The sequence below is a fragment of the Alligator mississippiensis genome, chromosome 3, assembly GCF_030867095.1.
Source record: "Alligator mississippiensis isolate rAllMis1 chromosome 3, rAllMis1, whole genome shotgun sequence".
NCBI classification, from domain to species: Eukaryota; Metazoa; Chordata; order Crocodylia; family Alligatoridae; genus Alligator; species Alligator mississippiensis.
Genome location: NC_081826.1, coordinates 140104568 through 140228616, shown reverse-complemented (window position 1 = coordinate 140228616; position 124049 = coordinate 140104568). Strand labels below are relative to the sequence as shown.

Below are 124049 nucleotides of genomic sequence, written 5' to 3'. Positions count from 1 at the left end.
GAATCTAGTTAGTGGAAGGTAGTGTTAAATTTTCTTTTTCCTCCTCTTCCCTCTCCCTCCCACCACCCCACCCTCCTGCTGTGGCAAGGGGTAACATGCCAGATCCCTGCCTGTTTGCCTTCCCCTGACCCCTTGAGCCAGAAGTGAAGCAGAAGGTAAGTGGGGGTGGATCATGCAGTATGGTCTCCCCTGCCTTCCCCCAAGGTGCATGTGCAGGTGTCCCGTGCATTGCTTCTTTCTACACTCCCCCTGCCACGTGCCCATTCCTTGCCACATGGGCCAACTCAGCCCGGGTCAGGCAGTGGCTCAACTTTGACTTTGACTCCAAGTCTTGGGCCAAAGCTGGAGCTGAGCTGCTGCCTGTCCTGGGCTGGTACTGTAATTTAGCATGAGGTTTTTTTCACGCATAACTGGGGGCAGGCAGGGAGCCTTGTCTTGGATTTGAATAAATACAGTATATATGTACTTGCCTAGAATCATTTAAAAAACAAAAAAAACACAACAAAAAAGCAGGGGGTGGTCTGGAAAGGAACTTGGCAGGTTTCTAGTCTACCTTCTTGGTCATAGCAGGGTCATCCCTTTTTAAACCGTTCCAGATAAATGTTTGTCTGACCTGCTCTAAAAAATTCCCAGGAAGGAGTTTCCACCATCTCTCTAGATCAGGGGTAGGCAACGTTTTTTGGCCAAAGTGCCGAAAAACACCACAGTGCCTACTTCAGAAGGTGCCGGAGTGCCAGCATGGCAGAAAAACTAAATAAGGATAAGGGGTACATGGCAGGATGCCCTGTTGGTGTCCGTTGCCCCCACCCAAAGCCCCTGCCCCCCAGCCCAAGCCCCTGCCCCCAGCTCGGGTTTTGTGGTGATAGCTGTTTGCAGCCCCCTGCTTGCTTGCTGCAGCTGCCCAGAGCCTGGGCTTGCTCCAAACAGCTGTGCCAGGCTCCAGAGCCCTGCTATCGCTTCTATGCCGGGAGCAGGGAAGAGACCGGAGCTGCACTGCCTCAGGCCCCTCCCTCACCGCCTGCTCTGATGCGCCAGTGCAGAGCTGATGCCACAGGCTGGAGCCCGGCACAGCTGTTTGGAGGCTCCCGGCTGCAGCCGGCCCCGGCTCTGGGGAGCTACTGCCAGCTGGGAGCTTGGACTGCTCCCAGCAGGCAGCTGGGATGCTGGAAGCCCTGCTGGAAGCAGCCTGGGCTCTGTCACTGGCAGCAGTTACCCAGAGCTGGGGCTGACTGTGGCATGCCAAGCAAAAAGGCCTCGTGTGCCATGCTTGGCATGTGTGCCAGGGGTTGTCAACCCCTGCTCTAGATCATCTCTTCTAATGCTTTACCACCCTGAGTTGCAAACTTCTGTCTGATATCCAACCAAAATTTTCCTTGTTGCAGTTTGAGACCATCACTATTTGAGACAATCCCCTGTGGCCACAGAAAACACTATCACGCTTTTCTGTGTACCCACCTACCCCGTATATGAAGATTGTTATTAAATTCTGCTTTAGTTTTCTAGACTGGACAGAGTTCCCCAGGTGAGGCCACACTAATGCTGAAAAGATCAGAAGAATCACTTCCTTTGACTTGCAAGTGACACTACTGTTAATACAGCTTGGTATGATATTAATTTAAGCACCTTTCCTGGACCCCTTCCCTTCCCCCTTCCTCAGCAAGATAGCAAACTGAATGGGTTTGTTAGTATGCTCCACTAACCCCTAAGTACCTTCCTGCAATAATGCAGCCTAGCCAGTCATTCCCCAGTTTCTATTGTGCACTTAGTTGTTCTACTCTAAGTGAAACTCCTAACTGCACTTGTCCTTACTGAATTTAATTTAATGTTGGATAAATGCTCCAGTTTTATTAAGGTCATTCTGAATCCTAATCTTATCCTTCAAAATGTCTGCAACTTAACCCAGTTTTGTATGATCTTCAGATTTATTAACTGTGCACTTAAGCTGCTTGCAGACGTTTAAAAAATAAAAACAAAAACCCGGCACTTTACTTTAAACTCCACACCGAGCCCAACATATGCTCAGAATAAGCAATGTGTTAGTTGGATCTAGCTCGCCCAAAGTCTGTATAGATTGGGTACTTTAGTGGAGCTTTTTGGTACTTTTATCTAACAGGTGATTGAATCACTCAATCTATACAGACACTGCAGAGCTAAATCAAAGTAACACACTGCTTCTGGTAAAGCACCGTTTTTTGTTTTGTTTTTTTAAACATCTGCAAGCAGCTTTAATTCTATGTTCCACATCATCAATGAAATCTTGAACATTACCAGACCCAGGAGAGACCCCTGGGGATCCCCACTTAATAACTTCTCCCAATTAGACACTGAGAGCATCTACACTTGCTCTGGGGGAGGTGGCAGTAGTTAGGGTGCTTAACCAATTAGAGTGACTTTAGAGTAGTTATAAAGCACCCATTTGGGGTTAGGGGGGAGCACTCTAATTGAAGCATCTGCTGCTTCTTGTGTATTCAGTGTCTTGTGCTTCATCATGGTAGCAGGGGCGCTTTAACTAACGCACCTTTGATGAACTGCCACTTTGAAGTGCAGGGATGCTGAATACATATGATGCAGAGGCTGGTTAAGCATGCTAATTTGCATGCTCCAACAGACTCCATTACTAGAGTCTGCTGTAATACATTCTAAGTAGAACACGTCAGAGCACGTGTCGGGCATGTGTATAGGTGCCCTGAGCCATTGGTGACTACTTTCTGAGCATGACTGCCAAGAGATTTTGAAAGTATAGATAGTAGTAAACTTTGGGAGAAATTGATAGATTATGGGACTGATGCTTCTCTTTTGCATTTGTTGAAATTATAAAGATACATGGGCCCAAGTTAGGTGGGGCTTGAAGGGTGAACTTTGTACAAAAAAATTGCCTACAAAAAGGGGTTAGACAAGGATGTATTTTGGCCCCTTTGTTATTTAATCTTTAAATGAATTACATTATTTGAAATATGCAGGATGCGTGTTTTCATCCCCCCAAAACTATTAGCAACCCTGATCCCTATTTTAATGTATGCAGATGACACTGTCCAGAACTCCTATGGGATTACAGAGAGCAATTACAACTTTTGAGCATCTTTGTGGACAAAATAACTTGGATACATTATTTTGGATTTATCATAATTTATTGGGGAAGTCGTTTGAAATATCCATAGAATATGGGGGGACCCAAACTTGAAATTGTCAAAACCTATAGGTATTTGGGTGTGTTATTCACAGCTTCTCCATCATGGAAACATATTCAGTCAGTTAAAACTAAGGCAGCCCAATCGGCTGTGGCTATAAAGAAATGTTATGAAACCACAGCAGGACAATCAGTCCAAGCTCCTATATCAGCATTCAAGCCACAGTTACCTTTTAGATCTTATGGCACTGAAATATGGGGTTATGCCACTAGTAATGATGTAGACATACCTCAGAACAAGTTTCTTAGGGCTCTTCTTTCTTCAATTCCTGCATCTTTGTTGAGACGAAAGATGGGAATGAATTCTATTTTAACTAATATTATATTAAAATAGCAGGATTTTGGTTTAAAATCCTGCCATTTTTACTGTTTTGTCTGCTTAAATTATGCTATATAGAAGATATTAATAATCCCCCTCCTCTCCAATCACCCTGGTTAGCTTTTCTTTCCTGTACTCTTGCACTTTCTGGGATGGGATACTACCTCAAAGATAATGAAATATTTTTCTCCCTCATAGAAAAAGTTTAGGTTTTCCAGAGGATACGCGATATTGCCAGGCAGAATGTTTTTGCAGTGGCTAGGGCTACTCATATTGCCTCTTTATATACACTTTGGAAATTAGACTGGGGGGAGAAAGGTATTTACAGTTGGATCTCAATAATAAATGTTGATCCTCTTTGACTAGGCTTGGGACCAAACAGATGCCCACAGCTGTTCTGGCTGGATGCAGATTTTCCATTCCAAGGGCTTAAAGATGTTGCCCAGTCTGTCTAGAAGTTTTGGAAGATACTATCCACTATATTTTAGAATGTTCTTTATATAATGACACAAGGAGAAACTATTTATTACTGTTCTTGTGGAAATTGATACAGAGAGAATTATTCTGTGGAAATTTCGAACTGAGAGAAATTAATCTGGCTTTTACAGCATACATCCAAATTTAGTAAACAGTCTTGCAGTTTTTGCTAATTGGCTAAGGTGATTAGAGTTAATTATCCTTTATTACTGATATGAATGATACATTTTAACGTTTGATTTTATTCTCTTAATTGTGGATTTATGTACAACAATATTATAGATTCATGTCTTTGACTTAATACTATATATTAATGTTTTTATGTTGGTGGGCACTATTTTTAGTATTTGAATATTTGTAGTTTGGTTACTTTGTTTGAATTTATTTATATTATGGTCATATGCATGTTATGACATTTTCGGGAGCGTGGCATTTAGCTAGAATCCTTAATGAATTGAAATTGAATTGAACATGACTGCAACCAGTTGTGTCCATCTTTTAGTAGTTTAGTCTGAACTATTAGGTTCCTAACAACAATGTGGGAGAAGCGAAGGGGGGAAGATGGTGTCAGAAGCCTTGCTGAAGAAGAGTCCTGTCCATTTCTCTTCTCCATTTCCTGCTCCAAATACAAAAAAATCTCATCGCCTTGTCATGAAAGGAAACTGGGTTGGCCAGGAGTGGCTTGCTTTTGACAGATCCATGTAGCTGGTTGTTCCCTATCACTTTTGTTTCTCCTCCAGGCATTTAGAAATCATTTATTTGACATGCCTCATTGTCTTTCCAGGTTTCAAGGTCATACAGTCTATCATTTCTTAGATTTCCTTTTTTCCCTTTCTTAAACATGGGCACTATCTTTGCCCTTCTTCTAGATGCCCAAGACCTCACTTAATCTCCATGAGTTCTCAGAATTGCCAGTGGCTCTTCAATAACCTCAGCAAATCCCTTGATTACTCTAGGATGAATCTTGTCTGGTTCTACAGACTTAAAAACATCCAGGTTGTCCAAGTAGTCCATAACCTGTTCTTTCATTACTAAGAGCTGTTTATTTCCTCTTTTCTGGCTGCCAGCTCTGTTCATCATGTAGTAGCTGACCTTATTTGTGCAGCCTGAAGTAATTTTTTTTTAAAAAGGCACTAAATGCTTCAGCCTTCTCTGCAGGACCTTTTATTAGACTGCCCATTGCATTCAGGAAGGAGCCTACACTTTCCTTGGTCATCATCTTCTAACATGAGTAGAGCTCAGAGAGCAGATAAATCTTAGAGCATTAAACAAATATATTCAGAGTGCCTCAAAAGGACAGAAAATGTTGCTTAGAACCACACAGGAGCTGTCATGTTCTAATTACTACATATGTACGAGCTTGTAGAGATTGAGTGAATTAAACTGACCCAACTTTGACCTTGGATGAAGAAGGGTAAAGGTGGACCAGTCTTGCTCTACTGTACTTCTATTGCTAAAAGCTTCTGCGTGATAGTTAGGACTATCCTGGTTTCCACATGATTTGAAATGTTCAGATTTATTGGATGCACTCCTAAAAGTAATGCTCTAGCTTAACTGGAAGGTATAGACGTGACACAACAATTACTGAGCAAGATTTATTTGGCCTTTTGTTATGGCAGAAGTGCAGACTATAAATTGATAGTTCTGAATCTTTCTAGATTTAAGACGTACTTTGAAAATTGCCAGCTCTCAGCTTTTGCTCTGTTTTTGTTTGTTTTTGTTGACTGTGGAAAAATTATAATAGAGTGAATATTAGGTTACAAAGAAATCAGAAACCACACCAGGTCAAAATGTTCTTGATGCTAAGGATTCCTATTTGAACTTTTTGTGTTTATCTTGCGAGTAGTGTGTAGGTGTTTGCACACTTAACAGTGCTAATAATGTGTGGCACCCTTAAAAAGATCCCACAACACCCTACTGACAATCACTGTTCTGGGTGATCTTACTGGTCCATCTGTAAAAGGGAGAACAAAAATACTTTGGTGTGAGTAAACAACTTGTAATCTAATAGCATATTCAATTTTTAAAACAAATTATATTAAAAAGCAGTTAATTGCACTATCCTGAAAAATGATAATAGCACATCTTTACGTTTAAAAAAAGAATGGATATGTTAAGATATATAATTAGATCCTCATTATTATAGAATTACTTGCCCCCAGTGTGTGGATCCAGAAAATAACAAGGGTGTATTGTCTGCTGCAAGTGAGGCTATGTGGCTGAAAAGGAAAGTGAGGGGAGTGAGGAAGAATCCCTTATTGTACTCGACATTGGGATAAATTACACTACAACAGTCCAGACAGAACAGAAAGAGGACAACACCAGGCTTGAGAAGATGAAGTCTCCTGGTAATCTTTGGTGGATATCAGCCCCCCTCCTCCTCTCAGTGGTACCCTCTGCTGTGAGCAGGTAGGTGGATGCACAGAGGAAGCCACATCTCGCAGCCTACCTCATCCCCTCCGCTCCTGGCACAGGCAGAAGGGGTGGTGGGGGTGGTCACTGGCGCGCAAGACCTGGCACAAACAGCCTCAGTGGAGGGAGAGGGCTGCCCTTGCCCCTAGAGGTATAGATTAGAGAGGGGGAAGGTGTAGATGGTGAAAGAGCAGGGCACAGCAGGGTGGGGTCCTGCCCTTGCCACCCTTAAGTGACACCTGCTAGAACAGTGATTCTCACTTTTGTTTTAGCCTTAAGACTCCCTCCATATCTTTTCTGTATTTAGATCTATCTTGGTGATTTTCAGCTGGGGTGTTGTGAAATTCAGACAAGTTATGGAGGGAAACCTTGAGGCAAAAGAGGTTAAGACCCATCAGTACAAAGACAAATTATTTACTTAAAGAAAGGTGTATTTGGTTCTTCTGTGTCTAACATGACTTCTTCAGCACTGGTGTGATTTCTTCTGGCAGGGAAATGGCATGTCATGTTTTGAAATACATGTCTTTTTAGACATAACAACAAAGTGTGCCATCCATTCTAATCCAGAAAAAAGTATCAAGAGTTTAGGAAATATGAGTGTAAGGACTGGTGGTATAAAGAAGACTTTATGATGCTGGACTGTTGGGATGCATTTACTGACAAAAGACTTTACCTGAAGGGTGGACTGCACCTGGATACCTGAAGAAATAACCTTTTGGGATTGAGGTAGGCACAGCTGGCATAAAATCTCTGAATAATGAGGATTGTGTGTCTTCAGTAACTGAAAAGTCTGGCTTCAATGCTCAGAAAACAGAGAAAGAAGGAAAGGCTATGGCAATGAATAAAGAAATACCTGTGGGCAGAGAGCTGGATAGCACAGAGAAAGTATGCAATGCCAGTGATGAGAACAGTAGCAGGGAAGTGACAAAGTGAATGCAAGGACTACACACAAATCTGGTTACAATCAGGCCAAAATGAGTGAAAATCATCTGTGAAAAGGAAAATAAAAGTAAGGGCAAGACAAAGCCATGGAGACAGGTGTGAAGTTTGGGATTCCTTCCCAACTTTGGGGGATGAATAAAGCGTTATTTTAAGATCTCAGCAATGAATTGTGTTTCAGGTGGGGGGCATTATGCTCTGCTTTTAAGTTAGAAAAGTCCAGATAAAAACAGTTTCATCCTAGGTTCACAGGCAAGCAGGGCTGGAAGGGTCCTCACAAGGTCAGTGAGTCGAGCCCTGCCATTCCTGACTAAACCATCCCAGCCAAGTGTCTGTCTAACCTGCTCTTGAACATTTCCAGGGATGGGGATTTTACCATGTGACCTGTTCCAGTTGCTTGGACGCCCACAGCAGCAGCCCTCTTCTAATTATGACACGCCTATGAGCTGGTAGAGGCGGAGAGACTTAAACTGACCCAGCTTGGATCCTGGATGGTGAAGGGTTAAAGCTGGAGCAATCTCGCTATACTTGCATTGCTAAAGTCTCCTGCGCAGCAGCTCGGGCTGTCCTGATTCCCACGTGATGTGAAGCGGGCCGCTTTAGTGGAGGCACTTCTAAGGGCGATGCTCTAGCTTACCTGCAAGGTACAGACAAGATACTTGGCCGGGTTCATAGCCTGGTCCTCCTCACCTGCAACCTAAGTGTTCCCTTCTGCAGCTCTAGGCCACTACTACTACTGCTCCTCTTCCCTGCTCCCCATAGGGTGGGGCGCTGAGCAGCGCTGCAGGGCGAGGAGTGGGACCCGCAGCCCCCGACGCCACCAGCCGACTGGCGGTTCGCGATGACGCGCGGAGCACGTGACCGGCACGCACTGACGCGGCGGCAGCCGACAGGGCCGGGCACGCCGGCTTCCGGCGCCGCTCGGAAGTGAGGCGCGACGGGTGGGGCCGAGGATGCCGGGGTGCGGCGGCGGCCCGGGGCGACCCGGCTGAGCCGGGGGCGGGACGGGGCGCCGGCGGGGCCATGCTGAGCCGGAGCAAGTTCACCAGCCTGGTGGTGGGGGTGTTCGCGGTGTACGTGGCGCACACGTGCTGGGTCATGTATGGCATCGTCTACACCCGGCCCTGCCCCGCCTCCGCCGCTGCCTGCATCTGGCCCTACCTGGCGCGGCGGCCCAAGCTGCAGGTGAGCGCCGGCCCCGTTGCCATAGCGACCGCGGAACGGGGGCCCGGTCCCCATGGAACCCCCGTTGCCATGGCAGCCCCGGAATGGGGCAGGGTAGCGCCTCCAGCGCAGGCCTCCTGACGAGGCCGAGGGCAGGAGCCTCAGTGGCAAGGGTGCCCGGTGCTCTCCGCGCATGGCCTGACTCGAAGAGCCAAAGGGGCCCGAGAAAAGCCCTGCTCTGTTACTGCAGCGCCCGGGCTTATTTCCTGTGTTACTTTGACCCTGAAAAGGCAGGTACGCTCTTCTGCCGTGCTTCTCAGGCTTTTTCGTACCAGGACTCCTAAACATCAATGGCTGGTCCCGACCCAGTGAATAGGTTAAGGAGAAAACAGGCCGTTGGCCCCCTTGCTCCCACCCTGCTGCCCCCAGCCCCCACCAGTGTGTGTGTGGGGCATGGGGGGCTGCAAGGAGCCCCTTTGCAGTCTGTCAGGGAAAAACCCGCCGTTTCCCACATTTTTCTCCTTTAGAGGAGAATCTACTTTTAAAGCTTGTTTGTGACCTTTTCATATATTCACTTTTGGGTCGTGACCGGTAGGTTGAGAAACACTGTTCTAGAGAAAAAACCCCACACTTTGGGATGTGTTCAAGGCCTATTGTAATGCATAGGGTAGGGGCTGAATGTAGGATGCACGGGTTGTGTCAGTTCTGGCATTTCCCAAACTTACTGTGCTTAAAAGTACGTAACGCTGATGCTTAAAAGTTCCTATGGCCGTTGTCATATGTTGCATATATCGTACAATTAACTGGTTAGTCGCACAATAAATTTAGACTGGCCGCATATGCCAAGGAATTATCACATGAGAAAAATGACTATCTAGCTATAAAAAGAGCCAACCAGCTGTAAAGTTAGTGCTTGACAATGTGTGCCAACAATGTAGCTAGTTTCTATCCAGCTGTAATTTGAACATGTAGCAGGGCCCTCAGTTTTAAAAAGGTAGACTGAAGAAACATGTGCTGTTGAGTGGAATATTTGGCACATGACATGGCTCCATTTGAATGTGGGACCTCTTGTATCCACAGAGTAGACTTGTCCTTTTGGACCACTTTCTTTTTTTTTGGTCCTGGGCATGACCGTAAACTGCATCAGACTAGAGGGCCTAGTGGCAATATGATAGGGCTATTGGTGGCAGGGTAGCTCTTATCAAATACTAAAATGCCACAATGTTGCAGCCTCCAGAGTAAGATGAGTACAGGGTGCCTCAAAACCCTAGCTTTCCACTGCCTTGTGGGTACTCCTTGGTTGGAGAAAGACTAAGGGACATCACCCTGACAGAAACGTACCTTGCTGAAGTGTCAGACATTCAGCAGCAGTTTTTATCTGTTGCTCTCTGGCAAAAGCTACAACCACTGAAGCACTGAACATCTGGACTTGGTCTGACCTTTGGATTCTGACTCAATGGTCTAAAGGGCGGATGGTAGATCTTAGGCAGCCTCCACTCTTCCATAGTCTTGCCTAGATTTACATGCTGAAGGTCTTGGTGTAACTGTTGCAGGACTCCATAGAAACGGATTCATCAGGAACCTGACTAGAGCTTTTACATGTACACCATGATCCAGAGGATCAACGATTGCCTGCTCTTACACCTTTTTTAGACTCAAGGCACCCCTCCATAACTCTTCTGAATATGATGACACCAGGGTTGGGAGTCACCATTCTTAAATCTCCATTTACCTACTTTATCTCTAAGCTGCCACCAGGTGAACCTGCCACATGCACCTGTTTTCAGGAGGGGCGTGCAGAGCCAGACTGGGAAGCAGCTGCAGTAGGAACGGACACTCCTTGTACCTTTGGTGCCCAAAAGCTTGTCTAGCATTCCCTTCTTTCATTTTGGGGTAGGCTTCTTTGTTCTCCCAGAGGATTTGGCCTTAGAGTTGGGTCATGGACATTGACTTGTATTGGTAATTTGATACCAGGTTTCCTACTTGGGATTCAACTGGAGGTGTACCGATACCTCGGTCCATATCATATCAGCACCGATAAAAGGAAAATTGACGTTATCAGCAATCAGCTTTTTTTGGCTGATGTGGCTGATAATGTCACCAATAAATACCGCATGCACGAGTGCAGCTGCAGCACGCACACAGCCAGCCTGGCAGCTTAGAGAGCAGCATCTGGCTGCTAAATCTGTTGGGGGTGGGGGGGAGGGGGAAGCGGGGGCAGATTGAGGCCCCCATGGTGAGGGAGGAGGGGGGCTGGAGCTGGGGCAGGCACTACCCAGCTGGGGCAGAGTGGAGCAAGGCAGCGAATGGGATGGAGCCACTCATCTGGGGGGCTGCCCCCTAGTCCCTCCCCTCTCCCAACAAACGTACCAGCTGGACACTGTTCTCCAAGCTGCCGAGCTGCGTATGAGCAATTGAATCAGTATTGGCCAATATGGTTCATTAATAATTGGCCATCGGTATTAACCCAAAAAATCTTTATTGGTGCACCCCTAGATTCAACTGTGTGTGTTTGTAATGTTGCACCCAGCTTTTTGAAAAAAGCCTGTTTATTTCATTGTTAGACCCTTGTATCTGTACATATTGGTATCCTGTGTATAATGATCTGTGGGGGTAGAAAAATAGTATGTTTTGTATTTTCTAATTAATTTTTCTTGGTTGATTGTCTCCTCTGTTCTTTGTCACCTGCTGCCATAGTCTTGCAGCTTGATGAGGGGAAAGTTAGTGAAACTGCTAAAGATGTGCAAAGTGACTTTGAATAACTTTTTCAACATGAAATCACTTTTTTTAATCTATGTGCTGATTTTATCCTTTTTTCAGTTGAGTGTGTATACCACTACACGGTCAAACATTGGTGCTGAGAGTAATATAGATCTTGTTTTGAATGTGGAAGATTTTGATCTTGAATCCAAATTTGAAAGGTAAAATCCAGTGTTATCCTTCTTTATGTAGCTCCTATATAGTTGCAAGTTTTGCAGTGCTGACAGTGATATAATTATTTGTTCCTTAAGTATGTAGTTACTTCTGAATACTAATAAAGGAATATCTACAGAGAAGGTGTGTACATTTTTAGTCCAGTTACAGCGCAGAAGCATACACTGTTGGTTTAACATTTTAGGAATTTTAGATGCATGTGTTTCACAAAACTAAGCAAGCATTCTACTTTAGAGCCTCCGCTGTTTCACTGGGTTTTAGCTGGGAAGAAAACTACCTTTTCCTTTTCAGGCTAGTCTCTCAGGTACTCACTTTCCCCCCTATACCTATACTAACAGAAGGGCCTTTTTTGGTGTTCATGTTAAACTTCATCTCAAGCAAGCATGTATTAGAAGGTAGCATTGCTTTATTGTGATATATCCTTCTCAGGCTAGTTAGTGTTCATTGCTGGACTAGTATTTAGTAAAACTAATATAAAAGAGATGATATTTTTCTTGCCCTTTCTGAATACGCTTTTTAAAGCTCAAATGTATCATTTTAAAAAGTAAATAGTATTCTTTATTTCAGCAGATATTACTATGCTATTTTATTATGTATTTATTATGTGTTTATTTTGTATTTTAGAACAGTCAATGTCTCTGTACCAAAGAAAACTCGAAATAATGGCACATTGTATGCATACATATTTCTTCACCATGCTGGCATTCTGCCTTGGCACGATGGGAAACAAGTGCATATAGTAAGCCCTCTAACCACATATATGGTTCCTAAACCAGAAGAAATTAACCTTCTCACTGGAGAATCTGCAACCCAGGTGGGCTTTTCATGTTATTAAAAATGTAAAAATAACAGAAAGCTTGTGTCTTGAAATAAACACAAAGTAGATTTCTTAAAATGGAAAAAAAAAACAGCAGGTGGCTTTTAATAATTGTAAGTGCCAAAGGGAGACTAATATGTAAAAGAGCAGATGGTTGTTTTGTCAGAGGAGTGGGTAGGAAGAGTGCTGGTCAGAGCACTACAAGCAGATTTCCAGTAGGAAGGAGCTAGATGAGTCTAGTTGATTGCAACCATACAAGTAATGTCTGAGGAGAATGTTTATCAATGGGATTTAACCCTGGTGGGAGAGGTCCTGATAGGTAGTCTGATGTGGTGAATTATGGAAAGCTTTATGAGTAAAGTAAGGAAAACCATCACTCCCTTGCACACGCTTCCTTTCAAGAGTGCGTATTTTCTGTCTTTTTTATTTCCCAAAACATTTATTTAGGCTTGTCTAGTCCATGGTTTTTACTTAGTGAATATGAGTAGTGGATGGTAAAAATCTGGTTTGGAATAAAGATTTGTTGAACAGAAAGGTTTGTGAAATACTACCTTAGGACATGAGTTCTTCATCTGTGGTGCAGACAGATTTTAGGGGCCTTGACCATGTCATGTTCTTTAAAACTAGAAGGGAGATTTGGGTTCTTTAGCTGCTTTACAGTCTGTTACCTACATCTGAAAGGCAAGTCACCTTCATTTTTGAGCCAGACTAAAGCTAGCTTTTAGCATCATCTAATGTATGCATTGCAAGATTAACATTAAGAATTTTAAGAAACGTTCTTGCTGCACATGTGATTTTGAAAACATGTAATCTGTAGGCCATAATCATGTAATTCATTACTAGTTGTTTAGGCTAGAAGGGCAAGTAAATTTAACTTGCTGGCCAATCCAGCAGTATGCCACTTATTTTCGGCCTGATTAAAATTCAGAGTGTTTTTGTTGTATATAAAAGATTTCAGAAGAAATGTTTGCAAGTTGGAAAAAGCCCATCTAACCTCGATCAAATGAACTGAGACACTTCATTGATTATATTTTCAAGGTTTCTTGCCAAAATGTAGCAGAAACCTAGGTTTTACTGTGCAGGTGTTGAACAAGTTGTCTATCAGATTTCTGGTATATTGGAAATAACTACTGTTTATTATAGAGCACTGGTATCACAGAGGGCATATAACTCCATCCGAGGGTGCTGAAGGCACTGGCCGACATCATTGCAGAGCCACTGGCGGGGATATTTGAACGCTCGTGGTGCATGGGCCAGGTCCCGGAGGACTGGAAAAGGGCCAATGTGGTCCCCATTTTCAAGAAGGGGAGGAAGGAGGACCCGGGCAACTATAGGCCAGTCAGTCTCACCTCCATCCTTGGCAAAGTCTTTGAAAAAATTATCAAGGTTCACATTTGCGAGAGCCCAGCAGGACAAATTATGCTGAGGGGAAACCAGCACGGGTTCGTGGCAGGCAGATTGTGCCTGACCAATCTAGTCTCTTTTTATGACCAGGTTACGAAACGCCTGGACACAGGAGGAGGGGTGGATGTCGTATACTTAGACTTCAGGAAGGCCTTCAGTAGGGTATCCCACCCCATACTGGTGAACAACTTAAGAGGCTGTGACTTGGATGACTACACAGTCCAGTGGGTGGCGAATTGACTGGAGGGTCGCACCCAGAGAGTCGTGGTGGATGGGTCGGCTTCGACCTGGAAGGGCGTGGGTAGTGGGGTCCCGCAGGGCTCGGTCCTTGGACCGATACTCTTTAATGTCTTCATCAGCGACTTGGACGAGGGAGTGAAATGTACTCTGTCCAAGTTTGCAGATGACACAAAGCTATGGGGAGAAGTGGACATGCCGGAGGGCAGGGAACAGCTGCAGGCAGACCTGGATAGGTTGGACAAGTGGGCAGAAAACAACAGAATGCAGTTCAACAAGGAGAAATGCAAAGTGCTGCACCTAGGGAGGAAAAATGTCCAGCACACCTACAGCCTAGGGAATGACTTGCTGGGGGGCACGGAAGTAGAAAGGGATCTTGGAGTCCTAGTGGACTCCAAGATGAACATGAGTCAGCAGTGTGACGAAGCCATCAAAAAAGCCAATGGCACTTTATCGTGCATCAGCAGATGCATGACGAATAGGTCCAAGGAGGTGATACTTCCCCTCTATCGGGCGCTGGTCAGACCGCAGTTGGAGTACTGCGTGCAATTCTGGGCGCCGCAGTTCAAGAGGGATGCGGATAACCTGGAGAGGGTCCAGAGAAGGGCCACTCGTATGGTTAAGGGCCTGCAGACCAAGCCCTACGAGGAGAGACTAGAGAAACTGGACCTTTTCAGCCTCCGCAAGAGAAGGTTGAGAGGCGACCTTGTGGCTGCCTATAAGTTCATCACGGGGGCACAGAAGGGAATTGGTGAGTATTTATTCACCAAGGTGCCCCCGGGAGTTACAAGAAATAATGGCCACAAGCTAGCAGAGAGCAGATATAGATTGGACATTAGGAAGAACTTCTTCACAGTTCGAGTGGCCAAGGTCTGGAACGGGCTCCCAAGGGAGGTGGTACTCTCCCCTACCCTGGGGGTCTTCAAGAGGAGGTTAGATAACCATCTAGCTGGGGTCATTTAGACCCAGCACTCTTTCCTGCCTATGCAGGGGGTCGGACTCGATGATCTATTGAGGTCCCTTCCAGCCCTAACATCTATGAATCTATAACAGCTTCCAAAGACAATGGGCAGACCTGAAGCCACATCTAGTTAACTTGAACATAGATGATGCATCAGTGAGCATGGGCTGTTCTGATTGTGTTCAGGCCTAGATTAGGGAAGATGCATCCTTTCATTGTTAGCATAGCCTGCTACAACCTTGACTTTTTTCTGCTACGTCTTAAATGTTACTATAAATCCTGAAATTAGCTGCAACTTCAAGCTCTTACTGATACCTTGAGCAAATGATCTGATGGTATCCAGTTGTTTATAGTACCCTGGTAAAGGCCAGGGTAGCGAGGGCACTATTTCAGAGTGATTATTTGGCTTTATTTGGAACATATAGCAGAACCTGAGTAGGTGATTTCTGCAGCCTGAATTAGAGGTGTTCTTAAGGAGAGAGAGATTTCTAAATGTAATTTGCTTCATGATAGACTTAAAATAAATGCACTCTGGTGACTCAAGTAGTCCTTTTTAGGGAGAGCCTTGCAAAAGCTAAGATGTATGGTGCTGAAACTTACTGAAAGGAGGGTAGATTTGCATTTTATAAACCAGTGGTTTTACACTCAATATTCATCTTGTTGCACAAACGGCTAGTTTCATGCCCCTGGAGGCTTGTCCAATCCACCCCAGGAGAGAGTCACACACAGGCTAGGTCTAATTTCAGATTTATTGTTTGCAAACAGACCGACCCAGGAGTTGAGCCACTCAGATCAGGGTCGACCACAAACTGGGTCTGAAACTTCTTTTTATAGCCAAGGTAAACAATAGATTTCAACGTATCGTGTAATTATTGGCAGACTTAGCATTACGTCTTGCATCGTATGTCTAGCAGTTATATGTTCTATGATGGTTTATATACATGTCTCATTTACATCTTAAATCCCCTCCCAGGGGCAGTTCGTAAGCCCCTCGCGGTCATCCTTCGGTCAGGGTCTGGTCTCTCCACCTCAGCATCTTTCCTGCCTCTCTTCTCTTATCTCTCGTAAGGAGTTATTTATTGCATCTGTTCCTGGCTCTGTCTGCAGAAGTTTTTGTGCTACTCGTAAATCTATCATTAGCATATATGCCTTAGCAAAAGCAATTGTGATAACATGCAGAAGCAATTATAAAAGCAGGAAAATATAGATTATGCTATATTTTTACCACAATCTGACCCATAGGATGAGATGTGTGGTTCAGGATCCATGGTCTGAACCATGGACCTCTTCCCCTTCTGCTCCCCCCATGCCCACATGGCTGATCCAGCACAGGTGGTACCCGGCCAGGCCAGGCCAAGATGCCAGCCCTGGGGCTGGTCTCAGGCTGCCCTGCCTGTACTGCTCACTGGGGCTACTTCCTGTGCTGTGTTGCTTGCTGAAGTATGGGCAATCCCATCTGGGACTGGCCCACTGCGGTGGGCAGTGCAGCCCGGAACCCGGCCCCAGTAGGCTGTCTCGCTGGCTGCCAGTCCTGGGCCGTGCTGCTCACACTGTTCACTGGGGTCACATCCTAGGCTATACCATCCACACCACTCACTGAGATGGAAGTGATGCAGCCCAGGACTGGCATCAAGCAGCTTGGGTGGTACAGCCCAAGCAAGTGCTGTGGGCAGCGTACTTCCTGGGCACTGCACAGGGGAGCTGGTCTGTTGCATCAAAAGGGGCAGTACCCTGGGCTGGATTATAGGGTTTTGTGGGCTGGATCTATCCCACAGGCTGTATGTTTGACACCCTCATTATAGACTAACCAAAGCGGATATATACAGGTACTCCTCACTTAATGTCATCCCGATTAACGTTGTTTCATTATTACGTCACTGATCTATTAAAGAACATTTTCATTTAAAGTTGCACAATATTCCGTTATAACGTTGTTTGGTCGCTGCCTGCTAGTAGGTCACTACTGACATGTAATTGGATTCACTTAACATTGTTTCACTTATTCGCATTTTTCACTAACGTAACGATGACATTAAGCGTGGAGCAGCTGTATATAGCACAAGCTTTTGTGAGCTAATGCTCACTTTATACTCTGCTTTCTGCACATTCTTTCACAGCAGCTGATTAAGAGAGAAATTAGAATACAAAAGATGAGGGAGATGGGGGCAGAGGGGGCAGTACTGGGAGGGACAAGCAAACAAGCAGTAAGCTTATGAGAACACCAAAGCTAACCAGGGTAATGGGATTATAGGTTCATATCCCTATTTAAACCAGGCCTAACGCAATCCAGTCTGTGGATGATTTCTTGTTCTGCAATTTCCTGTTCAAGTCAGGTTTTAAAAAATTTATCTGAGAACAGCCGCCCTCAGGTCAGCAATGAAGTGTCCGCAGAGGTTGAAGTGTTCTGCTACAAGCCTGCATGTCTTTCTTCAGTTGATGTCAGATGTTCATTCATTCATAATGTAAGGATTACCCAGACTGCCAAATGTAGACAGCAGAGGAGAGGTGATGGCATATATGACATTGGTGGAGCAGCAGGAGAAAACCTCAGATGTTTTAAGCCACGTTATTTAGTCCAGTGATGATGTACTCAGTAGGGCTATGCAGAGCTTTGGTACCTGATTCGATTAGGCAGAGATTTGGCCTGATTTGCTGGCCGAATCACCAAATCGAAACAGAGAACCCTTTAATCTCTCTGAATTGAGTCGGAACCTTCCGAATCGATTTGGAGAGATTTGGCGATTCAGACATAGACACAGCTTTAAATGTTTTTTCTACATACCTCTAGGTAGCAGGCGGCTTGTGAGTATTGTGATACTGAGGCACATGGAGTGTCCCACAGAAGCGCAGAGGGCTTGCGCTCAGCAGCAGACCTGGAAGTGGCCCAGAAGCACTTCTGGTCCACTTCCGGGTCCACAGCAGAGCATGCAGGGGCCCTCCCACACTCCCCCGGCTCAGCGACTGGTGCCTCCTGGGTCTGGGGGGGGCACCCAGGATCCCCCTGTGGCCAGTCACTGAGCTGGGGAGGCGCTTCCGGTCCACTTCCAGGTTTACCGCTGAGCACAAGGAGGGACTTCTGCACTCCTGTGGGGCGCTCCATCCACCCCAGCATCGTGGTGTTCACAAGCTGCACTGGTACCTTGAGGTATGTAGAACAAATTTTTAAAGCTGTGTCTATGTCCAAATCACTGATTCTCCAAATCATCATCAAATATTCAGATTTGGACTAATTGAATTGGGGACCATGATCTGAATCAATGAATTGAATCACTGTCCGTGATTTGGCCCGAATCTGAATTGAATAGGGCCTGCTTTGCACACCTCTAGTACTCAGCATTGATGTTAGGGCACAGAAGGCATTTGGGTCCATTGCAAGGCCTAGTGCTTTGGTGAGCCTGGGAGTCAAGTAGCCTGTTGCTTAAGGAATACCATTTGAGCTTGGGGAGCTGTCTGTTAGCTAGAACTGGTTTGTCCCCCATGACTACTTTGGGATGGTCATCCTTTTCCAGGGCGGTTAGAGACCATAAATGATATGGCATAGGTGTTCAAACTGGGGGCTGTAGGTGACAACTAGAGGGACGCTGTTCTCCTTGTCATGGGGTCGGTGTTGGAGAAGGTTATAGCAGGGTCTGTGTCTGGCTTTGCTGATTTGAGTGACTCCAGTTTTGGGGTTGTGTTGTAATTGTTGAAATCTGTGCTCCAGATCCTTAAGGTATGAATCCCATTTGGTAGGATCAGAACAGGTTTGATTGTAATGTAGAGCTTGGCTGTAGACAATGAATTTAGTGATGTGCTTAGGATGAAAGGTAGTGGTATGAAAGTAGTTGTGGCAGTTGGTAAGTTTCTGATACAGTGTGGTGGCAGTGTAGCCATTGCAAACCTTCAATTTAACTCATACCATGTGAAAATAATCCTGGCCCTTGCGCTTATAATCTTATGTCTGGCAGTGGTACATTTGAAGAGAGAAATCTTTTTCAATCTACGCTGCTGTAAAAAGTCAGGTCTGTTACTTGAAGTCCTTGTTAAAAAGCAGACACACAAATGTACAGCAATCAGTATTTATTAGGGTCACAATAACTTAGTGATGACTTAAAAAGTGGAATCTGTTATGGCAATGTACAAACTAGGTCATTTTGCACAGCTATGTGAGGAAGAAAAGGCAAGTTCCGTACATCAGGAGTTGACAACGTATGGCCAGGGGGCCAGATCTGGCCTGTGAAACCACTGGATCTGGTCCACAGAGCTTGAGGGCTATGGCTGGGCTCAAGCTAAGCAGTGAGGAGTTGCACCAGGGCTGGGCAACTTCCAGTTGCACCTTTGCTGCTGCTGCTTCTACTCCCCATCTCCTAGCCCAGGGGTTGTCAACTGGGGATACTTTGAAAGGTCACAGGGGTATGCGGGGACAGAGTGTCGCTATCCCACACTGCTACCTCATAGGAGCCGGGCTGCACAGACGCTGCGCTGCCACCGCTCCGCCACTCCCCCCATGTCCAGCTGCTCACCAGTGTTAAAATGGCTGAAACTTGTTTAAGATAAACTGGTTGAATGTAGTATCAGACTCAACTGATATGGGTCAAACCAGTTTAGAAAATGTCTGCCCCAGACCCCTCTGGTTAAACTAGAGTCCCTCACCATCCCACATGCTTTGCAGTCCTGAGCTGGGCTCTCTGCTCCAGAGAGCAGGGCTGGCCCCACCCCTCTCCTCCCGATCCAGAGCTCCTGGGGCAGACTGCAGGCATAGCAGGGTCTGCCTGGCTTCCCTCACTTCTCAAGCAGGGATTCCCCCCTCCCTCCCTCCCATCTCCCACAGCACGGACCCTAGGTATGTGATATGCTAGCTAATGCTTAGAGGTGTCTGTGTGTCCAATTTCACTGGGACAGGCAGACACAACAGTGTCCGCTTGGGGCTTTTTGGAGCTAATCAACGGGTCAGCTGGTAATGTCCTTCTGTTCCTTCCTTGGAAAAAGCTGTTTAAGAAGAGCTTGAACTAATGAGGGAGGCTTTTGTTTTGTTGATCGGCTGATAAACACTGTGTTATCAGATCCCTGCTGGTTTTATCAGCCCCCTGCTGGTTTGCAGCCCTGTCAGGTTTAGAGACAGAGAGATCAGCAGGTGCATGCACTGCACACACCACCTTTGCCTCAGAGATCTGGCCCTGGGGCTGGCAACAGTCCTGCCCCTTGAGCAGCGAGTGGGAAAAGCCTGGGACAGTGCAGGCCAGGTTAGGGTTTATACCCCTCCCTAGTCAGAGTGTAATGTCGGGGCCTGGCCACCCTCCCACCTCAGCTCAGCATTGTGAAACGGGAGGGAGGGCTACTCTAGCGCCTCCTGGCTTCTAATCTGAGCCACTTCAGGCATGTGCCTGCACTTCCTCAGTCCAGAGGAAATGTCCTGTGTGGTTGCAAACTGATTCAACCTAGGCAGGTTAGACTAATCTGCAAAAATTGAATCAGTTCAGGCTTAGGCTTTTTGAAAGTCTGTCCCTGTTGTTTGAAACAGGATTTGAGAGTAACCAAATGTCACTTTTTCTAAACAGGATTCAAACATATAAACATTTCAAACTTAAATAAACAGTTAAATCTGCCCTTTAGCTCTTTCTGACCATGTATTTGTATTTTTTTTCTAGTTTCAGCTAGCAATCAGCATATATTCAATTCCAGCACAGCTAGAAAAATATTGATGGATTAGTCTAAACTGTAACCATTTTCTGATTTAGCTAATGTCAGTCCAGGAGTTGAATGCTTTTAATTTTGTCTTTCTAAATTAATTTTGTCACACATATATATAGTTATCTACTTTTTTGTCTTATTTAAAAGCAAATTGAAGCAGAAAAACAGACCAATGCCTTAGATGAGCCTGTCTCACACTGGAGATCAAGATTAACATTGAATGTGATGGTTGATGACTTTGTTTTTGATGGAGCCTCTCTTCCAGCTGACGTTCAGCGATATATGAAGATGTAAGTAAATGATGTGTTTGTTTTGATAGATTAAGCCATGTAAACTGAACGGGTCTTGCTCTTTCATAAAAATCAAACAAAAACCCAGAAAACCCCACACGGTGCTAATATAATATTAAAGGTGTACAATTAAAAGTCAGAGCTTGTGAGAGAGGACTGGGTATGTTAACGTTCTACTTACACTTCAGCAGTGATTGTGAACAGCATTTAAGTATTTGAGTCAGTTGGTGTAAACTGCTTTGGCCCTTGTTGGATATATTTTATTTAAATCCCAAAATGAAGACTTTACCAGATTTCACCATGCAGCTCAAAATACCTTAAAACGCTTTTTATGTAGCAGTACAGCTACAAAATACTAAGGAAGTATTGTGCCTGCTGTGCAACAAATATAATTTAATAACACAAGAAGGCAACTGTGAGCCATTGACCTTAAAAATGCCTCCATCTAGATACATTATGTATGCAGGATATGGATGGCTCACATTCCTAGTAGGGGATCAGCAGTGCCAATTCCGTGTTTTATCTCTGGGACGCGTATTCTGCTAGATGTTTGCAAATGTTGTAATATTCTTACTTAGGAATGTTTTTAATTTAAAATAAAGCGTGTAAGATGCTAACAGCAAGGATAGACTTGGGATTTGGTTAGTAGATGAGGACTCTGGAGATGTGGATTCTGCTTCCAGCCCTGTCACTGACTTTCCTATTTGACCTTGGGCAGGTCTCTGATGACCTGGTTCTGACATTCATATTTTAGCCATTCTGAGTATAGAAGAAAGTTCCTATCCTTTAGAGCAGTGAGGTCCTGTACCTGCTTTCTGGTCAGCATATTAAGAGCAATAAAATCAAGCTTTTTGTAAAAGCTTTTAAAATTTTTGTGTAAGCTTTTAAAATCAAGGACCTCAGTAAGTTTTTATGAAGGAGTACTGTATCTGCTTGGCTCTTCCCTGTACCTCTGTTGACTTTGACAGCGCTATATTTATACTGGTGAGATATTTGAGCATAAATCTCTCCACTATTACAAACATATCGCTAGTGGCAATGGTGGCAGCTGTAGTGTGGACAGGGCAAAGTGTTTGTACCACTGTGGCATTTAGACCCCTACTTAGATGACCAGATAGCAAATAAATCTATGCATAGTCTACAATAAAGTGGAGCAGCTCTAGTGGTGATATGTACATGTAATTTTTCCCAACGCTTACAAGACATGGGGACTTCACTGATGTTTGCTCAGTATTCAAATTCTGTGGTAAGACTTGCTGTACAAGAATCTAAGTTAGACTGTAATTTCATAGGTTTAGTTTCACAGTTGCGAGTATTTGCCAGCCTCATTGCTGATCTGGCAGTTTCTTGTTTTTGCCAGCCATTTTTACTTTCATGTTTTAGTTTTAGCAAATACCCCCATGCAGCTAATTTCCTTCATCTTTCCTTTACATTTTATATATACCTGGAACTCTTAACTTATCATGCCTTTCTTTTGCCAGCCTCATAATTACAATAAAAAAAAAAAAGAGAACCCCAAATGTCTAATTTGCATTTACAGCACAGTCCCTTTATTACATGTAGGTAATTAAGAAGGTCTAGGCTGGGATTTCTTTTATGTTGTACATGTCTGAAAACAGATAACACAATGAAAGTATATACATGGGTGAGTCCAGAAATAATATCTTAATACTAACATGACTAGAAAATAGTTTTATTTCTAGAACAATGTAGTCATTAAATCCATGTTTGAATATTCTAGGGTTCAGTTGGGGAAAACCGTGCATTACCTTCCAATATTATTTATTGATCAACTAAGCAACAGAGTGAAAGATTTAATGGTGAGTAGTAGACTGCCTTTTACTTATGTTTTTGAAGTATTGTAATAGGAAGTTAAAGCATTGCTAGTATTAGAAATTTGTCTCAGTTTTCATTGCAGCAACCCACCTCAGAGAAGTTCATAATTAAATAGCAGCAGCTAATAATCACTTATTTAATCTGAAGAATAGATAAACTGTTGGTTACATGTTCATAAAGTTCACTAATGCAGAATTGAGATTTTTCCAGTGATGTTTTGTGCCTGTGCAAAATGTGGAGAGTGGCTAAACATTTGAAAAACAGGAAATACAAAGTAAGGTCCGTGCTTGCAAGTTATGAGCTACTTGCTCCCTTAAAACTGTCAGTGTTGTAGTCGTGATGGTCCACGGAATATGCAAGAAGCAGAATATGTTTTTCTAATATCTTATATTGGACCATCTATATAGTTGGGAGAGATGTTAGACAAGCTTTTGGATGCTAAATGCCCTTCCTCAGGTCTAAGCAGCAGATACAGCCTAAGGTACTAGGTTGAACAGTTATTTTTATTTAACCCTAATATTTAAATAGGAAATCACTTTTTTTTTCACAGAAAATCCACTCCATCTCTGCCCTTGCAGTCCTTATACTTAAAAAAAAAAAAAAAAAAAAAAGTGTACACACTGCCTTCAGGAATTGGGCCTGGGAACAAAAATTCATAAATACTCTAGACATGAAAAACTGTGGGCTTGACAGCCCAACCTTTTTCCCTGGTGGGCTGACAGTGCCTGGTCTGTCCATGGGCTGGATCCAGCTGGTGATCCTGATCCAGTGCCTGCGTAGGTTCATTGGGTACCATCTAGCCGCACAGAGGGTGTCGGGGTGCAGGCCGGTTCCAACACATCTCTGCAGGGAAAGGAGCGTGACCTGTCCTCACAGTGGGGAAGGGAGCATAGCCTGGCTGAACCCTGACCCTAGGAGTGGCAAGGAGATGTGGTCTGACCCTGGGGGTGGGGGGGGGAACCTGACCAGGCCCCAACCCAGCCCTGTGGGGAGGGAAGGAAGTGTGGTCTGGCCTGACCTGGCCCGGTCCAGCTCTACTACATGAACTACATGCAACACTTCCAGAAGGTACTTGGATGCTGCAGAAATGAAGAGGATGTAAAAACCTGATTAGTATAGGTTCTCAACTTATTGCTTTTATTTTTTATTATGGAAATTAAGCGGCCCAATAATGTAAGCAGTATTTATTTCCATTTGCAAAATAAAGTGGCGGTATTAAATATCCTAAAGGTTTAACCAGTAATAAAACCACAATATGATTTATTCCATTTTCATTTATATTTACCGTAGGAAAAGTAAAAAGTGCAACAAAATAACCGTATAATGACTGCTACTTGTGTAGATCATATTTTTATAAAGACTGTTTTCTTTCAAAATGTAGATAATTAACCGGTCGACGACACAGCTACCTCTTACAGTGTCATATGATAAAATATCCCTTGGGAAGCTCCGATTTTGGATCCACATGCAAGATGCTGTGTATTCCCTGCAACAGTTTGGTAAGTGGACTCTTCATTTTTCTAGAGCAGGCAGTTAAGTTACTAAATGTCTAATTCAGCTACATAAATTACATCTTGACAGCATTTGGGGTTCAACTGTATTAAACAATATACTGCATTTACTCAAATCCAGAGTTTTTTCCTCGGTCAACATGGGGGGAGGAGGGAAGAGCCTCAGCTTAGATTCAAATATAGGGCAGGTAGGTGTTTGCTTTGGCCCCAGCTCTGGGCTCAGGGCCAGAATTAGGCTGTCATCTGCAGAGCTGCCCCAGCCTGGGGCAGAAGGGCAGGGAAAGGGAGGATTTCTGTGGTGAGGGAGGCCAGGGGGACGGGGGGAGACCCATTTAGAGGAAGCATAGGAGATGTGGCACAAAAGTTTGTGTCAAAAGTTTGTTTATTTATTTTTCCAAAACAGTGTAAGTTTTTTTTGCAGCTTTACCATATTCCAGTCTGTTTAAATGTGGAGGTTAGAGGGTAAAAATATTCTGCCCTGTCTTTGAAATGCACGAAACTTGCAGCTCTGGGAGAAGGAGAATCGAAGTAGAGTTAAGTCAACTTCAATAGCTTCTGATTCTGGGCTGCTGCTCAGGACCATTATAAAATACCATGTATCTGGCTATGCACAGTCTTCCCACAACATTCTAAGGTTTCTTGTTAAACATTCTGCTTAGTGTAAAAGAGCTCTGTACTACTGCAAAACTCTAACGTCTGTTGATAAGAACTTAAAATAGAGGGGTAAGGAAATGGATTAAGACTAGAAAAACTACTGTGATCTATTTTAACTTGCATAATATCAGTCACACAATTCCACCTAGTAATTCCTGCATCTAGCCAAATAAACTTGTGACTGAGTCTTTTTCAAATCTCATGCACTTCTGTTTTAACAACTAACTTGGTGGAGATGTTAGCGCAGCCTTGGTAATCATCCTTGGGAATTATTTCCTTCACTGTAAAATTGCCTGTCATAACACCAGGTTGAATGTTGCTGATTTAGCTTCTTGCTACTAGATTATATTACACTTTTTCCTGCTAGATTTAAAAAAAGACCTTCTAGGATCAGTATCTGCTGCTTGTTCTGAAATTTAAAGACTATGATTGTCCTCTCTTAAAACTTTTTTAAAAAGCTTAATTTGTTTGTCTTGCTGAATCCTGTGTTGCACACCCTGTTTTTCAGGCTCTGAGGGTAGCTTGTGTACACAACCTCCAAGATGAGCATGGAGAGGTGCTAAGAACCTCTCGCTATGCACTAAATCCTAGAAATGGGGTGATATTGCTGTTTTAGGACCCTGCTACATGTTTAAATTAAAGCTGGATAGAAAGCTCAATATGGGGGAGTATAGGGAATGAGCCCCAGAATGTGCCTGTTGTTCTTCTCTAATTCCCTCCTGTTTTCAGTGTCCTTCTTAAAAAGGAGTATTGCAATAATGTCAGCAAAGCCATATACTGGGGTAATACCTCCCTACTCCTTAAAATTGCCTTTCACGTATCTAGAGATTATTAGCCATTTTATCCAGAGCTTGAAGTCATGTTGGTTAATCTCCATGACCTATAAAGGCAATTAGAGTGCCTAAAAAATGAGTCACTGGCTCTATAGAGATGAGTCCGAGAAATGAGATCAGGTATATAAGCTTCCTGTGTAGTTTTCAAAGGACAATTCAGAAAGCCATGGCACTGAGCAGGAAGTAACCTTGAGCAGGCTGACGGGAGATGCTGAACTCAGGGGTTAGGTCTGAAATCACACAGGTCTCTGGGGCTTAGATGTTTCTGTCCACATGGAATCCAGAGAGCTGGATCTTCTGGAAGATAGGTGTGTAGTAGGGCTGTGCAAAGCTTCGGTCACTGATTTGATTTGGAGGAGATTTGGCCCGATTTGGTGGCCAAATCTCTGAATCCAAATTGAATCAGGAGACCCTTTAATTTCTCCGAATTGAATCAGAAGCCTCCGAATTGATTCGGAGAAATTCAGTGATTACAAGAAGGTTATTTCAGTTGGGTAAAACAAGCAAAAGTTCAGAGTGGATGACTGCTCTCTCTAAATACATCAGGGGTAAATAGCAGGAAGGGAAAAGAACTATGTAAGCTAAATGAGACTATTGGCACAAGAACAAATGAATATAAACTGACCATGAAGAAACTTAAGCTGAAAAGTAAGAGAAGATTCTAAACCATTGGAACAATCGAGCTCTGGAGCAGCCTTCCAGGAGAAGCAAAAAAAATATCACTCTTAAGCCAGACAGTTAAGTTTATAAAAAAAAAAAAAAAAAAAAAAAAAAAAAAAAGGAATGTAATAGCATAATTAGATAGTCCCATTAATTGTGGGGAATTTGACTTAATAACCAAAGTAACTTTCAATCTTATGTTTCTAAATTATTATAGAGCTGATCTTTCCAAACTTAGAGGCAAATCTCTCTTGGCTGGTCAAGATCAATCATAACTTCCAAATTACCAGTCCAAAATTGTAGATAAACTCTTTCCAATTGATTTTTTTGCCAGCAAAGCTGGTGTCTAGTTTCATAGTTTGTAGGATCGGAAGGGACCTTGACAGATGATCAAGTCCGACCCCCTGCCATGGCAAGAAAGAGCACTGGGGTCAAATGACCCCAGCAAGGTGTTCATCTAGCCTCATCTTAAAGACCCCCAGGGTCGGAGCCAGCACCACTTCTCTTGGAAATTGGTTCCAGGTCCTAGCCACTCTGACTGTGAAGTAGTGCCTCCTGATGTCTAGTCTGAATCTACCCTCTGCCAGCTTGTGACTGTTATTTCTAGTCACTCCTGGTAGTGCTCGGGGGAACAGGGACTCCCCCAATACCTGCTGGTCCCCCCTGACTAGTTCGTAACAGGCCACTAGATACCCCCTCGGCCTTCTCTTGTGGAGGCTGAACAGGTTCAGGTCCTGTAGCCTCTCCTCATAGGGCCTGCCCTGCTGTCCCCTGATCATGCGGGTGGCCTTCCTCTGGACCCTCTCAATGTTGTCCACATCCCTCTTGAAGTGCGGCGCCCAGAACTGGACGCAGTACTCCAACTGCAGCCTGACCAGTGTCGCATAGAGGGGGAGGATCACCACCTTGGACCTTCTCAATATGCATCTGTGGGTGCATGACAAGGTACGGTTGGCCTTCCTGACCGTGTCCCTACACTGTTGGCCCATGTTCATTTTGGCATCAATAATGATTCCAAGATCCTTTTCTGCCTCTGCACTGACAAGAAGGAAGTTCCCCAGCCTGTAGGTATGCTGCTGGTTCTTCCTCCCCAGGTGCAACACCTTGCATTTGTCAGTGTTGAAACCCATCCTGTTCTCATCTGCCCTCCCCTGTAACCTGTCTAGGTCCAATTGCAACCTATTCCTCCCTTCTAGCATGCCCACATCCCCCCACATCTTAGTGTCATCGGCAAATTTGAATAGAGTGCTTTTTACCCCCTCATCCAAGTCACTGATGAAGATGTTGAACAGTGCGGGTCCAAGGACCGAGCCCTGGGGGACCCCACTGCCCGCATCCCTCCAGGTCAAAAATGACCCATCCACCACCACTCTCTGGGTGCGGCCCTCCAGCCAGTTAGCGACCCATTTGACTGTGTAGGTGTCAATGCCACAGTCCCCTAGTTTTTTAATGAGCATGGGGTGAGAGATAGTGTCGAAGGCCTTTCTGAAGTCCAGAAAGACTATGTCCACTGCTACCCCTGCGTCTAAGGATTTTGTGACCTGGTCATAGAAGGCCACCAGGTTGGTCTGACAGGACCTGCCTCTAATGAACCCATGTTGATTGCCCCTAAGCATAATCTCCCCTGTTGGCCCCTCACAGACATGTGCCAGGATAATTCTCTCAAAAAGCTTACCCAGGATCAAGGTAAGACTAACTGGCCTATAATTTCCTGGGTCTTTCTTCCTCCCTTTTTTGAAAACAGGAACCACATTGGCCCTTTTCCAGTCCTCTGGCACCACACCAGAGCACCACGAGTCTAGCTTTCAGTTAGTTAGAAAAATGTGCACAGTTAAAGTAGGGTGTTTCTTTTATACTGCAATCTAGTAGAATGGTAGCTGTAGCTTTAATTTCTTGGTACTCCTTGCACATTTGTCTATTCTTTCTTCTAGGCTTTTCAGAAAAGGATGCAGATGAAGTAAAAGGAATTTTTGTGGATACTAACCTGTACTTTCTGGCTCTGACATTTTTTGTAGCAGCATTTCATGTAAGTGACTACGTTTGTTCTTTTTAAGACGACACCTTAGACTTCGGTTTTCTCACATTTCTCTGAATACCAGTAATTGTTTTGGGAAATATTTTAATTTCAAAATATACTGAGATACAAATTACTTTGTTTCATCACAAATAGCAAACTAAGTAGAAAGACTTAGTGCTCTGCAGGTGAACACTTAGGGAATGTTTTTCAATTTAAGCCTGAAAAAACAGATTTCTGTTTCCAAGCCAAACTTTGAAATAATGGTTAAACCCTTCCATCCCTTGCCCCTACTATCCCTTTTCAGAAAGACTGGAAAAGTTTCCTTGGGTGTTTGGCTGTTTTACCCCAATGTTTTGTGGCTTGCACTATACCTGTGGCATAATTAGGTTAGGGGCTTGAATTTTCAGTGCTGTTTGCCAGTTAGCTTGCAAGTAAATTTCATCTGACCCTGAAACACCCATCCTCTTGATTGCTAAAGAACAACTTGACCTGCTGCTACATGTAAGTGTCATTGAAATGAATGTAGACTAAACAAATGGAAAGCTTAGAATTGAAAGGAGATTCGTATCAGATTATAGGAAGAAATAGATAACTTTTAATCTTCTTGGGGAAATGACCATTTTAATCATAATCATATTTATTTAAAAACTAACATTCTTCATTGACAAGTGAAAATATATAACTTAAATTGATACTGCACTATTTTATTGTTTGTCTTCAACCTGAATTAATTCAAGATATTAAAATTAGAATGTTTGTGAATGTTGGCTCTAGTTCTCTGCTCATCTGTGTTTCCACTTGACATAGCAGAGAGGGGAGAGCAGGTAGGATGCAGATTCTTGTTCTTTGATTCTCAGACTCATTGTACATCATCCATAGCCCTGTGAAATATTTAAATTGTCTTCAAGGCCTTTTAGACTTACTAGTTGGTAGGAGGTGTTTAGTGTTGTTACGTAATCTCTTTACAATATGAACATTATTGCTGAGAGCCACCAGGACCTAATCTTACAGATTTCAGAAAACTATCAGGTCTTTAGCAAGCTGCTTTCCCCCTTCAAATACACTTCCAACCTTTGTGTCACTGTCTTAACTCCTCTCCAAACAGTGACATTCATTCTGTTACTAGTGCTTCTGATGGACAGTAACTTAAAGCCATGATGGGATCTGATGTGTGATCCCAAAAACCACGTTTCCTGTCATTCCAAGCATGCATGGCAGGAGGTGCGATTGTGAGATTTGAGCATCAGATCCCATCACACCACATGCTGGTGCAGGGGGAGTCTGGGGTCATGATCCCAAGCTCCCTCTGCACCAACAAGTAGCAGACTTGGCTCTTTGTGCTCCCCTGGCTGGGAACTGAGGAGTAGTCCCAGCCCCTGGGACACTTGGGACCCTTTAAGAGCACTGGCACACTTTGGAGGTTGGGAGTACTGCGCACACGTTTAATTAAAGGTGTGATAGGAACCACTCACAAAGTAATACATATATTGAGTTATAACTTTGTAGCTCAGGGGTAATCAACCCCCGGCATGCATGCCGAGCATGGCACGCAAGGCCATTTTGCTCAGCATACCACTGCCAGCCCAGGCTCTAAGCAGCTGCTGCCAGCCACGGAGCCCAGGCTGTTCCCAGCAGGCGGCTGGGAGGCTGCAAGCCCTGCTGTAAGCAGACTGGGTTTCGTGGGCTGGCTGCAGCCGGGAGGCTGCAAACAGCTGCTCCGGGCTCTGGCATGTCAGCACTCCGGCCCCTTCTGAGGTAGACATTGTGGGTTTTTTGGCCCTCCAGCAAAAAAGTGTTGCCTACCGCTGTTGTAGCTTATTCTTCATTTTATCTTGATTGAATGAGCATGTGGTCAGGTCAGTACTTAAAGACATGATTTACCAACCAGTTCATCGGGTCTTAAGTGTAACATATGTTAGGGGCCTACCATTCAGCAGCCAGGGCTGGGGGACTTCTACTCAGTTTTATCTGAGGTTGTAATAGTTGTTGGTCCCTTTAGCTCCTAATGTGAATTCACAAGGAGCCTGGGAGCCCTGAATCCCTCCATCTTACTACACTTTGGAACTTTTTGGCTCTGGCAGCATTTTGTGTCCCTAGTTGCTCTTGATGCTTTGCAGTGCATTGTGAAGCTTGAGCCTCACTCACAAGCTATATTGTCTTAAGCTTTTTCTTAGGAGAAAGTAGGCCATTTGTGTCTCACTTCTATGTAATGAAACCAACTTGCCTTAATTATAGAATAGTAAATGAATTTTTTAATCAGCTCAGTCGTCAGGCGTGATTTAGCTAAGTTTTCAGGCAAATCAGCAGTATCTATCTTGCCGTTTGCAGCTTCTTTTTGATTTCCTGGCATTCAAGAATGACATCAGCTTCTGGAAGAAAAAGAAGAGCATGATTGGAATGTCAACAAAAGCAGGTATGGCACGTTATACAAGGGGTACAATTCATTAAACTATGGATTTAATCTTTTCTTCATTTTAACATATGCAAATAAGTGAGATTATAAAAAATGAGATTATTTTTGTATGATCATCAAGCAGAGAGTGATGTGCCTTAATTACAATATGTAGTTATTTTAACAAAAAAATTGAAGATGGACAGATTCTTATCTGATACTTAAGATAATACTAGTGTTTGCATTCATTTGGTGATGGATTTTATTCTGGAGAATTTTTCTAAAATATCTTTACAAATGATTGATTATGAGGAATATGATTATTAGGAGAATGGCGTGAAAATTTCCAAACTTAAATATTTGTTGTCTTCCCATCCGTATGTGGAAAAAAAATTCTGCTGCTTACAAAAACTGAAGGCTAGTGGTTGACAGTTGTGCCCTAGAAGCTTGGAAGTATGCCTGTTAAATACCACTTACCCTATTTAATTCTGATTACTTTTAGAATAAATAAGAATCTTTTTCCCAAAAAATTTCCCAGGAGGAAAGAATTTGTATGCTACTTGGAACTCAAATAGAATTATATTACTGCTTAATAACCCGAGCACAAAGAATTCCATAAAATATATTTTACATGTATTAAAGACATTCAAACATATTCTAATATTATAAAAGCCTTAATCTAGCTGTCTGTCTGTCTGTCCATAACGCTTTATTTGCACTCTGATTGGCTGAGTGAAACAACCAATCAGAGTGCAAATACAACTTTGGGACAGGAGGTGGCAGTGCAGGGGAGCACGGCCATGATGGTGGGGACATGGGGGATGGGGGAAGTGGATGTGGGCGAGGTCCCCCTGCCCTGCTCCCTGCAAGCGGCGACAATTGGGGGGGGGGGGGGCGGCGAGGCCACTGGCGCTGACCTCAGCCAGCCTCTCCCCGCTTCTGTCGTCACTGCTTGCAAGGCCAACACAGGCCAATGCAGTGGTGAGGGGATGGGAGCAGTGGGCCTGGGCCTGACTTGGGGAAGGGGGAGAGAACTTGGCCCAAGGGTGGGGTGAAGAAGCTGACCCACCGTGGGAGGTGGGGAGCAGCCGGCCTGGCCTGATGTGGCAGCAGCAGGGGAAGGGGAGGAGCCAGCTTCCTCCCCCATCCCCTCCCCCTGTGTCAGACCAGGCCTGCTGCCACCCCCACCTCCACGGCAGGCTGGCTTCTCCCCACCCTTGGGCTCGGTCATCTCCCATGCCTACTGCATCGGGCCCAGGCCTGTTCCTCCCCTTCCCCCACCGCCATGGAGGGGAAGCGGGGAGCAGGACCAGACCCCAAGCAGCAGGAGGGAAGTGGGGAGTGGGCCCTGATGCAGGGGTGAGACACGGGGTTCTGTTCCTTCCTCCCCTGCCCCACATAGTTCTTGATGGGCAATTGGCTAGTATTTTGTATAAAGGCCTTACAAGAGTTTTAAACACAAATCGATCTATAAGAATGTCAAAGGTTAAAATTGTTTTATTGCCCGTGGATTTCTTCATAACAAATTTCCTCTTAACATGAATAATAAATGTGTCTAATATCTCAAAATGTTCACATACGGTATTGCTACAGCACATTAAACTGTTTTAATGTGCTGTAATTTGTTTACAGCAAGTATTAAATTTTCATACCCCCATCCTTAAATATAAGAGGAAATCAGCAACATTTTGTTCCTCAGTTGTTTACTTTGCTTATTTCCGGTAGCATTGAGCAGAATATTTGTTTTTAGCAACTAAGTACTTGCTGTGTAAAATTGTGATTATGTTGTGATGTAACTTCCTGTAATCATCTATAGTCTCACAAGTAGTTTTACATGAGGAAGCAGCCCAAACAGGTAAACACAAAGACAGTGAGAAGTACAGGAAATGGGCTTATAGTCTGTCTTTTGCAGAGGTGTCAGTTACCGTAATATCTAAATACTATAAAATGTTTGTATATTTTCTTACCAGTGCTTTGGCGATGCTTCAGTACTGTGGTGATATTTCTGTTCCTCTTGGATGAACAAACAAGTTTATTGGTGCTGATTCCAGCAGGTATTGGTGCAGTGATTGAGGTGAGATCATGGAATTCTGAATTGTGCTTATGTCTAAATATGTGTTTTATTGCTAATGCTCTTGCACCTTGTGTCTTTAGGGGGATGATATTTAATTAGTCACTAAAGGCATTGCTCATTTAATATATTTACTTATTAACCATGTTTTTTAAGCAGATTATTTGAAAATATTCTGAATAATTTCTTTTAATTTGTTCTCTTAAGCAGTGGAGGTATTGTTTCCTTTTATGATTAATCATTTAAAGTACATAAACTGTCCCATGTTGTGAAATGCACAGGTGGACTGGGAAAAAAATCTCTTTACCCAACAGAGTTTTAGCTCAAGTTTGTGGAGTAGTAATTTTATCTCTGTGTACAAGGGTTTTAAATGCTATTTCTAAATTAATAATGTCCTTTAAGGTTGTAAATAGTGAGAACAGGAAAGACGTACCTCATAACACATGTTTTCAATTGCTCTTTAAATTGTTAAATTTTAAAATTGTGTTTGTGGTTAAAATTTGAATTTTTCATCAAAAGTGCAGGTTCAGCTTTTATAAAAGTTGCAAGAAACACTCCCCCAAATGACAGCATTTCTCTTTGTATATTCCCAGGTTAATTTCAGTTACTTCAGGAATTAAATTTCTTTATGGACCCATTTCATAACTGATTTTGGACCTTTTTAACATTTTTATGCCTACTCTGCAACAATGCAGGCCTTGAAATTCCCATATAGTTAGCTCACTGAAATTTTGTGCAAAAACAAAACTGAAATTCTTTATGATTTATGGTAATCATTTTCCTGCAACAAAGGATTCCCAAACCAATGTTTAGCTTTAATATCCTGGTATTATACGCTTATTTTTGGGAACAAATACAACATTGCAGTATTGTGTTTTTACGTAACTTACTGGTATGTGTATTCAATTTTAGCATCTTATCAAGTTTGATTTATGGTTATACAGTCCACGAAGTGCTGCTCTTGGAATTTTAATACAATATTTTTTTTAAGGAATAAATTTGAAATGTTGACTTTTGTATATCATTTTATTTTTAAGCCTGGGAAGAGCAATATCTGTTGCTATATGATGTAATTTACCTGCACAAAACATTTTAAATTTTTGCTTCAAACATATTCCATACTGTTTATCATATCATTTTAATAGATTTTTTCCAGCATTTTCAAACAAATCACCATTATATTAGAACTTAAGTATAAAAAATGGTAATTTGAAGGCATCAGCCACGGTTCAAAGTTAAGGTTGAGTTGATTTTTTGCTTTTAAAGCAGGGATTGGACTTAGTATGAAGAAATCAATCATATTCTCTAAAATTTCAATATTTCTTTGGTAAATGCTTGGAAAGTTTCTTCAGAATGGGTTTTCAGATTTAAGACCAGGACTAAATTATTTGATTTGTTCTGACTGAAGCTGGTCAAATATCTGATTAGACGCTTTTCTTTTTTGAATGGGTTGAGTCTGTGAAAAAAATGATGGAAAGCAGTTTGGGTGGCAGGCAAAGAGCATATTTAAGCATTTCAGATTTTATTGTTTGTCATGACTCAGAATGGGGAGAAAAATAAAAATGTAAATTTTTTCCCCAGAAGAAAAATCTGTTTCTTGGCTGACCATAACTCTGAATTTCACATAAGCCATTGTCTAGGTACATTAGGTAGATTGTATAGATAGATAATTTTTTTACTTAATTTTATGCAAGAGGTGGTTTTACAAATTTATAGTCATGTTTTCCATTGTTTGCCATAGATGAAAGGTTGAAGAGGAGCATAAAATAGCCGGAACATTCCAGTAAATTTGGCTTTAAGATAAAAAAAAAGATAATGTAAACAAGTAATTTTTAAAAACTAGGACAATCCTACAAATAGTTTTGGTTGAATCCATATGCCTAATTTAAGGGTAAAATACTTTTCAGGAGTATAAGCTTTTCTTCAAACACATTGAAAAGAATAGTTTAAACTTTTATCTCTCGAGTTTTAAAAGCTTTTATTACTTATGACTATATAATGTATCCAATATAACTCTTTCTTTTATGCTTTCTGAATATTTAACATTAGTTGAAAGTGGTTCTTCCACATACAACATAAATAGATGTCAGAAGGAAACTGCCAAAAAGAACTTAAAAGTTCAGTTACCTACCAGTGCTTTCTACCTGCAGGCATACACTTCAACATTACTACAGATACTGTATACAACAGGTTGTATGTGACAGTCGTAACTCTGCCTCCTTTTAGGTTATCTGTACGCAGATTTTCATTGGAATTTTCATCAGAATGTTAGGGGGCTGGGTGTCTCATGCTGGCAGACTTAAATTTGTGGCTGTAGGATTTCGCATATGCAGTGCTGCTAAGGTGTGCACCTCTAGGTGGAGGCATAAAGTCTGTATAACTGCACATAAACTAGCTTCTTAATTTCCTTGCTTTTGAGGAGTTTTATTGACTGTGGCCCCAGGGAGACATTCAGTTTCTACTGGGAGAATTGTGGCTCTCCCAGGAGAAACCATGAAGTACACATGTTCAGGCTTTCTCAAGGTAAAAATAACTACTTTAGGAGAAAAATAACCTGGGAATGACCAGGGTTAAATAATTCCTGGGACTGTTTCTCCTGGGAGAGTGAATGTTTATATGTGCCGTGACTCACTTGGAAGAGAAAATAGTCTTTCAGCATTCTCCTTCCCCCCTCAACCCAGGGAAATAGTGTGTTACTCACTGGACTCTGCTGCACCAGCATGGAGCAGAACACGCTTTCTTTGCAATCCCTACATTATGATGCACAGAAACACAGGCTGACCATGGGCAGCTTGGGTCAGCCAGTCAGGGCTGCCATATGTGCTGCTGCTATCTGTTGCCAGGCAAACTGTGGGAGCCTGTAGAGCATGCTAAGATGTGTTCATAGGGTTCCCCTGCTCCCTTTCCCTGGCTATACAGTGTCAGCACTGGAAGCTCTCCACTCTTCAGGGCCTCAGCATTCAAATTCCTGTACATGTGAGTTTGGGAAAGTTTCTCTATCAGGAGAACAAACCTGGGAGAATTCTAGATTATTTGTGTGTGTACACAGCCTGTGTTATAAAGCAGCCATAGTAGCTCCAATAGTTTTTTGTTTTTAGGTGTTTAAAAGCTGAAGTGGAATGAGGGTCATGTTGTTGGAGAGTGTAGGAAGTGCAGGTGCTAATAAAAATCTTCACCTTTGCCAACCCGTGCACTAAACTTTGTCATTCTACATGGTAAGATTACATTTGGCAGTGCCAGTTCTAAAACAGCGTGTGCACCTGGCCTTAGTAAACAAGTTTGTCTTACTCAATTTTTATGATAATGAATAATCATTAAAAATGGCCATAAGTCCAATCTGTTTGTTTAAATAATATGTTCCTATGGCACCAAAACTACTCAGGATCCAGTTCTTTAACAATTCTCACATAGTCAGTCTTGTATTTAAAATGTCAGCAATGAGAAGTAGGGCTGCCATGGACAAATTTTAGCCATAGCTTAATTTCACAGATTTCCTATTACAAAGTGTAAAGAGAAACCAAAAAAGTCCTCCATAAATATATATTATTTTACATGATATGCTACCAGTTTACATTCATTATAATTCGTTACTTGTTTTTAATTCTGCTTTTGAATGCAAACTTAAGTTTGAAGTTGTATATAGATGGCTAATATATTCTTGCTTTTGTCATTGACATCTGCAGTAAAATGATGGCAGTTATCTCTGGTCGTTTGTAGTTTCATTTGTACATTACATTTAGAAATTAGAAAAGTGGAATAAAATTGTTGGAAAAACAAACGTGGTATATAGAAAATGTTTTCCCTTGCAGCGTTTCACAGAGTACAGTTCTACTTAACCAATCTTATTTTCTAATTCTGTAGACATTGAAACTAAATAGTAGGGGTATCTGCTTTACTTGAGTTTGTTACTGTTCACTGTGTATCTTAGGGTTAGATTTAGATACTCTTATATCTTGAATAATTTATTGTTCCAAATAATTCAGTTGACTCTTTGACTTCAGTCTGCTACTCCTTCAGGAGTCCAGGTGTTCAGGTCTGACGAATAGAATCAGATAGTCTTAGTCATGTTGGATAAGTTACTCTTTATAACAAAAATGTTTGTATTTTTGTAACTTGCAACACAGCTCTGGAAAGTGAAGAAAGCACTGAAAATGACTGTTAAATGGAGAGGCATAAGACCAACATTTCAGGTACTGTGTCTTTGTTCCTTCGTAATAACTGGATGTGTTAAGCTGTCCGCTCCCATTCACATTACAAAACAGCTTGGCTGGAAATAAATGTCAAATAAACAAAATAAGATATATCACATTATACAAAAGGCCAAAAAATTGTTATAGACCTAGAAGTTGGTTTTTTGCTAGTCAGCTTTTGCATTAGAAAAATTATTTTGTATTGGATCAATAACGTGAAAAGAGTAAGACATTTTCTGCAGAACAATTTGCAATGTTTGCCTTGTGGAAATATGTCTAAGCCTTGTTGTGAAAGAGGCATCTCTGCATGTTAGATTTAAGAAACCATTCAAATACTTTCTTTTTTGAAGCTACCAAAAATGTTACTAATTATGATGGATTTGGTGTGGATACAACACTCACAAGGAATGAGACTATAAATTAGTTGCACTCAAATTTAATTTTAATTGATGAACGTGAGATGAGCCTGCATATTTAGTCGTCAGTCTTCAGAACCAAGTGGTTACGCTTCACGTTCAATACATCCCAGGCTTGCTTTCATTTATTAACATTGAGTCAGGCAGTGCGCTGTAGTGAACTTTTAGTATAGGTGTGATACCTCTACGAGTCACTGTGAATTGTCTTTGAAATGTTCTGCAAATTCTGTGTTGGATTTCTGAAGCATTGAATATATGGTGATTTAGGCCATATGTTTCCATGTTGTGTAGCAATCCTGTGAAAATGAGCTGCTACAACTGCTGAATTCTTTTGGGCAGAAAATCTTTTCCACTTTCAGCATCCCATATCAGGTTATTGGGTATATAATGGCTGCTCTTTTCATGGGGTTATAGATGCTGCTATCTATTTCATGGGGTAGATAGTGAAATTTCCTAGCCCTTTACTGACAGTTGGCTTATGAGGGTAGACTCTTCCCTGGCAAGCTAATGAAATTTGCTTGGGGAGTACTTTCAGCTGTTATACCTTAGCAATATCAGCATCTTCTAAGATGCCTAGCTGCCTGCTTCATTCTGGAGGCTACCTTGAGAAAGGAAGCAAGGAACCATGTGTATGTAGATTACTTCATTCTTCCATCTCTCTAAAAGTTAGCCAGTGAATTAAAAGTGGTATGTTTTTAACCTCACAACACAGTCGGGTGAAGAGTCTGCTCTCCTTTACTTTATTTTGATGTCTCAGGGATGACAGGAAAAAGTTCCACAAGCATTTCTTTTTGAAAAATAAGGTAAAACCAAAAACACCACATGTTGAGTTCAGCTGTTTCATGTTCTTTTGCAGATTAGTAGCCCTTTTGTTCCTACCAGACAAGATGCAGGATTTAGCAGTGGGAGGCAGATTCATAGTTGGTAAAATTGCCAGAGTACTGGTGAAGTCAGTGAAGTTATTGGTTGTACCAGCTGAGGATCTGTTCCCACAGGGAAATATAAGAAAATAATTCTTCCAGTGCAATTCCAGATCAGCCACCTCTCCATAGGAGAGGTTTCTCTCTAACATAACAGGTTGGATATGAACTAAATCGCAATAGTTGATTTCCTTTCAGACCTTTAATAATCCTGTTTAACCTAAATATCCATATTTTGATATCCATTTCTTCTGAATTTTGCCAAACTTGCCTTCTGAAACTGTTCCACAGGCCTTAACTTTTGTCTTGAATGCATTCCTTTTTGTTAACTGTAATTTGTCTTTCAGTTTCATTAAATATCACATAATATTATATTTTCAAGAATTTCAAATATTCCTCCCCCTATTGCTGCAGAGCTTATAGATATTTCATTGACCTGCCTACAATGATATTTGGCATTCTTCCTCAGTTACTTGTTAACTATTTGGCTAAATTAAGTGGGTTAACATCATTCCTTCCAATGCACACTAACTTGCATTTTTCAGCATTGAATTTCATTTGTCTTTGTGTTGCCTATGTAGATTTGGATAAAGTTTCTCTGAAATTCGTTCCTTTTCTCCAATCTTGATACCTAGTCTTGGTTTATCTCTATATTTCACCATGCTGGCACACCACTTGTTAAGTGTTTGCCATGATTAAAATGGATTGTTACTTTCTGTTTCTTGGCTAGTTGCAAGTCTGGCAGAACTTTACCCTTTGCCCCATGACTATTTACTATGCTTGGACTTTCAGAAAGCTTTTATTAATTGCTTCTCTCCAATGAATGTTATAGAGGAAGATAGGTTGTTAGTTCTCTTAGTTCATTCAACAAACCACAAAGCTTAGGGAGGTTGTCAAAGAATTTGAACTTCTGCAGAGTCATTTACGAAAGCTTGATAGGTTTTATTACTTCAAATGCAAACCCACAGACAAGTTACCAGGGGTGTGGGACTTTACTGTTTATTAGCGGCTCCATGATAAGGGCTGTGTGCACTCTTTAACCCTGCCATAAATGGAAGCTAAGTTGTGGTAGTTTAGATCAAAGTGAAACTGGTACCTTTCATTTTACTGTAGGGTAAGTATATACATATGGACAATTACTGTGGAACAGCAGAAAAGTACCACCCACTTTTTCATCCCACAGTAAATTGTTTGTATGTTCATGTCTTTTCTTAGTAGGACTGGAGTGCTGAGGACACACACATCAAAAGTTAAGCATGGTTGCACTTGACATTTTTTCAACTTGTTCATTTTCAATTTTGTTTTTTAAGCAAATGGCAAAGTTCTCCATCTCTGATTTTTCTCTCTCTTCTTGGATGGCATTTTCAGCAAGTTGGACACAACATTTCGTAGTTTTCTTTTCAGTGGAACAATATTGTTAAGCAGTTTCCCCTATCGTGCATGCACATAGGTACAATTTGGTCCTTTCTCACATTTGGCCATCCTTTCATATCAGTGTTGACTCCTTTTATTTCTCTTTTTATGATGTCCTCCATTCCCTTTTTATCCATTAATAAGTTGGCTATTTAGTTTAAATAGATCTGGAAGAATGCGTGTGCGTGCACACACACACACGCGCGTGCGCATATTTATGTATTCTAGCCAAATCTATGTTTACACACACACACACACACACACCCTGTCCGTCCGTACACATTTAGTTTTACATATATGTAATCTCTCTCTCTTTCTAATCAGGCCTCTTCTTTTCAGCATGGTCTCACACAAGCAAGTCACATTCTTTTCTCCAGTCATTCATTTGTCCTCTTGCTAGAACTTTTAGACAGTTTTTTTCATCTTCCTTCTCATTTAGGCAAAACAGAAACCTTGCACTTATTGCTTGTTTTGGGTTTTTTTGAATGTCTGCTTTTATTCATCCTGTGAACGAACAGTACTTCTCATATGCCAAAGTTCTCAAATAAGTTAATCAAAATAGTACAAGTAACTATAACAATAAATGCACTTGGGAAAGGGAAGGAAACTGATAAACCCATTTATATGTTTAAAAACAAAAATAAACTAGAAAACCAATTTTTTTCACAATGCCTTTACTTAACAGAACACTCCAACCCTTGCTGCAGAGCTATCTCTGCTTATATCCTGCTGAATAATGCTAACAGTGCTCGTGAGGGGGAGCAACATAGTGGCTTCACTAACGATGTTGTCTGCTTTGAAGATGATCAGTAAAACTTTTTTTTAAGTGGCACTGAGGTACTCTTTTAATGAGGCATAAAGAAAACCAAAAAGATAGCCCTACCTATCCTACCACCACAAAACCCTTCCTTGCTAATATCCTGTGTTAAAATGACCAGGAATATTAACTTTTTATTTGGACAGGGAGGATGTTATTTCATAGATTTCATAGACATTAGGGCTGGAAGGGACCTTGGAAGATCATCGAGTCCAGCCACCCGCCTGAAGGGCAGGAAGTCAGTTGGGCTCATAGGATCCCAGCAAGATAAGCATCCAGTTTTCTCTTGGAGGTGTTCAATGTAGGTGCTTGAACCACCTCCGATGGCAGTCTGTTCCAGACTTTGGGGGCTTGGGCAGTAAAGAAATTCTTTCTTATGTCCAGCCTGAAATGGTCTTGCAGTAGTTTATAACCGTTCGACCTCCTCATCCCTTGGGGTGCTCTGGTGAACAGATGTTCCCCCAGGTACTGGTGGGCACCCCTGATAAACTTATAGGTGGCCATCGGATCACTCCTGAGCCTGCGCTTTTCCAGGCTAAAGAGCCCCATAGCTGTCAGCCTGTCATCATAAGGTCTGTTTTCCTGACCTCTGATCATGTGCATGGCTCTTCTCTGGACTCTCTCAAGCTTCTCCACATCCTTTTTTGAATTGTGAAGCCCAAAACTGGATGCAGTACTCAAGGGGAGAACGACGTCCCAGGATTTGCTTGAGAAGCATCTTTGGATGCAAGCCAGTGTTTTTGTGGCTTTACTAGCCCCAGCATTGCATTGAAGGCTCATGTTCATTTTGTGGTCAAGATTATAGCAGGGGTCTGTGATATTTGTGGACTTGTACCTTAGCTGAGGTTGGGTGGACTGAAGATATTTATCCAGTAACTGACATCTTCTTGTCCAAAATGGTTATTGGGCATTGGAGGTAAATAGTTCTTAACTGAAAACAAATGTAAAAGGAGAATCCTTCACCATGAAATAGTGCTTTGTATTGCATTTGTTTTGTCCAAATAGGTGTCATTTCCCTTGTTTTAGTGCATAAGTAGACAGGACATTTTTCATTTAACTTTGATATTATTATTTTCTTCTAGTAAGTACAGTTCTGTATTTCTCTCTAGTTTTGTCTTGTATAAACAAATTGCATCTTTTCTTTCTTTCAAAATTATTACAGTTTGGTAAATATAGTGAATCTGAAAAGAAAACAGAAGAATATGATACCCAGGTAAGACAAAGTCCTTCAGTTATGTTGACTCATCATAAAAAATGTGGTTTGTCAGTTATTCTGGGATTTCCTCCCCTTCTCTCCCACCCAGCTGCAGCCATGGCAAAGGCCAGCATCAAGAGCCTCAGGAGGGGTGTGGGGGAAGGCAGCCCCCCACCCTTGCCTCATGGGCCTGGCCCCACTCCCCACGGTACCTCAAGCAGAGTAGATGCCAGCGGGGAGGGTGGCGTGCAAGGCAAGGGGGGCTTCCTGCCCCCAACACTTGCCCGCGCCTTTTGACAGCAGCAGCATGCAGCTGCCAGCTAAGCTTTGCCATGGTTGGAGCTGTGTGGGGGAGGGAGGGAGGAAGGGCCAGCTGGAATGGAGGTCCCTTGCCTTGTGGACCTGGTCTGACTCCCCCCAGTACCCCAGCTGACATAGCGGGGGGGGTCCTGCGAGTGGGCTTCCTCTCCGCTCCCCCTCTGGCTGTGGCAAAGCCCAGCTGACTGCTGTGTGCTTCTGCTGTCAAGAGACTCCTACCATGGGTGGGTGAAGGGAACCCCCCCCCCCCCTCACACCGCCACCTGAGCCTCTTGAAAGGGGCAGTACATAGCTGCTGACTTGGCTGTACCACAGCTGGAGCTGGAGTATGGGGAGAGGGGCATTTTGGCAGCCTTATGGGAGGCTGCTAGAATGCCTCTACCGGGGCCAGTGCAGGCAGGCTCAAGCCAGGTGAACTGTCAGTTGGGTTGGTTCAGGGTGCTGTAATTCATGGTGCCATGAGTAAGAGTGTGACCCCTAAAAGTCTGTAGGCACCTTTTATAAGTAGATTTAGAATTCCTGCCTCTATTACATTGCTAAATGTGTGAATCTAGAGATCTCTGAAAAGCAGGACTACAAATCATTCTTCTTGTATAAAGATGTATATCTTGGGAGCTAAACCCTCTCCCATATTCCTCATAGATTCTGAAGACTCTGAAATTCATACCCTACTTTTCCAAATGTTTTGCCAGTTGCACTGATGAGACTTTTCAGTTCCTACTTCTGAAACAAGCTGACTGTGTGCCTAGCAATCTAAACTTAAACTGTAGCATTCTTGCCCTGTTTTGGACTTGGGGCACAGACTCAAAAGTGTGAATTGACTGAGATGTAGATCTTCGGAATATAAGAAATTCAAATACTTTTGTGCGCAAAAAGAAAGCCTATTACTTAACTCCATGGAAAGTCTGTCTCTAAAATGTGAGCTGATGCACTTGCTGAAAATAACTTTTCTTTTTCCCCTTAGGCTATGAAATACTTGTCCTATTTATTGTATCCACTGTGTATTGGAGGTGCAGTTTATTCACTGATGAATGTCAAATATAAAAGGTAGGGTATTATACATCAACTTCCTAAAAGTATTTTATCTTTTTGTGTGTAAACTGATAAGGGAGAGTGGGATGCAGAATATAATTGCCCAGTTATTTTTGTTCAGTTGTATACGTCCTGATTGGATACTGCTACTTGTTTCCTAGAGTGTAAGACCAGAAAGGACCCCAGTAGAGTATCTAGTCTGATCTCCCATTTGTCACAGGACATTGTTTCCTCAACATAGTACTCTTGTTAATCCTAAAGACTTTATTCCAGTGCAGGCTGAAATGATCTAATCTAGCTGAATGGTGCAAGAGGCAGAATATATCATCAAAGCCTGTGGCACCTGCAACAACAGAAAACTGATAAGGTTGAAATACCCAGGTAACCTGAGCAGGTGAAATATGACCTGCCCTGTAGAGGAAGGTGAACACATAGTATATCTCTCAGAAGCTGGATTAAAGAATAACTCTTAAGATAAAATTAGATATTTTTTTCTAAAGGTTCCAGACAGTGGTGAAACCAAAGCTTTTGCTATATTCCATTATATAATTTCCCTTATAACTAGAAGATTGCATCTTATTTAAACTTCCAGTCGCTTGAGCCTTGGTTACACCTTTCTGAGTAAGGTTGAAAAACCTACTATTCTATCTTTCCCTTGGACATTTACCTATATGTACTCATCCAGCTGCCTTTCAGGCTTTTCATTCAGATATTGAACAGATTGATCTCCAAGAGGTTTCTTTCCAGCCTCTGGATTGTTTGTGGCCTTCCTTTGTACTCTCTCCGGTATTCCCACATTCCTCCTGAAGTGTGGACACATGAACTGGACCACTTGCATTCTGATTGTAGTCTCACCGATGGTTTGTTCAAGGGAACAACCACTGACCTACTTTGATAACATTGTTCTCATTTAGCCAAGGATCCCATTATTTCTGTTAGCCATGATATGTTGAAGTGATTATCTGTGAAGACCCCCTAAGTCACTTTTCAAGGCAGTGTCCAGTCCTGTGGGTATGGCTTGCATTTTTGTTCCTAGATAGATAACTTTGCATCTGCCTGTATGAAAACACCATTCAGATCAATCCATACCAGTAATTTGTTCTTGTTTACTACCTCAACAGTTTTTGTCATCTACAATCGTTGCTGACAAAGACTTCGTAGCCTGGCGCACTGATAAAAATATTCAGTAGCATCGATCAGAAAAGCAACAGTTCTTGGTTGGCTCTTACAGAAATAGCCCCCCTCATTGATGGTTTCCCTTTAACACCTGCTTTTTGAGATCTCTCTCTGAACCAGGGATGGAAATGTCATTTAAAAAAATTACGCGTTTAACCTCCTCTAATTACATTAGTTAAACAAATAGTCCTGCAGCAACAGGGCAGGGCTGTGTAGGGAGCCAGGGCCAAGGGTGAAACATGGGATTGTGGTGAGTTCCATCGCCAGCCAGGACTGAATCCTGTGGCCACAGCAGGCTCTGCGTGATGAGTGTGTGGGAGCAGGCAGGCAGAGGAGCCAGCAGCAGCACAGGGCAGCAGGTTCTGGTGGGGTCCCTAGGTTGTTGTGGCCTGCTTTTGGAGGAGCAACTCCAGCAGCGGCTGCCCAAGAGGTGGCACATACCCAGACTGCAGTATCACAGGGCTGCTGCAGCAGGGAGGTAACTAATGGTTACTTGGGGGAGTAGACCCAGGCAAAGTTGCTAGACTAATCCAGCAGGGCTTAAATAGGAGTAAGCACTGTGGTAGGGCTGCCAGTAGGTGCTGCAGGGGCAGGCTGTACAGAGCCAAGCATACCCCCCAACCCCATAGCACCCACAAGGGCTCCTGCCTCTCTGCCTATTGGGACAGCTATGCTGTGTCACACTGCACCTAAGCAGTGCCTCCAGCCTGCAGGCATCCAGAGCCCCAGGCAACCCCTCCCTCTTGTCCCCCTGGCTCTGGGCTGCAGCAGCTGCTGCTCAGCAAGGACCTGTGGCAGCTGTCCCAGCCTGGGGATGTGGTGCAAATGGACATGCCACACAAGATCACTCCTGAGGCATCCACCTGTGAGCTGAGTGCCCTCTGCTAGGAGCCTCAGCACTAGGACAAGCCCTCAGCCGAGCAGGAGGAGCATGGCGCTAGCCATGGGTCACTGCTGAGTGGCAGTTGCCGGAACCCAGAGGGGCGGGCAGGTAGGAGGAAGGTGCCAGCCAGGGTTCTGGGTGCCCATAGACTGGAGGCATCACATGGGTGTGGTGCAGCATGCCTGTCCTGGCAGGTGGGAGCCACTGTGGGTGCTATGGTGGAGAGGGGTACCTGGCTCTGTGCAGCCCACCCTTGTGTCACCCAGTGTCTGTCCTGCGCTCACTCCTATTTGAGCCCTGCCAGTTCCACTGCACAACTTTGTCTGGTGCCACTCCCCCAGGTAACCACTAGTTACAGCAGCCCTGTGATGCTGCAGCTTGGATCTGTGCTACCTCCCAGGCAGCACCTGCCGGAGCCGCTCCCCCAACAGTGGGCAGGAGGTAAATGGTAAACGTTAAACAGTATAAATTTAGTTACTGTTTAACCTTTTATATCTCTACTGTGAGGCAGGATTTAATGCATCTAATGTGTATCCTGTTTATTCCACATAATTCAAATTTCAGTGAAATATAGCTTGCTAAGGTTGCTAAAATTGAAATTTCACCATGGATACATTTTTGGTCACTTGATATCTGATTATCACACTAGCATAGATTTTTTTTCTTCCAGAAACACATTTCACACTCACCTTTTTACTGCTGCTACATTGCAGACTCATGTATTGTTGTCTACTGCTGTATCATCAGTGCTGTAGATCTCCGTACTCTGTTTATGTCTTTTATAAACATGTGCTTTCCCCAGTTGAATCTCACTCATTACCTATGTTTCTAATGCCTTTACTTGTAAGACACTGTATTGTCTCCAGCTTCATTAGCAAATTTGATTTGGTATAATCTGCAACGTGATAATGATTCCTACAGTGCCACATAAACTGTCTCTCCTTTCTTTCCATAAATAAGTTTCTCATTCTTTGTGTATAGTCCATTGGATAGTTTTCAGTGCACAATAATGTTTTTAGTAAAGGTAATTGGAATACATTATTCTTACAAAATTATGAAATACTAACCAATTGCCCGTCAGGAATGACGGGGTGGAGGGGGCCTAGAAGAAGAGCATGTGTGGACAGAGCCCCATGCCCCCACCCCCCATCTGGGCCTGCTCCCCTCCTCCCCACCGCTGCAGGGGGAGGGGAGGGGAGGAGTGGGCCTGGGCTCGATGCAGGGGAGGACTGGACCAGAGGGTGGGGAGAAGCTGGCCCACCATGGTGGGGGGAGCGGTGGGGCCAGGCCGACCCAGTGGCAGCTGGGAACAGGAGGAGCAGGCTTGGAGCCAACTGGGGGGAAGAAGGGGGTGGTGGAGGAATGGGCCTGAGCCCCCAAGAGTGGGGAGGAAGCTTGCTCCTCCCCTCCCCTCCCCCAGCCACTGTCATGTCGAACCAGGCCTGCTGCTCCCTGCCTGCCACTGCTGTGACGTCCCAGCTTCTCCCCTGGCTCGGGCTCAGTCCTCCCCCCCACCACGTCAGGCCTGGGCCCGCTCCTCCCGTTCCCCCACCACTGCCGCCATGACGTGCCTGCTGTTCCCCCAACTTATGTTAGGCCTGCTCTTCGCGCCACCGCCGTCACATCGTCTTGTGTCGGGCCCTGCAGGTGGCAATGACAGAAGGGGAGTGGAGCAGGCTAAGGCCAGAGCCATGGCCTCACCCCCCTCCCCCCCCCATTCCATCTTCCCCATTGCCCCTGCCTCCAGGGAGCAGGGCGAGAGGGGGGTTGGGGGTTGGCCTTGCTCCCCCGCTCTGTCCCCTGTTCCCCCACCATCATGGTGGTGCTCCACCGCACTGGCAGCTCCTGTTCGAACGCTTGTGCAAACTCTGATTGGCTGTTTTTCAGCCAGTCAGAGCGTGAATAAAGCATTAGACAGACAGACAGACGTAGGCTTTTATAATATTAGAATTATTTATTAACATGATTGATAAAGCTCCCTCCACTTAGCTAGTTACTTTTGATGCATTACATCACAGTAAAACAGTTTCTAAAAAGTGTAAAACCTTTCTAAAACTATTAAATTTTGAAGAGGTGAATAAGAAGCATCTACTCTCTCTTAAAAAGTAGCCCACTAGTTCAGTCAGTTTTTTTGAGTGCTTGGCTTCACCTTTCATGTTAATGTGTTGTCAAGAAGATGACACAAAAGGAGAGGTGTTGCTAGTTTAATGGTGTGTATTGGTTAGAAAAAAAGAGACAATAATTTTATTCTCTCTTATTTATAGCTGGTATTCCTGGTTGATTAACAGCTTTGTCAATGGTAAGTGTCTGCCTTATTTGAAATTGAAGCCAAGCTTCTCTAACTAAAGGCCTACATTTATTCTGACATCAGCAGGAGATGTTGGTGCTAATTTTTTTTTTTAATTGGGCAGCTTATTTATCTATCTAGGACTAGGTTTAGAAGTCTAATTTTATGTTCCTATGTTTTAAGATTGGCTCAGGTTTAATTTTACAAATGTGAAAATAGTATTTGGACTTCTGATTTCTTAGAACAGTACAGTATGGGAAAAGAGTGATTTTGTTTGTGGATCCAGAAATGATACTAGTCCCATAGGGGACCAGTGGGCCCTAGAATAGTAAAGGTTATAAAGGAATCTAAATTATTCTGATAACACTATGAAGATAGTTATATAAGCATCTCCTGCCTTTGCATCTCCTCTTTGTTAAGGAGCCTTGTTGATATGATGTGGGGAGGGAACCTCTCAGTCTGAAAGTGTTTTAGTTTACATGAAATACTTGCTCTGAGGCATTTACCTTAAAATGCTTTAACGTTTTATCTCCAGGGGTATATGCTTTTGGATTCCTGTTTATGTTGCCCCAGCTATTTGTAAATTATAAGGTAAGTGTAAATTTTGCTTATAGTAATAGGATGTTTTTATTTTTCTGGATCTGCTTTTTTCCTACCTTTGTGCCAATTTTTTACATATGTTTCTTTTCTTCCAGATGAAATCAGTTGCACATTTACCATGGAAGGCTTTCACATATAAAGTAAGTAAAGTTATAATTTCAAAAAGATTTGTGCTGCCAAGCCAACGATAATCTTTTATTTGAGAAGCATAGCTTAATGAGGAATTTGTAGAAATTTAAATATTAGTTTAACACACACATTTGGAAATTGTCAGTACACCACATGCTTTCCCAAGCCAATGAGTTCCCCACATTGCAAAACAACTGTGCTGTAGAATCTCACGTCTAGATCCTTGCCCACCTTTAAGATGTCTAAATCTTTGCTACCGCAACCCAAAAAGTACAGCTTGCCTCAGAATTGCAATTGATTTTACCCAGATTTGGTTTGTAGCTCTCTTCTTCTCTCAACGGACAGCCTTGTGGGTCTTCAGGGGCTGCTTCTATTTAGAGACTAGTAGTACTTCCAATTTGGCAATGGGCAGATGTATCACCTTGTGCATCTCTAAAGGTAGATCATGTTTTGCCAGGGAAGATGTATCGCTCTCCTGTTCTATGACTCCTGTTTCAGCAGTAGACAGAGTTATGGGCAACCTTGTGTGCTTTGGTCATGTTGGGTTCCAGCTTTCTCAGATGAGTCATCTGGCTGAACTAGCATGTTTTACTGACACCAGTGTCAAATGTCTGGTTGGAGTGTTTTGTTTTGTTTCTCTTCCATCTGAAGAAAAGAGGGACTTGCGTAGAATTTAGTACCTCCCAGTTGGAATTGGGTCACAATAAAGTTAAGGTGGAAGTAGACATCTGCGACTGTACTAGATTGTTTCTGAGTGCACAGTAGCACAAGTCTAGATGCACAGGGATATTTCCAGGCCAAAATGGAGTTTAAAACATTTAGCCATATGATGGAGCTTCAGTGGACTCACAGTGGAAGGGGTGACATGCTCTGGATTTCTGCTCCCCACCTCTCTGATTTCAAGGCCTTCATATCTGGGTGTCTGTGCCACCTAGATAAAAGAGATTAAAGGGATTTTAGTGAGAATATGGACATTTCAGCATATGGTGATAACTTTCATTTTACTAGTAACATAAAAAGCTTTCTCTTCCTACTCTACACACGGGGCTGAATGCCACGAATGCACAAGAAGCATGCTTCACCTGTCTGACAGATTTTTAAGAAGCTATAACTCACGTCAGTTTACTTGAGATGAGAAAATTCAGTATGGGCATTCTTTTAAGTATAGGGTTTACCCAAACATTTGCACAGACGAGAAGTAATTGGTAATGAAGCATTCCAAGGCAGTGAATTTGTTTTTATATATCCTGTAATAATTCAAGCACTTTTTTGTGACAAACAAAGATAAATCCCATAGCGGAATTTCTTTTCTAATGTAACTGAATTCTTGTACCTCTCTTGCCAGTTATAAACCTAGTATAAATGGGAACGTACAGTATGTTAGTATCAATTGGTTCTGTTTATGTTAGGAAAAAAAGGCACTGCAGATCCCTTTGGTTGGAACACCTAATCTTGCATTATATATGTGCAGTATTTTGCATCCACAAGTGGCAGCTGTCCCAAGTGGTTTTAGGAGAAAAAATATAAAAAAGTAAGTAACTAAAGAAAAAAAAAAAGCTCTGCATCCCAGAGCAGGTAGAGACTGGAGAGGACCATGCTCAGCAGCAGGAGAATGATGCAGAGCTCTGCAACAGGCTTAATTTTGAAAAAAATATTAAAGGAGTTGGGATAAGTTTATGGAGAATATAGGTTGACTGAAAGGGGAATTCTGGCTCTCCAGTTAGGGTATGAGATGAGTATAATTGTGTTAGCAGTCTTCAGGTTGTTGAGCAGTGTGGAGGGTGTTTGTTTGTATTCTGCCCAGGCTTCTGAACTTTGCTGGTTGACACATGGGGCTGGAAGGGATTTTTTTCCTCCCTGTTTTTTACAGGTATCAGGGTTTTGTTTTCTTTTTTTTTCCCATCTTCCTCAGAAGCATTAGATGTCAGCTGCAGCCAGGGCTTTGGCTTTTGACTGGGTTATGCTGATGCTGCAGCTGAGACCAACAAAATCCAAAGGTTCCTGATTTAGAGGGTCTTGCATCTCTGTTGAGGGTCAAGCCCATTGCCACATTTAGGATCAGGAAGGAATTTTACCTCATTGCCAGAATGGCATGGACTGTGAAGGTTGTTGCTTTCCTTTGTAGCAGGGGCCATGGTTGTCTTCTTTGGATCTCTCAAGTATATTTTATCAACCACTTCCTGTCCTTGCAGCAGCAAGAAATTGAGAATGCCCCTGTTCCTCTGCTTGCTCTAATCTGCTACAGGTAAGGGGTCAACAATTTACAGGCTGCAGATTGGATCTGGCCCAGGCACATGGGGTTTTGATAGGGTTCAGTGAAGGATGCTTCTTCTGTGCCAGGACAGGAAGAAGCAGAGGTGGCAGTAGCTGGGTCATAGTGCCTACCTGTCACCCGAACTGGGTTGCTGACCACTGGGTTAGGATGTTCTTAGTGTTTTGGGACTGCGTGCCTAGTAGTTGTGCAACAGGGTTTTTTGTATAACTATGAATATATGAAGCAAACACTTGTATAGGTTGGTTTAGGTAGGGAGATTCCTGCCATGAACAAGGTATTGGACTGAAAGGAACCATAGTCAACTTTTTGATTCTGTGCTGCCAGATGACATGGCAGCCTTAATGGCTGCTTATCACAGATCCACACTAAAAGCTGATGCTGCCACATCCTTTGAATCATGAAAATTGCACTTGAACTAGGGGAAAATTCATCTGTGAAATATGTAGAGAAGATGCCCTCTCCATGGACTGCCACCTTGACGGGGTAGAGAGGCTTGTGTGTACTGATGACCCTAAGAGCAACACCGTTGGGAGTCTTGTACTCCTGGTAGGGTCACCCATGGCGGTACGGTCAAAGGTGAGGTATCAGATGAAGAGCAGTCCAACAGCATAACATAGACATCAGTGGTGGAGCAGGCGGATGAAGAAGGCATACTTCTTAACAGCTGTGAAGGTGGATGAAAGCTGCAGTGGAAGAGTGACCCCAGTCATCCTGAACCTCGTCACTGGACACAGGTTTCTCCTCTGCCAAGATCTGTGTGGTTGCCAATGTGTAATGACCTCCTCATGTAAAACAAGCCACACGCATACTTCTCCCATTGCATCGAACATCTATCACAATAGCTAGTCACCAGTACCCATAACGTCTACAGAGTCCTGTGGTGATGGACGAGTGGTGATGGGGACAGATGAAGTAATCGCCAGGAGTCCCTAATCAGAAGTCCGTATTCAGGCAGCAGTCGCGTGTTGGTCACTTCACCCTTGGAATGGAACAGCAGAGTGATAAGGCAGCTGTGATTGTGACAGAGCAATCTTTTCTTAGATCCCCATTGCTCATCCTGCCTGGGGATGGGGTTAGAAAAGGTGCCCAAAACATAGGCTTTCCCACCTTATCTTACCCAACTGGATAGCCGCCTCCAGGGAAGTCACTCAAATTGCAGTTGAAACACAAAAATGTCCTTTGCGTGCCAGAATATATGAAACCTATTGGATGACCTGAGCAGTGAACCCTAAGGAACATGATTGATCTCACTAAGTGGCAATCAGTCCAGCAGTTATTGGCTCCTCTAATAACACGGGTCATATGAATGGCTCTTAGATCTCACACTCTTATGATGATGTAGTTGAGAAAGTGCCATTGTTTTGAGTGGAGGAGTTGCCATGTTGTTTTGTACCTGTAATGTCATCTGAAGATAGTAATAAAGAGGTCATGGTATGCACATTTACTGAGTAAGAGGATGCCATTGGAATTGGCCTTGCCCACTCCTTCCTTCCTAATGGTGCCCCTCCACATGCTAAAGTCCCAGCCAACACTTCCATTGAAATCTCTAAGGAGGAAGATCTTATCCTCTTTCTAGATGACAGTCAGGATTTCATCAAGGTCAGCAAAAAACTGTTCTTTGTTCTTCCCCAGCATTGAGTGTTTTGGCTATGCACTAGTAATGATAGTAAACAAATTGTTGGTCAGTTGAAGATGGAGAATTATGAGGCGCTCGTTAATGCCAACAGGGAATTCAGTCATTTGGCTGCCAATCCAGTTCTTACCGGTGAAACCAATGCTGTGTACTTGCCTGTCATTCACGTGTTTCTCTTTCCAGAAGGACATATAGCCACCTCCTCTTCCATCAGATGGCCTTCATTTGCATGCCTGGCCTCACTGAGAGCAGCAATATTGATGTTGTATTGCGAGAGTTCTCGGGTCACAGTAGCTGTTCTACATTCAGGTCTGTCACTGCTCAGGTCTGAAGGTGGCAGTATGCTCCTCAAAGATTAGTCCATCAAAAACTGCTAGAAGGAGCACTACCAAAAACTCCTGAACCAAGAATCAGTGGTGACTGAAATCATCAAATCCATCCCGCAGCATCCAGTAAGGGAAGCACTTGCCAGTCTACCAGGTGTTAAGACTGTTGAAAACAACAAAGCATCTGGCCCTGATGGCATACCAGCTCAGGTCTTCAAAGGTGGTGGGGAAACTATGACCGACAAGCTCCACACCTTTTCAGCATCTGGAACACTGAGGAAATTTCTGCTGACCTAAGGAATACCAATATCGTCACCATTTTTAAAAAAGGAGATAAGTCTGTCTGTGAAAACTGTCGAGGTTTCACTGTCTTCTTCATCACTGGGAAGATCCTTGCTTGAATTCTGATGAGCCAGCTGTTCCTTCTTGCAGAAGAAATCCTTCCCAAGTCTCAATGTGGCTTCAGACCATCTAGAGGCACCATGGAAATGATTTTTGTGGTCTGGCAGATCCAGGAAAAATGCCAAGAGCAACACTAGGAACTGTGTATGGCCTTTATCCGTTTGACCAAAGCCTTCAACTCTGGTAACTGTGAGGCTTTATGGAAGATCTTATCAAAGTTTGGCTGCCTGGGAAAATTTATCAAGACTCCTTCATGACCAGATGACTCCATCCTATGCAGTGCCTCTGCTATGGAGCCCTTTGCCATTTGAACTGCCATCAGGCAGGGCTGCATGATCGTTTTCCATCTTTCTTGTAGATATCAAGATGTTTATCCTTGACTATCTACCACACGGCATCAGCATCGAGTACAGGATGGATGGGAACCTTTTCAATCTCTCCCACCTTCATGCCAAAACCAAAGTTACTTCAGCCTTGATTGTGGAACTTCAGTATGCCAGTGATTATCCTGTCATTGCACATATGGAGGGAGGACCTACAAATGGACTTTAACTGCTTCTCTCAAGCATACCAGTGCCTGGGACTGACCCTTAACATCAGAAAAACAAAGGTGTTTCACCAGCTTGCTCCAAGCCAGTCAACTTCCCTGAGGAAGTGTCTCACTGATGGACAGGAGCTGGACAATGTTGAATGCTTTGCATGCTTTAGCAGCCATCTCTCAAAGGCCAACATCGAGGAGATCCAGTATAGGATCTGATGTGTCAGCTCTGCCTTCAGAAGACTGAATCATTGTGTGTTCAATGATCATGACATCAGGACTTGAACAAAGCTTCTACTATATAAACCTGTGGTAATCCCAACTCTTCTCTACAGCTGTGAAGCTTGGGTGACCTACAGGGACCACCTAAAAAGTCTGGAACGTCTTTACCAGCATTACCGTCAGAAGATCCTTGGTATAAAGTGGGAGGATTGTTGCACAAATGCCAGTATGGAAGTGTTGATTATTCAACATTAGCTTTGGTGGACAGGGCACTGTGTGTGCATACCTGATGCACATTTACCAAAACAACTGCTGTACTGCCAACTCACCCTAGTACAAAGGACATACAGAGGTGTGAGAAAACGCTTCAAGGACACCCTCAAAGTGAACATTAAGAAGTGTGGCATTGACTCTGCAAATTGGGGAAAACTAGCCTAGGTTGATGATCACTCCCACTCCCACTCGGACTTGACCTGTGGGAGTGATCATCTACAACTGTGGTGGATCATTGCTGCCAATGAGATGAGATGCAACATTCTTGAACAGCCAATGTATTGTGCTAATGGTCAGTAACTTGTGTGGTCAAAGCAGTAGCTGGCTTCACTTAAAATGAGTGCATTTGTAATGGGAGAAGCAGGTAGAGAGGAGATGAAGAGAAAAGACCATGGTGGGGTGGCGGGGAAAGAATAATCCATGCTGACCTCTTGTGTCCAAAGGGGAGAGAACAATGATATTGAAGAACAACTGGATGTAGGCTTCATGGCATACAGAGAGTGCCATCAACCTGAGGTGCAGCTGTTTAATCATGCTTTTTGAAGCTGTTCTGATCTAGCAGGCTAATTGTTAGGCTGGAGGGATTTCTTTTAGTAAACTACTGAAAATTATTTTACTTTGACAGTCCTATAAGGATTTTAAAATATTATGTTCATGTACTCCTAAAATATGCCTTAAATTTACAGTAAAATAGGTTGAAACGGAAAGTGAGAAAATAACTGTTTCATTGCTTAAGTTACTACATTTGTTTCCCTGATATGTTGTCCTACTGCTTTTGCGTGTATTTTGCTTGTTTTAAACATGATGCAGGCTAAAACACCTAGTACTTTGTTTTGTAGTCCATTTAATTAGAATTTTAACTTCAGGCTTGAATATTCGTAGAAATATTGAAGTAATTTGTGTGTGGGGTTAATGTTCTATGTTTTTCAGTACCTGCTTTGTTAATTTGTGAAAATGTTTCCTTTTTGGAGATGTGAATATAGTATTGCATTGTTGGCAGTACTACCAATTGAATTGTACTGAATACCTTTACTGAAAATAATTATTTTATTTATAGGCATTCAATACCTTCATTGATGATATCTTTGCTTTTATCATTACTATGCCAACATCTCATAGACTGGCATGTTTTAGAGATGATGTTGTGTTCCTGGTCTACCTTTACCAAAGATGGTAAGCTTTTCTCCTATGCCTCTTCTTTGATACATATTTACTATTGCTAGTTAAAATATGAAGATCCATGTAAGTACATCAACCAAAAAATAAAGAAGCAAAAATAATAGTTCAGCAAAGATTTAAAAGTTTCCCTTTTATTGCATACTAATGTATAGTATACTGTGTTTTGAAATCAAGTTAAGTCTCGAACACTTACCAGTCTTTAGATCCTTTTAGAGATCACTCAGACTTTCTTTCAGGACAGCACTTATCCCCAGCCCAATGGCTGATTCTTATTTACATAATTAGGCTTGTCTGCCTTTTAATATTTGCTTGAAAATCCCTGAAGACCAAGTAAGAAGCATGTTCTGGTAAAGCAATTCCTTCAGTAAAATCAAATCTTGCTTTCTTTAAAACAAAATTCTAGCCCTCAGGTTACAAAGATAATTTTGCAAAAATAAACCAATAGCATAATCTTCCCAAATCTGTGGATGATTCCATTGGTTTCTGCTACTCGGTTTTGCCATGCAGCAGAATAAAACTAACCATTTTCCCTGCTGTGCTTCAGACAGAACCTTGTGTTAGTAGCGAGGGTGTCAAGAATTGACTGCAGCTTCATGTTTGTTGGAGGGGGTTATCCAGAAGTAGACTCTCGAGTTATTGTTTAGAGAGTAAGTTTCGAAAAGGAGATGTGGAGAGAAACTTTTCAGTAGTAGCAGAGACCTCCCATCCCCCATTCCTACTCTCAGCCTCTTTCAGCATGCAGTGAGTACTGGAGATCATCTTAATAAGAAGGTTTTGAAGGAGACCCAAGGGGACCTTCCTTCCATCTGTTAAAGGTGGGTTGAGTTTCAGATTTGGAAGCGGAAGATTGTTCTAAAGGATTTTCTACTTGAGGACCTAATAGTGTTCATAGGCTGGCGCTCAGGAGACAAAGCAGATGATGAGCAGGAAATGCTGTTTTAGCAGACTGAGCAGCAATTGATACGGTCTTTTACTAGGGATCAACCCTGCATATAATTAATTCATATTATTTTTTCCGAAAGGCTTTATCCCGTGGATAAGAGCAGAATGAATGAATATGGAGAATGTTATGAAGAAAAGCCGAAAATCCTTAAAAAAAAATTAACATAATTCTAAACGGTTCTTTCCTTGGACTGCTACTGGCTACTTGTATTATCTGGTTTGAAGGAAGAAATAAGATTGGATTGCAAAACAAGAGTATTTTAAAGTTATGACAGGACTTCATGGACAATACATCTTCTACATTGCCAAAATCTATTTTTGATGATTCTCCAACATTTCAAAGTTCCCTTTGTTGATTCCTTGAAGAAGTCTATCAGTGTGTCTGCCAGATGTCACTCAATAGCTAGACTTTTAAATTTTTCCATGAAACTTAAATATTAATTTGTCTTTGTTGTTGTGATGACTCTCTAAATGTGTTTTTTGAAACAGCTTAGTAACTGGAAGTGTGGTGCCTGCACTGACAAGGGGATGCTAAGCCATGAAAACTACAGTAAGCCAGTGGTTAGGTTACAACAGAATTAAGTGTCACTGCAGAACCACATACACATCCAAGTGTGCCACACAAAACCATGTTCAGCTGACACAGGATATGGAAGGTTTGAAGCTGACTGACTTAAGCTATATGTAGGCTTTAAAATAAGCTCACTGCTTCAAATATTCTTCCTGGATGGAAGGGGCAAATAACCTAAATGAACAAAATATATGACAAATATTTGCCAGCCTTTAAGCCCATAATAGGACTTGTATCTTAATTTATTTTTAAAAGGCAGAGGCTTTTCAGTAAGACAAAGGAAAAAAAATCCAAAAATTCATGAGCATGTGCAGCAAATGATTTATTTTTAGTACATATCTAATGTTGCCTAAACTCTTCTTGCATTTGCTAGCACAATACCCTGCAATTTCCCATCAATATAGGTTTTTATATTGGCACGTGAGCCATTGTGGTATACCTCTTGTCTAAATACATGTTTGCATGATAGACACTGTTGTGATCTATTGTGCCAATTCTTTTTCAGGAGAAATGTTTTCTTGGTTCTCTCGATTTCTATAACATTAACATGGAAAAATAAAGCATAATGCATTCAAATAATGGGAAGGTATTTTGTTTGACCCAATAGATGCTCAGAAAATCACCTATGAAAATCAGTGCATAAAATCGTCTTTTAAAAATGTGCCTGTTAAGTTAAGCTGTTTACTAAAGTACATACTTCCAGTAGCAGCAATGTTGCTTAAAAGGCAGTTTCTGTCTAGCTGTCTATCATGTTATCAGTTTGGGTATGTGTTAATCAGATTTCAATTCAGCACTTTAGAGAATGTTTAGACTGTGCTGAAAAGAATGAACATTCAAACTGCAGACAAACAGTATGCATTTAGAGCCCCTATTTATATGGTTTTATGAAGCAAATTTCCATTTAATTGGCTATGCTTGAAAAGACTTATTGCTTCATTAGTGGCAAATAAAATGTCTGATTCTGACAAACAGGTTCACTCCTTGGCAATGCCTTTTGTTTTAAAGAATATTTGGCAACTTTTAATGAACTTAGATTTTTTTTTCTCCAAAAAATGTTGCTGGGTTTTGTGTTTTTGTTTTTTAATTACTCTGTTTTTATTGGAGTCTGTCAACTTATTTTAACTTCAAGATGCCACTAATTCAAAATGTAAATGATAAATGATGATTTGTTTCATGAAATAGCTTTTTACCATATCCTAATGTTATGGTGGTCCATAGGCACTTGTTTTGGTTGTTCACGAGAACACAGGAATATGCCTGCCTGACTTGTCTCACTGATGTAAGCAGACCCTTTTATACCAATGCAGCATAATAAAGGAGCCTAACAAGAGAGATGAATTTAACTTGTGCCCAGTTCAAGGCCTCTTTATACTGGCAGCCATATACGGGAGCTTTAACGAAAACAGAATCAGGCAGTGAGACTATCAGCAACACTGTGGCATGTCCATAAATATTGGTAGGATTGGGACTATAGTTCATATAAACCATGCATTTATTTTATCCTGATGCCAGCTACTGCTCTTTGTTATTAGAGACTTGTCTCATCTGTTTCATAATAAATGATATTTTTATGTGTTGAAAATAATTGTCCTATTAAATAATTTATTGAATGTACCCTTTTGTGACATTTTAAAATCAATTTGAGGTGACCTCTGAAAGTCTAACTTACTGTAGTCAGGTACTTTTAATATTTCAGCATTCCTTTTCTGCATGTAATTATTTGAAAATCATTCCTTAGTCTTTGTCTTGCCAGGTTTTTTTATTATCCTTTGTAACTTTCCATATGTTCCATAACTTTCCGATCGTGATAAGTGATGAATCAATCACTTCACGTGCAACGTGGCCATGCTGAGTATAAGGTTTGAGGTTTTAAGGCAACAAGGCTTTGTGAAGCTCTAATGAGTCAATAATTTGTTTTCTGCAGTCATGGTACAAATAAAGCATTTATGTCTGAGACTAACTGAGTTCTGATTTCTTATTGGAAAGGATGTGAGAGAGAATTTGTGTTACTGATGGTCGTGATGCATAGACTAAACGAAATAAACACTTTCCAATGCAGTAATCTTTTTAATAATCTTACAGAAACCATGGAGAAACATCCAAGTGAATATTTTGAGTGTTTGTGTACTTAAAAACACTCCTGCTTAAAAATATCTCAGTGTTACAGATGTGGAAGTGAGTGCCATGAATCATGCTCTCTAAACCACTGACCATTTTTGTTGCTTTCCACTGGACTCTTTCCAATTTATCCATGTTTCAAGGTGCAGTGCAGCCAACTGGATACAGTGCTCCAATTGAGCCTGCACCAGTGCTGAAAAGAGCTGGAGTTGCTTTTCTGGATGGGCAAGGGACACTCTTGTTCGTACCTAGTATGCTATTGCCTTTTTTTGCAATAAGAGCACCTTGTGGATTGATTCAGCTTGTGCACTATAATGCACCCCTTTTTTTGTAGGACAGTACCCTAACTAGTAGATTTAGATGAGAAAGTCACCATTTAGAGCAGGTTACTGCTACTTTACCACTGGTTTTTATGCCTAGTTTCCCTAGGTTTTCATTAAAGATGGCAATAATGCAGTTCTACTACCACGGTGTATGTTTTTATTAAATGCTATCTATGGCTTATCATTTCACAACCTTGCCATTGTCCTTTAGCCCCAGTGTCTTGTAAATGTGTCAGTCAATGTAGGAGAGGCCAGGATTTCTTAGGGTGTTTGTTAGTTTTCCTTGGACCAACTGTGTAGTACAGTTGGACACATTTTCGAGAACTTTTTTCCTCAGACAAAGCACGCAAGACAAAAATTGCTTTCAAAAGCTTGCCTAACTCTACTACACAGTTGGTTCAACACAAGATATTGCCCTAAAAAATACTTGCCCCTCATAACCTGGACCATCACGGCTTAAAACATCACGGACACGATCAGTAAAAGTAGGTCTTCACTGGGGCTGAGTCAGGAAGGCTCTTCCGCCCAGGAAAACACAGATCTGTTAGTGGGAGAGGTGGACAAGTTGCAGCTGGAGGCTGGTGCAATGCGCGCAGGTAGAAGCAAGGCGGCGGATGAAGAGGAGAGGCAGCACTGCAGCGCCTCACTCCACCGGCTCTTGCTTCAGATCCAGATCTAGATCTAGACCTAGCCCTCCCGGGGCCGGGTCATCCTTCGCTGGGCGCTAGGCAAGCAGACTCGCTGGCCCCGGTGCTGAGACTGGGAGGCGGTAGCCGCCACCGCCCCCACGTGCGAGTTGCCGGGCGGGAGGCTGGAGGCGGGGCTCGCACGTGTGTCCGCCCCGCCCCCTCCCGCGGCTCGCGGAGCATGAGAGGCAGGGACCGGGTCGGCCGGGGGCAGCATGGCGGGTCGTGGGCCGCTGGCGGTGCTGCGCGGCTGCTACGCGGAGACGCTGGCGCTGGAGGCCTTCGTGCAGCGGGAGCAGGTGGCGGCCGGGGTCGGGGCCGGGGCCGGGCCGGAGCTGGTGCGGCCCGCGGACCCCGCGATCTACCGCGCCTTCGCGGAGCGCCTCGTGGTGGCGGTGCCGTGGGGCGCCCGCGCCCTGCCCCGCCCGCTCTGCTTCCGCCAGGTATCCCCGGGGGCGGGCGGGCCACGGCATGGCACGGGGGGGGAGGGCGCCGCCTGCTCGCTTCTGCCCGCTGTGGCGGCCCCGGGGCCCCTGCGCCCTCGCCCGCCCTGGGCTTGGGAGAGGAGGCGGCCGCGGCGGCGGCACCCGCGCGCGCACCGGGCCCCCGCGTCCCTGCACACGTCCTGCTCCCCTCCGCGCATCCCGCCGCTTCCTCTTCACACACGCACTTGTTCTCAGTGTCCCCCTACACATGCACACGCATTGTTCCCCCTACACACGCACGCCCATTCCCCCTGCACCCCCCCTTGTTCCTCTTGCGTACCCCCCCCGATTGTTCTCCTCACACACACTCATTGTTCCCCCCCTCACACACACAGATTGTTTCCCCCTCCACACATGAGCACACAGCAGTGGGGCAGGGGGGTGTTCCAGTCCCAGGAGGGAAGGCATTTAGGCTGGGGGAAGGGAGCTGGCACTCTCCTCTCTTTTCCCCTCCCAAGAGAAGATGCTGCCCTGAGGTGGGGGCCTGGCTTGAGGATGTCCTGAGCAAGGATCCTGGTTTTCTGTGATTTTAAAGAAAAAAATTCTCAATTTTCCGTTAAAAAAGGTACACCCAAATCCATATTTTTCTGTGATTTAAAAAAAAAAAAATGTAACACCTCTATATATATATATATATATATATATATAAATGAAACACCACTATAATATATATATATATATATATATCACAGAAAATTGTGGCTTTGGGCATACCTTTTTTTTAAACTGAAAATTGGGCATTTTTTTTTAATCTGAGAGAGCCAGGATCCCTGCTCATGAGGTCTCTCCAAGTTCAAGGCACCCCGGGGTATTGCTGCAAGAGGGCTGTCCCTGCAGTTTTAAAATGAGGTTGGACCAATGATTTTCTACCAGCGTGTGGCCGTGCCCTTGGGGTGTCTTGAGATCCTCTTGGGGGTGCCACAAGGTGTCACGCAAGGCTAGCACTATCAGGTGTGCTACACAGATTCATAAGATGTACTCGGAGATTTCAGACAGGAACCCAGAGTGTCAAAAGCGTTCTGACTGGCTCTTGTCTTTCTGAGGCCTTTGGTCTATTTATAGTAAAAAAACCCCAGTGAAAACTAGGAGCTGGTATTTTTCAAGGGGGGGGACCTCAGGTCTCTTCGGGTGGGGGAGTCATGTTTCCTGAGGGGTGCCTTGAGTCTAAAAAGGTTGAGAACCACTGCTATCAGCCGTGCAAGGGTTGGGGGAAGGGATTCCTCTTTCCCTGCTGAAGTGAGAGCACAAGGTTCCTGGTCCCTAAACTGGGATTGGGTAAAACAGAAGGTTAGGTGTCCACGGCTTATTTGCTCTGCTCTTTCTCGTGAAGTAACATTTAAAAATTGAAAAGGAACAGCCTCTGTTGTAATTGGGGCTGAATAATGCAATTCTCGTGTTGCAGAAAGAGAAGGGCGATCCCTTTCTGTTGTGTTCAGTAAACAGGAGAGGAAGATTTTGCAGACTTCTCTAAGTTGCTGCATAAACAAAGCTATTCTTCTGTTGACCTGTTTGATTCTCATGAATTGAGATAATTTAATTCATGTTTCTGGAGGGATTGGTCTGTGGTATAGTAAATGCTGTAAATGCAAATTGGTAGATCCTCTGACCTGAGGATCCTGCAGTCTAAACAGACAGGATGGACTGTGGGTGAGGAGAGAGCATTATCCCAGTTCTGTGAAGGGGGAGGGAGTAAGTGACTTGCCCAAATTCTTCATCCCTGCTTTCAGGGTACAAAAGTCTGTAACATTTGAAAATGCCTGATGCAGTGTGGCATGTGCAGGCTGATCAACTTGTTTTCAAGAGTCATAATCGACAACCAGAGTCTGGGGCTAAGCACGCATGCTTTTGAAGGTGGATTTGTGGTTTGTCCCCCCAAAAAAAGTCTTAGGCAAAGTTAACTTTTTGTTTTATTTTTTCCCTTTTCAGCTCTCTGCTATGAGTGACGTTGTCAAAAGAGTTGTTCAGAGACTTTGTGAAAAAAAGAAGAAGAATGTGCTTGCGTTTGGGTATTCCTTAGCAGATGAAAACACTTCTCATTTGCTGGTTACATCTACTGTAGGTCTATGCAACTACCTTCCTAATACTTCAACAGAAGCTCTTCACACTGATGGCCTCTGGGAAACATTACTGAGCAGGATAGGGGATGACCTGATGATGTATTTGTTGGAACACTGTGCTGTCTTTATGCTAGTGCCTCCTAGCTGCTGTTACCAAATCTGTGGACTGCCTCTCTATGAACTCATTTCAAATAACTTGGAACCATCCCCAGTGTTTGTTAAGCAAGCATATTCAAAGCGTAGAAAGAATGTATTGCTTGATTATGTGCAAAAGTCTAAGTTTCGTAGGAATTACCTGTCCCAGACAAATTGGAAATGCAAGAAGAGCTCTGAAATAAGTAATGTGATGACAGGGAGGCAAAAGAGTAAAAAATCAGGAGTCCCCATGTCTAGTGATCAGCATTTTGCTACAGCTGAGGAAACTGTTGGACAGAATAGTAGGACAAGTGAACAAGACAAGATGTCAACAGGAGACCTGGGAAGTTGGAGAAGCCCTGGCTTATATCCAGCAGCTGCAGTTGCACCTTTCAAACGAAAACGTGGTGGGGACCAGCTTGAGATTTCAGTCAAAAGGGTGAAGATAACAGCAGAAGAGCTGGAGAAAGAAACTGAGAGACTTGGTTCTAATGTAGACAAAAACAAATCCCAAGTCGCTGGCTTGGGATACATAGAATCATTTCCTCAGGGGAGCGAGGGTAGTTCATCAAGAGTGCCTGCTTCTCGTCAAGCATTAGACACTCATGATAGCCAGAAGTTTGTAGCAAATAATGAGAATTCATTTTTGCTACATGATCAGAGTAACAAGCTCTCTAAACCTAGAACCAAAACAAGGACAAAATCCAACAGAGAGCAAGACGCCTGTAAATCTCAGGCTGGTTCTGTAGAAGTTGCACAAGCGGAAAACGATTCTTTAAAATACAGAAGCCTTAAAAAGAATCCAACTGACCTAGCTAAGAAGAAGTTACCAAAAAAAACTGCGTGGTCTGCCGTGTACATTAGGACAAACTCTCTCTTGTATTCTCTCAGAAGCTTCCAAGAAGGTTTTCCTAAACCATTTTTACTGAACCGCTTAAAGGGCTTCCCAAAAGGGGGCCAGCAGCTTGTAGAAGCCATATTCCTAAATGGGAATACGTTGCAGCAGAAGTGCCACCAGAACCCACTATGGCATAGATGGAGAAAGAAGAGATTTCCCAAACGCTACTGGCAGATGAGGAATGTGTTTCAAGAACTGTTAAAGAACCATGCCAAGTGCCCCTATTTAGTACTTTTGAAAAAGAATTGTCCTGTTCAGCTGTCTGAGACCAGCTCAGGCAAAGTTGACCCATTGCATCGGTCACCAACATCTGAGGGGACAGAAATTCCCAGGCAAGTGGAAGATCCTCTTAGGGAAGAGCCAGGTTTGTGTCTGAGAAACAGCAGTGGAGAAGGCAGCGGAGAAGGCGGCGCAAGTGATTCTCGTCCACTTCCGGAAAGGACCTCAACCGATTCAAGCACGCTCCCTGAGACATCTGTATTGGGGCACAGTCCTCAAGACCTCTCCGATTCTACCTTCAGGGAGCTCCTTAAGCAGCACAGCAAGCACTGGCAGGTGTATGTTTTTGTGAGGGAATGTCTAGAGCGAGTGGTCCCTGCGGAGCTGTGGGGTTCTAGCCATAACAAATGCCGGTTCTTCAAAAACGTAAAAAGGTTCATCTCCTTGGGAAGGTTCGCCAAGATCTCTTTGCATGAGCTGATGTGGAAGATGAGAGTGAATGACTGTGCATGGCTTCATCTGAGCAGAGGTACTAATTTTTATACTAATAACAAAATATGGCAGCTGAATGGTGTTCAAATATTAAGTCAAACCTACACAGGTGGACGGGAGGGAGAGGCAGGCACCTGGGGACCCAGACACTGCAGGGTGGGGAGCAGATGCCAGGGGGGCTCAGGTGTGGGAGGGACAGGTGACAGGAAAGACAAGTGCCAGGGGAGGCAGGCACTGTGGTGGGGGAGCAGGTGTGTGGGTGCACGGGGGTGGGGGACAGGCTGCAGGCAGTAGCGGGACAAGTGGTTAGGGGACAGGACAAGGATCAAGCTACTTGATTCTCCTGCCCCCTTACTGTCTACCCCTTTACTTGAATAGATGACCCTGATTATAAGATAACCCCCCAGTAATTAGATCCTATATATGGAAAATTTTATAATTTTCCAGGTATAGAATCTAATTATTGGAGGTTTGCCTTGAATGTGTCCCCCTCCCACTGCTACAGCAGGGAAAATAAATTTGGGGGCATCAGGTAGCCCCTTTGCTCTCTGTTTCCCCCTATTTTTTCCCCTGCTAACAGCCCCTTCCCCCTCTCCATACTATCAGACCCTGCTCACCCTGAGCACGTGGAAGTGAGGAGCAAATCTGAAAACAATAACCTTGAAATTAAACGTGGTTTTAGCAGTTTGCGTATAGTACCCATACACTTAGTGCATCCACAATTGATGCATGTTATCTTTTTTTTTTAACTGCTGCAGATTTAGCACAGGTGCCCCATAAACACATGTTTAAGCAGTACTTTGGCACTTACTTGTGTGTAGCACAAACTATGGTTTTGTTTTGTTTTTTGCAAAAATATTTATTTCTATATATGTAAATAAATATTGTATATAACTGTACATCTACCAACCTGTCAAGTGACCCCTGTGGTTCACTAGACAGAGTGAAATACAGTTTACCAGTTAAACTGTTTTAGTCCTGTTACAGAGTTTGCACCACACACCCATGCATCCATCACCATTCCAGTGCTTTCACTTGTTGTCATCAAAGTTGTCACTGTCCTCACCGTTGTCCTCGTTATCTTCAGAGGGCTTGCCTCTGAAAAATATATGCCAGTCCACCATGTGAGGTCTGCTGTCTCTTTCCTGTTGTCCTATTCTGTCTTCCTGTAGTACTGGTATTTTTCACTCAGCCCCATTTTAATACAGTCCTTGACTGTAGGGTCCGAGTCCCTATTTGTGAATGGGTTCCTGGTTTTCTACGGGGCGTACCTGACAGGAGATGAATTGGTCAAAGTGGGCTGTTGGGGCCCCTTGCTGTTTGGTCAGGTGCCCATAGAGGACCACTTCTCTGATCAGGATTCTGACACCTGTCACCACCAGAAGGAGTACACGTACTTTCTTCCACACCTCTGGCATATGGGCAGTCCCAGAAGAGGTGGTTGATTGTTTCTGCTTGCTACCGGCAGGTTAGCCCAGGGCAGTTTGCTAAACCGCTCTATCCTGCACTGTTCCTCCATGCCATTTGGAGAATGCCCTCTGGATTGTCTGCTAGTTCAGGTCTTTGTGCTCCTTTTGCAGGTCCTTGCGAAAGATTCGCTCCCACACAGCCTGGCAGCTGTCACTGGGTAGCAAGTCCATGTGTGATACCTTGCCCTTACTACCTCCTGTATCTTGCAGTGGTTAACCAGGGTTGCTAGATTAATATTGTGCAGCTTGTATTTTTTCCGGAAGCATTGCAGGATCTCATCGAGCCATGGGGATACCAGGGTCCACGGTCTCCCTTAGATCATCGTGTGCACCTACCACAGTCACAGCAGCTGCCCTGCAAAATGCATAACAAAGTGAGCTTGTCCCAGGGGAATAAAAATGAAGGCTCTAGAGCGACCTCCTGCGGCGGGACCCAAGGAAAGGGCGACATGCCCAAGGAAAGCGGGAAGGAGCCCTGAAAGGAAGAAACACGTACCTCCCACAGGGAAGAGCGAGCCATGCCAAGGGAGAGCCAGCGGCGTGGTTAATCAGCCGCTTTTATTGCTGGCTGGCAGCGGTGCCAGCAGATAACATCATAAAAAACCACTGCCCAGTGGATTTAAAAGCCGGCAGTGGGGAAATGGCAGGAAAGGCAGCTGGGACGCTGGGGGGCAAAGGTGCTCCCCAGCCAACATCCCAGGGAAGGTGACAGCACCGGCAGGGGCGAGATGGAGATCCTTTAAACGGGGCTTGCCCCACACTGGTGGGGCCCATCACATCGACCAGCAGGACAGCCAAGAAAGAGAGGGACAACATCGGGGGACCAGAGATGGTCTAAGACGGCGGACCCGTGAGTGGGGTGGGCAGAAGTCTACACCCAATCCTTTTTTGTTATTTTTTTTCTCTTCTTCATCTTTTTTTTGACTTATCCTGTGTTGGAGGGCGCACGGGGGATGACCCCGGAAAAACCCTCCACAGGTCCAGGTCCACGGAGAAAGATCGGGGCCAGTTTGGGCAAGAGCCTTAGAGGAGGGGCAAGAGTGAAGGCAGAGATAATTGTACGCCCCGCAATTGTCGGGAGTAGCCGAACTGAGGAGCGGGCCAAAGACTCATCATCCAGCTGCCCGGAAGGTTGGCGCTTGGTTGGGATGTAGGGGAGGTGGAGCCCAAAGAATGCCTCCAGTGAGGGATACCAGGAGTAGTGAGAAACCCTAGGAGGGACCCCACACCGGGAACATAGAGCATCAACCCCTGGTAGGCAACTGTCAGGGCTCCCCTCAGGGTGGAGCGTAACCTGACGCATAAGTTTTGGGGACACACTCCTCGGACGGGGTCAGGAGAACGCTCAAAAGCTGCCCGTGACCATCTATACGAAGTCTGACGGGGGCAGAGGTGTTTTGGATTCTGTTATAAAGGTAAAGAAAAGTGGAAGTCAAGGACACTGCATGTTTTTCTACAAATTATGGAATTTTTAGGAGGGAATGGAAGTTCACTCATAGTTTAATCCAGTGGTCACCAACCGTTAGATCTCGGAGCCTCTTGGAGTTGATCCAAGGCTGGGGTGGGGGGCAGAGGCTTGTTAACGTATTATTTTATTTAAATTGTTTTAATAGACTGTACTAAATGTTAGGGCTGTGCAAGGCTTCGGACCGTGCTTCAGATCTGGAGAAGCTTCGGACACTTCAGAGTCTGAAGCAGCATGTCCAGATCAAAGTGCTGGCTTCTTTAGGCTTTCTGAAGTGGTTCAGAGCTTCCGAAGCGCTTCAGAAAAGCTTCGGAGCCACTTCGGCGATCTGGCCATAGGGTATAATAGGGAATCAATGAAATATCTATAACTTTGTTGTTTTTTGTCTGATTTGGATGAAATTTGCAGGGATGGTAGCCTCTGCTGAGAGCATGAAGCCTGCCAAGCTTGAATAAGATCGGTATAGGGGTTTGGGGGGACCTGCACCCCAAATTCTTGAATTCACAACTTGTGTCATGTCTGTGTGTTACAAAACAGGGGGGTGAAAACTGCAGGGATGGTAGCCCCTGGTGAGGCCACAAAGCCTGCCAAGTTTCAAGAAGATCGGTGCAGGGGTTTGGGGGGAACTGCACCTTAAGCCGCAGACAAGCAAAACTCATGACGCTGGTGACACTGTGTGTTAAGGCATGGCAGGGTGAAAACTGCAAGGATGGTAGCTCCTGTTGAGGCCTTAAAGCCTGCCAGCTGTTGAGGAGCTAGGTGCAAGGGAGTTCTGGGGCCCTGCAGCTGCTGATGGCAAAACTCGTGACATGGGTGCTTGTACAACTGTGTCCGTCTTGTGGGGGGACACTACTGCAGGCCTGGCTGCTAAGCTTCTGTGTTACTGGTTACCAATCAATCATCATTTACTCAGGGACCAGTTCAATATACAGTTGCTAGCTATTGTAAACAGTTAATTAGCAACAATTAACACCTACCAAATCACAGACTAGGGAGAGGAAAGAATCAATACAGACAATCAGCTGCCCCAAGACAGAGACAGTCAGTTGCACAAGCACCCATGTCACGAGTTTTGTCTGTCAGCAGCCAGAGGTGCAGGGCCCCAGACCCCAGAAGCCCTGCACCGATCTCCTTGACAACTGCCAGGTGTCATGGCCGCAGCAGGGGCTACCATCCCTGCAGCTTTCTCCCTGCTGCACCTTAACACACAAAGTGTCACCCATGTCATAAGTTTCGTTTTTCCACAGCTTGAGGTGCAGTTTCCCACAAAGCCCCGCACTTATGCCCTTGAAACTTGGCAGGCTTCGTGGCCTCAGCAGGGGCCACCACCCCTGCAGTTTTCATCCTACTGCGCCTTAACACACACAGGGTCATCTATGTCACAAGTTTTGCCTGTCAGCAGCTTGAGGTGCAGTTCCCTCCAAACCCCTGCACCGATCATCTTGAAACTTGGCAGACTTTGTGGCCTCACTAGGGGCTACTACCCCTGGAGTTTTCACCCTACTGTGGTGTAATACGTGCATGTGACATGACTTTCGCTTTCAAGAATTTGGGATGCAGTTTCCCCCAGACTCCTGCACCGATCTTGAAACTTGGCAGGCTTCATGCTCTCAGCAGAGGCTACCACCCCTGCAAGTTTCATCCAAATTATAGATATTTCATTGATTCCCCATTATACCCTGTGGCCGGATCTCCGAGGCGGCTCCGAAGGATTGGAGCCACTTCGGCTGGATCAAAGCAGGAACCTGGTCCAGAGCTCTGGATCAGATCGCTGCCATCCGAAGCGGCCGGATCGACTAGCTGCCTACTTGCATAGGCCTACTAAATGTATATTGTAGCCTATGCTGTATTAAATCCAAATTTCATTTGAAGTAGGTTTGTTTTTAAAAAGGCAAACGTAATTATAATTTAATTTAAAAAATTAAAAACCGATTTAAAATTTTAAAAACCCATCTTTTTAATTTTTTTTTTTTTTTTAATCAATTTGTATCCACCCTGCTTTGGATAGATTAGAAAATGCATTTCTAGAAATGGAGGCAAACATTTTGAGTGGTTGAAAGTTCTACTAAAGTCTTTCTTGCTTACAGTATTTCTGAATCCCCTCCACAGAACCTCTGATAGCATCTTATTCTTTGGTCCCTCTCCGGGCAGCCCTAAAGCATGTGCTTGACTCCTAATGAAGTCACATTCAGGCTTAAGAGTTTTAAACACATAAGTTCTTTGCTAAATTAGGGCCTCTTGTCTCCTTGAGTAGCTGCTTCTTGCCCATCTCCTGTCCCTTTTCCATTCCGTAAGACTGATGTATACATCTGTCGTCAAGTACATAACTTCTTGTTTTCATACGTATATTTTATTGGTTGTATATTATAGCTGTTGCTCATTTTAAGACTTTTCTAAAGTTTTTTTGCCTCCTGCGTGTTACCTGAACTCCACTGAAACTTGCTTTATTTTTTTTTCCTTTATGGTAGTTTCCTACCAAGCTCAAAGCTGTCTGGTGTAAGGTGCAGTACATGTGTATACTGCACTGAAAAGCTTAAAACCTATATAGACAAACAGTAGAAGAGAAGAAAGGACTATACCCTATTTTACAGTTGGGGAGACTGAATTTTACCCTAGGTTTTTAAGCATGGTACGGAAATCAAATTATATGTTTAACAGGAATGAAAAACAGATGTGCTATGGCTGAGTTCATGTTTCTGTAGGAATCTTACCTTATTTTAATGGATCTACCACATTGTATTAAAAATTGATTTTGAATTAATTTGAAGATATTTCTGGTGGACACTGTGAATCCAGCATTGTAGAGCAGCATTTTTAGTTGCCTTCATTCTGTCACTGCCAATAATATCCCTCCAGGTGCAACTTTGATGGTGGTCAGATAAGATATGGTGTGGAAAATAAGTGAGAGATAATTGACTCTGGGCATTAAAATGCTACACTGCCTTAAGGGCTCACTTAAACATTTTTATTGGCATCCAGTTAGATATACAGTGACCACAAACAGTTCTCAGTCTTTGTACAATAGACCCTAAATCTTTCGTATTCAGTTCACTTGCTACGCGCTTAATTTGCCAAGACTGTTGGCTCCAGCTTTGTCTTCAAATTGCATCACTTTTCCATTCAATAAAAAACAAAGCAGATAGCTGAAGCCCTTCAATGGTCCTATGCAGCTGTTGTACCCTGTACAGCCTTGCGTACTTTGTAAACCTTCATCTTTGCAGAAGGGTTTAAAACTGAACCCTACAAAATATCCAGGTTCTACTGTACTCAATGTGACCCAAGCTTAAAGTCTGCCTAAGTGGGGTTTAGGCTAATTGGAGGATGAGTTTCTGTATAATTGTTTTGCTGTTTCTCTCCTCTACTTTCCTCCACCCTCTTCTGTCTTGAAGCTGTGAAAAAGGTCATGTGTATATGTGCTAATTTTTCCTATTTCTCTGAAGCCATTTACCAAGTATAATTGACTGTTACCAAGTGTAATTGAATTTGATTTCTGCTTCTTGAAGGTGGTCGCGTTCCTGTCTGCGAACACCATTTCCGGGAAGAACTTCTGGCAAAGTTCCTATACTGGCTGATGAATGTCTATGTCATAGGGCTGTTCAGATCATTTTTCTATATTACTGAAACCATGTTTCAGAAGAACATGCTTTTCTTCTACCGGAAGGTTATTTGGAGCAGGTTAGAGAACATTGGAATTAGGTATGTTTTGTAAAGTTAAGTCTAGCATTAATATGTTACCATCTCTGACAATATAAGAACTAGGGGTCACAAAATGACCTTAGTAGGATTAAAAAAAAAAAAAAAAGTTTTTTCACACGGAGTGTAAACAAAGGGTGGAATTCATTGCCACAAGATGTTGTGGAAGCTGACAGTTTAGCCAGATTCAACAAAAGGAATTGGACAAATTCTTGGAGGAAAGGTGCAGCAGTAGCTATTGAACATGGGATGGGAGTTAAGGGTACAGCTTGTGAATTAGCACTTCCTTGACCTTAAATTTCAGAGGCTGTGAGAGAGAGAGGAAAAATCCCTGGTCATGCTTTGTTCACTCTCCCTTTCAATATTCACTCTCTGCCACTGTGTGATATAGGATACTGTGCAAGATGGACCTATGGTCTGACCCAGTAAATGGCAGTTCTTATATTCTTAAATTGGGTATATTATATTTTACAAAGTAAGGATACAGTTCTCTGTTTATTATTGCACTTTTATCCCTTTCTTTTGTTCACTTAGTTTTTCAGGGGAAAAATCATTTTTGAATGCTTTGTCATGTGAAAAATGACTTATATGAGGAAACTGATGGTTTTCTACCCATTTTTGATCTCTCCAAGAGGGGTTTGGGCTAGGAGAGAAGTATTTCAGATGTTCATAGCAAAACAAAAATGTCTTGCTGCTTAGATAAGTCAAACTGATGTGCTTTTATTTATTTTGAACAAAAAAAACGCAGCCAAGTCTCATAGAATAAGCTTGTAGGGAGGAAGTTGGAAAACAATTAAAAACACTTCAAGGAAGGTTCAGTTTCAACTAAAACTGCAAATGAAACTATATAATAATATGGTATTGCACTGTGGGAGTTCTGAGTATAACAACTCAGCTTTTGCATTTTTATAAAGTCATCAAGTTTGAAAGCTGTAATGTTTCCTATGGTGTGTTTCCAAAACTTGATATTGGGATTTTTTTATGTTTTTAAACCAGGGATGCTCAATCTCTAGTGTATGGGTTAGATCCAAGCCCTGGAGCCTTTACATGTGTAAAGCTCTCCACAAGTCCTAATATTTGGTGGTGAGGGAATGGTGGCTGCTCCCCTAATGACAAATTTCCAGACCCATGGAGAGCCCCACAGGCCAGATAACATGGCCATACATGCTAGATCAGGCCTACAGGGTAGCTTGGTGCCTGATCAGGCACGATACCGGTGTGCAGGGTGTGGCATGGGGCATCAGAGCCCAGTTCCAGCACATGGGACCTAATCTGGCCTGCAGACCAGTCCCATTCTCTGGCCCATTGGATCAAAAGTTTAAGCATCACTGATTTAAACAAATAAAGTTATTACTTTACGTCCCTTGTTAATGCAGTATTTAAATGGGTAATTTTCAACATTAAAATCAGGAACTGAAAAGTCTAATGGCAAAGTTAATACAACTATGTTGTGCACATATAACTTCAGTTAATATATTATATGCTGAAGTTAATAGATTAGTTCTTTGGAGCAGCAACTTTGCATAAGTGCTGGTACAACAACCAACCCAGTGGGCTTCTTTTCATGGAGGGAATTATTGCGCTATAAATATTTAATAACAACAGATTCTTACATTTAGCCAGGGGTAGTACTAGGGGAGGCTTGAGGGTGGCTATAGCCACGCCAAAATTCGCCTTAGCACCATGCCTCCAGCACAGAGGTCAAAAGTAAATTCTAATTGCAACAGCAAGTCGGCGACTCTCACTAACAGCTGCAGCGTTTTTTACAGATAGTCCTTTATACAATACATTACTGTGAAACTGAGTATCACATAATAAATAGTAAATATTAGCATAATTTCATAGCATGTCACATGATAATAGGTTGGAGGTCAACAGTGTGATAGGGTGAAGCAGCAAAGTTGAGTTATCTATGGTTTTTTCCCCTGAAGTTTGCATTTGTTTATTGTTATTATTGTCAATATTCATTGCCTTATTTTTTTTCCTATTGATTTTCTGTGAATAAATGTTGCACTAGAAAACTGCCATAGAGATTAAGTTAGAAACCAATCTGTTTGCATACAGTATATATTTTTTATTTTTATTTTCCTATTGCAGATAACATAGATAAAACATGTTTAAGTGGGTATTGTTAAAAAAATAGAAATGAGTATGTTTGGCCAGACTCCTAATATTCTTTCCAGCACACCTTGGCCCTTCCCCACCCTCCAAGAAGAGGCTAGCAGTTGCATTTAGCATAGCTTTCCAGTCTGTAGTAAGTCAGAAATACAAATAATATTATTTTTGCATTATTTAGAAACATATGATGGTATGAAGTTAAAAATACATCATTGTTATCTTGGATTATCCATTGGCATGGTATCTTTCACACGGGTAATTGAATATCTGTGGCTATCTTCTAAGAAAAATATTAAGTTTCAGTACATACACAAAAAATTAAAACACTTGTAATTTACTGCATTTTGGTTTATTTAAACCTTACTGTCCATTTATATTTTAGAAACCATTTTGCCACAGTGCATTTGCGTGTCTTACCTGCAGAGGAGACTGAAGCTATACAGCAAAAGAAATATGTTACTGCAGCATCAAAACTCCGGTTCATCCCCAAAAGAAATGGATTACGACCTATAGTAAAAATGGACAGTTTTGTTGGCTCAAAAAAGTTTAGCAAGGGAAGCAGAGACAGGAAGGTCACTATATTCTATGTTGGCTCCCTTTTTTTTTATTTTTGCCATATGTAGCTAATGCCAAAGTAGTGTGTTTCTACAGTAGTATCTTCAAACCTAAACACAACATTAGTTATTATATCTAATTACTAATTTGATGTCAAATTAAGGTTGCATGGGGCATCTGATTTCTGGTTTATTATGACTCCAGTATTTCAGTCTACAACCGTACATGTTTTTAAAATGTATTTTGTTTTAATGTACTAATGTTGTGTAAAACACCAAAATTAAAATAGCTTTGTTTTGCAGTCTAAGCTGGTTTAGATTTCAAAGTTTTTTTTATTTAAACCTGTAACTGATTTTTCATTTAATTGCTCTGAACTAAAATAGCCAGTTTCTATCGACTGTAGTGAGCATGACCATTATGCCACTGACTTAGGGAATGGGTAAGATCTCCTTTTCTACATACAAATGTTGGAGGGTACAAACTCCCCAAGATCTAAGGCTGACAGGAGATGGGAAAATAAAAGGAGGCAATTTGTGTTCCTTGTGGGGTAAGGAGAGCTCGTAATATCATTATTGAGCAGCCACATCTGGCACATCTTAGATGTTGTTTGCTGGTTTCACTGAAAGAAGTGTACAGCTCTGACTGCAGGAAAATGTTTGCAATATAATAAATACAGAAGTAATAACCTTGAGGTTATTTTTGTGATGTTTGTGAGGAGTGAAGTACCGAGGCTTGTTGTGTAGCATAGCTGACAAAAAAAATAAACACAAATACAAATTCCTTCTCCTAATGCATTGTGGGTGTTAGAGATGATTAAAGACCCAAGTACACATCTTTTATGTCTGTAAGTAAAATCTAAATGTTGTGCAAAAGGTAACATTTTGAATCTGTTTTTTATTTCCCTTAGGCTCATTATTTCAACACTCGACTTAAAAACCTGTTTAGCGTTTTGAATTATGAAAGTACTGTAAACTCTAGTTTCCTGGGCTCCTCAGTGTTTGGGAAAGATGATATATATAAGGCGTGGAAGAATTTTGTTTCCAAAGTTCTTGACTCGAATGATAGACTACCTCACTTTTATTTTGTAAAGGTAAGTATGTTTCCAAGTATATTTTCTTTCTTCTATTCAAACTGATCTTTATTTGAACAAGAATGAAGATTTTAATTAATTGGATTTGTCTCTTCAACAGTGAACTATTAAAACTTTTTTATTAGCCATAAGCTGAGACCACGATTGTTTCAGTGAAAGCTGATTTTGCTACTAATTCTGATTATAGTGCAGAGAACTGTTTTTATTACATTCCTCTGTCTCCATAATGCTGCTTTTCTTTCTTTGTCTGGTGTTCTTTATTTCAATCCTCCATTCAGCTTTTGCTAAAATAAAATTATTTTGGCAGTACATGCAATTCTTAGCTCAGGAAGTAACCCAACTATTTCGAATTGTAGATGTGCTTTTAATAGCTTCTGGCATTTTGAGTGTAAGGGGAAATCAGATGATGTGAGCTGCCTACATTTGGGATTTTTTTTTTTAATGTAAATCTGGGGCTTGAGAAACTTGCCAGACACATTTTAGTTGGAAAGCTCTGTTGACAAGATGCCTGTTTGAAAGATGACAAAGATAATGAAGTCCAGGGGTAGTGTTCTGTACCTCACAACCTTTGCTACTGCCCCCCTTTCTTATTCAGAGGCTTCATTTTTCTTCTCTGCCTCCAGCTAATACATTTCTTGCATGGAGTTGAAGTTTCTTATCTGGCTGTCCTCCTATTCCTATTAGAACTAGGGCACCCCAAGTTCCTTCTGGAGCCTGCTGGCAATTGCAAGTAAAGTATAACCCCATGCATCTTTCTCTCCCATCCTTTCAAGACTTCTCTACTTAAGATGTTAAACACCGGTGACAGCTTACAGATAAGATGGTTCATACTTTAGCTGAAGCAGCAGAGACTCAAGCTCTTAGGGCGGAAGCTTGCAGTGTAGTGTGTCCAAACTCCACTCAGCCTGATGGTGGTAGTAGCTGCACAGTTTTTCAGAGGGAACTATCTTTTCTTATCTTTTGACTGTCTTATGAGAATAGCTGCTCTTTTTGCTTTTTGTGCATCTCATTGCTTTTGCGAGCAACTACAGTGAAACAGATTTTGTTCCTGCCACTTGCCCTGCAGGCCACAAGCAGCAGTGATACCAGCCTGTCAAATAAAGGCAAAGTAAAGTTTTGTTCCTTGAATAGAGCTAGCTGGAGTCACAGCAACTAGATATCTGTAGGCTTCAGGGGACATTGTACATATTGCTTTTATAGCCATAAAGTCTAGAAATTATTCTAAAAATAGAGACAAAACTGTTATAATGTATTTAGGTTGCTGAGTCAGACATTCTAAAGCTAAATCTTGAGTTTTAAGATTGCTTTACAACTGTAATTATGCACATGAGATATTTCTATATTCATTATCATATTTTTTAACAATGCAGGTTGTTATGCAACCTAAATCTAAGTATCATTGCTATCCCATATTAACAAAAACTTAAATGATGGTTTGAGCGTCTCTTTTTTTATCAGGGGAAGTTATTCCTTTCTGAAGAGTAAGAGAGTGGATTATTCCATATAAACAATATCAGGTCATTTTTCCTGTCTTTCTCACTGAATCAGACTAGATGGGTCAATTAACCTCTTCACACCTGTAAATTCTGTGCAGTGTATCCTTTTACTTTTTCTCCTCTACATAATGGCATTGGTGACAAGTAGCATAACATGGGAGTGAATAACATTTTTTCCTTCCATTTCAGGCTGATGTCTCTGGGGCTTATGATACCATTCCTCATGATAAACTGGTGGAAGTGATCTTACAGATCCTAAATCCTGAGGAGAGAACAACCTATTGCATACGACGCTATGCTGTGATTAAAATGTGTACAAATGGACAAGTCAGAAAATACTACAGAAGACATGTATGACTACTTGTTTGCTTCTTGACATGCTTCTGCACTAGTAATGTATTGGTATATACCTTTTTAAATAGCAAGTCTCTCTTTCCATTATGTTGTTACTACATGCAAAATATTACTTAAAATACATGGAAGGTTTTGTGATCAGGCCTCTTCCTTGGAGTGCCTATGCAAGGAGAAAAATCAGTGTTAAACTCTTTCTTAACGAGCTGCTATTGCCTATTTCTTGTCACAATAGGATATAAGATTGTGGTAACTAAGGACTTAAAACTTTTAAACAACTGCACCGTTTTATAGGTACGCCTGGAAGATAATATCTGGACTGACATTCTGGGTGTTTGTTTTTTCAGCACGGAATTTGGGCCATTAACTGAAAACATCCATTTATATCTTTCTCTGATACATAGGTTGCTACTTTCAAGGATTTTATTTCATACATGGGACCGTTTGTGTCCAGTCTGCAAGAGAGTACTTCACTGGAAAACGCCATAGTCATTGAGCAGGTAACCGTTAAAAGGTTCTCTCTATTTCTTCAGCAGTAGAAAGCCAATGAAATGTATTTCTTATTCATGTGTCATAGGTGGAGCTGGTAGTGTTAATGTTACCTATCACTGATGCTTGTGTTTGATATGCATATGTGACAGGTCTTTGATATTTAACCCTCAGGCCTTGGAATGCCTTTCTTTTGTCCCATGAAACTTCATTCATCTTTCGCTAAAACAGAATTGTAGTAGTACATGCAATAAAACAAAAACCCTTCAGATCCCTTAATGGATGTTCTAAAGCTGGGCTGCTGCTACTTCGAAATAATGATCAGTAAGATGGGCTTACTGGGAATGCCAGGGACCTGGGGGAGCAGGGAGAAGACCAGACTGGGCTCCCCCCACTTCTGGTCTAGCAGTTTATCACCCCCATGCTGGCAGGGCCTTGTGTCCCGTGCGGTCTCTCTTAGTTCCTGGGGGAGAGGGAAGGAAAGATGGGCTGGGTTCCAGTGTCCTTTCATTTCCCGTGGTCCCTAATCTGCCCCTCATTTGAGAAAAGAGCTTTTTCCCATGGCCAGCAAGTATAGTTATTATTTTTGCCTTTGCTGTTCTGCAGTGCCACCTGTTCAACTTTAAAACCTATTGCTCCCTCACTCTGTGGGGCTGGAGGACCTTAGAGTGTTCATAATAAAATGTGTTCATTTCCCTCCAAAACAAAATCAAGCATGTAAAACAGTGGTTCTCAAACTTTTCAGCCTCAAGGCACCACCTGGGAAATGCTAGCTCATAGCTTTCATTCATTTCTTGGCTACAGAAAAATAAGAGTAATTCTTGGGTTGCGAAGATCTCAGAAAGACCACACGATGGTTTAACTGTTTAAAATATATGCATTTATTTTGTGAATTGCACACTTAGAAGGATCTCACGACACCCTGGTTGAGAATCACAGGCTGAGCCATTAATGCATTTACTTCAACAAGAATAACATTTGGATTCAGAATCGCTGGTTGTGAATCACTGGTGTAAAATAACATATGTGTATGCACTCATATAACACCCTAAAACCTGCCTTAAAACCTAGGGGTACGTCAGATTTTTTTGGGCCAACACTGATGGCCGATTTTTAAGGAGCCATATCTACTGATCCAATTCCGATATGCAGCCAAGCAGCTTGGAGACCAGTCTTGGGCTGGTAAGCCTGGTTTTGGAGGGGGGGGGGGGGGGCAAATCGAAGCCCCTGTGGTGAGGGAGGGAGTGGAGCTGGGGCAGGTGCTGCTCAGTCAGGGCGGGGCACTGGAACGAAGTATGGAGGGGGCATGTGCCGCGCCCCTCCCCCGGATCTGTGTAGGCAAGGGCAGGCTGCCACTTGGGGCTGGGGCTGCGCCAGGCTCTTCCCAGTATGGGAAGGAAGGGGTGGGGGGAGGGGGCTGAGCCAGGGATGCGCTCGAGGCTTGTGGTGGTGGCACTGGGAAGGGGCTGGGGGGGAGGGGGTGTAGCCACCCCAAAACTCTCTGTAGCTCCCCTCCCAGTGTTGCTGCTGCCTGCCCCAACCCCCCTGCTAAGAAGAGCCCAGCCCCAGCCCGTAGCAACAGCCCACCCTCACCCTGCACAGATCTGGGGCTTGTCCAGCCATCCCCACCTCCACACCCCCTGGTTGAACCGCAGTGCCTGCCCTTCCCCACTCCCTCCCTCACCGCATGGGCCTCAGTCTGCTCCCCCCCCCCAGCCTACACCTCTTTCCTCCCTGTACCGTTCCCCCACAACAGACTTATTAGCCAGATGCTGCTCTCCAAGTTGCTGTGCTGTTTTCTTGGACACCTGCGTGCTGTGCTTCAGCTGCACACATGCACAGGGCATTTATCAGCCACATTATCTGTCACATCAGGCAAAAAATAATTTCTGATGCTCTCAATTTTCCCTATTTCTGTGCTAATCCAATATGGGACCAATGTATCAGTGCACCTCTGTTAAAAACAAAGTCGGGTCCTTGGAAATAAGAAAGCTCCACCTTGATGATTGATATGTGCTCATAAACTGGCAATCCGTCCTCTTCCTTCTGTAGCAGTATATTTGTTTCATAGCCATAGATGCCATTTACTCTTGCTGTACTGACAGAGTAGGGCTAAGGCAGTTGCAATGCCATAAATATGTATTTCTTAAGGATACACTTAAGAATTAACTCTGTATTTCCTGGTTTTATAGTGTTGTTTAGGAATCTGTAAACTCATAACACCTAGGTACAATTTTTTATAACTTAGAAATGAGTTTTTAAGTACACTTCAATATAGCAATACGTAAAATATCAATTAAGGTTAGCTGTATGGAAATATTGAAGTTTCTTTTATTCTGTCTTTCTAAGTTTGAACAAAGACAGCTAAGACAATTACGTTGACTGTTTTCCTTACTTGAATTCACTTTTATTTATTTAGGAAATGTTCTCTGCTACTTTTGATCAGTAGATGGCCCTGGATAAAAATTTTCTGTATCTTGGAGCCCTGACAGACATTGTTTGGTGTGATTAATGTAGCAGCATGCCACGCAGTCATCCAGTTTGTGGTGGGGCGGGGTGGGGGCCTCGCACGCAGTGGCTGCTGCCGCACCCCATGCTGCCTTCCTTTGGCCTGCCACATGGCTCCACAGGCAAACTCCACGGCCACATGGCTCCTCAGGCAAGTGGCTCAGGGCTGCGATGCCCCCCTGCAGGTTGCACACAAGCTGCCTGGCCGGCTGGGGTGGGGGGCTCGCACGTGGCACCATTTGCCTGTGGAGCCATGCAGAAGGCAGTATGGAGCATGGCCATGGCGACCGCTATGTGAGGCCCCGCCCAGCCGGCCAGGTGGCTTGTGTGTGGCCCGCAGAGGGGCACTGCTTCCCTGTGCTGTTTGCCTGCAGAACCACCATACCACCACTGCCGCGCCCCGTGCTGCCTCCCCGCAGCCAGCTGCATGGCTCTGCAGGCACAGCTCCTCAGCTGCGCGGCTCTGCAGGCAAGTGGGGCACGGCAGTGGTGCGTGGGGTGGTGGCAGTTGTGGCTGCCACGTGAGAGCTGCCTCCTCCAGCCAGCCAGGAGACTTGTGTGTGGCCTGCGGAGGGGCACTGCTGCTCTTGCCCCCCAGCCCTGCTCCTGGGAGCGGGCATAGATGCATGCTCCCCCCCTCACCCCACCCCCATTCTTGATCTGGCCCCCCCAACTCCTTCCTTCCCCCCCCCACACACTTACCTGGTGGTATATGTGTGTGTGGGGGGGCTGTTACGGGTGGAGTGAGGGGCACCAGCATTGCCAGGGAGGTTGTGGGGCTTTAATTTTAATAATGGAATTTGCGATTTTTTTTTAAATTTTTTTTATCAGAAAAATACCGCAAATTCTATCAGGGAAAACCAGGATCCCTGTTGATGTGTCATTAGGCTTCTCCCTGTTTTCCTGCTGGGCTATGGGTACTAATCCCCCTCACTCCTCCCTCTCTCCTGCCTGCTCTGCTGCCTTCTGATTCCTGCTGGTAGACTCCCTTCCCCACTTCCTTGCCAGACTGTGCCTTCTTGGAGCTAAAGGAGAACTAGTCAGCTGACTGGTTATCCCTGCACTTACCAGTCAAACGATTAATCATTTGACCTTTCACGTCCCTACGTTCTGCAGACTTGGGGCTTGTGAGCTGCAAGTTTGATGCTCCATGCAGGGGTCTACTTGAGACCTTTTACAAGATGGGTTGACTCAAGGATTCACCATAAAAATGACAGCCCATAGAGGCATATGACCATCCCACCACCAGCATTTTAGTAATTGTCATAGTAGAAATACAGTAAGAGTAGATGAAAAGGAATACCATTCAGTTGAAATGGCATTGGTCACAACAGACTTACCCATGCTCCTTTGATGAAGCTCCTTCTCAGGATATGCAAGGTCGGGGCTTGTACAGTCTGCAACAACCTAAACTGCATGGAACATCCTGGAGCTTCAGGCCCTGCACTGGGTACTGAGATCGTTTCTCTATTCCTGTAATTTCCTAATAACACAATATTCTTCCTTCTCTGACCTAATCCCCACCTGTGCCAGGTAGTGAATCCTTTTCCTCTCTTTTGCAGGAATTCCCTGTATATCTCTAATACATCCATCCTTCCCTCTTCCTTTTCTCCATGTCCACATTCCCAATTGCCTCTTAGTCCAGTCCTCCACTCCCCTCTACTTCCTCTTGCTTCTCCCAGAGACTCCTTTTCTGTTTCTAGAGTCCGCCTCTTCCATAATCCTTGGTCGATACCTCCTGAGGTAAATCAATGCTGTATTTTTTTTAATTCTGTATTTTGACAGTTAAGGTTTCACTAGTGATGAATAAGCTCTAAAATTCAAAACATGGACATTAAAAATTAAGGGGAAAAGTTTCCTATATTCCTTGTCTTTCATATTGTACAGATCCTTCAACTACTAATAACCCCTCCTTCCCACTTGAATACCCTGTGTATGCAAAACAAATGAAACTGGGATTAATCTAGTGCAAAACCTCTGTTCCTCTGACCTCCGGTGGTCTTGTACTATCAGATTGGCAGGTGTGCTTATTATATAAAACATGCATGTAGAAAGGAGTATTTGCTTCACTATTCCTAAGTAGTAACCAAGACAATTCCCCCACCTTGAGCATAGACACATGTCCAAAAGGCACCAGACCACCAGAGGTTAGTGCTGACTTAGTTAAGGAGCACTTGGAAGGGCTGGATGGGTACAAGTCAGCCAGCCTGGATGACCTCTATCCACGGGTGCTGAAGGAATTGTCCAGTATCATTGCTGAGCTGCTGGCAGGGCTGTGTGAGCTCTCATGGTGCTCCAGCCAGATCCCTGAGGACTGGAAAAGGCCGACGTGGTACCCATTTTTAAGGGGAGAAGGGATGAGCTAGGTAACTTTAGGCCAGTCAGTCTTACTTTTATCCCTGGGAAATTACTGGAAAAAATCATCAAAGAGAGCCTTTGTGAAGGCCCAGCAGGGGAAATGATGCTGAAAGGAAACCAGCATGGGTTCGTCACAGGTAGATCCTGCTTGACAAACCTTAAAGCCTTTTATGACCAGGTCACACACGGCCTTGACACAGGAGCTGAGGCTGATGTCACCTACCTTGATTTTAGGAAGGGCTCTGACACAGTTTTGCATCCTATTCTCAAAGGAAAGCTAGCAGACTGTGGAGTGGATGCCTACACAGTCGGGTGGGTGGCCAACTGACTTAGGGAACGTACCCAGAGAGTGGTGGTGGATGGGTCATTCTCAGCCTGGAAGGAGGTGGGCAATGGGGTCCTGCAGGGTTTGGTCCTTGGACCGGTGTTATTTAATATGTTCATTAGTGATTTGGACGAGGGTGTGGAGAGCACCCTCTCCAAGTTCGCAGATAATACCAAGCTATGGGGCAGAGTTAACACACTGGAGGGCAGGGAGCAGATACAGGCTCACCTGGACAGGTTGGATCAGTGGGCGGAACGTAATAGGATGCAATTCAACAAAGATAAGTGTAAGGTACTTCTAAGGAGGAGGAATCCCCGGCACACCTGTAGGTTCGGGGGTGACCTCTGCAGCTCAGCGGCTGAGAGGGATCTTGGAGTCATAGTTGACTCCAAGATGAACATGAGCTGGCAGTGTAACAAGGCCATCAACAAGGCCAATCGCACCTTGTATATTAGCAGATGCATGACCAACAGATCAAGGGAAGTGATGCTCCCCCTCTATGTGGCATTAGTCAGGCTGCAGTTGGAGTACTGTGTCCAGTATTGGGCACCGCACTTCAAGAGGGGACACAGAGAATCTGGAGAGGGTTCAGAGGAGGACCACTCACATGATTAGTGGCCTCCATGAAAGACCCTACGAAGGGAGGTTGAGGGATATGGATCTCTTCAGCCTTCACAAGAGATGCCTGAAGGGAGACCTTGTAGCCACCTATAAGTTTATCAAGGGAGGACAACAGGGAATTGGTGATGCACTATTTACCAGAGCGTCCCAGGGAGTAACTAGGAAGAATGGGTGCAAACTAGTGGAGAGTAGAATTAGGGTAGACATTAGGAAGAAATTTTTCACAGTAAGGGTGGCCAGAATCTGGAATGGGCTTCCAAGAGAAGTGGTGCTATCACCTAGCTTGGAGGTCTTCAAGAGGAGGCTTGATAGACACCTGGCTGGGGTCATCTGACCTCGGTCGTCTTTTCTGCCAGGGGCAGGGGGTCGGATACGAAGATCCATTGTGGTACCTTCTGACTCTACAGTCTATGAATCTATGAGTATCTGCGTATAGGAAGCTGTTTCTGTTAAGGGACTGTAGCTCTTGCTAAATGAAAGTCTTGTGTATATTCTGAATGCACAGATTTACTCAAAAATGTTGAACAAATTGCTGGCAGCAGTAGTGTGAATTAAGTGGGCTTTAAGGTATTTAGAAGACAAGTATGTCTGCGTGTGGGGATTATAAGAGGCGTGACACACTGGTAGTGTACTGTAGAATTACAAGTTATCAGGTATAAAGTACTGAAAGTACTAGGTATTATATTATTATATTGTAGTATAGTATTATATTATTCTAATAGTTCATACCCCACATTTTAAAGTAATCATTAGAGCTTTACCTGACTTTTTTGAGAAAAGGCATCTCTGCTTAAAAAAAACAAAACACAAATTTATGAAAAATGCAGATGTTTGTATATGTAGGAAGGTAACTATTGCTGCTTTTATTACAGATTTTCAGAGTTTGGTTGTTGGGCTTTATTTCAGGAGGTTTAAATTAATAACTGGAAATCACACTTAACTTGAAGAAATGCATTTTTTTTAGTTCAGATAAAATCCTGTATTTATTTGTATTTTCTTTTAGAGCTTATCTTTTAATGAGACAAGTTCCAGCCTGTTTGATTTTTTTCTACAAACGATCCGTAACAACGTCCTGGAAATTAAGGGCAGGTAAATAAGTTTGTGAAAGGAGGTATCAGCCAGTCTCTGCCTCTGCTCTGCCAACTGGAAGGTAGCTTTTTAACTCTTTCGTTAGATGAATATTATTTCACCTTTCTTCAAAATGTGGTTGTCATTTGAGTTTAGCTTAAGATGTGTAAAAACATCAAGTGTCGTGGAACTGAAATGTTCTGTTTCTCACACATGAAGAGGTACAGATTAAAAGCACATTCCTCTCTAGTTAGTAAATAAAAAAAACAGTTTCACTTCAAAATTCATGAATGTGCTTTGAAAGATATTTGAAAAAATTGATATGTTCTTAAGAGATTCAGAATGGCTACAAGCAATAACAAGGCAGGGTAAATTTGCACCTTACAGACAAACTAAATAAGAAATGTATTTAGTTCTATATGGTGCAGGTCTACCTTGCCTTCTGCCTGACTTCAGACTAAGGTGGCTAATCTCTTTAGAAATCATAAGACTTAATCAAAACAGATCTGCAAGCCTTGTTAAACTCTTCTGAAGTGTGCTAAATGTAACTTCCTTTTTCCAGTTGGTCCTATTAACAGAGGCAGACTAGAGGCAAAAAATACTGTTGCAGCAGTTATTAAACAGAGCAGTGACTATGAAACCTGAAGAAGAATGTTGTACATTGAAAGCTTGTCTAGCTTTATCCCAGCTATGCAGTTGGTCCGGTAAAAGATATCACCCTAAGAAATCCTTGTCTCTATTAAACAGAGATCAGAGACTATTAAGGCTGCAAATACTGTAATTGCTTGTTTGTGCTCAGTTTGTGCTCAGAAAACACAATGGCCCCTTTCCAAGGAATGTATTTCTGGCCACTAGGTGGCAAATGTGCACTTTATCTACAGAGTAAGTGTTTGCAATCCACCTGCTACTTCAGTCTGGGCTCAGTTAAAAGAGTGGTGCATGTTGGGGTGAAACGGGAGCTCTTTAAATTATTGACACTGGTCTTTGACAAACCTTGGAATAAGGGAAATGCTTAAAAAATAAGGAAGTGTGTGTGCCATTATTTAAAAAGGATGATTGGTAAGATGTGGGGAATTCTAGGCCTGTTAGCCTAACAGCTAGCCTGGGCTAAGCTGTGAAAAGACTGATAAAAAAATGCAGTTAGTAAAGAATGAAAGCATAGTAGCATAATTCATGGAAATGAAATGGTTTTTTTGAAAAATAGGTCTTAGCAAACTGACTTTATATTTTTTGATGAAATTGTGTGATCTATAGTTTTTCCCTTTTTGAGTCAATGTGTGTTGACTTATACTTTAATGCATTTGCCTTAGCAAGTACAACCTTTAGATTGAAAAAATAGCGCTGTGTAAAATCAGTTTAGGTCATATTAAAGGAGTTAAAACTAGCTAATTGACAGGTTGCAAAAAACACTTGTAAATAGGGCATCATCCTCCAGGGTGGTATTTTGTGTAGGATCTAGCAAGGGTCTGTTCTTGAGCAGGTGCTGCTCAATATTGTCAATGGTGATCCAAAAGAGGATGCAAAATCCTTGCTGGTAAAGGCAGAAGGTGATTCCGAGACACTGGTGAAAGCACTACTGAAAACATAGTATCTAATTTGTTGTCCATATTTATGATGGTTGTGGTGCTCAACTTCGTGAGCCTCTCATTTACATGGTTGAAAAAATATAGAAAATACCACGTTACCCGTAAGAAATCTTATGAAGATAAATTTGCTGAGGCTTGTGAAGCATGGTCTTGGCAGTATCAAAAGATCCTTGAGGAAATCAATAACCTTTTGTACATTATAAACAGGCATGGGCCACATACACTGAATGATGAGAATAAAACATATGGAACAACTTTCCTATGACAGTGCAGTTCAAGACTACCAGAATGCATACAGACAAGGGGGGCAAATTATGGTGGCACCTATGAAAGCTTGACTTCTTGTATGTTTCCACAGTCTAATTATTTTTTTAAGTAATTATACCTAACGAGAAATGAACAAGTGATTCATCTCCTGCACCTTCCTCCTAATGGTTGTTCAAGAAATGAGGAGCTTTCTGACTCATATGGCACGTCCTCACATGCCAATATAAGGCACTTTAGCCTGATTTAAGGGACATTTAAGGGTGTGCATCTACACATACATACCCTTAATGCACCTTAAAAATGGCATTTTTAGCCTATTCGCGCCTAAATTTGGTGGGAATAGCTAAAGCACATTAACACATGTGTAGATGCATTAAGGCACATTAGCGCTGTTTATGGACTGATTTGGAACCAACTTTAGTCCCATGTCAGTCCACGCATATGGAGTTAATGTGTGCTCGTGTAGACGCAAGTCTAAATTGCCTTCATACACATTAAGATAATGCACATTAAATTTAGGTATGCCTAAATGCTCATGTAGACATACCCATAGGCAGTTATATAAACTTTTGGTTTATATGTTTTCTCTAAATAAAGGTGCATTTACAGTTTTCATAGGAGTTTCATAGAGCTCAGCATTTTATAAATTATAATCAAATTAAAATACATAAAGTGTTTGGGTTTTTTGCAATTTTTGAGTTTCCTATCTAAGCTAGAGTTACTTTTTTCCCTGAAACTTTAACCAGTGTATGGGACCCTTTAATATGACATTGAACTCTGTGACACATGCAGCATTGTTTACAAAGGAATACTGATAGTAAACCATTACAATCAAGATATGTCTAAACATTATAACAAGGTTCAGGAGAAAAAATTACTACCTCCCTATATGTCCTTCAAGTTGGTCCAGTTCTAGTGCATTTCCAGGAGAGTTTCAGGCAAGGTGTTTTCCGATGTGTTGTCAGCATCCCTGTGTCACTCAGTACATGAATCTAGAATTTGTGACTGTGAGGTTCATATCCTTTCTGATTTTAGGTAAGTTACTCAGAGCAGTCTAGTATTCAGAAATGTGCTTTACTTACTGTTTTGATAGCCTATACCTATAACATTATAAGTTAATTTCTAGTGGCTAACTGAAGTTTGCTATGGCCAGTTTTGATTTACATATTTCTTATTTACTAGGTGCTATTTACAATGTTGTGGAATTCCACAAGGCTCCATTTTATCAACTCTGCTCTGCAGTTTATGCTATGGAGATATGGAAAACAAATTGTTATGTGGAATACAGCAAGATGGGTAAGGTACCATTTTATACTTGGTTTATTTGCTTATTCCAAGCTATATTATTCTGTATATTTGTTCTGAGACTTGCTTAGAGTTTGGACATCCACACGCACCTCTAAGTGAATTGTAATCCACACACCCTAGTTTAAAAGAAAAAATTATGGTATATTAGTTAATATTTGCTCAGGCCAACATGGGAAAGTATATTAAAAAGTCATAAGTATGTGTTACATTGCTCTTGATTGCAGGAAAGATGCATGCACGCTTCAGTGAGAGGAAGCCCCCTTTAATTTTTTTTTTCAAAGAGCTGGCATTGGGGAGTTATTGGTGGCTTGGGAGTTGCAGTCCCAGTATCCCTGGATTAGAATAAAATGCACCATGGTGGGAACGATCTCCTGTAGTAATTCAGAGTAATTTAGTGCCTAGACCTCTCTCATGGTAGGCTCAAACAGTTTTCTTGAGCACCCTGAATATTTGTGGAGTGACTGCCAATCACCTCCCCAATATATTATAGAGTGGTTTGAGAGTTTGCCTTTATTAAATCTTAATAAAATGATTGTGGAACCTTAAAAGTTTAATGTTAGTAGAATTTTCTCAAGCACCCAAACCTGAACCTGGAAATCCTCAAGAGAAGCCGTAAAGTAACTTTCGCTCTGCTATTTACTGAGATTTTATTCTTCCATAGTCTTTGTGTAGAGGATCCCAAACATGCATTGCCCAGTACTTAGTTGTATACTTTTTCATGCAGCAACATTAAACTGATTTGATATTTTACTATGCTTCCCTTTTCCCTTTCCATGAAAGAGCTCTAGTTTCACTAGTTATATGGGTAACACTCTAACTCTGCCCCTGACACTTAAACAGTTGGCCACCCTATTTAATCTTTGCCCCAAATCCTCCTAGCCCCTAGATAGTCTCAGTACCTCAGAGCCAGGATGGGTCACCATTTTCCATCTGTGGGCCAGAACAACCCACCCTGGTTAAGAGGTGGGCATGCTCTAGGATCCAATTACCACTGCTTGCCCTCTCAGCAGCACAGGGAAAATGCCTGCAGTTGACAACTGTCCCTGCAGCAGCATGGAGAGTGTGATCACAGCCAAACCCCACATCCCTTCCAAATGTCTCCAAATCCCCACTTCTGCAGGCTGGATCCAGTGTCTCTGTGGGCGGCATTCAGCTTCTGGGCTGTATGTTGACTGACCCCTGCCTCAGAAGGCCAGGCCCTTTCAAAGGAATGGGAATCAATTTCCTAAAGTATGTAATTTAAATATTGTCTTAAATGCACGATCAAGGATTTTTAATGCTACGTTTTGTGTTTTTTATAAGAAAAAACAAATCCATATGACAGCACAATTGCTGTATCATTAATACAGTTGAGCAAGTGGGTGACTTTTTGTTATAGGGTGAGGTAAGCGATATGGAGACAGCTGCAGCCTTTTAAGGATTGGCTCTAGTCTGTGGGTGCTTGTAACAGCATTTTCCTCTAGCCAAAGAGATTTCCTAATTTATAACTCAGTTGGAAAGGTTGTGCTGATACCAGGTTTTGAGCCTAACTATCCATCTTTCCTCTTTAAAAAATTGTTAGTAAAACTGTGAAAAATTGCATGCTGATCTTTGAGGTGAAATTGGCTTTATAGGATTTCTCACCCTTTCTATTAAATAGCAGTTGAGTGTAATGGGTAGTCAAAAGTTTACATGTTGATTTGATGGGCAGTTTGAGAGTTAAATGGCAGATCTTTTTAAAGAAGTTTGAATGTCTAAAGATATAGATAGCTGCTGCTGCTAGTTCTTTTTCTTTAAAAAAAAATCCTCCTTGGTGCCTCGCTACGTAATTTAAATATTTTTTTAGAAGTCTGGCCCTTACGCTGAGTTTTCAGAGAAATCTAGGATAATTTGCCTCCCTACTTCCTTTTGAACTTACACACAGAACAGATAAGATTTAGTACTGGACAGAAAGCCTAGAAAATCTGAAATTCTCTACCTAGAAGAAAAATAATAGAACTGTTGACAATACGATATACTCCTCCAAACTGATCAGTGAGCCTTACATTATGTTCTGTTTATGTTGCCATGAAAGTGATATGTTGTGACTGCATTTGATGTTCTTACCCAGCTACCTGTATGGGCCCATGCATTATGGCAGACTACAAGATATTCCTTGATTCATGAATTCTGTAGGGGTGAAATGACCTTATTAAAATTCAGTGCATGTATGTAAAGAAAGTTTGCAACCCTACTGGTGCCTTATAAAAAAAAAAAACAAAAAAAAAAACCCTGGGGGAAGATAAAGAAGGGTATTTTAATGGAAATTTTATATTGTCACATTGGATATCGTGTTGATCTTTTATGAGTTTACTGAGAGAAACTGAGAATTATAATAGTCCATAGCTTGTAACTTTGATGAAAAACTGAAAAGAAGAATTTCCAAATTAAATAATGATATAATATATTTATATATTTAATTTCAGAGTGCTTATACGGTTAATTGACGACTTTTTGCTGGTCACTCCTCATTTATCACAAGCCAAAGATTTTCTGAGGTATGTCATCAAAGACATGTTTCAAGTATTAATATTCCTTAACTAGCGTTCTTTAACTCCCTTTATAGAAATAGATGCATTTTATTGATTAATACTCATGTACTATAAGAAATACATCTTTTTATACAACCAAATACACTCCCCCAAATACTTGTACATAAGGACACCCTTGCTGCAGTAGGTATGCATGCACCTTAAGCACACAAGCTCAGAGAACTTCTACCTCAGGAGTACCCTTACAATGCACCCTCGACCTCATGCTTCATGCCCCAGATAATGGGCAAAATATGATCCTTGCTTTTCAGCTCCTCTCAGATGCTTTGGATTGATCTACATAATGAGGCAGGGGTTCTCTGAACAGAAACTCTTGCATCTAATGAATATTTCACCAGAAAAGGCTTTATTTTGCCTTTTTCTTTTCTAACCATCTAATTTTGTGTGAAATTCCATATACACAGTGACCATATTCTTAAAATCAGAACTGGAACACTTACATAGGGGAGAATTGTATTTATTTTTTTAGCACTGTAAAAAACAAACAATGAAGATAAAAGTCCATATTTTTTTTTAATCTGCTCTTGCAGATTTAGTGTGTTGCATTGCTTGTGATTTTGCATCAATCAGACAGTTTTTCAGAGGTTTTCCCCTGCCACTTAAGAGTGTTGAATTTATTTATTTCAAAACACCAAGCATGTGCTATTAATGTCCCCCATTAGTTTAGAAAAAAAGAAAGAAAAGAAAAGCTTTGATTATATTTATGTTCACTTTAAGTTTTGGGTTTTTTTTCACTGCAAACATTGCACCTACATGCTTGATCCATTGTACTGTTCATTCCTGGTAAACACAGAGCACATGTTTCTTCTACTCTCATGCTGGTGTATACTGGTACATTACATTGCATTACTTGACATTTCCTAGCTCTCTTTCGGTTACCTATGCCACTGTTGATAAAGAATCCTTTGTGGCCTTTAGTTTAATTTTAAATTAAATCTACTTTACCTTCCCCCAGACCTTCACTCTTCTTCAGGTTTTTGTATTGCGCTATTGGGGCAAAGTTTTTAGTTGCCTACACCCAGAGGGGAAGGGGACATGCATTAATTGGTACTACTGAGTGAGTTATATTCATGCTCCCTTCCTACTATGGAGAAGAGTAGAGGTAACTTTTAAATTTGACAACTGTTTACACCATGCTACTGTATCCAGGATCTGCTTCTGTGTTGTCTTTAATAGACATTATAGCTTGATATTTCTGCTAATCTGGTATTTGTGGTTTAAACAAGTGTAGAGTTAAGGTTTCAATGGTTCTAAACACTGAAAATGTTTCTGTTGCTATGAAAGAGAGAGTGAACCAGATGTTAAGGTAGTTTTCAGAAGTGTTTAAACAAACTTAACCTGCTTGAATATTTTTACATTGTGCATATTTTAGGACTTTCTTTTATTAATCACTGTAACTTTTTATTGACAGGGTCTTTTTTCATAGATGTTAGGGTCGGAGGGGACCTCAATAGATCATCGAGTCCGACCCCCTGCATTGGCAGGAAAGAGTGCTGGGTTTAGATGACCCCAGCTAGATGCCTATCTAACCTCCTCTTGAAGACCCCCAGGGTAGGGGAGAGCACCACCTCCCTTGGGAGCCCGTTCCAGACTTCGGCCACTCTAACTGTGAAGAAGTTCTTCCTAATGTCTAATCTAAATCTGCTCTCTGCTAGCTTGTGGCCATTATTTCTTGTAACCCACAGGGGCGCCTTGGTGAGTAAAACCTCACCAATTCCCTTCTGTGCCCCCATGATGAACTTATAGGCAGCCACAAGGTCGCCTCTCAACCTTCTCTTGCGGAGGCTGAAGAGGTCCAGGTGCCCTAGTCTCTCCTCATAGGGCTTGGCCTGCAAGCCCTTAACCATACAAGTGGCCCTTCTCTGGACCCTCTCTAGGTTATCTACATCCCTCTTGAAGTGCGGCGCCCAAAATTGCAAGCAGTATTCCAACTGCGGTCTGACCAGCGCCCGATAGAGGGGAATTATCACCTCCTTGGTTCTGTTCGTCATGCATCTGCTGATGCACGATAAAGTGCCATTAGCTTTTCTGATGACTTCGTCACACTGCCGACTCATGTTCATCTTGGAGTCCACTAGGACTCCAAGATCCCTTTCCGATTCCGTGCCACCAAGCAGGTCATTTCCTAGGCAGTAGGTATGCTGGACATTTTTCCTCCCTAGGTGCAGCACTTTGCATTTCTTCTTGTTGAATTGCATTCTGTTGTTTTCTGTCCATATGTCCAACCTGTCCAGGTCTGCTTGTAATTGTTCCCTGCCCTCTGGTGTGTCTACTTCTCCCCACAGTTTTGTGTCATCCGCAAACTTGGACAGAGTACACTTCACTCCCTCGTCCAAGTCTCTGATGAAGACATTGAAGAGTATCGGTCCACCCACCGGACTGTGTAGTCATCCGAGTCACAGCCTCTTAACTTATTCACCAGTATGGGGTGGGATACCGTATCGAAGGCCTTCCTGAAGTCTAAGTAAATGACGTCAACCCCTACTCCTGCGTCCAGGTGTTTTGTAACCTGGTCATAAAAAGAGACTAGATTAGTCAGGCATGATCTACCTGCTACGAACCCGTGCTGGTTTCCCCTCAGCATAATTTGTCCTGCTGGGCTCTCGCAAATGTGAGCCTTGATAATTTTTTCAAAGTATGTTTTTGTACTTTTGCTTAAGTACATTCCGCTTTTGGCATTTATGGCTGTATGTGCTCAGCTAAGGACTTTATGCAGGGGTTTTCAATCTTTTTCAGTCTAAGTATTCCTGGCGGCTGGATGCTGAGCAGGAAGAGGGAGAGGGGTAGCGCTCGCTGGACGCCAAGGGGCTGGAGATGGCAGCGCGCAGTCAAACGCTGTGCCGTGGGGGGGGTGAGGAGGGGGGTGGTTAGCACACAGCTGGACATGGAGCAGGGAGGCAGGGACTACAGGCAGGTGGGGACAGAGCGCTGCTGCTTCCCAGGAGCAGGGACAAAGAAGCTCACCGGGCTGGGCTGAGGGCAGCGGCACCCCTCTGTTGGGGTGGGGAAGCTCACTGGGCTGGTGTGTGACAGCAGCGGCTGCCGTGTGCAAGCTTCCCTGCCCCGCAGAGGGGCGCTGCTGCCCTCATCTCGCACCAGCCCTGCTCCTGGGAGGCGGTAGCACTCGGTTCCTGCCCGCCCATGCAAACCCCCTAGGACCTGTCCAAGTACCCCCAGGGGTATGCATACCCCCAGTTGACAACCCCTGCTTTATAGCAACCTTCCTTGGTATTTTGTAATATTTTCTTTTGCATTTTTTTCCCAAGTTTCTCTTGTTGCGTGCAAGTTCTTTCCAGTGTTTTCAGTAACCCCAAATATGTACAGTAATTGGAGTTTGTTTTTCACCAGCATGTAGCCATAACATTTTTGCATCTTTTTGGACAAGTTTCAGGATAACAATACCTCTCTTGCAGTTCATTTTTGCTAACGTCTTATTGTCTGATTTAGGACTCTGGCAGCAGGAATTCCTGAGTACGGCTTCTCAGTAAACACTGGTAAGATGGCGGTGAATTTTCTAGTTGATGATGATGATGATATCCCAGGATGTTCCCAATTCAAACAGTTACCAGATTGCCGTATGTTCCAGTGGTGTGGTTTATTACTAGATACACAGACCCTTGAGGTTTACTGTGACTATTCCAGGTAAATGTAGATGCTGGATAAACTTTCTAGTATGAATTAATACATGTTATCTGAAATATGCAGGTGAATACCAATATATGGTACTGGTGAATTCACTGCAAAGTTAATCTGACAATTTTGCTTCTTGTGTGGTATATTAGAACACTCTTGTGCCAAACAAGCTATGTTAATCTTCACCCCATTCTGATCTACTAGTTCAAATCTGACACAGGTCATCATAGAAAATTAGGGTTGGAAGGGGCCTCAGGAGATCATCTAGTCAAACCGCCTGTTCAAAGCAGGATCATCCCCAACTATATCATCCGAGCTAGAGTTTTGTCAAGCCAGCCCTTAAAAACCTCCAAGGATGGAGATCCCACCACCTCTAACTTGTTCCAGTGCTTTACCACCCGCCTAGTGAGAGTTTTTTCCTAACGTTCAGCCTAAACCTTGGTTGCTGCAACTTGAGACCATTGCTCCTTATTCTGTCATCTGCCACCACTGAGAACAGTCTAGCTCCATCCTCTTTGGAACCCCCCTTCAGGTACTTGAAGGATTTTATTAAATCCCCTCGGTCTTCTCTTCTGTAGACTAAATAAGCCCAGGTCCCTCAGCCTCTCATAAGTCATGTGCCAGAGCTCCTTAACCACTTTCATTGCTCTCCACTGGACTTACTTCAGCTTGCCCACATCTTTTCTGTAGCGGGGGCGCCCAAAACTAGACATAGTACTCTAGATGTGGCCTTACCAGTGCAGAATAGAGGGGAATAATAATTTCCCTCAATCTGTTGGCAGTGCTCCTACTAATGCAGCCCAGTATGTTGTTTGCCTTCTTAGCAGCAAGGGCACACTGTTGGCTCATATCCAGCTTATTGTCCACTGTAACCCCCAGGTCCTTTTCTGCAGAGCTGCTGCTTGGCCAGTCAGTCCCTGGGCTGTAGCAGTATATGGAATTCTTCCATCATAAATGCAGGACTCTGCACTTGGCCTTGTTGAACCTCATGCAATTTCTTTTGGCCCAATCCTTCAATTTGTCAGGGTCTCTCCTAGCCCTACCCTCCAGCGTATCTACTACACCCCCCAGCTTGGTGTCATCCACAAACTTGCTGAGGGCTCAATCCAAACAATCTTGCAGATTCTTAATGAAGATATTGAACAAAACCAGCTATGGGACCTACCCCTGGGGAACTCTACTTGGTACCACCTGCCAGCTAGACATTGATCCATTGATTACTACTCTCTGAGCTCCATGATCCAACTAGATTTCTGTCCACCTTACAGTACATTCATCCAACCAACTCATATTTCCTCAGCTTGCTTGCAAGAATGCTGTAGGAGATGGTATCAAAAGCCTTGCTAAAGTCAAGGTATGTCATGTCCACTGCTTTCCCCTCATCCACAGAGCCAGTCATCTCATCATAGAAGGCAGTCAGGTTGGTCAGGCATGACTTGCTCTTGATGAATCCATGCTGACTGTTCCTAAGCACTTTCTTCACCTCCAAATGCTTGGAAATGGATTATTTGAGGACCTGCTCCATGATTTTTTCCTGGGACCAAGGTGAGTCTGACTGATACATAGTTTCCTGGATACTCTTTTTTTCCCTTTCTTAAACATGGGCACACTATGTATGCCCTTTTCCAATCGTCTGGAACCTCCTCTGATCGCCACAAGTTTTCAGAGATAGTGGCCAGTGGCTCTGCAGTCACGTGAGCCAACTACCTCACCACCCTTGGATGCATTGCATGCACCCCAGTGGACTTGTACATGTTCAGTTTTTTTCTAAATAGTCCCTGACCTGTTCTTTTACCACTGAGGGCTGCTCATCTTCTCCCCAAACTATGCTGTGTGATGCAGTAGTCTGAGAGCTGACCTTGCCTGTGAAGACTGAGGTAAAGGCATTGAGTATTTCAGCAGTAGGTCAAGAAGAGCATGGCCCCTAGTTGGTCTCTCCAATACTTGTACCATGAAGTTGTCTCCAATGGTCTTTAAAAACTTCCTGGATTTCCTGTGCACTGGTGTATTGCCCTCCCAGCAAATGTCAGGGGGATCGAAACCCCCCCATGAGAACCAGGGCCTGTGATCTGGAAACTTCCAGTAGTTGTCTGAAGAAGGGCTCATCTATCTCATTCTGGTGGTCTATAGCAGACGCCCATCGCAACATCACCTTTGTTGTTCTCCCTTCTGACCTTCAACAGGCGTATCTCCCATTTCATATTGGAGCTCTGAGGAATCATACAGCTCTTTTACATATAGCGCAACTCCTCCTCCTCTTTCCTACCTGTCCTTCCCAAACAGTTTGTACCCATCCATGGCAGTGCTCCCATCATACGAGCTATCCCACCAAGTCTCTGTTATTTCAGCCACACTATAGGTTGTGTCAGCTGTTATCGTCTGATGGTCACATGGTTTCCAGTACTTAGTTCAGTTTCTATGGGGCAGATGTGTTGGACACTACAACAACTCCATGTCCACAAATTGAGTTATTTGGTGTCTAGCTCACCTGCTTAACAAAAAGGCCAAGGACTGAACAGATTGTGCAGCTGGATTAAATTTGCATGAGCTGTGAAACTAAACATCTTATCAGCTTCAGTAATATTCTTTCAGGGTACGTGTGTAGTATAAACCACAGAGTGGTGGAGAGATACTCAAGCCTAAGCCTAAACTTGATGATACTAAAGGCAATCTAGCCACAGCAGAATTTACTGTGGGCTCCTTTACCTTGCTGAGAATCTGCACAGTTGCACTGAAATCTTAGGAAAGCAAACAAAGAAATGATTTCTCTCAGTAAGTACAGGGGGACAGAAGAGCAAACAGCAGGAGAAGAGTTATTTAAGTTAAATGACAATGTTGTTATAAGAATAGATGGGTGAATTTGAAATTAATTCAAGCTGGAAATTAGAGGAGGGTCCTAACCATCAAAACAGTGAAGTTCTGTAACAGCTTTTCAGGGAGCAAGTGTGGGCAAAATTAGAACTGCTTTTAAAATGGAGCTTGATCAGTTTATGGAAGTGATTAAACATTGTGATCACAGGGGGCCAGACTCAGTGGATCTAGGACATCCCTTCTAGTCTTATATTCTTGATAGTTATGAGTCCACTTGATGGAAGCGTCGGAACATTAGGGTGCTACACGTGAGTTTCCTTGATATGTATGCTTTGCTTAAGCAGGTGGGATTTTAGGGCTATTAGTTGTTGTAATAAGCTTGTTTCAGGTTCTTCTCCAGCATATCTTTTTAAAAGACATCTAATTTTGAATTAAGATTTTAATTCACTGAGAATTATTACATCCCTTGGTAAATTGGTACAATAATGAATTAAAGCCCAGTTAAGAGTTTCACCTTATTTCTAGGTTCAGAGCACTGGGCAGTGCTCAGATATAGATATTTGATCTTGCTATGCCTTTGCTAGATTAATTACCCCTCTGCCATCAGAAATCTCCTCATAATGGTATATGTAGACATTGATCAACACCTTTTTAACCTTCTCTTTTGATTAAGCTTAAAGCTTAATCTATATAAAGCATCTCGCTATAAAGGTAGGGTTTTTAGATCTCAGGACTCTTCATAATGGTTTTCTGAACCACTTGCATTTTTGTCAATCTTTTCAGAGGTACAGACACTATAGTATATCACAGTATTCCACCTAATTCCATATACAGAGATAACGTAAGCTTGTTGCTTCTGCTGGATCTTCCCGTTTATATATCCATTACAGTCTGTGTTCAAAGTATGGCCTGCATTCTTTGTTCATAGATATATATTGTTATATTTTGCCTTATTTGGTGTATTCTGTATTAGTAATCTCTTAGACTGTTTAACACTTCCTTGATTTTGTGTGCGTGCGGGTGTGTGTGTGTGAAAGTGTGACCTGCAATCTATTGGTGCATGGAGGAAAAAAACAGCTAAAGCCTTTGTCAATAATTATATTAAATCTCAAGAATAGGTCTCAGAGAGCCCACCTAGAAATACTCCCACTAGAAGGTGAGTCCCTGCCTTGGGACCTCAACTCACACTTGAAATAGTACTAAATAATACAACCTAATACAGGATGAGTAGACAGGCAAAATGACCATGATAGTCGGAGGATGTAAGGGAGATGAGAAGGGCTGCTATACCAAAGGGAAAAAAAAGTGTTCTGAGTAGTTTAATCTGTTGCTTGCAATTTATGTGACTAATAAACTGGTAAAAAAGGATTATGAGGTCACATAATGTGTTAAAACCATTTTGTTAATGCCTTACCTCTTTTCTTTGCAGTTATGCATCTACTTCTATCAGGTCAAGTCTTGTCTTCAATTCAAGCAGAACAGCAGGGAAAAATATGAAATCCAAACTGAACACAGTTCTGAAGCTCAAATGTCATAGTTTATTTCTGGATTTACAGGTGAGAATTTAAAAATAGGTGTGTATGAATATTTTGATTCATGGTTCAAAAGCACTTCTAATTGTCTTTAGTTTTGGTGCTAATGACTAATTCAAGAAGATGCTGTGTGTAGCTGGAAAGTGGCTTCGTCATGCTCAGAAGTTAGTAGAACTGAGTCTTTACAGTAATACATGCTTATGTGATATCAGGAATCTTTAAAGGATGGTATAAAATCTTATTTCCCTGGTACCTGATTTTAAGTTGCAGAATTTTAATGAAGTACACATTTTTGGGAACACTCTGTAGGGCATACCAGTACAGATTTACTTATTTTTTTGTTCTGTTTTGTTTTTTGTTTTATTCCAGATCAACAGCCTTAGAACAGTTTTCATGAACGTTTATAAGATATTTTTGCTGCAGGCCTACAGGTATGCCTTCAACTTCTGCACTAACTCCATATCTTTCAGGACTGTTTTCATGCTAAAAGAAGTTGCTGTAGGTTGAGAAAAATATACCACAAGAGTTTACAATTATAGATTTTGCAGTGAGTGATATAATTCTTTCTAAAGTTTTTCTTAAAAATATTTCCGTCCTTGTAAAATGTATGATAAAGGAGGTGCCATTATACTGGAGTGTATAGTTAGACTATGCTTGAAGCAAGTCAAGGGGAAAATCATTATGATTTTTAAAGTTTTAAGTGTCTATAAATGTCCCAGAGAAGAAGGAATCTGGAATGGAATACTGCTTTGCTCCATTAGGAATACCAGAAAACATATCAGTCATTAACCTGATTGTGTTGAGAACGCTATGTCTTTTGAAGAACTACCAGGACTTTGACTTGTATTCTTTTTCTCTGACCAAGGTTTAATTCTTCCAAGTTAACTGCAGATTCTTTACTGCTGATAATTTCTTAATTACTTTATAAGTAATCAGGTATAGTTGTTCTCTGCAAACATTTGCTGATGATGAAGTTTTGATTTTGTTCAAGGGTGAATGGAAATGATTAATAATTGACAGCCAGCTGAAAAAAGGACTTTTAATCCTGATGCATTGAACGTTGGTCTTCACCCTTGCATACGGGGTGGGGCAAGTTGAGGGCAATGGGAAGGAAAGGCCAAAACTTCAAGAATGGGGGACAAGGTAGTACAGGCAGTCCTCGACTTACAGCGTTTCACACTTGCGGCGCTCCACCATTTACACCCATGTTATTACTTACGGCGCTGGATCCTCGCACTTACGGCACTACAGGGAAATTTACAATGAGAAAAAGAGGGCAGCAAAACAAACATCCCTGGATCAGCTTCTCAAAAAACCATCAAGTGGCCCTCAGTCTCCCCAAAGAAGCCCTTCTGAATTCCATGACCCTGATGAAGGTGTTCCTTCACCTTCTGATTAAATAAAATGTTATGTGATTAATTACTGTATTGCCCTGTTTAATTGATTTATATACAGTACACTTTAGAAAGCTTTGTACTGTACAGTGTATATCATTTATAGTTGATTTAAATATGGTGTTTATGATCATTTCTATAAAAAGTTGGGCATCAGGCCCTTGGTCAGGAACGTCACCCCCTATTATAACATTGTTTCTATGGGAAGATCAGACTCAACTTGCATTGTTTCAACTTACAGCACCTTTTCCAGTAACACAACCTGCCGTAAGTGCGAGGACTGCCTGTATCATGCTGCCTCACTAGAGTACAGAAGTCTCTTTGCAAATGCCATTTGGTGGGACCGTTTATACCATCTCCTTGTAATTCTGATAAACTGAGTCCTTTTTTGTGTATGTGTCCAGTTCTGCTGCCAGTCTTCATGGTTCTCACCACCAGACCTATTCCATTTCGGGTGGCTGTAAGTGGGAAGTGGCATGATGATAAATGCATTGTATTCCCAAAACATAAAATTTATAGCTGAAAAACTATGGCATATAATCCAGGATTTTTGAAAAAAAAATTCATTGCAAAGAAAAAAAAACAACAACAGCTATCTCTTTTCACTCTGACTTATGGATCTAGAAACAGGATTTCTAAAAGTTTAAAAGTTGTCAGAAATTGCCATATTGGTTTGTTCTTTCCTGGCAGATCCATGTGATCCTTTCATGGCTGAGATCAGGTGCTTTTATTTTCCAGGGCTAATCAGATAATGATATGGCCGGAGGGGTGGGGTTTGTTTGTTTGTTTGTTTGTTTTAATACAACATTTGTATGATTCCACCCTATCATTTAGTTGGGTGTGTTGGACCACTGCACTTGGCATTCATGCTTGCTTCTAGAATTTAGTGAGACCATGGTGTATTTCTGTTGTACTTTGTCATATATTGCCCTACAAGGACTATTAATTTAAATAAGGGGGAAATAAAAAAGAGAGAGGGGTAATTAGCTTTCAAGAATTCTTCTTTCCTGCGCTAAAAGTCAGTGGCAGTATACTGCACTTCACTAAGTTATTGGGCAAACTATGCCTCTGAACAGCTTGTGGTTGTGTATCAGCTTTAGTTATTGTATGTTTTGGTGAAGCTGGAAGACCACTCAGTGATACCTGCATATGCTCATCATCCTTTTTTATGAAGTGAAATTTATTTATTGCCTTTATTTTTGTGTGTTCTTCCTTTCACATCAACTTTGTAATTCACACATGTTAAGTATTGTAATTGAGTTCATCTCAACTTTCACTTTTACTTACCAAAGCCTTGGTGGCCTTCAGAACTTGTCCTAATCTTATTGCTCCCTTCTTCTTGTGAGTTTCTCTACTGATGTGCAAATAATAAATTGCTGGTGGTATAATAATAACTTACATAACATCTGGGAGCTGCCATAGATCAGGGGACTGTGGAAGTAGGAGGGATATTTTCGCTTCAATCCTCATTGCTTAAATTAATGAGTAAAGTACTTCACTGCTGTTATGGAAACTTCATTGTAATGCAGTCTAGTTAAGCACTGTGTTTTAAACAGGATCAACATTTAACACAATATCATGGATCAATGGAAAAGAAGCAAATTCATCTATGTATTGCAGGGGGACCTGGAAGTAACCTTTATATTTAAGCTGCCTGACACTTTTTCCATTAAAAAGGATTTTTGCCTCCTTTTCTTTGAGAAACTCTCCCACCCTTTACATTACAGCAGGCCTTTTCTTCTATGAAATTTTGTTCAGCCTTTGCTAACGTGCAGGTTGCAAAAGTCTCACTTCTTTCACTTTTGTTCCTTAGGCAAGTCCATTCAGCCTGCCAAGGGCTTGGACATTCCTAAGGCCAGGCCTGCACTGTCACAGCATATGCTATGCTACTGCCGGAGCAGGCAGAAATAAGACTGACAGCGCTCTTCTGGGGGAGCCCCATCCCCTTCCCTGGAATTGTGTATCTGTTTCTACCTTCCACTCCCCTCTCCTCTGTTTTTCCTTGATGCACAAGTTTATTTCCTTTTTCACGGTGAAACTCATAATGTACAAATAATTCCAGTCCTGCCAAAATCTCTCTATATATACTTCTTCCTTGATATAAAGTTATTAAGAAGGTAGGGGTGAAGCAGCTTTGTTCTCAGATGGACACTTGGCATTTCCCTGATTTCCATTTTTCCTTGTTATGAGTCTTTGGAGCCTTTGTAGTAACAAGTTATGTTAGGCTGCACATGTTGAGGGTTTTTTTTCCTAGAGGCAGCAGCTTGTGAAATCACTAACCATGGCAGTATGGTTGAATGATTTCCAGATGCTGGCTGGGATTGAGAGGCGTTACAGTTGAGTGGCTCTGCTGTCTTTTTGAAAGAGATCCCAGAGAGCAGCGGACAATTACTTTTCTGCCCCAGGATCAGGTTTCTTCATTGTTCCACAAAGATAAATTCTATCACCTTTCCTTCTTAATAAGTTTGAAATGCAACTAGGATAATGTGGGTTGTATTGTTGTCAGTAGGAGGATAAAAGCCACTGATTCATACTAATCAAACTAAGGTGATATTTCATAGGAAAGTAGGACTGGAAGGGACCTCACAAGATCATCTAGTCCAGTTCCCTGCTCAAAGCCGAACCATTCCCGGCTAAACCATCCTGGCCAAGTGTTTGCCTAACCTGCTCTTGAAAATTTCCAAAGAGAGAGATTCCACAATTTCTCCAGGTAGACTGCTCCAATGCTTGATCACGCTCATAGTCAGAAAGTTCCTCCTAGTCTCCAATCTAAATTTGTTTTACTGCAGCTTGAGGCCATTGTTCCTAGCCTTGCGCCCTACAGCCCCAGAGAAAAGCTCATCTCCATCCTCTGTATAAGACTATTATCAATTCCCCCATCAGGCTTCTCCTCTTCAGACTAAATACCCCTAGTTTTATTCAGCTTTTCCTTGTAAGTCTTCCCTTCCAGGCCCCTAATCATGTTTATTGGTCTGTGCTAGACTCTCTCTAATCTGTACACATCTTTTTTGAAGTGTGGGACCCAAAATGAGACACAGTACTCCAGGTGAGGCCTCACCAGTGCTGAGTAGAATGGAAGAATCACTTACCTTGATTTGCAAATGACACTCCTGTTGATACAATCCAGTATGCTGCTGTTGGCTTGTTTTTTTGCAACAAGAGCACACTGTTGGCTCATATTTATCTTATAGTCCACTAAAACTCCAGGTCCTTCTCTGCAGTGTTGCAGCCTAGCTAATCATTCCCCAGTCTGTATTTGGTTTTGTTTTCTCCAAGCCTCACTAAGATTTGTGCTTTGGGTAAAAATGATTTAGATAAAGCTCAGTTGGGATGAGCTAAGGGATGCTGAGAATATTACAAGGATGGTATCTGTCAAATCATTAAGGAGGTTACCTTCTCCTTTGTATAAATATGACAATCATGGTTTTTTTGTTAGTTGCTCCCAAATTCTCAGGTAATGTTGGTGACCAAAAATCTTCCTTTTGCTTTTGACAAGAAGGCAGTGCAGATTTTCTTCTGACTTTAACCTAACCTATCCACAGTGACCTATACGTGCATAAGCTCCATATTATATTTTTAAAATGTATTGAGCCTGAGAGTAACCTTGAATATGACTCAAATGCATGACAGTATGGCTTGCTGTCCAGTTGGTAGTTTTGGCCGAAAGGAGCCTATCGCACAAGCTGCCTGCCCTGTACTTACTTTTGGACAGAATTCAAAGACATGATTTCATAGACCAAATTTTCTATTAGTAAGTGAAAAATATAAAAACAGTGTTTACTCTCGTATCACACACATGCTTTCTCCTAAAATCAACGCCCCAGAATTAGGGAGACCATAAGCAGGGAGACCTGTGTTTACTTCACTGAAATAGAAGCACGGGGAATAGAGCAAGCTTGTACTATGACTCGTGACTGCACTTCTCCATGGCCCTGCAAACAGCAGGGGAAGTTGCCACTGTTAGTCCTCCCACAGCTGCTGATGAAGCTGTAGCTTTTGGCCAGTGAAAGGTTAAATTAATCGTTTAACTGATAAGCCCAGTGTTAACCGTTTAACTTACTGGTTATTGTGTAGCGTGGGGCTGGGCACAGTTTGGCAGGTATGGGGAGAAAGGGAAGCCACAAGGTGCCCCAGCAGTAACAGGAAGCCTGCAGGACAGGTAGAAGGGATGGAGAGAAGAGCAAGGAGGGTGGGGAGGGGTGAGTGGAGACTAATACCCCCCTCTCCTGCAAGCTTAAGAGGAAAATAGCAGGCTGCTCATTCACAGGTGCCCCAGCACAGGGCTTTATGTGGGCTTTGATGTCTGGCTGGGCTTGCTACCACCTACCACCACTGCCCCACGAAGGGCCTGGGGATCACCTTCCAGTAGCAGTCATGTCTAAGCTGCTGTATTATCAGTTAACTGTTTAACCAATATAATTAGAGTGGGTTAAACGGATATTTTTCTTAACAGTATTTACATCCCTAAGAGCCAATAAGTTGGCTGAGTGAGCGGCTGCATGCAGTCCATAGTATCTTGATGAGGCTTGTGGTATGGAAGCAACACTTCATTATTGACAGGAACTTTATATATAAAGAACTATTTACAGTAAAGAAGTAACAGTTTTATTAGTGCCCTTGCAAGGATCTGGGGCCTAGCCTTGTTGCTGTCCTGTCACACCAGAAAGTTCCTGCTGCATCACCAAGACTGTCTCCTCAGATGCCACGCTTGCTGCAGTCTCTTTGTTATTCTGTCTCAGGGTCAACCATGACTCTGGGAAAATCTTTCTACCTTTTGCCTTCCCAAAACAAGTTGCACATCTTGACCCCATGTCAAAAAAAAAGCGGGGCAACACACATGGTGGCAGCACATGCCAGCCAAAACCAGAGCTTAGCTGGCCAAAGCCACACTCACAGCTGCAGCTCCCCAAGGCCCCCAGGATCCCAGGTAAGGCTGCTGGGGTAAGCACAGTTGGTGACTCTGGCTTCCCCTACCCCACCCAAGGTAACCTGCCATGCACCAGAGGGTGCATGTCATGGTTGTTCCTCAGGGACAAATGTCCGTGCTCATGTGAACGTGGCCCTTGAGGGTATTTGGCATGTTAGGAAAATACATTAATCTGGGAATGAGGTCATTTGAGGAGTGGTTTGTCTGTCTGTAAGCATCTCTCTGTCCTCAGTGCCCTCTTTGGCATGCTAGACTTGGACTTCAGTGAGCCTGTGCGCATCTTCTCTAACCCTTACTGAGTGGCCAAAGGAGAGCATGATCTCCCTGGCCCATTTCCTGCTGGACCAGGCCCTGATGGTGGCTCTGAAAAACCTCAGAAACCAGCTTGCAGGGGCCAGCTCTGACAATGCATTCCGACTCTTCTGCTTCTTGATTTGGGTGCAAGTCATTTAAATTTGGAATACTTCACATTACAACAAAACATTGGACCAGTTTGTGATGCTTTGGGCCGTCAAGGGGGCATTCTGCAACATGGAAGACGGACAGCTAGTTCTAAATATGTAACCCTGTGAAGGGTATTGCAGGAGACAGGGTTCAGTCTGTGGTGGTAAAGTGGTTTTGTTACTGACAAGTGTTTCATGCTCAAGTGTTTACTTTTTCAAAGAAGGCCCCAAGTTTCTGATGAAATAGGGTGATTTGTGGATACTGCATAATGTCCTAGGTCTCTGGTCATAGTTATAATGTTTTAAAGTGTATTTTGACTTACAGCCAACTAAACTATTTAAATTGTATTTAATAGGTTCCATGCATGTGTTCTTCAGCTTCCATTTAATCAGCAAGTTAGAAACAACCCCTGCTTTTTTCTAAGGATTATATCAGATACTGCATCATGCTGCTATTCTGCATTGAAAGTAAAAAATTCAGGTATGACAGGTTAAGTGGTGATGAAATAACACAACGTTCCTCTTTAAAAGGAAAGCTTTATCTGCAGTGCCAGCCAGCCAGATCCAAAGCTTCCAGTTGTTCTTGAGCTTTTATCTACTATAAAAAATCTCATGGTGAGGAGCATGTTCAGTGTGCGGGAGGGTGGAGAGGGGACATGTTTTAAACTTTTTCTTTTCAGCAATTAAATATTTTTGTTTATAATCTCTCTAAGTCATGTTTCCCACCAACTCCCAACATAATTTTATTCATGATTGACTGATAATGATCTTGTGGTTACATGTTTGTAAATAGGTTTAGATCCTTACTTTGCCCTGTGCTTCACTGACTTCAGACCATTTATGTAATGTGCCTGTCTATCATTCTGTCTTCTGTGAAATGGAAATGCAGGTCCCTTGCTTTCCTGGGTTTTATGAGACTTAATCCACTTGTATTTGATATGCTTGTGCATTAAGGTGATGGGGTAGGGGCAGAGGGCAGGCTTTCAGATGTTAATCAACCGTAGGTAAAATTTTACATATGTTTTATCTTCAGGAAGTGATTTAGAAGCCAAAGGTGCTTCCAACCCATTTCCTTCTGAAGCAGCAGAATGGCTCTGCTACCATGCCTTTATTCGCAAGCTGTCAAAGCACAAAGTTATTTACAAGTGCCTTCTGAGACCCCTACAAATGTGTAAGTTCATAGTAATATCACAAGTAAAACTTTTGAAGTATAGTTATATCTGATAAAACACAATGTAAATACATCTAGAAACCATTTTCTGATCATGAATTGCTCTTGTCTACAGATAATTTGTTGCTGTACATATGAGTTAATTATTCAAGTCACTTTTACATATGCAAACTACAGTGGCATATGCAGCATTGCTGTATTTAAAAGAGCTGCCGTTGCCATTAGCTGACACTTATGACTAATGTCTGCAGATTAGTCTTGTAACATCTGTGAGCTTGAATATTAGTCTAGAAATTCTCAACCTATTAAATGAGATGAGATCTGAATGCTCCTTCATATTACTGCCCCCACACTGTGCATAACAAGCACCTCCTATATCTTCTACCCACAGTGTAGATATTTGGCAAAATACTGACAGCAAGAACCACTAATTTTAACAGAAAAAATTATCAATGAGGCATTTACCCAACTGGATTGATGATAGCAACGTTCTTTAGGGTTTTTTTAGATTAATTATTTTTACTCTCTCTCCCCTACACCCTTTTCTGTAAAATGATGGAATTTAAACCAACAAAAAATTAAGTAACATTAAGATTTTTCTGTGAATCCCCCAAATTAACCATTCAGATAAAAGCAGAAATTCTTCCTCAAACTCTGCAATTAACCTATCTAAAATTATGTGCAGTTTCTTTTAAAGCTATTTAAAAAGATGTACCAAGGGTCAGCACAGACTAGGAGGACCAAAGCAAACTAATTTATGTGATGAGTTAAAAAAAAATAGCTTGCTGACTGATTACTCCCATTCCCTATACTGTAATATGAAGTATTTGAATAATATTTTTATGACAGGATTAGAATAACTTTCTTGTTAGATAACGTAATATACACATAGACTTTTGCTATATAACAGAAACAAATGTCCGTTTGTCATTGTTTCTCTTTTGGACTTGGGTACAATTGTTTCTCTTGGTTTCTGGGAAACTGCTTTCATTGTTTTCTTTTGTTTTCGTTTGTTCCTAATTTTTACTATATTGAGAGAACTTATGGTATTTCCCAAACTTTTCCTAACTAGCCCTGTCATTTTCAGCTAGACAAGCCAAAACATGATATAAAAGCTACAAATCCAGAAGAGAGGTGGGAACTTGAATTGTGTAATTTTTTTTAAGTAGACTTCACAAATTTTGTCACTGAACATTCTAATCCTTCATAATGTTGCAGTTACCTTGTCTTTAAAATTTATGGACAGGAATAAGTTTTGTTTTTCTGCCGCCAAACAGGAAACTGGATGTTTATTGTAAGAATAGTATGATATGGCAGGGACCAATGAACATTTTCATTTTATTGATGGGTACTGATGGGTGCTTGAAGATGTTCTGAGTTACTCCTTGAGTGATTGTCCACACAGATCCCTCTTATGGTGAATATGCACACATGGGAGTGGTTCTTCTGAATGGCAGTGTCCATTGGCATTCCCTTTTTCAGGGAAGCCTAGATATAAGAGTTTCTTTCAGTTCAGGAAGCTTCTTTTGGTTCAGACACATCTGTACATGAGTCTCACCTTGTATATAAAAAGGCCTATGCCTAGGTGCAGAACCGCAGTAGCCAAACTTCAAGCACTGCTCATCCTGTGGTGCAGCCATCCATGTTAATGGTGACCATGCCTACAGTATATTGTGTTTGGGTAAAAGCTGTGTGCTGGCACCCTGATCCATCTGTAAGGTACTTTTCAAAGGACCCTGAGGGCAAGAGCACCAAAGCTGAAGTCTTTCTCCTCAGATAGTGCAAGTCGCCTCCAGTTCAGATGGGGCTTCTGAGAAACTCCCAGTCCAAGACACAGGCAGTTTCCAAGCCTGCCACTAAGTTCCTGTACTGCTTGGCACATGCCCCCTTTATCAGTTGCACTGGTGCCATTGAAGTCTTCAGTGGACACTGTTACCATACTAAGGCTTTCGGCACACATTACCCACTTACTGTTTTACTGCATGCCAGCAACAGACCCTTTAGTCCACTTGCAGGATTAAGTGTAGCTACAATAGCCATGAAACTTCCCTGAGTATTGTTACTAAATTAGAGCATACCAGAGGTGTTGCTTTTACTGTTAGAAGAAGTTTTTCCTATCTGCGAGCTCCATGGCAGAGCCTTCTGTCCTGAACACATGCCATCATGCAATTGAGTGGCCAAATGGAAGTTAGTCAGGGAACACAGTGAGTACTCCCTTCAGGGGAGTAGATTGTTGGATTCATGTGGAGCTGGTGCTTCCTGATACCTGATAATGTGTCTTCTGTGTGTTCTGTATTAGCCATAGCCATGCTGGTCTCCCTGAAGGTGTAAGCACCTATTCTAGGCAACCTCATTTGACCAGAGGCTCCAGAACTACATTATCCACAATAAGAAAACAAGCCCAGCCATCCTAATCTCATCCAGTTAATAGAGTGAGAGGAGAAGCACTATAAGAAGAAAATACCCATGAGGGAGGACTTCAGCTACAGTCCATTTCATCTGCATCTCTAGACTGATCAGTCTACCCTGCCCATCTCCTTCCATCCCCATCCTCCAGTACTTCCCTGGCGAGGTTTGTTGAAGGGCTATCAAAACTCACTCAGCTGCATGGCATAGACATTAAGACTCCCTCTAAAAAGCATTCTGGAGAATCAGTGAGTGCTGGATTTCAAGCAGTCCTCCTCATCCCAGTGATTGGTTATGACTATTCTGATGATTGATTTATTACTATAGCACCAAAAACTCTACTTGAGCCTCCAGAAATCACATGGCTACTTTTAGTTTCAACTCTTTCACCAGCATGCTTTCCCCTTTTACTTCTGTAGCTGAATAGGAAGTGTCTGCACTGTGGTAATTCAACTTGTAGGTTCAAACCCCAGTGAACAAGAGGAAGAACCATGAATACTTGTAAAGTTAATGTATTTGTTGAAATGACTTATATTGCACCACACCGTCTTGATAAGTTACTTTGAATACTGTGTTAGTATTAGAGGTGGCACTCCATACCGTATCAGCACTGATGCAAGAAAAAATTGACATTATCAGCGATTGGCTTTTTTTTCACTGATGTGGCCAGTAATGTCACTAATAAATGCCGCATGCGTGTGTGCAGCCTGGCAGCTTGGAGAGCAGTGTCTGGCTGGTAAGTCTATGGGAAGGAAAAGGGCATGGGGTGGGCAGATAAAGGCCCCTGCAGCAAGGGAGGGAGTGGGGCAGAGGCAGGTGCTGCATAGCCTGGGCAGGGCACAGGGCAGAGCTGCGGGTCTTTGTGGGGGGAGGCTCCTGCCACTGTGCACACCCTGGGGGAGGAACAGGGGGCATGTGCCCCCTGGATCTGTGTGGGGTGAATGTGGGTGCCACTGCATGTTCGGGGCCAGAAGCTGTGCTGGGCTCTTCCTGGCTGGGGGGCTGGGCCTGGGTTGTGCTCAGGCTGGGCAGGTCAGGGTGGGTGGCGGTGGCACTGGGAGGAGGGTTTGAGCAAATTTTGGGGTGCCTGTAGCTATCTCCACGCCGCCCCCCCCCCCCCCCCCCCCCGTAATCCCCCGCTCCCAGTGCTGCCGCCTCCTGCACTGCCTGGCCAGAGAGCAGCCCTGGCCCATCCCCAGCCAGGAAGAGGCCAGTGCTTCCCTGGCCCAGACCACACGTTGGCAGCCTTCCCTCATCCTGTGTACAGATTCAGGGGGCACATGCCCCCCATGCTTCTGTGGGGTGTATACAGTAGCAGGAGCCACCCCCCGCGCTCCCCAGATGAGCTGTGGCTCTGTCCCATGCCTTGTCCTGGCTGTGCAGCCCCTGCTGCAGCCCCACTCCCTCTCTCACCATGGGGGCCTTGAGCTGCCCCCTCCATGCCCCTTCCCTCCAACAAACTTACCAGCTGGACACTGCTCTCCAAGCTGCCAGGGTGCATATCAGCAGTTGGATCCATGTTGGCCGATATGGCTGGTTAAAAATTGGCCGTTGGTATCAGCCTAAAAAATCTTTATTGGTGCACCCCTACTTAGTATTTGTTGTATGTGCCTATGTTTTGGTTAATGGGAGCTTTAAGAATAGGGTGTGGCTGACAAGATTGAGTATTTGTCACTAAAAGCAAAAATTTTGCTTGTGAGTCAAAGGAGTGGAACAGCCTACTTGTGCAATACACGCATCTTTTTTCAGAAAGTAAATCTCATTCTTAAAGGTGTAGCATTATTAAGGGGGCTGCATGCTGTAGATCATTTGCTAATGGGTCTTTTAATTTCCAGGTTACTAGTATGAACCCTGTCTGTTTTTGCAGGGGTTAAAATTGTTCCCATCTCTACTTGTATAAGGTAGAGATGACATTTTCTTTATAATGAAAAGACTAGATCAAATTTTCTTTATAATGAAAAGACTAGATCAACTGTAAGTGTTGTATTGTTGTAGCTATACAGTGAAGTCTGGTTAGTTAGTCATTGGGATAACCTGTTGCTGTGGTCTTTATTAGTCAGTACACTGAATTCCTGCCAGAGTCATATTGATATGTACACAAAACTCTTTGGTGAATTTAGTCATCTGTTAAAGTGTAATTAGTCATTTCCAAATGGAGACTTTTATTAAATCAGTATAGAATTGCTCCTACTAAATAGTCTGCTTAAAAGGTACTCTTCTATGTCTTCCACATGGCACCTGTCAAGCCAGCTGATACTCACAAAGCATAGGATACTCTTCACCTTTTGCCTTTTGCTTGGCTCAACAAGATGATCAACTATTCCATTTCACAGAATGATTTTTTTTGTTTTGCTGATAAGTGCATGTAAGTGTGCAAAACAAAAACCTTTAATTACTTTGCTATCTGATACTTTGGTATTTGGGGGTTGGTAGTACTCTGCCACTTGTGTGTAATTGTTGGAAATATTTGTTTTTCTGTTCTCTAAGGGCATTTTTAAATGATTAAAAAAAAAACCCTGTAAAAAAAAAAAAGAAAAAGAAAATGTTTAATTTAAAAAGCAGTCCTCTTCTGAAAAATGACTCTTAAAAATAGCCTCCCTACATTTTATGTTCATTGTCCCTCAATGAGAGTTGCATCAGATTTGTCCAATTCACAAGAAAAACATTTTTTTTTAATGGATACTGACGTCTGTCAAGCTGTGTTGTTTTTTTTTCCTCATCATCACCACAATTATCTGACTCCAATGTGAGGTATTTATAGATGTAGTTAAGGTACAATTAAAGCATATATGCTTCTAGATAAATTCTGTGTGATGGGATCTTAGGTAACAGTTCTGTTGATAATGAGATTAGGAAAAAAATCCATATTCCTCTCAGACTGCTGTGGGGCTCTACCATGCTAAGATAGCTAAAGGAAGAAGGCTAACTTTTTTACTTCTAAAAGAGTAGCTCTGAAATGGAAATACCCGTGGGAAACATCTCCCACCAGGACAGAATGTATTTACAGTCAGGTCAGGCAACTGTGTATAACTGCATTTCTTTCGACTTAAAAGAAGAGAGAATCAAAAATAAGACTTTCTTCAGGGACCATGCCTAAAGAGCAAAATTATTCTTGAAACACTAGGAACTTCAAAGTTAGATGACCTGTCCCATCAGAATAGTCATTCTTCAGCTTAACTAAATTGTTTTTGCATGCTAACTCCTGTAAGGGTTGTAGAGGTTTTTCTACCTGTTCTGCTGTTTCCTGTTCATGTACACAAACTTGATGATGATGGGTTGAAGGCACTAATGCCTGCCAAAGTAATTTTTTAGTATAAGTGTTCCTTTTCTGATGAAAATAAAAACAAAAACCTTTTACAAATGTGCATTACCTACATCACGTTATCTGTGTTTACATTTTTTTATCTTCAGAGTCTATTACCCACAGTTATTCTAACAAGTTACCAGTCATTTTTTCTCTGCCATTGAGTTCTCCTCTATTTCTTGAACACTTTCCATCAAATTTGATTTTTCTCCTCAGTGGCTTTTGCAACTAACTTTCAAAAAATAATCCCTCCTGCATACCGTTTTGATAGCCTTTCACACACCTGACCAAAATGCAAGATGTGCACAGTTCATTTTTGCTTCATCCAAACAGTGTTGTCCCCAGCAACACTGCACCCTCTAGCCACCAGTTTTGTTTCCTCAAATATACCACAGGCATCACTGTACCCCGTTTCTCCTGGTATAACCAATGTAGTCTCCATACGAACACCTCATGGAGCAAAACAGAATTTTAATCCAGGTATGTAGTCTGACTGGAAAGGTGCAGGTGAAGGAATTGTAATGCCATATATGTATATCCCCAGTGGAAAGGGGAGAAGCATCTGTACTGCATTGTCCAGGCACATATTTCTGTTTACTTGTAGTCTAACCGCCTGCATAATATAAGCCAGAGAATTTTGTGCTGTAATTCTTATGTGAAGCTCATAACTTCTGTTTTAAATAGGGGATATTTTATTTTTTAAATACCCACAATCTTGATTTAGGGAGCTTACACAAATTTCTTTTTTCATGCAATAAGGCCCCTGCAAGCACTCTACAGCCATGACATAACACATGTTCATGGCTGCAGAGCGCTATTAAAATGGCCAATCATGCTAAAAATTATCCCTCGTTAAAACAGCTATTAGCTGAAGGTACTCTAGAGCAGAGCACCTTAGGTTCCCTGTAAGGTTTAAGTGCAGGTGATTCCACCCACATCCCATGCTTCTTTGCGGGGCTGGGCTGGTGCTTGCGCCTCCCTGGCCGGCTGCCTAAATGTCTGTAGGCACCCTTATGCTTCAAATTAGAGAATCCATTGTATCTCTGATGTATTCTTTCTAATGCCTAATTATCACCACTCCAAAAATGTGTCTTATAGTAAGTATTTATCTAGTTTAAGTTTCTAGCCATATAACTTTGTTAGGCCAATTTGAGAGGCTTATGCTGACAAATCTTCTACCCTTTTAGTAACTTATGGACCATAGTCACTTCTTAAGTTACACTAAATAAATAACTCTAATTTGCTATAAATCAAGTTTTCTAGACTGCAAATCATTCTAGCTTTTTTTCTGAACCTTTTCAAATATTTCATTTCCTTTTTCAGACTCCAGGCCTGGGCAGTGATTTTTAGTAGTTGTCTCACTAACCTAAATATAGTAAATATATCATCTGTCTGCTTATATTTTATATGTTCTGATCCCATTCCTAAACATCTCATTTACTCTTGTGGCTTTTTGCACGAGTTGGAATTAAATCAGATTTTAATCCAATAAATCATTGCTGCTTCTGTGTGGACATTTTTATTTCAGCCTTGGTATCTTATTTTAGCTTAAACTAAACTGAAAGAAACCTAGTTTTAAATGAAATAAAATCATTCTCATGGTACATGCTAGATTAGCTGTGTTTGTTAAAAACCGTGCCTTCAGTTAAACTTATGCAAAATTTTCTTGGATGCAAATTATTATCCACTGAGTCTTACTGGGTGGTCTAACTCAATTGATCAAACTTCAAAGTCTTGTCTTTTCTTTTTTCTTTTTTGAGGCATTGCTTTCCAGATTCTGTCTCCCTTCTTGACTGCGCAAACTACAGTCTTTTTTCCTGGTTTCATAGTGTTTACGTGTATTTAAACATATGTTCAGATGATCACTTGGTCAAATAGCTTCCAAATGGCTGTGTAAAAACTGACCTGTCATTATTATTTACCATTGCTCCAATGCATATGTCATGCACACTGCTTTCTGTGATTTTTGTAATTTTTTTCTAGATAATTGACAAGAAGATTGAATAGCAGTGAGTCAGCTAGAACATTTTTACTGAATTAGAAATACCCCACTTACTGAGGCAGTCAGATGTTCATCCACTCTTGTTAAGACGTATTAGTTTTAATAAAATGCATTTTAAGATTTAATCCATTTAAATGTATATAGTTGAACTTTGTGCAGCATTGATGTTTTAAGCAGGTTGTCGTGCAGTGCTGTATCATATGCCTTACAGATGTGTGGGGGTAGCAATGTAACACAGAAATAGCTAAGTCAACTTTAAACAGTCTAATTTGGGTACTGCAGTACAGAGTTCTGTATCAGTCAATTTACCTTCCTTCTATGTAAGATTAGCCCATATGGTGCTCCGTGCTGTGATTGCTTGACCTGCTAATTCTGGTAGGTGTTGCACCATAAAGGCTAGCTCCTATTTAACCCAGTAGCATGTGACCTTATTCCACCTAGTTCAAATCTTTGAAAAATAGTTAATGCAAAAAGTAGGTGGGTCCTCATCCTGCTTACTGCTTTCTGTAACTTAGTCCAAAGGATAAGAAGATGGTGATTTGCCAAAATAGGTGTTTTTTCAGGGACTTGAGCAGTTTGTGGATCAAACTTTGGTACCGAACAAGTGGAATAGGATCTGGCCCCAGGCACATTACATTGGCACAGTTTAGTGTTTCTCATCCAAAGTTAATCTCCTTGGAAAACAATATCAGGTTTCACAAAACCTACTTCCCAGTAAAACTTTGTTGATGTATCATGCTTTTAATTCTTTGTGTATTGCATCCCATAGCAGACTTACCATAATTTCCCTTGAATTAAATTCAACCTAACTGGCAAGTACTAAGCCAGATTTAAACACTGGCACAATATTAGCTTTTTTCACTCATCTTCAGCCTCCCAGTATTCCAAGACTTGTTAACTATCAACCTCAGTGGCTTTTGGATATGAGTTATCCAGTTATCTTGCACAGTTAAAAAATATTTAACTTCACCAGTTACTGTTTAACATCCTGCCTGTAATTAGCACTGGGAGAAAACTGTGTGATATGAATACATCATCCATCTTCTTTCCAAATACAGAACAAATATTTATTGAACACTTCTGCTTTTCTGCATCATTGACGGTTTTACCAGCTCTTTATCTAGTAACAGACCTGGACAATTGCTAGGATTTCTCTTATTCCTCCTATATTTTAAATATCATATTTACCCAAATCCAAGATAACTTTATATTTAAGATGATCCTACCCCCCAGTAACTAGATTCTATACATGGACAATTATAAATAGTGGAAGGTTGTCTTAAATTCAGCCCCCCACTGCTGTGACAGGGAAAGCAGCAGGGGCATGAAGGTCCAGACCCCTGCCTGTTGCTCCCCTGACCCTTTTTTCCCCATGTCTGTACCTATCCCCTCTGCATCCATACCCTCGTGCCACTTGCCTCTCCATGCTTGTGCCTGCCCCCTATGCCCTACTCTCCACTACAGCCTTCCCCTCATCCCTTGCCCCCATGCCTATTCCCCCTGTTCCTTCATGCCCCTCCATGCTGACCTTCCACCCTCTTACCTTCTGCTGCAGCTCTACTCCTCTGGGGCAGTCAGGGGCAGCCACATCCCCCACCCAACAGCCCAGCCTGGCCAATGAGAAGCAGGGGCAGCTTCCAGCCAGGCCAGGTCAGGGCTGGAGGGATCAGAGCTGGAGCAGAAAGTAAAGAGGGAGGGGGCACCTGGATGGGGAGGGATCAGTGGATGGGGCGGGGGCTGGTAGGGCACAGGGCTTAAGAGGTAGGAGGGCAGGCAATAGGTTTCCCTCCACCCTGCAGTTCCCTCATGCTCTGCCCATTTCTGTGCTCCCTTTCCTACCAGCCAAGCCATTCTGGGCTCAGCTCTGGCTTCAGCCCTGAGCCTGGGGCCAAAGCCAGAGCCAGCTAAGCAACTGCCTGCCCCATGGGCCCTACTTGAATCCAAGATGAGCCCCAGCCCATGCTGACTGGAAGAAACCTCATCTTGGATTCAAGTAAATACAGTAGTCTTTATGCTTTTTAACCCTTTCGACTTTTTCATGGTTCATCTGCTTTTCAAAACTGCTGACTGTATTACAGAACTTTTCTGTAGACATTAGACTTCAGAAAAGCAGACTTCGACTCACTCAGGGAACTCATGGGCAGGATCCCCTGGGAAGCCAGTCTGAAGGGGAGAGGAGTCCAGGAGAACTGGTTGTACTTTAAAGAAACCTTACTGAGGGTGCAGGAACAAATCATCCTGATGTGCTGGAAGACTAGCAGATATGGCAGAAGACCAGCATGGCTTAGCAGGGAAGTCTTTAGTAAACTAAATCACAAAAAGGAAGCATATAAGAAGTGGAAACTTGGACAAATAACGTGGGAAGAATATAAGAGCATTGCTCAGGCATGCAGGGATGAAGTCAGGAAGGCCAAAGCACTACTGGAGTTGCAGCGAGCAAGGGATGTGAAGGGCAACAAGAAGGGTTTCTACAAGTATGTCGGTAGCGAGAGGAAGCTCAGGGAAAGTGTGGGTCCCTTACTGAATGGAGCCTTGTGACAGATGGTGCAGAAAAGGCTGAGGTGCTCAATGCCTTTTTTATTTCAGTCTTCACAGGCAAGATCAGCTCCCAGACTATTGCACTGGGCAGCACAGTTTGGGGAGGAGGTGAGCAGCCCTCAGCACTGAAAGAACAGGTTAAGGACTGTTTAGAAAAGCTGGACATGTACAAGTCCCTGGGGCCAGATGGGATGCACCCGAGGGTGCTGAGGGAGTTGGCTGATGTGATAGCAGAGCCATTGGCCATCTTCTTTGAAAACTCATGATGATCGGAGAAGTCCCAGATGATTGGAAAAGGAGAAACATAGTGCCCATATTTAAGAAAGGGAAGAAGGAGGATCTATAGAACAACAGACCAGTCAGCTTCACTTTGGAAAAATCATGGAGCAGACCCTGAAGGAATCCATTTCTAAGCACTTGGAGGAGAAAAAGGAGATTAGGAACTGTCAGCATGGATTCACCAGGGGCAAGGCATGCCTGACCAACCTGATTGCCTTCTACGATGAGATGACTGACTCTGTGAATGTGATGTACCTTGGTTTTAACAAGGCTTTTGTTATGGTCTCCCACAAGAATCTTACAGGCAAGCTAAGGAAGTATGGGTTGGATGAATGGACTGTAAGGTGGATAGAAAACTGGCTGAAGCACCGGGCTCAGAGGGTTGTAAACAGTAGCTCGATGTCTAGTTGGCATCTGGTATCAAGTAGAATTCTCCGGGGGTCAGTCGTGGGGCTGGGTTTGTTCAATATCTTCATCAGTGACCTGGAAGATGGCATAGAGTGCACACTCAGGAATTTTGCAGATGACACCAAGTTGGGAGGAGTAGTAGATAGGCTGGAGGGTAGGGTTAGGATTCTGAGAGACCTCGACAAATTGGAGGATTGGGCCAAAAGAAATCTCATGAGGTTCAACAAGGACAAGTGCAAAGTCCTGCACTTAGAATGGAACAATCCCATGCACCAGTAAAGGCTGGAGGCTGACTGGCTGGGCAGCCACTCTACAGAAAAGGACCTCGGGGTTACATTAGGCAATAAGCTGAATATGATCCAGCAGTGTGTCCTTGTCGCCAAGAAGGCTAACAGCATACTGGGATGAATTTGTTAGGTGTGTTGCCAGTAGATCAAGGAAAGTGATTATTCCTCTCTATTCAATACTGATGAGGCCACATCTGGAGTACTGTGTTCAGTTTTGGCCCCCCACTACAGAGAGGATATGGATGAGTTGAAGAAAGTCCAGTGGAGGGCAACAAAAATGGTGAGGTGGCTGTCGCTGCTTAAATAAAGGAGATGCTTTTCAGGCCTAATTCAGTGACTCAAGCCATTCACGCTTGCTCTAGGAGTGTCATTTATTAGCATAACAAAATCCAGTCTAGGACATTTTGTCTTCCAGAAATCAGGTTCAGGAACAAAATGTAAAAAGTAAGAGCAAATGGATCATCAAAAGAAGAGATACCTAAGCACTTTTTAAAGTGGTCATATCCCCAGTGTTTTCTCTGACATACCTTCTTACTGAGTGCTTATTTAGACTTGTACTGATTTCAGAATCCTGAAATTCTGGGATGCTGGATAGGTAGGTTTCACAAGAGAGTAGAAGGAAAAGTTTTGGTTTCCTAACTTTCATTAGTTCAGTAATATTTTTAATTTAGGTATTTTTGCATTCCTTTAATTGTCGATGATCATCTGTCTGTTATAGGAAAAAGAATAAGAATGGCATGTCTTGCTATACTTTTACAAACTTAATAGAGGTTGCTGGTAATTTTTCAGTTCCATTGCAGTATTGTTTGTATCCTGAAAATCAGCTATAATTTTTATTCCATGAAATCAGCGTCTTGGCAAAATTTTGTCATGGTTAATATCTTTCAGCAGTGATTTATTGTTTTTGTAGGTGAATTGAAGCTATTCAGGAAGATCCCAAAGACTACTATGCAGCTCCTGAAGGCAGTGACCAAGCCATCCCTCTGCAAAGACTTCAAGGACATTTTGGATTAGTTGGCCTAATATGTTTTTTCCATAATTCTTATAGGATTAAAATAAGTTGTGTGCTAGAAATAACTGTTCTTGTTTTGCTCCTTAACAAAAGGACTGTTCTTGTTTGCTCCTTGATGTGTCTACAACAACCTTTTTTGACATTTTCCTTAATTGCTTCTTAGCTTGCAGTACTTTAACAAAACAGACTAAAGACCACATTACATTTCCGTGACATCTGTTTTATGTGCTCCTACCCACTTTCACTTGCTGTACTCAGTTGTAGACCTGTCATCTGTAGTTCTCATTTGCTGCAGTTTATCTTTCTGCATAACTGTTCTTTCTCTCTTCATTGTAGATTGCAATAGTAATAATAATTAAATTGTTAGACAATTGCAAAAATAATGGATGTTTGTCTCGGTATCTAATTTCACAATAATTTGCTACATGCATTAAGTCTGTCCTGTAATGAGTATAAGACTACCTGTGCCTTTAAGTAGCTGTAGAATGACTAACTGATAGGGTGGTTAGTACATAAGTAGTATCAGAGTTGAAACAAATCTGGCCAAAATTTTTTAAACTGAGTCCACATGCATGTTTTGGTATATAAGCCTGATGGTGGTCAGAACCTACTGAAGTTGCTGAAGTATTCCATAGACTTAAACAGTAATTCTTTGAACAGTCATCCACATGCTGCTTAGTTCCTGTGATATTTTTTACTTAGGATAGTGGTTCTCAGACTTTTTAAGACTCAGGGGTACCCCTCATTAGGCTCAAGGCACCCCTCAGAAAATGACTGCTCTTATTTTTCACTCTTTTTGAAAAGTAATAGAGCAGTTCTTCTGTTGTAGGAAACTCAGGAAGACCACACAAGGTCAGAATGTTTTTAACACTGGATTCCTATATGAAGTCTCTGAGTTTATTGTGAATCATGGTTGCACACCTACCCATGCTAACATTGCATGGCATCCTACAGCACCCTTGGAAAGGATCTCAAGACACCCTGGGATGCTACAGCATCCTAGTTGAGAATCACTGCATTAGCAGTACCCATTCTGTGCTGCAATAATTTCCCTTCACTCCTACTACAGGATAAAGAGCAGAGCAAATGCCTTCAATCCGGTTTTTCTCAATTTCCTCACTGAGTCAAGCATTATCTTTATCAGCTAGCTCTTGTGGTCCTCATTTGCCTAACCTCATCTTACCTTGGCTTTCCAGTCTATTCCTCCTCACTACCTCCTGCTTTTCTTTTTTTTCCCACAGCTCGGAGGAGGGGTTGTTCCCTTCAAAGTCCTTTTTGGGGGATCCCATATCTTTTCTTCCCCCATTTTCTTTTGTGGCTATGCATTGCAGCACTGCCATTTTGTAGCCCAGAACCTCTAGGCAGAACAGTTTCACTCAACCACCTTTGGACTTTGTTCAAGTCATCCGGCTGTTATCACAATACCTTCACCCAAGTCACTGGATTTCCGAAGGTGTCATCCTTTGTAAAAGTCTGTTTCACATCTTCATCCCTCACATGAGGTGTCCTTATTGCTTCTGTGTCCTACACACCTGGTATGTGTGACATTTGTCAGTTCTTCAAGCCCAGAATAAGGAAGTGCAAGATCAAACATAGCATGTTCCTGTTTGACAGGCCCCTCAGATCATCATCTAATCTTGGCACAAAATTTAAGCCAGCATCACCACTCTCCCAGCTCAGCTTCTTGTTGATGCATCAGCATTTTGTCAACTGGGACTTGGCCCACTGCTCCAAATTAACATCAAGGGGTTACTCAATGACCAGGTCTAAATGGAAACTTTCTCATCTCTGATTTCCTTGCACAGGGCACTCTCTTATCACCAGATTTATCTGTGCTGAATTTAGAATGTACTACGCCCTATAATAATGATGGTCTTGATGATTCAGTCTGTGAGACCTTTCGGTCACAGAAGGATCTCGAAGTGGCTCATAGTGCTTTGGGGCTTACTGACCTAAATTTGTCTCCTGACTGCCACCTTCCTGTCAACTCAGACCAGAATTACTACTGACTGATAGGTCTCAACATTTTCAAGAGTGGTTGTGTCAATTTGCTACACTTCCCCCCCCCCCCCCCCAAAATCCTTCCTCCTGCATCTTTTCAGGATCTATTCGTAGAAGAGTGGTTCATTCTTTAACAGTCAGCGTCATTTATGTTGTCGCTGGGCAGAGTGGAACGTGTGCCCATCCATCTGGGAGGGACAGGGTTCTACGTGCCTTTACTTTCGTTTCCAAGAAAGAAAAGGAGACTGATTCTGGATTTGAGAAGCTCAACTTCAAAGCAGTTAGCAACCATTGTTCCATATCTGGCCTCTTAACCTGCACAGCTCCCCCTTTCACGTTAGTATTTGCTCCTCCCATAAATGATCCCTTCATAGACCTCTTCCAGCCACGAGGTGTGAATGACCAACCGTTCAGAGTGAATTACCAAAAACCAGTCCTGACGCCAGTTCAGGCTTTGAACATCATAAAACCATCCTGGATAGTGTGTCCATGAGAGCCTGCCTTCCCCAGGTGCTATTTGCCTATCATGAGCAGCTTGACCCTTTTAATTGGAGAAGCATCCAGGAACATCGAGCAGATCACGCCTTTCCCTTTTTGCCCATGTGGCATCCTGTATTTATATGATGCTGAGTGCCAGGCTAAAGCTCAAAGGCATGCAAACCTGGTGACAATCAGTCCTATTTCTGAGCCAGGTACCACATCAGAACAAAGGTAAGGATTTCCTATTAGTGCTTCAGTTCTTTTGGCGTGCTGGGAGGGCCTGAGCAATGTTTGCAAGGGGCTACCCTTTCAAACTCCATTGCCCATAGTTTCGTTAGTGTTCAGCTCAGATCTCTCCCTACCTCAGCATCACCTGCCCCTCTTAATTTCTTCTTCTCTGCTTTGGCCCCCAAAAGAGCATGGAATAAAAAGAGAGCGTAGATGAAATGCTCCAGGTAAGGAATTTTGAAGGTGAGGTGACTTGAGAGTATCTTTCCAGTTTTCTATGTAGTGGAAGTGGGTGGAAGTCATACGTGCTATATCAGGACTGAAAGTGGTGGTGTTCATCAGAAAACATACAGTAAACAGCTCTGTTTTTAAGGACTGGCATGATGCTGAGAGGGTAACTTCAATCAAAGCAGTAATCTTTGAGTTTATCAGGTGAAAAAAAAATGTAGTCCTGCTAAGTTAAACTAGAGAAAGGAGAAGGGTTAATGCACGTTGGGCCCATTTGGCTAAAGGTGTCTTGTAGATACAGCCCCCACCAGAACAAGATGATTTTTTTTAATAAACTGCTTTGAAATCCACAGATGTGGAAAATGTCAAAAAGGTGCAAGAGGGGCTGGTGTAGATACTCCAGTGCTAATTTGGGAGTGTTTGATTGGGGGTTTTCTATGGATATACGTCTCTATGAACTCATGCATACATGATCATCTGTTAATTTTCAATATGCTCTAAAATCCCCATGCTTAGTGAAATTACCTTGAAGGCTGCCATGCTGCCACGGAAGCTGTAGTTGCCTATAGGGGATTTGAGAGGGAAGGGGACGCGCATTGAGACAAATGGGCAAGACAGAGCTGACAACTGTGACGGTGGCGTGTTCCCAAGCAGCACCTTCTGGTTGTCCATGTGTCCTACTCATAGCTGCCACTTCCTTCAAGAATATCAAAATTCACTACCCAGAATTTGTACTGTGGAGCTAAGCCTAACCTGGAGTGCTTCCTCCAAGCAGAGGTGTGCAGACTTAAGCACACAAACCAGATACATTGAGATGAAAGGAAGTCATACTTTACCACACAACATCTGCTCCAAAGGAACTGCTTAAACTCAGGATTGGGAATCCATGTTCCACAGGCTGGATCCAACCTGCTAAGAGGTTGAATTTGCTTTGGGGCAGCATAGGGGATCTGGGTGGTATGCCCATCCCCTCCACAACTCTCATTGCTTCTTTCACATCCCTTCAGTACTCATTGCAGTGGGGCCAGGGACTGGCACCAAAGTTGAGCACAGGCAGCTTGGGTGCTCTGGGAGACAGAGATGTGTGGCCCACAGCACTGGGGGGGGGCAAGATGTAAGCTTTAAATCATGATGGCAAAATGCTGATTATGACGCTAACCATTGCCCAACGTGCATGCTCTTTCTTGGTGAAAGCGAGCTAGCCTGAATTAGCTTAGTTGCAGGAGCAAGGGATTGTTTAAACAGGGCTAAGCTACACTGCCTTGTGCTTGCTACTGGGGATATGGGCACTTACTGAACAGTAGCTGACATTGCAAATCCTTATCCTTCTCTTGCAGTATCTTGTTGGTGTAGCCATGCCCCTCGTGTACCCATACTTAACTCTTCCTTCCATGATTATCATCAGAAGTTTAAACTTCACACCAGCCTCAGCCACAAACTTAATTCTCCCTCATGATATCCCAAATCCTCCTTTCCTGACAGCCATTGGCATGCTTGCTCCTTCCAGATAATATGGATTACATTTATTTAGTCATTCCCTATTGCTTGCTTATTACAGGTTAAATTTTAAGCATAAAAGTGAATCACACTTCAGTTTAAACAGTTTCCCAGTTAAGAGGAGAAATAAAAAGCAGTAATAAAAATAATGAAAATGTAATAGTAATACATACCAACAGGCAATTTGGAACCCTGCTGATTGAGAGAGAAAGGTGGATAATACCAACAAGATGGCCAGTAGGGTTAAGGACAATGGGAAGAAAATATATCTGAAATTAATGAAATCCTGGCATTGGTACAGGACTGATGCTCTAAAAGGGTGGTATAATTTCTGTGGTGCTGTAAACTTGGAAGTGTTCAACAGCTATTTCTGTACTGGAAAAAATAGGATGAGGCATTCACATTTTAGTGATAATGAGATACTTTCTATGCCATCAGGGACTCAGAAGGATGTTAAACATCAACTGTGATGGTTAAACATTCAGCAGGGTTAGATAACCTGCACCCAGGAATATTGGAAGAATTGGCTAAGGATTCATCATTAATGATACAGTAGGGAAATTCCAGAAGTGCAGGGGAAGAGGAAGCAAATATTTTTAAAAGGGTGAATGGGTTGACCCAGGTAGCTCTAGGCCAGTCAGTCCAACTTCAGTCCTAAGGAAAATCATAGGAAAAAAACTAAGAACTGGCATAGGGTACAATCATCACAGAGGATGCAAGATCATGGGGTCGTAGGAAAGTAGGGCTCAAAGGGACCTCATGATATCATCTAATCTAGCACCCTGTTCAAGGCAGGATCATCTCTGACTAAACCATCCTAGCCAAGTGTCTGCCTAACCTGCCCCTGAAAATTCTCAGGAATGGAGATTCCACAGCTTTTCTAGATCGCCTGTTTCAGTGCTTGACCACCCCCATAGTCAGAAAATTCCTCCTGATCTCCAACCTAAGTTTCCTCTGTTGCAGCCTGAAGCTATTGCTCATAGTCTTGCCCCGTACAGCCGCAGAGAATAGTCTATCTCCATTAAGCATGGTGCATACATTACAGAAGCTGCGTACTGTAATGGCAGTCAGCATCTTGTTATGGTAAAAAGGGCTTATTAGATAAATGTGATTTTTTGGATAAATGGTAATGAAGAAATGTAGGTGGGCAAAGTGGGTTTCCTGAGTAAGCTGTCAAGAGTGGAATAGATGGGCCCAAGATAGGCCACACCTTTTGTCTTCAGTGCTTCTGATGGCTGTTCTATATGCTGATCATTGTGAATCCCAGTGTGAGGCACATAACTCTACCCATGTGTTATACAGGAAATCCAGGTGCCCCACTCAGGGCCAAGGCTTTTTCTCCAGGGGCTGGCTGCCTGTAAGTGAGGTGTTGTGATGCTGAATATCAGTGTTTAAGTATCTTGTGGATATAGCCCAACAAATCCATGCCAGACTGAAGGTCTGTATCCTGGAAAGTAGTGTCTCTGAAAAGAATTTAGCACTCATAGAGGGCAGGCAACTCAATGTAAATGCTTTGGGAGATGCTGGGGCATAAACAGCTAATGTATTATGGTTGTGACCAAGAAGCAGTGAACAGGAACAGAGTGGTGAATTTTACCTCTGTATACTGCATTAGTCCGATCTGTACTGGGATATTATAGGTTTGAAAAACATGGTTACAGTGAGAGAGAACTGAGCTGAAAGAGCTCAGTCTGTTTACAAACAGTTGAGCAAAAAGATTATGAAATTAAGAAGTTTCTGAGACTAGATAGCTCTTGAAACTAGTAGAAAAATGGCACAATGAGTCCCAGTGGTTGGAAGCTGAAACTAGATAGTCTAGAAAGAAGATACATTTTTTTAATACTGAGATTTATATTACCTACCTACCTCAGTAACCTACCTGAGGATGGGATGAATTTTTCTTCATCACTTGCAAGTTTTTAAAAGAAAACTGGATTTCTTTCTGAAATTTATTCCATAGCTCAAACAGCAATTATGGATTTAATGCAAAAAATACTGTATGGCATTTTATATTTTAACTGGGAGATCAGGCTAGATTGACATAATAGATCCTGATCGTAAAATATATATGAATCTAAGCTATTGGTTTCAGTCTCTGTCTCTCTCCCCACACCACACACACACACACACACACACACACACACACACCCACACACAGATGGATTTACTAAAACAACACTATGGCATTCTATTCAA

General features: G+C 42.6%; 2 protein-coding genes across 5 annotated transcripts; both read left to right on the top strand.

The window, feature by feature from the left end:
* The first annotated feature begins 8280 nt into the window (after window positions 1-8280).
* On the top strand, window positions 8281-58478 carry CLPTM1L (CLPTM1 like). Its single transcript, XM_006272897.4, has 17 exons — window positions 8281-8519; window positions 11319-11419; window positions 12057-12246; window positions 20669-20811; window positions 22553-22631; window positions 24029-24146; window positions 28237-28331; window positions 30651-30735; window positions 32685-32788; window positions 36910-36975; window positions 41704-41754; window positions 43019-43101; window positions 47410-47444; window positions 47968-48023; window positions 48128-48172; window positions 54888-55003; window positions 56032-58478. The coding sequence occupies exons 1-17, from the start codon at window positions 8358-8360 to the stop codon at window positions 56117-56119; spliced, it is 1617 nt and encodes a 538-aa protein (XP_006272959.1). The 5' UTR covers window positions 8281-8357; the 3' UTR covers window positions 56120-58478.
* A 1149-nt stretch (window positions 58479-59627) lies between these two features.
* On the top strand, window positions 59628-117802 carry TERT (telomerase reverse transcriptase). Of its 4 annotated transcripts, XM_019491089.2 has the most exons (16): window positions 59680-60092; window positions 62061-63972; window positions 70373-70565; window positions 73063-73252; window positions 74143-74325; window positions 76011-76172; window positions 76577-76672; window positions 83477-83562; window positions 86577-86690; window positions 89147-89218; window positions 92720-92914; window positions 97146-97272; window positions 97618-97679; window positions 104369-104493; window positions 105046-105183; window positions 117318-117802. In XM_019491089.2, exons 1-16 carry the CDS (start codon window positions 59865-59867, stop codon window positions 117419-117421), a joined length of 3987 nt encoding a protein of 1328 aa, XP_019346634.1. In that variant the 5' UTR covers window positions 59680-59864; the 3' UTR covers window positions 117422-117802. The 4 variants fall into 4 exon arrangements, 3 of the variants coding, with proteins under 3 accessions (XP_014450679.2, XP_019346635.1, XP_019346634.1); XM_019491090.2 differs by lacking the exon at window positions 92720-92914 and having other exon boundaries at window positions 59676-60092; XM_014595193.3 differs by lacking the exons at window positions 104369-104493; window positions 105046-105183 and having other exon boundaries at window positions 59651-60092; window positions 117318-117406.
* The last annotated feature ends 6247 nt before the right edge of the window (window positions 117803-124049 follow it).

What these genes read in the sequence shown, in the direction of transcription:
- CLPTM1L (XM_006272897.4), top strand. Translation starts at nt 8,358, where the DNA reads ATGCTGAGCCGGAGCAAGTTCACCAGCCTGGTGGTGGGGGTGTTCGCG. An exon ending in GTTCAGCGATATATGAAGAT is followed by an intron (nt 20,812 to 22,552) that starts GTAAGTAAATGA and finishes TGAATATTCTAG; the next exon opens with GGTTCAGTTGGGGAAAACCG. An exon ending in GTCTACCTTTACCAAAGATG is followed by an intron (nt 55,004 to 56,031) that starts GTAAGCTTTTCT and finishes TTTTTCCGAAAG; the next exon opens with GCTTTATCCCGTGGATAAGA.
- TERT (XM_019491089.2), top strand. Translation starts at nt 59,865, where the DNA reads ATGGCGGGTCGTGGGCCGCTGGCGGTGCTGCGCGGCTGCTACGCGGAG. An exon ending in CTCACTTTTATTTTGTAAAG is followed by an intron (nt 74,326 to 76,010) that starts GTAAGTATGTTT and finishes CTTCCATTTCAG; the next exon opens with GCTGATGTCTCTGGGGCTTA. An exon ending in CAAGCCAAAGATTTTCTGAG is followed by an intron (nt 89,219 to 92,719) that starts GTATGTCATCAA and finishes TGTCTGATTTAG; the next exon opens with GACTCTGGCAGCAGGAATTC.